This window comes from Contarinia nasturtii, unplaced genomic scaffold (genome assembly GCF_009176525.2).
Source record: "Contarinia nasturtii isolate CC-2019 unplaced genomic scaffold, AAFC_CNas_1.1 Cnas_scaffold_993, whole genome shotgun sequence".
NCBI classification, from domain to species: Eukaryota; Metazoa; Arthropoda; class Insecta; order Diptera; family Cecidomyiidae; genus Contarinia; species Contarinia nasturtii.
In genome coordinates, this window is record NW_022198340.1 from 342,386 (window position 1) to 469,889 (window position 127,504).

At 35.0% G+C, this 127,504-nt stretch overlaps 3 protein-coding genes and 3 long non-coding RNA genes across 8 annotated transcripts; 2 read left to right on the forward strand and 4 right to left on the reverse strand.

The window, feature by feature from the left end:
* Positions 1-18,209: 18,209 nt before the first annotated feature.
* Positions 18,210-18,908, reverse strand: LOC116343434. The gene is made up of 3 exons (XR_004201331.1): positions 18,792-18,908; positions 18,595-18,732; positions 18,210-18,506 (listed from the first exon to the last, which is right to left on the reverse strand). It is a non-coding gene; the product is annotated as an uncharacterized LOC116343434 (long non-coding RNA).
* Positions 18,909-19,607: 699 nt separating this feature from the next.
* Positions 19,608-20,345, reverse strand: LOC116343378. Its single transcript, XM_031771402.1, has 3 exons — positions 20,205-20,345; positions 19,993-20,124; positions 19,608-19,880 (listed from the first exon to the last, which is right to left on the reverse strand). The coding sequence occupies exons 1-3, from the start codon at positions 20,278-20,280 to the stop codon at positions 19,765-19,767; spliced, it is 324 nt and encodes a 107-aa protein (XP_031627262.1). The 5' UTR covers positions 20,281-20,345; the 3' UTR covers positions 19,608-19,764.
* A 996-nt stretch (positions 20,346-21,341) lies between these two features.
* LOC116343408 lies at positions 21,342-29,728 on the forward strand. The gene is made up of 3 exons (XR_004201327.1): positions 21,342-21,610; positions 29,529-29,609; positions 29,679-29,728. It is a non-coding gene; the product is annotated as an uncharacterized LOC116343408 (long non-coding RNA).
* Positions 21,423-22,058, reverse strand: LOC116343407. Its single transcript, XR_004201326.1, has 2 exons — positions 21,913-22,058; positions 21,423-21,835 (listed from the first exon to the last, which is right to left on the reverse strand). It is a non-coding gene; the product is annotated as an uncharacterized LOC116343407 (long non-coding RNA).
* Positions 29,729-48,601: 18,873 nt separating the features above from the next.
* LOC116343273 lies at positions 48,602-50,322 on the forward strand. 2 transcript variants are annotated; one of them, XR_004201317.1, is made up of 7 exons: positions 48,602-48,735; positions 48,836-48,883; positions 49,085-49,295; positions 49,356-49,582; positions 49,655-49,834; positions 49,893-50,188; positions 50,219-50,322. XR_004201317.1 is itself a non-coding variant. In XM_031771257.1 (6 exons), the coding sequence occupies exons 1-6, from the start codon at positions 48,680-48,682 to the stop codon at positions 50,119-50,121; spliced, it is 951 nt and encodes a 316-aa protein (XP_031627117.1). In that variant the 5' UTR covers positions 48,602-48,679; the 3' UTR covers positions 50,122-50,322. The 2 variants fall into 2 exon arrangements, 1 of the variants encoding a protein (XP_031627117.1); XM_031771257.1 differs by having other exon boundaries at positions 49,893-50,322.
* Positions 50,323-55,574: 5,252 nt separating this feature from the next.
* LOC116343193 lies at positions 55,575-115,656 on the reverse strand. 2 transcript variants are annotated; one of them, XM_031771127.1, is made up of 4 exons: positions 114,981-115,656; positions 90,182-90,229; positions 60,103-60,369; positions 55,575-59,699 (listed from the first exon to the last, which is right to left on the reverse strand). In XM_031771127.1, the coding sequence occupies exons 1-4, from the start codon at positions 115,128-115,130 to the stop codon at positions 59,208-59,210; spliced, it is 957 nt and encodes a 318-aa protein (XP_031626987.1). In that variant the 5' UTR covers positions 115,131-115,656; the 3' UTR covers positions 55,575-59,207. The 2 variants fall into 2 exon arrangements, with proteins under 2 accessions (XP_031626987.1, XP_031626986.1); XM_031771126.1 differs by lacking the exon at positions 114,981-115,656 and adding an exon at positions 94,361-95,499.
* Between the last annotated feature and the right edge of the window lie 11,848 nt (positions 115,657-127,504).

Below are 127,504 nucleotides of genomic sequence, written 5' to 3' on the forward strand. Positions count from 1 at the left end.
AATTTGGATGGCCTACAGTGTGAAATGTGTGACATCGCATAATAAAAGACGCCTTAAAATACCGCAAGTTATTGTGAAATGATTGAAATGTTCCACACCATTCGTATAAGTTTGTTTCGACTTGGTTGCGCTCGAGGGACAATTTATGAAATTATTATTCAAATTAAATAATTCGCAACGACACATCGCATTTTTCTCATGGGTGACAAGCCATGAAATGGTCGGCATTTCACATATAGGAAGAGATAAGAAGAGAAAGAGAAATAGAGACGCTCATTCTATAAGCGAAAAGAATATTGTTTCTCATAAAATCAATCGTACATTTATTTTCGCCAATAAAGAGCGAATGTGTGACATCATTTCACATCGAAAATCATGTACTTCCATTTGTTATGCAGACCATTAACGCTAAATACACAGATATACACAGAATTTATGCTTTGGCGCACATTGTATTTGCCAATGGATTTTATGGAAGAAATATGCAAATGATTGGCTCGCTTATGTGTGCAAATCTCTGGACGCAAGAAACAAAATCCACAATAGCCAATATCTGTTGCTAGATTAAGCGTTTCGAAAGTCATAAAATATCTAACGATTGGAAGCGCAACAACGTGGCAAACAGCAATAGCACCAACAGAATTTTGTAAGTAGTTTTTGTTGTGAATCAATGTGCGGCGTCAATGTGTTGCTTGTATCGTGTAAATCAATAAATAATAAAATCACTTTCGTTATATACGCCTAATTTGCTTTTCGTGGCAGCGCCAGCAATATCCGCAGTCAATGCTCAAGAAATATCGTCGAGCCAAAAACAACAACAGCAAAAAATCAAACATTCTATATCAATTAACCCATTCACAAGGCATGCACATCTATTTGGTCATTGGTATTTGCGCGCTCGCGCGAGACATAAACACGATCTTTCGCGTTGAAACAGTGAGAAAGAGAGAGAAGACGAAATAATAATGCTCAAAATCGCGTCAAAATCGAAAGGCAATAAGCACAAAAATGGGAATTCCTTTTTCTATACGGTCACGAATGCTTATTGAACACGCGATGTCACTTAGCTGGTGGTAGAAGAGGCACGAAATTCACATGCACACATATTCACGCTACCGAATCACTTATCCATCGATTAATCCAATATTGATATACCGTTTGATGGTGTTGTTGTTGTTTTTTCTCATGTTGTGTTTCACATTGTTTTGCCTCGAAAAAGGCATCAAAGCTGTTGACACCATTTTGGATCTGGAAATAATCTGGTAGATTTTGTATGAAATATGCATCGAAAATTGCATTCTAGTTTCGAATCAATTTTATGAAATTTATTGTGTGCAGCCATGAAATGGTTTCGCAATCGATGTACTCGAAACATTGATGCCAGTGATTTTAATCTCATGGCACATCGCACGCGCTACTCGAAAGTCGTGCCTCTTGACTCGTTGCTTTTCATCTTGTTGCCATTGGAGTCGATGTGATGATGAAGCCGCTCGACTTCATTAGTTTATGACACAATTTTTTCTAATGGATAACTTGTTTCGAAGAGAATTCGTCTTATCGACGATAAATAAGGAAAAAAAACGAAAAGACAATTAGTTTGATTTTATTCATCCAATCAACCGATAGATGCAACTTCTGTCGACTGTGATATCATTCATCATCTGTTGAACATTTTTTTTCGAGATAATTACTGTATTTGGATGGATGATTTATGGTTCATTTGAAAATGATCACTTTATGCAATAAAAAAAGCATACACGAAATACTAGAAGAAGGATGAGCACATGGAATTAAACATTGGAATGCATCAACTCACTCAACTCGAAATGAAAAGCGACGACGAACAATATGTTCAACATGATGTTTTGTGTTATTCAACAGAGAAAACTAGAGTAGAAATTGAAACTAGTGGCATTATGATAAAATTGGGTTGCGCACAGACTGCATTTCAATATGAGTATTTCATAAGCCAACGTTTACTGCATAAGAAATGAATCCAAAATAAAGCACCGAAACAAAAAGAAGAAGGAGGAGGAAAATCCCATTCTTTTATGTAGCACACGAATTAATTAGCGTTTGATAAATAGCATAGTAATTGCTTTTCAAATACTAGTCTTTATAGAATCCAGCGTTATATTTTGAGTGTGCCACATAGTTGTAAACTTATACAACTTGTGTTCAACGCAAATGGATAGGGCATGAAATCGAGAAAAAAACACACACACACACACTATTTAACGAGATATTATTATGTAATTGAAATTGGCTTTTTGGATGAAAATGTGTGCAAGCTTGTGTGTGGCTCGGTGCCAGAAGATGTAAATTTATGAGCGACAGCCTGAGCAAAATGTTGCAAACATGCTAGAGAAGTAGAGCAATCACACACACAACTTGCAATTCGATGGATAATGAGCAAAAAATATGGCACACACACAACGATTCTCGGGCATGTGGCTAATTGAAAAGTCTATCTCACTCCTCGTAGTCATCATCAACACCACGTCGTCGTCGTTGTTATTATATTCATTCAAAATGTAAATAATTACAATCATAATTTAGTAAATTGTCGGAACGCATGTGTTTCAACCGTGTTGAATTTACTCTCCAGCGGCACCAACAAAAATAATAATAATCTGAAAGTGTTCCAAAGAATTTTGATGAATAAGCGATGGACCTGCGATGGAAACATATGAGTATATGCTGCGCAAAATAATGGAGAGAAACTGGTAATCAAACAACAACTCACAGTCAGTTCGACATCGATTAGACACATAGCAAGAAGCGAAATGTAAGCCGGCACAAAAGGTGAATTAAGCATACTAATCGGCAAGTAATCGACCATTATACTTTTCAAAATATCCAACTGTGAGTGCGCAAACATTATGCGCGCATTTACCATTCAGCATCTTTTTTCTTTCGAGTTGGAGTCGATGAATCTGATGAGCGAGCGATAGGTAAAAAAAGTATAAACTCTTTCATTTGCAAGACGATTGGAATCTATGAAACGTGCCAATTCTCACTTGGAACACATTAGACCGTAGCAGTATGATAACAAACGAACACAAAACAACTACACAAAAAAAACTAACATCACGCCGATTGATTATGAAATTCGAAAAAATAAAAGCAATAGAAACAGCGGCACGCATTTTGTTCAGGCAATTAAAGCCCAAATGTGAATGAAGTACATTTATGTTAAACATACCGGTTTTATGTTTCCGTCGCCATCTCACCACATCTTCTATGACCAGCCTAAACGTTGTTCTTCTCTTCTTCACTTTTAAATACATGCCCGTTTGTTTTTCCATGTTTTCCACTTTTGTTTTATTACCGAAATATATATATATATGTAAATGGTTTCGCCTAATCAATTTCGTTCGACAAATACACACACACAAAGAGAGATAGAGAGAGAGAGAGAGAGAGAGAGAGAGACGGGCCAATGTTCGAATGTGTATATTATGATTGCATTTGAAAAAATGTATTGAAATTTTTGCCGATGGAAAGAGAGAAACCCAATGGTTTCAAATTGATTTTCAAGAACTGGAATAAGATACAAGTAACTTCAAATACGTCATAAAAACATCGAAGAATGCTCGAAACATGAAAGACGATTAGAAATTTCCAAAACTGATCGAACACCAATCAGTTTAATCATCTTGCAATAAATAAAATGAGTTTATAATCAAAACAAATGGTTATGAGTTACACAAACCAGTGATGATGATGATGGTGAGAAGTCAATGCCCATCAAGCTTTGCTCTTCTCTTCACTTCAGTCAAACAAATTCTTTCGTTTTACGTAGAAATAATTTGAAAATACACTGAAAATACGTTTGATGAATTTCGTTTCACTTTTAATGATGATGTTGTGTGCAGCATCGAGTCTGCATCGCTCAATGATGTAAGCAAATGCGATTTTCTTCAAGGTAACTTCCTCAGCACATCGTAAAGTATAATGCTTTCCAATTTAATGTGAAAAAACGCAGACAAAAGTGAACTGAATTAATAATCATTACGCTGTCTGAACGTCAATACCTCAATGGAATTTCATCGTTAAGGTGAAAGATTGTGCATGCGTGAATATATTCACAGCAGAATGATGAAGGTGATTTGATACGTTCTCAAGTGACTTCATCTCGTTTTTGGTTTTTATGCACTGATGAAATTTATTCAAAATTTACTGCAAGCCAAAGGAGAGAATGCCCGAAATTAGCATATTTATTACGTGATTGCTTGTAGTCTGTCTTAAACCGTTGCGCATATTGCATGTGCATTTTTCATCAATTCAAAACACGTATACCGTATTCATTGCAAAAGATACATTTTTGATAGGGAGACCATTTTCAACGTACTGTGTCAATCACTGTCGCATGCTATGATAGCCGTTTGAAATATCAGTGGCCTGAAATCTTAGCAGACATGATTAAATTATAAATCTAAATATAATTATTATAACCTATACATTAGTTTCATACTTGAGATTAGTAGCTACAACTAATAAATTCATAAGATATTCGATGGTAGTGCCTTTCTTCTAGAATTACTTAATGTTTATGTTCAATAAAGAACCACTTTTCTTATTGAATTGCGTGAAGATGTCCATAATTGTCAATTTTTTCGATTTTCTTTTTGTTTTTGGATTATGTTTCTTGAAAGTATCAAGCAGTTGCAAAAATTTAATTGTTATTTATATGCCACACCAACTTCAACATTTTTTCGAATAACATGTGAACTAATTATTCGACGAAAAGAAACGGAATAAAAATTCTTACTTTCATTGGCTGAGTTCTTCTCTGGCAGGTGACTGGAATGGAATGTAAAATCAAGAAGTTATAATGCGGTTTGTGGGACGACATTCGGGTATTTAAAAACTATTTTCAAATTGTAGATACTTTGAAATGTGCTTCTGATTACAAGGTTTTGTGTCATCTTCGATTGGTTTTGCTTATCGTCGATCGAAAAAAAACTCCTTCGACGACAGTATGATTCATCGCTATTGCAGCAATAAAACAGTAAATGGTTGTCTTTGTGTCATCCTTCGACAGAAAAAACCCATTTAAATTACGCATTTCGATCGATTTTCGATGCGTTTGCCGCAATAAAAATCCATAAAATAAATACAAGAATGCGACAGACATCGGATAATTTAAGTTGAAATATAGGATAACGAAAGAAATATTTTACCTTTTTGAAATGTTTGTGATATCTCGTTCGTCTACAGTGCGCACACCACCGTATCTCTAGTGTCATTGTGGACGTATGAGAAGAAAAAAAAAACGAAAAAAATGTCTTTGTGCCTATCTATTTTCGGGATCATTTAAAAAACCATTTATTCGGCTGTGATAAAAAGGTTAACGCGATTCAGTGAGGGGCACATTTTGGAATCGAACAACAATAGACGGTTACATGACATTGGATGTGAACCAGTGAAAAGTGAAGAGAGAGAGAGAGAGAAAAAAAAAACATTTATCGAAACCAATGGGAAGAAAAAATAAAATAAAATGAATATAGGAGAAAGAAATCGGATCAAAATAACATTTCAAAACACTCAAAGAGTGCACATTGCGTGCGTGTGTGTACATTACATTTCAAATGATATTTATTTATAGAATGATGCCCCGAATGGTGTTCTCTCTTATTTGGGTGCTACCAGAAACTGTTTTCTGATACAAGATGCCAACAAAAAATCGTAAATTGTTTCTACTATGTTCGGCCGTCGTTTTTTTTTCGTCGTCATCTTGAAGATGGTTGTTCGTACAATCGATATTGTTACCATTGAGTACACACTAGGCACCGTTGACAAAACCCAAACAAAACGAAATTGCTACGAAAAAAACAATGAAAGAACGAGAAATTACATGAAAAAGAACAATACGGAAAGAAATCAATGTTGCCTTTCAATTTTGACCTTTTTTGCCTTTGTGTTTCTCTCATTTTCGTTCGGTTCCATTTGATATGCACTTTGTGGTCATGTTTTGAACACATCGAAATTGTTCGATGATTTTCTCAAGAATCAAAGATTCAATACAAATGGAAAGATATTCGACGATGGGTTTTCGATAATTTTATTTTCGGCCGATTTCGCAATGGTCCATTTTCGAACATGTTTGCGATTTTTTTTTCTCTGCATTTTATCTTCGATCAAAATCCAAGCATTTTGTTTTTTATAGGTCATCGCTTTTTCTGGCTCAACAACTGTTGATTTTCGACTTGTTGGTTCATTACCGCAGAGAAATACATGCATTTAATTCAATTTTCATTTATTAAATAATTCATTAGAAAATCACTCACTTATTAATAATTAATGGAATTGAAAATTTCAAGTTTTTCGGTGGAGAATACAACGAGCAATAACTAATCGAAACGGTAGAAAAGATCCAGCGAAAGAGCTGATGAACAAAGATTTTTTGGAAGAAGCAGTGAAACAAGAAGAATTTGACTCTGTCTGATTTATCAGCGTTTCATCGATACACTGAGTCAGGTTTGTAGTGTAGTATATGTGTACACCAAGCACTGTGTTTGCAAAGAGAGAGAAAAAAAAACTCTGATTTTTGAGATGGGTCCGATGCCTACATGTCATTATGTCATTTTGAACGAACTTAAAATTCTTCTTCGCGATGGTATCGTTTTTCCGCTTTCGATCGATCTCGTTACTCTCTTTGAATGTTGTTGTTGTTGGTGTCGTGCTGCAACGATCTCGCTTGTAACGAGGATTTTAATGAATAATTAACGTTTGTTTCGTGGTTTTTCGATAGCAATTGACAAGCGCTCAACGAAAATACAATATAAAAATATGATCGCAAGATAACGAATGGGTAGCGATCGATTTCAAAGATTAACATTTATAAATCTAACATTTTAGTCAAACTGTCAATGTCGATGGAGTAGAAACACACATTGAACGACCTAAAACGTTCTAATCTCGAATCGTTTAAGTTTTTCGGCCGGCTATTTGACCGAGACGTGTAAAGTGAGTCAAGGAGGAAAAAAAATCGAAATAGTTGTGCAGTTCGGGCGCTTGTTTTGTGTTATGTGAATCATAACAAAATGAAAACACTGAAGAGAATTTTTGATTGATGTGGTTTTTCGGGCCGAATTTTGAAATGTTTACCATTTTGTTTCACTTATAGTTTCGTTAGGTGCCAAAAAAGAAACTTACTACCTCACCATCGACTGTTCGTTAGAATGTACGCCACTGTTCAGCTACATTTAGAAACTTTCTTTTTAATAGATTTAATTGCTTTTGGAAAACAACAGACAAAAAATGTGTCTATTTGTAATACATATAAAAATTATGATTTTCAGTAAACCAAACAACGCAGATAGAAGAAGAACAATCACGTTTTTTATAGTTCGATAACTCCATTTATTGTTTGCTCAGAGACAGAAGTTCAACATCAATGGCTTATAGAAGTGGATTTGTTTTTTTTTTTTTCACAAAAACCATTTTGTTTGCTTTTTTATGCGGCAATCTTTGTGTAGGCGTTTTTTTTTCTTGTTAATTTTGTTGAGAAAAACCTTTCTTTTTGCGGAAATTTATTTTGAACAAAAGAATATAAAACGTTGATGAAATTGTTGTTTGTCCTTCTTCATAAAATCGTGATAGCGAAGTGGAAAAAAAAAGAAGAAGAATTTTCCGAATGGAAACAGATGTTGCAAACATTTGAACACACGCGCAATGGCCACATTACTGATACCATGACAACTTAAGCCACAAAGTAAAGAAATGACACCGTATTCTTTTATTTCTGTTGTCTTCGTTGTAATGTACAGCCATCATCATATCGATATACAAAAAAAGGACCATGTGTATCTTTGTATAACATGGAAGTAATAAAGTTTCAAGCCTATAACGAATCAAGCCTGTGTGAACAGCAATACAAAAAAAAGTTTGCACATCTTAGCGAGAAATGACAAAACCAACGGTTTTTCTCTTCCACATTCGGAGAGACAATGGGATCCAAAATTGGATTCTTCAGTTTCTGTGTAACTTGGCGAAAGAGGAAATCTGCTGTGCCTAGCACAAAGCACATTTTTTATGTGACACATTTTCACTGGTGCTTTGAGATAGACCGTATGTTTGTGTAAAGCTTTTCCTTTATCGTGTGCACTTGGTTTCTCTTTCTTTTTCTCTCTCTATATGCTTTGTTTGTCTCGCTTGTTCGGCGACAAATGCATGAGGCATATTGTCTAACTCTCTTTTTTGGTATGTATCCAATGTTTGCTTTTAATTTTGCTCTTTTGTAGCACTTTTTTACCTCCTTTTTTCTCAATGTCCGGTCTTTGTTTGCACCTTTTTACTTTTTATGCTTCGACTTTCTAGCCGCTATCTCTCTCTCTCTTCGTTAGTTGCTTATTTGTCAGACAATTTAATTAAAAGATTGCGTTGATAATGAGATTCTTTTCGACCAAAACGCCACATGCACACAAGAGAAATCTATTTCATTAACACCGGAAAACTGGTATTCCTCTCGTACACTCTTTCGCTTCTTTCTCTCGAAAATAAAGTGGAAGAAATTTAACGAAAAAAAAAACTCGGACTTTTGGACGTTGGCATTTTAACTTAAAACGAGAGTTATTTCAAGTGTAAATTGCTTGAATCTCTTGTTATATTCGATGTTGTATGGACTATGGAACACAATCAAATTAATGAAACTAAGTGAAAAATACAATGGCTTTTAACTTAAGCCATAACTATATATGCTGTACGTTGAATTGATATCATAAATATAATTTTTGAAAATGAAGCGATGACAACAAATGAATTCGATAAAAATGCTGGGTTGTGTTAGCCAAAGAACTAACAAGTTTCAATTATGTGCTTGCACACGATGGCCACTTCTCTATGTGTGGAGGTGTTTCAGATCCGTAATTCAGTCTACATTTCATCGAATTGGATGGGTTTTCTAATTATGTTCCCGAACATCTTTTCGGCAGCGTAAAGCAATCGACAACCAACATGATGCTTGATGAACAAAATGTAATTTTGATTTTGAAACGTATAATTTGATAATAGGGTTTTGTTACCGTCTGCACATAATGCATCTGTGTGTCTTACTGGTGATTATTCGAGTCTTTTTTTGTTTCTTTACTCCGTTATTGAACATTTTATTTTCGATATAATTTCGGATGATCAAAAAACGTAACAAAGGAGATGAAAGAGTAAAATATAAAGCATAAAGAGTTGTTGATCGAATCGCATCACTACCAAATTTTGGTCTTGAATTTAATCGATATTCTTCACGCGCCAAGACAACCCGACATGAATATGACTGGCGGCAATTTTGGAAATCTCGTCGCCCGTTTTCATTACGCTTTATTACCTTCTTCCGATTTCAAACAACACGATTGCATGTAAAGGTATACACCTCAGAAAATAAATTGTCAAAAATCGTCGATTTTATGCACGAAACCAAAGTTCAGCATGACACGAATCGGTGCCAATATCTTTTATCAGGTAAATATTTAAAAAAAACTCTATACAATTTTTCAAACTTAATTTTGCATGCGATTTTATTGTGTGTAAAAAAAACTGTACTTTATCAACAGTTAAAAGGTCAGCAGATTTTTCATTTAGCCAAAATGTATAAATTAATCCGAAACGAAAGAATGAATCGACATTTGAGACCGCAAAATAGATTGAATGGAATAAGAAATTTTCTCCACAATTGGCTTACTACGGGCAGGCCACCACAAATCACTTGTGGCCGTTCAACAACGACAACGTTGGCCTAAGAAATAAATGCGGTAAACATTCTTTTTCAATACCAAATATGGTCAATGTTTTGAGAACGAAAACCGGAACGCATATATTTATTGTGCGCGCCGCACATTTTGTATGCGGTTTCATTTGCGATTCAAATAAATTTAATCCATTTTTGTTTCAGCCATTGACACATTGGCCGTTCTAAATGCAATTCCAATGGGAATAAGTGCGGTATTCTACGCTTGGCTCGTTGGTGGAATTCAGTTTTTTCCCTTTTTTTGCCCATTGAAAAGTCTAGTGTGCTCCGTGAACGATTGTCGGTTACACATATATAAATGTAGTTCCTTTCTCTTCAACGTGTTGTTTTGGATTTGTCGACGAAGCCCTGCGCTTTTGTGTATCGTCATCGGCAATGTATTCGTTCGTTCTTTCTCACTCTTCGACGGTTCGGTGGCGGTGAGCATTAACATAAACTTGATGTACACACTCGAATGTTTTATACACGACATACACATGGGTTACAAATGGCATCGAATGCTGGAATATAGTTTTGGGTGGTCATCTGTCCAACGGAAAGAAAGAGACAGAGAGAAAGAATGAAAAAAAAAAATAGAGACGGAACAATGAAGCTGGAGAGAAGAGAAACGGCATCAGCGCTGAACATGCGAACGAGAGACATACAAGCAGTGAAACATAGCCACAAGAATAAAAGTGACCACAAAATTTGTGTGTGTCTACGCTTCACCAAGTGAACACTGGGTAAATATATTTATCTATTTAATCACTGGCCTTTTTGGATAGTTTTAAAGTAAAAGGCGAACTTAAATTCGTTTCATTCGCTACTTTTGCTCGGAACCGTTTGATACCGAATGGCGAGAGCATAACATGAATATGCATGAAAGTATTATGGGGACAGACGGTTAGAACGGTGGAATATATGAGACACATTATATTGTTTATCTAATATATGTGTAACACTGAAACCGAAACGCTTCAAACATTTGTCGAAAATGTGAGCTATCTAATGAAAACAAAACATTTGAAACATTTCATTCGGTTGCATAGCACGCTCGCACGTTCTACCTTTTTTGTTATTAATTTTCCCAGTGAATGTGAATTTAAAAGATTTTAAATTATATGGGTTCGAAAATGAAATTCAAATAAAACTTTCTCATCAAGCAAAAATAGTTGCTTTTTTGGGGCGCACAAAATGAAAACCGCAAACAAGTGTACATCTCGAGCACCATGCAAACACATTATTTTACGGTCGAAATAAACCAGAGAACCGAAGAGAAGAAAATAAAAAAGACAAAATGAACAACAAAAAAATAAGTGAATCCTGAGATTTCTCGCTCTTGCTCTCCCATTCCGCTCGTTCTCGTCCATACCAAAAATACCGTCTCTTGTTTTCTTGTTTTACACGCTCTGAAATAAATTGCTGAAATTAAAATTTCGACCATCCAACAACAGTCATTCAAATTAAAGTTGTATGTGAAATACCCGACCCGATTGTCCATAAAGTGTTTGCATTTTATTCAGGCTTCGAATTTCAAATGTTTGCCAACTAACATTCATTTTAACTCTCTGCCAAAACATACTGAATCTTTAAATTCTTCATTTGCCACAAACAGCGGCGTACACACACATTTCACAAGTGCTACAAAATGCTCTTCTTTCTCCGAGTGGCTGGACGCTTGTTTCGTTTTTCGGTAATAAATGCATATCACTCTAGTTTATTTTACAAGCGGTTTTTATATATTTAGCCTCATGCAACTTGTTCAACAAACACAATAATAAAATGAATGAATGGAATCCACAGGTGCTGTACGAGAAGCGTAGGTTATATTTGAATTTTACTTTGTAGCCGACGACTACTACTATTTCTGCAATTTTAATTTATAAAACAAAAAGAAACAATTTAACCCAACAAGAAAACAAAAGCGAAGCATAAACGCCAAACCAAAGGTCTACACAAAAAAAGCATCCTGCTCACATATACTCGGATCGGTTTCTCTGTATTTCGGGCACGTTTTTTTTCTTTCGCCTAACTATACATTTTATGTGCTGTAATTTTCGCCTTTTATGTTTCTCTTCTCAATTTCATGCATTGACTTGGATATTATACGCGAAAAAGAAAGCGCAACATTTGTTTAAGCTGTGTATTGTACGTGTTTTTCTCTTTCGGTTTTTAATCATTATGTCAAATAAATTAATTTCACGCCGTCGCAAAACAAAACACACACAAACACACCATTTAAACGACGTTAAAGGTCTCTGGAAAAAAAATTACCAACGAAAAAAAAGTGCAAAGTCTTTATTTCACAAGTCGTGAACACAGACCATTCTGTTCTCGCATTTACGACAAAGACAGATACACAATCCCTTTAAAACATTACATCCGTTCAATGGATTTTTGCACGAAATCGACGCCAATAATAATTTGTCATTGTTCACTTTTTTTTCGGCGCTTGAGACTCTCTGAGTTGAGAAATATTCGCTTTGGTGATGTAAATTACAAAATTCTAGACAAGTTTATGAAATGCTTCGTCTACTTCGTGAAAATGGAATCGTCTTTTGTACCATTTTGTTGGCCTTGTTCATATCCCATCAAAATGGTATTCCTTGGACCACGGCATACAAAATCACGTTTTCACCCAGAAATGATTGGACCGAGAGAGAGAGAGAGAGAGAGAGAGAGAGAGAAAGAGAGGTATGTAATTTTTCCTATTACATCGCTCATTGCCTCCGAAGAGTAACGGTATGGCTGCGCACACATTTTTATTAGATTTCGAATGAATTCACCGTTTTGTGTGTGCGTTTCTCTTGTGCATGGAAACGGTTTTATGTGTAATTCGTGATTAAGCTATATTTTCAGTTTCCTTCGTTGAAGCACTTGCAATTAGTGTCCAGTAATTTAGAGCGTTAAGTGCCACCGACCACGGAACCGTTTTCATATTTCTCATTTGATAAAAATTTGCTAGTGCACACGAAGTGTGCCCCTTCAAGTGTTATTGTGTGCAATTACACAAAGTGAGCGGTTTGTGTCAACCGAAAATTCATGTCTCACATATGCACTAAATGGCTGTCCTGCTTATTTCTTGGTTAAATTATAACAAGATGTTGTTCGACATTACAACAAATGCATGTATTAAGAGCCTCTTGAAATAATTAATAAGCAATGCCCCGATAATTGATTTCAAATTGTGTGTGTGTGCGGTGGGCAGTGGGCATATAAACCAACTTATTCTATTGCTGTCGCTCTCTCGCTGGCTGTATACACAAAACATTTAAGTGTACAATTTAAAATGAATTGAAATTAAAGTGGAGCTTACCCGCTTTTGGTATGTGAGCGCACGGTAAAATTCTTGTGATCGGATGTGAGCAAGACTAAGTTCAGAAATCGCTGTAAGAAAATGAAAAAGAGGCGTGCAAAATAAATTGTATGTGCCAAACCATTCGATAATAATGCGGCTAAATCACTATATTTTCTCTCGTTTGCCAATATGCCGGTGCGGTGAAATACAAGAAGAAATGGGCAAAAAAAGTGTGTGTGTGCGCGCACGGCAGAGAAGAATTAATGTATTAAGGAAATCAGTGATCTTGAGCCGCCACTTGGTGCGAAAGAGAGAAATGATTACTGCCTCTGAATGTGCTCTGAATTCTTTTCCGGATCACACACACCATCCAAATTATGCAAAAAGTGAGCAAAAGAGATGGAAACGAACATGAGATCTTGTTTTTTTTTTCTCTCGTAATCGATGCACGTTCTGCGTTTACACGACGAACTGCACCGCGAAAGCAAAAAAGAATGCAGACATCAAGTGACGTGCCAAATCACACTTTCTGATTTTATTTATTTGCTCATATAAGAAAATGCCATATAAATAATGAACAAACGTCCCCACGTAATAATAAATCGGTGCGTACGATTATTTCATTATAAATAACAAATAATCGCACTTTAAATAATAATTTTAATGTTTCTTTGATGTATGTATATTCCTTCCATATTGTAAGTGCAACATTGAAGAGAAAGAAAAAAAGAGCACCACGCAAATGCATTCAGTCGCACCGCACGGCCCATTTTTCTCCACTCTGCCAGAACATTTACGATTGTTTATGGTTGCATTGTTTCACCGTTGTTCATGACCATGCGAATGCTTAAAAGCAAACACATATATTATTGGTTTGCACGTAGAGTCGTTCGCGCGCGCTAGCACAAACGCTCACGCGCGACCTACAACATTTTCTTCTTCGTTCACACATATGTATGAATTCGATTGCTTTGGTGAATTGCTCTCAGTCGTGGCATTTCCACTGAAATCTGATTTGCACTTGGCTACAATGTGTCGATCAAACTGATGTTCGGCTCTTTCGTTCTCAATAGCTTCAGCCGCGCTTTAGCGGTACTTTGTTTGTGGCGAAAAAAAACTCGAAAACAACAACATTTCCATTTGGATTGATTTTGTTGCGCATTCGATTCAGACCAAACACAAACTGCGTGAACTTGATCAATGATTTTGGCCATCATTAAGTCCGAAAATATTATTTTTCAACATTGAATGGCACATAATTTAGCAATTGAACATTGCATTGTGCCGTCTCAATAACAGCCGAACCAACCCAATCCGATAATAAATGAAATTTCATTCGAGCATTGAATTGTGCATGTGCATGGGCTGAAAATTGAATCGGCAAGAGAACGAAATGAATTAAGACTTTGAACGATTCAATGAAACAGAGATGGGAAAGCAGAGACAACGAACGAAAAAATAAAAAATCATTCTGAGTGCTTCAATATTGTTTACGTACATTTCTCGAACCTATTTCGATAAGGCGATTATTTTGCACGTTGCAAACATACACACAATAATATATACAGCATTAGGCACTTTGAATCTGCAAATTACGTTCGAATCACGATCAAGTGCCACATTAATTACAACTATGTGTATGCAATACATTCGAATCTAATGCTTTGATTGCAATTTGTAAAATTGAACGTTTGCAATTTGGTGTGCATTCAACACTAAATTGTGCAGTGCATTTCGAAAAGCAAAAATTGAGCGAAAGAGATTGAATGAACTAGATTTGGTTCGACATCGACAATAATAGCAACAGAAACGGTGTAAATTTCACCACTGCAAAAATTCAAATTGAAACCCAGAGAGAGCGACACAGAGAGAGAGAGAGAACATTTGAATGATTTGCAATCATTGAATCTGAGTGTATTGAAAATGAACAATTAGAATTTGCCAATATAATTTTGAATGGAAATAGAAATAACATGACATGATGATTTGTGTAAAGTGTTTGATCGAGCAAGAAAAAAACTATGTTCATGTTATACCGTTAAAATTCGATTAAACATAAATTGTAAATATTTGCTGGAATCGAATTGAAACCATCCATATGGGTGAATTGCTTTTTCATATTTGATGCTGCGTGATTTTGTTTGATTGGTTCTTTCACTTCCATTAGTACAAAAATAATCATCATCGAATGCGCAGCGCGATGAGCATTTCACAAAAATCGATATGCCTTTCGATGAACACCAGCGAAAGAATTGTAATCGTGAAAAAGCGACCCAATCGTAATTGATCGCCTTCGTGTCCACTTTATTCAATAAACGATTTCAAAATATAAGAGAAAAAATGTGTACAATGGATTTTATTCCGTCACAATGCCAAATATGTCGATTTCTTCCATCACAATTCAACCTTTGGCATCGCTGACGCTCTTGTCTTCTTCCTATCTCTCGCTCTCTCCGTTGGTGGAACTTTTTTTTCCATTGACGATATGAAAACTTAACGGTTAATCGCATCTATTTTGGATATAATCGATTTTACTCGCGGGAAATTGTTGCGGCGCATATTTATAAATATAAATATTCAAACAATTCACAATTCCATTCTTCGGTGCCGGTGTGAATTGTGTTGAATTTGCATAATATGAAATAAATGATCAAGCGCTAATAATTTACCGCACATCTAAACACAGCATTAGATTATTATTATATATTGACTCAGAGCACAGCAGTCACAACCGCTACATGACTTTTGCTGATAGCCCAAAACGGCGATACATATGCTCAACACAAGATGTAAACAAGTTTTTTTTCCTCGTTCGTTGCTTTGTTTAAAATCATTTATTAAACAGATAGAAAAGAAAGAAAGCATTAGCATTGAAATCCAAATCGGGTTCGTGGTCGATGAAGAAAAAAATTCAATTTGAATGCTAAATAATTTGAGTTGTATATGCTCATCCGAAATTTATCATAGTTTTTTTCATCTCTCTTTGGCTCCGGGTCTATCATCATCTATGACCATAATTTCTCCATTTATATAGTGACAACATCAATAATATTCAACAAATTATGTCCGATTTGACATCGAATAAGTGTTGCCATCCATTTGTCTTTGTCGTTTGCTGTTTTTTTTGTTCGTTGGTGACCACACCATTTTTGCAATGGAGAGAAAAGCCAAAAATAGAAACAAACGATGAAATGGATACATCAGTATGGTAATTTCCAGTTTAGCCACCAACAATAAATCGCGCATATAGATAAATTGATGAAATTTGTAAAGCTTGAGCATTTTGATTGCTTAAATACCAGTTTAACATTTTTCGTATCATCTCCGCATTCTTTTGATTCATCTTGTAAGGTTTAGACATACATAAATAAAAGAGTGCTCTTTTGTAAAGCTCGAAAACATAACTGAATTTTATTGAATTACATTGCTGTAAGGTCGAAAAGGTAAAATCACCAATTTCATTTTGTGACAAATGAAAATGCTTTCCATATATGGTCATAATTTTTATTGAAATGAATAAACAAACAACAGGCAATTATATTGAATTCAAATGAACTGAATTGAAATTAAAAAATTGGTTGTGGCATTGGATGAACTTAGTGCTATGTTCGATGAACACATCTCTTACACATCTTCGTCCACAGCTAGGTCCACAGAGATTATTATTGATCTTTCTTTGGGCATTATTCACTCATTTAACCACATCGAACTTTATTATGTCCGTTGGTTTTGGTGTTTGAATTGACTCAATTCTGTTGATAATGTGCAAACTATTTTATGGTTTGCCATACCGATGCAATAAAAGTCTATTGGAACCATTTTACCCATCTCTTTTTTATTCATTTAACGTTAAAAATTTATGATCGATTTTATTTTTGCTCATCTTTCGTCCACAGTTGACAAGAGCCTAAATGTTCTCGTCGATAACAATTTTATGATCCAATGAATGAGTCGATTTATTAATAACGATGACAAGAAATCAATCAGTCATTTGTGTCACCTACTCTTTCGCACATTTTTCTTTTATTTTTAAGCAAGAAATCATTGACTAGAAAAACTATCTGACCATCTGCGATTGCGCGAGAGCGGTTTTTTAATATAAAAAATTATTAATTTGTCCTTTGCTTTATCTTATTCTTTCACTCGCTCAACAACAAAAAAATCGGAATCGTTTTTTTCCCATTTTTGGTGGACTCTCTCACAATCAAAAATTATGACCATTAGTTCAATAAAGACATGAATATCGATATAATCCGATGAATAATTATGGCTTTCTTCCAACTACGCATTGTCGGTTCCCTTTTGTATTCGTTTCGACATCAAAGTGAATTCAACACCAACATTTCCAAGTGAATCAGCCAAAAAAGCGACGACGATAAAGAAACGAGAGAAACAGACTAAATCTCAAGTAAATATTCATTTTATTGGCCTTTTTTCGCTGTGATACTACGTGGCCGAATTGAATGCGTGTCTGCGTTGATATCTGGTAATTTGTATTTATTGTGGTTTTCTTTGACTCCGAAACGTCCATTATTGCTCGTTCAACAAATGTTGAAATTCATTTTGACGCTGATCTTGAAATTAATAAAAGATAAGACTCTCTTTTGTACGAACAACATATGCGCGATGGATTTAAAGCAAAAAAAGACTGGTAGAGAAAACCATTAATACATATTTTGAATAGATTTATTTTCACATTTTCAATAAAAAAAAATAGATTGGAGATGAAAAGAATGGTAAACAAATGTGAGAACACACCATTTTTCTCTATTGAAAAACAATAAAATTTGACGAATTTGAATTCAAATAATACATCGATTAATTTGAGATTATATTCATTTTTAGTTGCCATTGAATAGAGACCGGCCAATAAATAAACAATAAAGTTTTAAGTTAGATTCTTTTTCTCTTTATTGAGATTTGTTATGGTAGCAGAGCATTTCACACGAAACTGTGTGATGCATGTTCGTATACGGAATATGTTTGCAAAAGGAAGAAGCACATCATTAACAGAGAATTCAAGAAAGACATTTTTCTGAATAAATAACATCATCAATTTTGATGAACATTTCACACTTTCTCTCTCCTTCTCTCTCTCTCTCTCACACACACAGAGCGAGAGAGAGAGAGAGAGAGAGAGAGAGAGAGACTTTCTATAAAAGAAAGATTTTTGACTAAAAATAAGGGTTCAGCTCATGAAGTACAGTTGATTTATCTCTTTATTATTTATTTAAAGTTAAAATAAAGTTACAACAATGATTGAATCTATGCATGCTGTGTGGTTGAAATAATTTAATTTATCGTGATAACAATAATCAAATTCACACTTTTTCAACATATTCTTAATTATGGATTTATAAACTTCAATTTACATTTGGCACAAGCCCTTGTTGAAATCGGAACAGGTGCATTTTGGCTTAGCTTCTTTTTGGCATTCAGGGCAACTCTTCAAAACACACTGGCCATTGGAGAGACTTAAATAACCTACAAAATAATACGTTTAACGATTTTATACATATACATATTGTATATATTTAAACAGCTACATTCTTTTTAATTGAATTTATTTCACCTTTTGTACATCGGCAACCATGGTAGGCCCAGATATTTTGTTTACAGCATTCTAGATTCTGATCTGCACAAGTTGGTTCACAAGCACCCCCTGAACAAGTGTACGTTTCATTTGTTTTACATTCTTCTGTAGGAGTACCTGTTAATTAAAAGAAAGTCAAAGTTGATACGATAAGTAATTTCACAGTAACACTTTACAGTTTGGATCAGTGTCTCCAAAAATTAGAACTGCTCCAAAAATAATAGAAAATAAAATGAAAAAGAATTTGACGTTCATTTTAAAGTACAACTGAACAACAACGAAATCATACTGCTTTCTCCACAGATTTACAATACTTTATATATATATATTCATCAATTCAATGTCAATCGACATTTTTCAAAAACATCTGCGTTTGAGTAAGAACCCTAGAATTTGATTTTAATACATTTTGAATGATAAGACACACGTAGACAATTAAGTAAACATTAAAACAAATAAATTAATAAAAATTAAATTCAGTCTATCAGACTTTGTTCTTCTGGCAGGCATAATTAAAATGTTGACGCCAGAGTTGAACTCGCACGTTAAATTTAGTATATTATTTGCACAAATGTTTTTCTCCAAAAATATCCGTCATTTAATGACTTACACTTTCTTTGTATCTGTTCGTCATTCATAAAGGCGAACAAACTGTATTTTTATCGAAACAACCAATTGCAGAAAATCGGTCGGATTATTTATACAGGCATATGTAAATGAAAGTCTATACCACGTGACTAAATATAGAAAAATGTCATGAAATTCGATCAGTTTGTTCATTTTTTTTTAGAAATATTGCAATTATGATGCAGAAAACTATAATAAGTACGTTCGTTGTTCATAACATTCTTGGGACAAATAACTTCCTTAATTTTCCCATCAATCAAAATTTCTTGCATACATAAAAATTCTATTTTTAAGAAGAAGAGAAGGATAAAGAGATTTCTGCTTTCCATTAGAAATAAGGGAATGTGAATTTATAAACGGCAATATAGTTGATTTGTCTATTTATTGATTTATTTTTCAAAAATTTAGCTTGACAATAATATTTGAGTTATGAATCGATTCCGGCGTTCAAATTACTTTCTTCTCTATTTCTCTTGATTTGAATGGAACTTTTCATCAACATTTGAATTTGATCGCATTTATTTAAGCTGGAACATTTTCGCAATTACCATTATTACATTTGCATTTCGGCAAAGCTTCTTTTTGACATTCAGCGGAGTTGATTGGAATGCTTTTACCATCTTTATTTATTGCGTAACCTGTGCAACCAAACGTTTGACGATTAAATACATAAGAAATTAAATTTGATTCTTATTAGATTTTTGATCTCGGCGATTTTACAACTTTATTCTGTTTATTGATTTTATTTACCGTCAATGGGGTAGCAACGTCTAGGGGCCATGATATTTCGGATACAACATTCTTGATATTGAGTCCTACAAGTTGGTAAACAACTACCTCCACCACAAACAAATTTTTGATTCTCTGGACAATCTTTCTTACCTATGAAATTTGAACACACAGTAAAGAAAAAATTAACAATTTGAATATCACAAATATGCAATACCACTGAAAAACCTTACATGTATCATCTGATCCCATAACTAATGAGGCTCCCAAAATAATGGCACCGACAATGAAAAAAAGTTTGGCGTTCATTTTGAAATTACTTTGTAAAACTGTTATTGAGTTGAACAACAATGAGTTTATACTACCTTACTATACGTTTTGGAACAAGTTTTTATACGTAAATTGTGTTTGCACAAATGACGCAACACAAAGCTTATAAATATTATGAATAAAAAAATATTTATGCATATTTTATCCACTGTAAAGCAAATGTCATGGTTTATAGAGTTATATTAATCTAAAATAAGCTAAATGTAATTTAACTGATAATAAAGTAAGTATTTTGATGATGATGATGATTATTATTGTTACTTTCTCATACGTATGATCACACACAACCATAATACTGTTACCAAAAAACGACGATAAAGAACGAAAACGTTTTCATACCAACGATAAAAATAGTATGCGTACTTTTATTGCACACGATTAAGTCGTGAACAATTCTTGTATTTTTTATAAGGTTGCAAAAAATCTATGATATATGATGGAAATAGTACTTATTTATTACCATTCCGTGATCATACATTCATCGTTCATCACACATACGTTCATCTATAAATTCTCTTTCTGTGTTTATGATATTTCGCAAAATCTCCGTCAGAAAATCGGGGGATTTTTTGGGAATAACCTGTTAATAGTAGAATAATAAATGAATGAAAATCTTTTTTTTTATCGCTTTTAATATTCGAATGATTTTTTTTATCATGATACAGTGTACATTAAGAGATCATATAAGATTCACTAAAGTTTGTTCAGTAGTGGTTTCGATATTTTCTGTTAATTGCCCATTAAAATCGAAGTCAAAATGGCATTCACATTATCTGCAAACAAATGATCTTGTGTCTATGTGCTCAGAGTTTGTTTACAGAATCCAAACAGTATATTGCGTATAGTAAGTATAATTGTGTATCTTATTTATTTTAAAATGATAACAGCTATTATAAAGCTAGCTTGCAAAAAGTGGCTTTCCAAATCTGGCAATCTAATTATCTTTATGCTTTGCAAAATTTGCGAACACATCTGATAAATCCAGAAGTGTTTTTTCAGCAGCAATTGAGAAAAAAGTTCAAACATATCAATTCACTTTTCATTGAGGGAAAGTGATTCATTCAATAGCTGCGAATAAAAAAAATAGCATATACTATAAAAACATAAACGTGTCTATCAAATCTAATTAAGATAGAAACTCAACGAAACCGATTTGGCAGTTTATTGAAAGCAATTACTTAAAATATTGGTAACTAAACATTGGAATATTACAAAATTTTAGATACTACTTGCGGATAAACATTTTTTGACCAGAAAAGTCAATCAAATTATTAGTAAAACGGGCCGCAGTCGACAATTCTTCCACAAGGTGAGCATGGCTCTTTCATAACTTCTTTTTTACACTGTGTAGAATTGACCGGAATGCACATTCGGTTAACGTCTCTAGCATAGCCCTTTTTGCAAAAGCACTTACTCACTGGCACCGTTGCATTCTCCATGCAGCAATCAAAGTTGATCAAAGTACAGATCTTTTGACAAGGAACTTGAGAATCTACTACGAACTCTTCATTTTTTCCACATTTTTTTGTCTTATCTGAAAGTGAATTGGAATTTAGATTTGCCTTGATTTTTCTAAATTTATTTAAACAATATTCTTTTATTTTTCATTACCAACATATGATTAATTCACTGTCACCAAAATGATTCCAACGAACAAAACCAAACATTTAACACACAAATTCATTTTGATTGAAATTTTTTGTTGAAATCGTAGCAGCACCCTTGACAACTCAGGATTGAATTTGTTGTTCATAGTATTTGCATCGGATTTTTAAAGTACTTATGGTTAGATAATCTCATATCGTGACACAATTACAGTTTCTGACTAATGCAGAAATAAACATTAGGATAATGTCAAATTGAAAACCATACGCAATTGCGTTTAATCACGAAACTTTGTTTGAACAACAATTAAGATAAAAATACGAAAAAATGATTTAAGCGATTAGTTTTTAAGTGTATTTTCTAATCATGCTATGTAGATACAGAGATTAAATAATTTCGTACCCAAAATCTCACATCACTGTTAAATCTAACAAAAACGTTCTAATTACGTTGCGCTTTTCAATCACTTTCAGTCGAATATTTGGGTCAAATAAAATTCGCGTACACAAAAATAGATACAATTTTCAATATTGAAATTTTGTTTCAGTTTAAAATATCGATCGTTTAGTAAAAACTGTTTGATGTTTCTAATGTGCTGAATTTTTGTGCCATATCCAATATTCAAATGCAAATTCGTTGGTATGAAGTGGATGAACAATTTGTAGAATATATAAAGAGTAAATGTTAACGCGCTATTGCTAACTGATACAGTAATTGGCAGCATGTATATGGAATCAAACGATTGAAATGCTCGCAAGCACCATGCAGGGCGATAGAAGCATTGTGTGTTATTTTTGCACTTAAAGCAATTCAAAATAGTATAAATCCCAGCGACGCGCTATTTAAATTACCAAACATGATTTATTCAAACTGGTTCGGGCGTTTGAAATCAGACACATGAAATTTGGCAAAGTGTTGAGATTACATTCATTTCACATCATTTCATCATCGTCATCATCTTTGTTGTTGTTGCTATTGTAGATAAAATCGTGTGTAGCACTTGACTGTGTGACTGGTGGCGGCAGATTTCCACTTGCCACATCGATTCCTCACTTGACAAATCGATGTGTAGCATTTTCATCATTTTCATGGCATGTGTGTGTGTGTGCGAGACATTTTGATTGCCCATTAAAGTGTAATGATGCATGCATCGGAAATACTTTTCATCGTAATTTCATAGCAAAATGAGCATCGTCAGACGACAACACACACAGCATCGACCTACGAATTTTGTGAATTTATACTCTTTCATACAAATAAAAAATTGCCACGTTGCTTCATATTTTGTGCTCTTTGCATAATTTCAGTTCCATTCACAACACAGTCGTACACGCACCACCGAATTCAATAGAATTCGTAAATTGGATATTTACACAATCTGCATTGAACATAAATCCACACACACACACATCGCATTTCGCCCTGTGACAATGACATTTTATGCATTGAATATGGTAATTTTGCTGACGAATTGAAAAATATCAACAAATACACATGAATATAAGCGCACATACGCATACACCAAAGATACATACAATTTTGACTATATTGTGCTCGACTCATGTGGCATAAAAATTCAAAAACTTTTAGTTACACATAAAATGATTGAAACATGCATTTTATCCAGTATGTTATCGCCCGAATGACATTCCATTTTGAGCGGGTAAAACAAATCCGGTGACAAGAGTATATAGTAAAAAAAGATGTTGATTTTAAAGTGCTGTGCATGCCATTTTGCTCAACTGAAATGAGCAAAGCAAACTTTTCCATTTGACCATTCAAACTTGAAATACAACTTCGATAAAATGTAATATATTAAAATAGTTTGTTCACACATTTTGTACATATTGTTAGGGTAATATAATAGAAAAAGAATTCTGAGCGCATCAAAGCAAAGTTCTGGTTTCGTTGATTGTTCGGATTCAATCAAACGAAATTTTTAACAGAAATGTTAGCACGTCTTCGACGATGTCTCTGTGCCCGATTCGATTATTTACCATAAAAATCGAAACCATAAAAATCCGGATTTATTGAAATTATTATTCTCACAATTTTGCACTATTAACACTCGCTGCCTTTTTTTACAATGGATTTTGCGATAAAGATAAAACCAACTCCTACACACATCGAATAAAAATCGAATGTAATGCAAAAAAAGAGCATAATATCAAAAATTCAGCGTAATAACACGAAGACAAATCCGATTGGCGACAAAAATCCCATTCGATGCAATCCGATGGCGGTGTCCAGTATCCAGTAGTTTAGCAAAAATTATTGGTAAGCTGTTTTGGATTGACACATATGGACATTATTTGAAAATGGTTGATATCTCGGTGAATTTTATGGCCACATTGATTTTTAACCATAAATAAAACTTTATTTTCTTCAGTTTGGGCGAAATAAAAAAATCTCCCTTACATTGTCAAATTGTGGTATGCTTCTGTCAGCGATTGCATAATGCAGTTGATGAAAATATCGCCCGAATGAAAAACGGGTAATAAATTTGTCAGAATCTTATCATTTGTATTCGACAGTGTGTCTTCTCTCTCTGTCTGTCCACTTTTGTATTGGCTTAACTCTTTTGATTTCGTACCGCTGGCGAGCGCAAAATGCCATTCAAAATGAGATGTAAATTGCTGCCCATTCAAAAGTGTGTGTCGCGCTCTCTTTTGTTTTCGTTCGGGTGTCGATAAGGCAATAATCATTTTGCATATTCAGTAGTAGTAATCGTCGTTATTAAATGTTTTAAGATAAGCAAATGACAATTTATTGTTTGTTTATTCGACGTTGTTGTTGTTCGAAGCGAGCGCTCTTTTCTCTTCAGGTGACTGGTTTCTTCTCCCTCTCTGTCTGTCATTTCCCTTCATTTCATTCGCCTTTATCCCGCATATATGCATATTTGCTGCATACTTATTCGCACTCAAAATCTGTGTATGGTTTTGTTATTATTGCTTTTCGCATTTGCATTAAAGCCGGTGCAAATTTGATTCGATTTTGTTGCCTCTTTCAGTTGAATTTTACATAAAATTATACACATTTTCTTATCGCAAATACGCGCATGATTGCCAGTCCATATTTGACTTTTCTTCTTCGCACAACAGTGCTTGCTCTCACTTTTTTTTATTGCTTGCTCTTTATTATTTATTTTCTTATTTTCGATCGTTTTTATGGATGCAATTCATTCGTCGTAGTTGTTTTGCGTTCGGATCGGATTTGCATGAATTTGTGCATATTTCAAGAACTTACTTTATTTTAATGGCGAATAAATTAATTTTATCAACAACGCAAATCAGTTCAGTTGCGATCTTTTGCATTTTTCTTGCATTTCATTTGGAAAATGTACGGGATTTTGTGTTGAGTGAGTGAAAGGGAGCAAAAAAAAATTGGAGTAAAACGTTTGTTTGTACGTTTTGCTGTTGGAATTCGACGAAATCACGCGACAAAATATCCAAATATATTTTAATTGCATCAGCCACTCGGCATTCATGCACGACTTGATAAAGACGCAACAACACTTTTTTTGCCAACCATTTTTTTGACATTTCACTATGGTATTGGTTTTTGGTTTGGAAAAACAGTGGCCAACAAACATTTCGTTTTTGTTATTATTGATTTCGTGCCGATGATAAGAAGCATTTTTTTCCCTCGTTCAAATACTCGAAGAATTTGTATTTCTCTGTTTGCATGCAATTGAAATAAAAACAGCTTGACTTGTTTTTATTAAGGCAACTACAATGTGGAAAGAGAAGGAAACAAAACACCTTTTTTTTAAATAAATTATTTAATTTTTTATGAAAATGTGCAGTTTCTCCACAATTTTATAGTATACGATTTTCAGCCAAGGAGTAATATTTTATTTATTTGTACTTCCGAAGTTGTATTTCCGTAATAATGCAGTAACTTCATTTTACCAGTTAGTTACTGTATGTATTTTTTAACATTTTCAGAAAATTATGATTAAAACTTCTGAAAAGCATTGAAGATGCGCAAAAGTGATTTTTATCAGACTGTATAAAATCTGATGTGCGTTCAAATTGTCTGAAAGCCCTGCTGAATAATTGATTCAGAGAGGCTAATTCGTCTAATACCGAGAAAAAACCGAATTCTATAGACTGTGCACTTCGTTAATATGATATTTGGCAAACAATTTTTGAAGCACTTGGAATATAAGCAGCTTTTTGGAATTTGTTCAAATTTGTTCGCCTATTAATAAAACATTGAATTGTTGGCATACATTGAAATACTTTTTATTTAAAATGTCACCGTAAAAGTTGCAACATACTATGTACGCTTTTAATTTGTGAAGTGGTTGAAATTTCGTTGTGTGCCAGTATTATTCATGTGTTTCGGTTGCTACTGCTGCTGTCACTGTTTTGTCACAGTAATTAAAGCTGAGCGAAAGTAGAAGTTGTTTCGATCGTTGAAATCAGAAGCAAAAATTTGCATAGTTAGATTAAATTCATTCTAATTTATTCGGATGTTTATAGGACGCTCTATTTAAAGCATAACTTAACGTTTCCATCTAATGAAAGATCTTTCTGTCTTTGCATCTCGATGCGCTGACATAAATGTTCTCTTGCACTTTTCAGTTCTCGTTGCACTGTGCAGCATTCACATTTGGCATTAATCAAGTTTGCAACTTGATAATGCAAACGATGCATCAACAAAAACAGCTTCCATTAAATTTATGAATTTTATTAAAAGTGCAGCCGTTCAATCATGTCGTCTGTGAGTTAAAAGCATCGAAATGAAAGACACTCACAGGCACAAAACTACAACAATATTTGCCTAATTTAGAGACACAATGACAATGTTTCTCTCTGGTTGCCGAGAATGGCTGAGCATATCTGCCTGGTTCAGCAATACCAAAACTCTTGGTTAAAAATCTGGTGTCTCTTTTTTTTCTTTGAGCGGAAAGAGGATACTTCACGAGACAAAAATCTGTTGACGTCGTCGTTGTGACTCACACAAAATAATGCTGTGTTCACTATCTCGTCGTGTATTTGCGCTTATTTACCAAATTGAACTTGACTTGGAAACTTTAACAAGTGCATCAAGCACATCGTGTACGACATTTCATAAAAGCCGAAAGTGGTGTGTGTGTCTTTTTTAGGTATAGGAGTAAAGTGACAAACAACAGAGATTTTCGATGATGATGATGTCGAAAGAGAAAGAGCTGATTTTCGTTATATTCAACAAACTCATCAAATATCATTGTACAATTTGGTTGAATGTGAGAAGCACGATTAAAATCGTTTTTCAACTCAAAACTGCATTTTATCACTGTGTGAATTTCTGTCGACGAAAATCCGAATTCAAATATACAAACTAACGAATAATAAAAGCACACTCAATCCAATTTTATGTGCTTTTTCAGTTGATAATCATCGTTTTTACTTCAATGTTTTTAAGAGGGGGATTGGGTAAGTATAAATTTTATGTCATTAAGACCCATTTTCATTTGCATTCGCCGTTTTCTATTCCGTCATTTCGAATTTCGTGTTAATTCAACGACGCTCAATCGTTAAACACATTTGACATCGTCACAAACTAAAGTCGACAAGGATAGAGGAAGAGCGATGCTACAGTTTTCACAACGAACTCAAAAAGAAATGCAAAAGACTTGAAAATGCAGATGAGTGCATGTGTTTGTATTTGTGTGGACACACAGCTTAAACCAAAAACCTACCGCTCTTTCTACACATGCAATTCTCTGCAATTTACAAACCAAAATCTAATTAAATGCACAAATATAATTAAAGAGCAACAGACTCTGTCGCCCATGCATTTCCATTCCGACGCATTTCCATAATGATTGCTTTTTTGTTGTGCACAAGTGTGTGTGTGTGTGTCTTCGGGATCTGTCTTCCAATTTGGCTCGTGTTTGCAGAAAAGCAATAAAGTGTTTTTAGAATAAAAATTTACAGGAAAAACGAAATAAAGGAAAAAAACAACACTATTTACCAAAACCGAAAAAACCGAAAATAAAATGGTAAAATTCGAAATGCAAAATGATGGAGGTTGAACTATTTTCGGATACACGAAATGGTTCATAAATTTTCAGCTTTACAGCGTTGGCAGCAAAGCACATGTTTTGTCAACCACATATCAATACAAAAAAAACATCCACGAAATATTGTATTTCATTAAAGAAACACACAAATTCAGATTCAATGGATTCGAAGTCAGTTTGCGGTTGTTAAATTTCATTAAATGAGCTAATAGCGTCACCGCAATTCTCCATTCCACACAAGCATTTTATGGCAATAATATTTAAATTGTGAGACCGCAGCATTTGTAAGCGCGAAATTGATTTGAAAGAAAAAGAAGAAGACTTCATTTAACGTGTGCTCACGTTCTACCATCGCTCTAAAACCGCATACATTTGATTGAACGTTAAAATTCAAGCACCGAAATTCTTCTAACACTCCGTTCTTCACTTCAGCAATCGTTAATAAACTTTCTCACACAAAATGAGCAAAAATCGATGCGGTCTTAATTTTCATTTTCAACATTCGATGGTGGCAGATTGGAGCCGCAAAAATGCGCAAAAAAGCGGTTAATAAAATTGAATTGATTGCAAGCATTTTGATTTAATTACAAAATTACGTAAATTTCGTTCAAAGAATTTGCATAAATTGACTCCTGTTCTAGAAATTCTGTTTCGACGATGCATAGATACATTTTTGATTAGACAAAACCAAGGTAATGGCTGACGGTTTTTTTTTTGTTTTGTTTTATTTCAGTGATTAGTGAGAAAAAAAATCAATTTTGATCGCAGTCGTCATGTGGGAAGCATTCGCTCATCGTTTGCCATTTAATGATTTTCCAAAATCGGAGAAATAAATTTCGATATTTTATGACTATTTGTGCTTGTGTTTTGTTGTATTCATTTGTAAACGAACAACTAAAAAAAATTGATTATAGTTTGTCGCTTTGTTTGATGATTTCAGATCACCGTGTTTTTTTTGTGTTGGGTCGCTTGAGTTTGCCAATTAAATGTTGATTGTTTAAACAGTTACCGTATTAAATTAAGCATGCTTTTCGATGTTGATTTTGATATTTGCACCGCGGATGAGATGCAATATCAAAAATATGTATGCGAAAATGTCTCGTAAAGTTATGATTAAATGCTATTAAACGTAATTGTTATGACCTTTTCTTTCAACTCATATTTGTTCATCACAAAATTTGGTGTGCGCAAAACGCATCTTTCTTTCTCCAACGAAGCAAATGAAATGAATACACGTTTGGCTCATGCTTTGAATTCCAGACTATGTTTTATACTTATGAACGAATATGAAATCGAATCGATGTGTAGATGGACCGAAGGAAGACGACCTCGTCGCATCTCATTTTATTCATTAAAGAGAATTAAACGGTACTATAAAGAAACAAAGTGAAGAGCACACACACGCACACACAGACACACCAAGCTCCGCTTGAATAGTCGTTAACAATTCAATTTACATTGTGTACTTGTGGCGCAGTGCTCGAAAACGACCAGAATCATGACGATGATGACGATTATGATGAGAGATCGGATCTTAGCATTTGCGATTGCTTGCGAAAAAAACGATGAAATAATAATAATATTCGATTTCGTTTGTTTGGCATTGCAGAACAAAGCGAAGCGAAACCGTCCAACAACAATACGGAAATATAATGGAAAGAAATCATCATAATTTTTAATATGGACTAATGTTTGTTTGAATTTTATTTCATCTTCTTGAATTTGTCTGCATTTATGCTTTTTTGTGCTTCTTTTTTAGTTCGGTGCGGTTTTTTAGCCCGCAAAAAAACCAGAGGGAACGAGGAAGAGAGAGAGAGAGAGAGAGAGAGATCTTGAAGATTCGCATTGTTCGAGTGCCATTGTACTAGAGAGCATTAAATTGAAGACGATTTCGAAATCAGAATGCAACGTAAACGAAGGAAATCAGCACAAGGAGAAAATAAAAGATCATCAGAAGAATAATTTTTATGTGAAAACAAGAGCAAGAACTCCCATAAATGTTAATTTAGCTCTTTCAATTCGTTTTTTTTTCTCTCTGTATCTCCCTCTCTCTTTGGGTTGTGTGTGTGCATGTGCAGTTCGGTTCATACTTTTTGTTCTTTTTTTGGTGTGTTCTTGTCCTCTCTTTCTTTAGCCGTTTTTATGATTACACAAAATCTTATCAGCAACAACATGCACTCGTATTGCCAATTTAGAGATGCTCTTCGATAAAATAATAGCATTTCGAATGCGATTCAATCGCCAAGTCAAATAAAATAATATTAGCTGTGCTTCTTATCTCTCTCTCCCTTTCTTGCCATAGTTCTTCCAATTATGAGACAATATTGCTGGTTGGCAATTTTTTTCTGCGCTTCTCTCATCTTCCATTTCAGAATCGATTTCGTGTTCGTTGTTCTCCTCTTCCACTCTCTCTCTTGCTCTCCTTCATCCATTTATTCTGTGGGTTCAATCGAATCAATAAACATTTTTATGATATGAAATGTTTTCCCAAAAAAACTAAGCGCAGAACCATGGCTGAGAACAGCAACAAAAACAACAACAATAACTGCAATGTTGAATCGAAAAAAAAGAAGAATTCACTTCGAAATTTCAACCAGCAATAATCTAAAGCGATTTTTCTTTAGTTTTGGTCTGGTTGCCAAACGAAAAATATGCTGTTTGTATAAAAATGCTGAAGAACATATTGAAACTGGTTTTCATCTTTCGTATGGCCAAGTATCTTCTCTGCTTCGCCAGCATCATCATCATCATCGACGAAGACGACGTCGACCTGGACGCGCTCTTTCTTATTACGTTGCCCGTGTGTTTTTCTTTCGTTTTTTTGTGTGTGTTTGTGTTTTTTTTTTCGGTCTTCACTTCATCGTGCTGCTCTCGCTGCGGTTGTTAAATTGCTGTTCCTGTTCGTTGGTTTGTTTTAAGTTTTATAGTTTATTTTATTGTGTATGATTATTCAATTAATCAAGTTTTGTGTAGCAGTTCTGCACTGTGTGGTTGTTATTTCGTCTGTAGATGCTGTTTGCTCTGTAATGCGCTCTCACATACAAGTTCACGTTCGTTTTGGTTTTTTGTTTTTCATTTGCCTCACTCACTTTCCATCGAGTCTCAATTCGAGAACCGTCGCTATACCAAAATGGACAATGTAGTATTCTGTATCTGTGGAATATTTGAAAATTATAAAATGGAATTTTAATTTGTAAACGAATCGATGGTAACCGTATGGGCTGAGAACGAGAGATGAGATGAGATGCTGGTGGCAGACTTTGTGGATGGCACACACATTGAATTATTATTATTTTATATTTTTTTTTCGTTCACCTTCGAGCTGATTGAAATAAACCAATTAAATTACATATATACACAAAAATAACAACCATTCCACCGAATTCTCTCTCACAGCCGAACGCTTTTGGCATTTGATGATGGCATCGAAGACGGTGGTTTTCTGAGCGACTTTATTACAATGTTGTCTTCTCGTGACTCGAACAAGTGTGTGACTCGCTTTGTGTGTGTGTGTGATAAATGCATTTTCTAATCTGTCAAATTGTATGCATTCCCGAAATATTTTTGTCACCATGAAATACGTGCATGCTAAAATGATTACAAGCATTTACCAAAAACAGGTGTCACATACGCATTTTTTACAACACCATCATATTCTTCTTCTCTCTCTTCTGAGAGACAAAGAGAGGCCGTCTTATATAAAATGAAAATAAAAACGAGATGAACTTGAAAAAGAGGCGAATTTCTGGATCATTTCAGCTTCCTGTGCAATTACAAATTGATAGTGATCTTAAATTGGAATCTCAGAATGGGGGGAAACGCAGATAAAATATCTTTGAAAATGGAATGTGTGTCGATATGTGCGCATCGCATTTTGACTCGATATTCTATCTGGTCTCTCCTACGAAAGGTCGTTTAAATTAAAATACAAGAAAAATTATAAAAACCATAAACGCCTTCAGGCTCTGTCTGAAGTCTGAACAAGTAATTGGCATTACAGCCAAAATGGTGAAAAAGATAAATTCGTTTCTGGTGCTGGATTCTTTTTATTCCATTTCTTTCTCCTTCTTTCATTCATTCTTTGCATCGAATCTTTCGTGATCTCTTCTTAACATGTATAAATATCTATTCGTTCAATGTGTTCTCTCTCTCTCCCGTGGTCCGATGAAATCGAATTGCAAATCACATTTTTGGTGTGCTTCTTGAGCATCTTTATTAATTCGAATGGTTTCACATCTTTTCCTCTCTCGTTTGGTTTCATTTTCAGATTTTCTATTTTGATATTATTTATCGATTTGAATCGGCGTGTAAATGAAAAATTCACAAATTGTAACAAAAAATGGCAGACATCAATTCGTGCGCGTTTAACTCCATGTGGTGTGATTGTATACATATTGTTTTGTCGACAATTTCGACACGGTCGGTTAGAGATATTCAATTCGTGAAAGAAAAAACGAGAACAAATTGGAAACTTATTAGAAGAATTTGTTTTGGCCCGACAAAACAAAACGCGGCGCGCAAGATGTGGTGGAGGGGGGATAGAGAAAGGAATCCAGTAGCGCTGAATTGACCACAAATGGTTAAATAGCAGGTTTCTAAATAAGATGTACTATTCTCGAATTGTATTTGGTTTAATTATTTCGAAGGGAAATCATGACTGCACAATCTAAATGGTGAACACAAATCGGAATAATTAAACGAAAAATTGAAGCCGGCCGAGAAACGGTAAGTGTCGAAGAATACATGAATGTGTTGCCGCCTAATGACAGCAGTTTTGCCTGCCGCGCGTTCATTCTTCCTCTTGCTCCCGAGAGAGTAAGACCGAATTCAGCTATACAAAGCGGAACATTTGTTCGTTACGTGCCAATTTGGTAGTAGTGCTGGTCGAGTGATGAGAAGCAAAATCACAGTCACATTCGGACCGCTTTTTCCAATGTAAAACAATGAATATACACACAACACTTGCACATACACTGAAAAAAAGGCAACGATAAACTCGATTCAAGTTGATATTTTATGCTTTGTAATCACGAACTTAATTTAATATCGATATAACCTGCTCACGTTTTTATTTCACTTGAACTGCATGTAGCCAAATTACAATTGGCCATAGAAATGCGCTCGCGCATACGGGAATATAAGAAGCCCACACGAATCAACCGATACACATAGTATATACAAAAACATACACACGCGATGCAATCATAAACTAATAACTTTGTTTTATTTGCAATAAGGAAAATTGAGAGAATGCACTCTCAAGGCAGCGCGCCAACGAATCGAATCCAAAGCCGAATGCCTGGCTGCAGCGATGTGTGAATGTTTGTGTGTGGATGTAATAAATCAAGCTAGTTTCATATTTGAATTCAGTTCGATGTGCAATTATGCTTAGACTTTCTTTCAGAATTAAACAAATCGAGTGTTCACGATTTGTTTTTCTCGTTTTTGTGTCTGTGTCGAGGAAAATGGAATTCTTTGCGAAAGCGAAAACGAATAAAAAAACAGCAAAATTGCATTTGATGAAGCACTCAAGAGAGAAGCTGCATATCTGGACAGCGAAATTAAGTTAAAAAATTTCATTACTGATGCTGATACAATGTTTGCATCCTCGGTCAATGCATTAAAAGCTATAATTTTTCATTATATTTCGTTTATTCCATTTGGATGCCTGAACGAAAAAAAAAATATTGAAGAGGATGAGCCTCGATGATTCGAGAGCATTTCTTTCATTTTACGTACTTTGATTTCAATTGCTTAATCATTTCGGTGCGGCAGACGAATGATCATTTGGGAACGAATTCAAGGAATGATCGTAATAAGTGTATAATTTTACAAATGCTTTTTTGTCTTCTTGTGTATGTTTTTGCGTCATGTTTTTTTCTGCATTAGAATCAAAAATGGCAATCGCCTGTCTGATCATTTCAGTTTTGATTTCAAATTTAATAATTTCAATCGTTTTTTTGTAATAATATTGTATCTAAGTTAATATTTCCGTTGTTGAGCCAAAGAAGAATTTTGTTTTGTCTTTGAAAAAAGATTGAAATTGAAGAAGCCAAAATTGTTGAAATATACACCGTGATACTAGTTCATTATGTGAACAAACCCATCATCGAGGTGGTCAGTCGCATCTTGCATTACATCATCATTACAGCTTGATGAAGTTAAACACAAATTGAGTTAACTCTTTTCGCCTGTGAACGCATGTGATGTAAGACATGGACAGAGACAATCGAAATGTGTTGGCCAAAACATAATGAACGAAAATAAAATAATAATAGAGAAACAGAGAGACGCAAGAGTAGAAACAACGAAAATAAAAATGATCGTAATTCGGGCTAAATCGAGCGCAAAAGCGCGACCGTAGTTACCTGAAATTCACCGGTACGCTTGAACAAAAAACACCAAGTGTTTTTTTTTTATTCGCAGAATAGTCACGGTTGTAGCAAATTTGGCGTTTCCCAAAAAACGGTCTAAAATTAGACAAGAAAAGAACGAAGAATTTTACGATTCATTTGGAAGGCGATGGTTAGCAAACGAAATATTCACCAAATGAATATGAAAAAAAAGTAGCATACACTAATTTCGGTTTATGTGTCGAGAAAAAAATAGGGTCTTTATTAGATGCGATTTGATACGGTCGAAATGAATGTGCTGCTGGCACATTTTGAATTCGTTATGTTTTTGTTTTGTTTTTAGTTGTTGTTATTTTGTTGTTGGTTTCACGTCTTTGGTTTTTGAAATATCGCTCATTGTTTTTGCTGTTCTCGAAATTTGTTCGGTGTTCTTTCGAGTGTTTGAGCGTCGTTGAGCAGGTGGTTTTAGATCGTGCATTGCTTGCTGAAGTTATAAAACACTAAAATGAGTGAAATGAAAGGAAAAAAACACACCATCCGAACATTTCCGAGCACATTCAACAAAAATCAATTAATTGCTCTGATCACTTTTTATACGGCAAGCTGCATTCCAACAACAACAACCAACGAACCGGCCGAACGCGTTTGATTATAAACGGGCAAAACGTGTAATTTTCGTATGCTTCAAATATTATGTTTCACAAAGCGCAAAAGAAAAGAAAAACGTCATCAGAGTAAACACATCGAAAATGGTTTTCAAACCAACAGAAAAATTAGCTATTAGGTTTGGCGTGAGCGTTCCACTGTGAAATTTATTCAAATGACAAAGCTATACTTAAGGTTTTGCTAATTAAACTTTTTTCTACCTATTTTTGAATTGATTAGGAGTGTAAAAGTTAAACAAAATATCACAAATGAGCGGTGAGTTGAAATCGATCATTTGCCATGACGAAAACACAAATGAATCGATGAGTGAAATGAGAGCGTTGAAACGAAGCCATAATTTTTTGGTCTGAAGTGTGTCGAATGACATGTGATTATAGTTTCACAATTTTTGTTCGAACAAATTATTAATTTTAATTGCCAAACTATCTTTTTTTTTCTGTTAATTATTATGAAGCTCTCAAATCAGCCATAAATTATGAACAAAAAAAAATATGGGAGAAAAAACTCTTCGAAATCTTTGCATAATCTGATTAAAAAAATAACCGACAATATAAATTCTATGGACATTTGAATAGAGACAAAATTTCGTCTCTTTTGTTTATGTTTACAATTTAATCTCTTCCATTGTTTCTCTCACTCTCTCTCTTTGGCATAAGATAATAATTAATTAAGTCTCTCCATAAAAACATGATTATCTTGATAAATACAAAATCCTAACGGAAAAATGCGACTTTGAATTTTTGGCTGAATATATCAAAAACAAAAAAAAACGTTAGTTTCGATTCGGTAGGGTCATGAACCATACGGTCAACGATTTATTTCATTGCTACAGCAGTGCTTTCAAAATGAAACCCATCGAAGCAAAAATACCGTGGAAAGGTTCGAACGAAAAGAGAAAATTGTAACTCATTAAAATCATTCAAATAAATCATTGAAATGTGAAAATGGTTGCGTTGATTGATTGAATATCGCGGAGCGAATGAGTTTTTAAAAAGTGCAATGAGCGCATACGCTCAAATGCGGAGAGTTGAAAAGAGAAGATCGATGAGAATTGGTTAATTGAAAATCTGCTGCTTTTAATTTCATCAAAATATTGGATGGAGTCTTCTCCATTCATGCAGGGATGGAAATTGATTCGGTCAGCCATCAAATTACAATCGTCACGTTGAAAAGTGACCGAAACCAAAATTGAAATAATAAAATGTTTGCTACGCAATATTGCATATAAAATGCACACTCACCGCTACGGCAACATTTTATAGAAAAAGTTGCTGGCGTGAAATGCCAATTCAACAAGAACGAGAGAGAGAAAAAAAAAACCGATATGTAATCAAAAAAATAAATTTTGAAATGTGCTATATTGATGCATTTTCCAATGGTTGCTGTTGTTTTTTTGGGGCTACAGTCAATACAAAGTACGTGTGAGTGCGAGAGCAATTCAAGAGTGTGAAATAAGTGGTGGCCACAAAAAGTAAATACGATCGTAATTTATTTTTCCAATCCAGTATTTTTGTGTGTTTGCATTACAAATATGTGTGAAATGAAACTTTGCCGTAAGCCAAATCACATTTTGTGTACTCTATAGAGATGGTTGCTCCCTCGAAATTGTAAAACGATGGCTGTTTCAACCGTGGTTTGGCTATATTCGCATTTGAAACGCGGCAATATTTTCACCGTTGACCAACCAATGAAATCGTATTGATTTCTTTTTTTCCACTGAATTTCTTTATGGCTTCCATATTTTATGTCATCGAAGGCCATAAAATAAAAACTTTAAAGTTGCATTTCGTACAAAGTTACATTTTTAAGAGAAAATTGTGGCTGAAATCAAGCTCATTAAAATGAATGTTTACCACATTTTACGTCAATCGTGTGCCGGGCCTTCTCTTCCGTATCGTCGATTGGTTACTTTCAGTTATACAAGCGCTGTGGGAAACAATGGGCCATTGCTCACTGTTTTATCTTCATGTCAGTCGCAATAGTATAATTTCATTATTTGCCAAACGAGAAAAATAAATAAACTTGTAAATAATAGAAAGAAGAAGCACTTTTACTACACTCCAATGGAATGGCCAAAAATAAATGAAATACGATGCCAATGAATTGAGTGGGTTTTTTTCCCAGTTGTTGTTACTGTTTTTCATTTCGTATTTCGTGCTATTATGCGATTTTGGTTTCAGCAATATCAGATACGAACAGATTTGAAAATTGGGAAAATTTGTAATGTTCGGTTGAGCAAAGTGCTCATTCCGATGGAACAAAAGAAGCCTCAGAGTGCATTAAAGTAGCTAAACTTATTTCGATGTTGTGTATCGTTGTGGCTGTTTTATCGACAGTCGGAGACATACACACAAATGGAGAGAGAGGGTGAGTGAACAAGAAAAAAGAATTGGATTTGTGCCAATTAACACGAAACATGCTTGAGTCTAGAATAGCATTAGCAGTTGGAACACCATTGCATTTCGTCTGTACTCATTGTTCCGTGCGGAAAACTTGTGATTGAACAGCATATTTGGTGGATTCGTTTCTGTTTTTCTTTTGATTAAAATTGAGTTTTTGTTTCAAACTACTGTTTATCCATTGAGCACACAAACGCACCCACACAAAATACAAGTTGTTTTATACGAAAGAAAGACGAAATGTATATTGTCGCCTCTTGTTCAAGCGACTATTTTGAAAATTTAATAAAATTCCATTTGCGTGTGTGTTGAATACAAATTATCATTTATAATTCCAGCTTGAGGACTAAAGCAAACAAAAACTGCTGAATTTGCTAGCATCATCTGTATAGAGACGGTGTAATATATGACAACATTGATATAAAATGCGAAATGCCAAGGTTTTCGCAACGAAAAATGTCAGCATTGCAACATTCGAAGTGAAAGGACAAGACAATGTGAAAGCATGTGCATTTTATGGCTGGAGATTGGCCCGAAGAAAACTTGTGGCAAAATATCAGTTTATTTGATTAAATTTTATATGCCCCTCATGTTTAAGCGATGGCAGTTAATACACGCACACGAACTATCCATTGCATGCATTCGGTTCGATGTGATACACACATACGCCAAATATTTTTGGTTTGCAATTAATTTTACGAGTTGATTAAATTCAGCGGAAGCATATTGTTTGTGTTGGTTTGCTCTTTCTTCGATGTCTATTGCAAAACCAAACTAATCGATCAATGTTATGGTTTGTTTGAAATGTCGATTGATTTTGTGTTTCATCAATCTCCACAAAGATGCTGGTGCATGTTGCTACAAATTTGTTGTAGAAATCATGTAATTTTATGTTATTTGTTGGTTATATTCTTCCCCCCTGTGTTGTGATGGGCACACATCATCACGTTCGAAGGCGTCGCTAATTCAATAAAAATCAAATGGCCCTAACACCGCAATCAATGCATTGCGTGCACATAGACATAGAGAGCAATCTATTGCACACTATGCGCTATGACCATCATCATCGATAGATGTTTATCTGTCTGTATTCAATATTATGCAAGTGGACAAATGGCAAGAAACTACGCTGCAAGACACACACAAAGCAATAAATAAAAATTGCCACTAATATCATTATATTCAATAACAAAGAAACGGCTCTCGTCTATTCTCTGTATTTTGCTGTGCACTGCGTGCCCGAATTGATATCGAAATATATTGTTATATTAATAATAAATAAATAAATGTGTGGCAATTCATGCTTTACGGTTTGATGATTTTTCATGTTTTCTCAGCTCTTCGGTACCCAGTATATGACTCGCATGCGTTGAGCCCGGGAAGAATTCTAATCAAGATGTGGCTTTGAGATTTGGTTGTAGGGCATAATTTTCATTCGGTCCTTTTGTGTGTATAGCACATGAAAATGTATCGCTACACGTTCTACATCGAATTCAAATCGAAAATTTTCCGATTCCATGTGCGTCTTCTCTCCTTTTCTCCTTTTCTCCTTCTCTCTCTTCCTCATTCTCGTTTGATTATTTAGTTTATTTAATAATCTCAATAAATATGGATGGCAGCGTATGTGCGCCTTTCGTTTGATTCTCTTGCCTTTGTGTTAACGCTTTCTGAATTTCTATGGATTTTTCATCAGAATCGACAATAGCACATCTCGTTTCTTGATTCGCATAAAATATAACATAGATGCATGTTGAATTTGATATAGCAACTTGCCTGTTCCTTAACAGAGTGCCGTGGTTGCTTTACTGTGTTTGGCTACGCGCGCCATATGGATCAACATGCCGAAAGAGCATATAAAAATATGTTTGCTCGTTATGGATTTGTGTATGATTTTCGTCGCTTTCAAGCGATTTTCGATACAAGCGTCGCTGGTGCCATCGTAATGAAATCTCTTTTTTTCTCATTCGTTCCCTCTTTTCGTTGTAGACTAATACCCAAAAGCATTTCATTTTTACTTCGAGATTTCGGTCCATATCATCCCAATGCCACAGCAGCCGTAAACCGTCGCCACTCGATGAGGGTGGCTTTTTATATCTCTCTCCCTCTCCCATGCTCAGCTACATCACTTTAGATCACTCAATCGGAAAGTGCAACTAACCGAAACGAATACACTTTCCTATTCTTTTTGAATTTTGCGCACACACACACACCGTCATCTCATGTACTTCCTAGTTAGTCTCATTATGATGCTTGTTGTTTTTCTGCTCGTCTCGGTTTTTATGGCATATTATTCAATTCGGTTGAATGTATATTGTACGCGTCTACATCACCATTATTCTCATCATTGTTACATCCAGCCACATTTTTCTGACCAAATTTGTCGTTTCTTTCTTTTTCGCCTCTCTATTTTCAACATTCCGAATTGTTTGTAATAAAATTTGGTTTTTCCTTGTCGTCCATTGTTTTGATAGGAAAGAAAAATGAAAATCTTTGAGCCGCACCAAAACTGCACACAATTTAAATTCAACGAATAAAAATCTCCGAAGGGTTCGTGTTCATATAAAAAAAAAAATCTGATTCGAAAGAAAAATAAAAGCGAAAGTAAGACATGAATTTATTTTCACTCGAGAATAAACACAACAAAATCGAAAAAGAAAACAAAAAATCGGAACATTTCGGGGGTTTTCTGTATGGCAAAGCACAGACACATACATACATTATCATACGAATATATATGTGGGGGTTTAAGCTGACACGATTTTTTTTGGCTTTTGCTTTCTTACAAGAGCTGCTGAACTGAATTGAAAGTGAACAGACGATAGACGGTGAAACATAAAAACGAAACAAAAAGTATGATTCGCATTTCATGCACACACTTCCATTACGTATAAACTAAGTTTCACGCTAAAGGGATTAAGAAGTTTGTCTTCTGTTGAAAATCTGCTATTGAGAAAATAAGAACAGCCCCGAAAAAAAGAGTGTATATAATTCCATCGCAATTTCGTTGTCGAATGAAATACACACAGTCATCCAAACGGTTTCACTGTCATTTTTCCATCGAAATCATTTCATTTTCACTTTTATGTACACGATGGCTGCAGCAATGCTACAACATACACGACTACGTCTTGAATTTTCCTTTCGTTTATTTATTTATTTTAATCCGATATTTTCGCATACACAAGCTTCTTCACATAAACAAGAGGCAAACGATTGAAAAGACTGCGCAAATAAGACAAGAAACACATACATCCCAGGGAGGGAGGGAGAGAGAAGGATGTAATTTTTGATGGAATCGGATCAACATGGGTCACATTCGAATATTTTACTTGTTACTGTGTGCCAATTCACTACTCAGATTTACACAAGATCTTCTTAATGTCGGGCGCTTGAGTCTTGACGCAACGTCAAACATATAGTCCCTCTCACAAATCTCACATATGCACACATGAATTGACGAATTTTCAAATATTCAATGAAATGAAGAAAAAACAAAACAAAAAAATGTCTAAAACATTTTAGTCAATGCACACACACGCACACACATAACTGATTTCGGCTACGCTCTACATCCCTTGTCACTGTATTTTTTTTGCTAAATTGAACAAATTGATGGAGCACTTCAAATGGGATTTTTCGACCAAATCATTAAAGAAGCGTCCATAGTCCATTTGATTTTAATAGGGAAAAAAGGCAACAAAAATGCCAAAATCCCAAACAAATGTTTCGACGATTTGAAATTGTTTTTCAGGTCTAAGCTCTTTTTTTCGGTTGAAAGAATATAATATGTGATTTTTTCCCACATAACATATCACTCACAACGAATGAATGTGATCGTGAAACTGTAATTTAAAATAAAAAAAATCAGTTTTTCCGATGGTTTTTTTTTCATTTCACGGAATTTTTCCAGTGTCAAATTTTTTTTACAAAAAATAAAGTTAAATCAAAATGTGTCAATAATTCAATTGCTAAAATTGGCTGAAAGTGATAGCACGTTGCATGCTATAATGGATAACGGATGTCGCTCGGTTTTTAATTTGCATTGTTTGTTGGATTTTTTTAGTTAATCTCAGCATTGTCATTAATGAAACTGAGCGGAATTATATTTCATATCAAATTTCGAATTGAACAAAAATGTTATTCGATGCGAAAATTGCGATTCAAGTCACTTCACATTCGGAAAGCTTTCATTAACTTGAATGATTTTCATTTTGTGTTTTTATTTCGATTGTTTCGAGATCGTTTTTAAATATATTTTGCATTGTGAATTTTTTTTGTTACACTTTGTATGACATACATAATGCGGCTTTGTACATTTGTTTGGATTTCGAAATGAAAATAGATGCGAAAAGCATGGGAAGCATCCTTGCGGAAAAAAAGTATTTTTATATAACAGTTTTTTTTTCAGAATAAAAAAAGGATAAACCGCAATTCGGTGTATTGTTCGTTGTGTCAGATGTAAAATGCAAGAGAAATCCCGGAAAAATCATAATGAATTGGAGGTGTGGTAGTACAATGTTATTGTGTTTGCTCTATTTATTATTTGATATTTGTGGCCCAGATTTTGGCCTGTGAAAAGTCGCAAAGCAACAACAAAAAATTAGTTTTTCATTCATGCATGCAGTTAGTTGTGCACGATAATCAAAAATGCACAGACACAAATCAGATTGAGGGGGATACCAAATGTAAAGCCATTAAAAATTTTCAAAAAGCATCGGCGATTTATGTGCAATTTATTCATTGTAAATTCTCTCTTTCTTCCTTTCTCTCTCTTCCTCTCTTTCGGCAGTTTCAGTTTTATAGTAGTTTATTCATTCAATGTGGCAGCAAAACAAAAAAGCATCTACTGTAATTGTGTCGGCTATTTTGTTTTCGTTTTGTGCTGCATTTGGCTTAATTTTTTTTATTTTATTTTTTCAAGTGAAAAAGAACAAATACAGACAGCATAAAAAATGAGCGCGAATAAATGAAAAAAAACGGAATTAAATGAAACATTATTTGGAAACAATTGCATTCAATTGAAATATGGTATTCGTTTCCATTCAGATTACTAACCAAACATTAAAAGCTATCCTCTTGAATAAATAGAGGTCGAGAGAGAGAGAGAGAGAGAGAAACTACCCATTGCAAATGGACATTTACTTTTAAGCGAATGGACGATTTACACATAAATGGGATGAAAACCGGGTTGGACAATTTAAAAGTTTCCCGGAATATGTTGAGTTTTCCATCCACAAAATCGTCGTCATTGTTGATGGTCAATAATGGTCACGCACGCAAACCGTATGATTGATATATTTAGATTTAATAGTTGCTTTAATTACAATTTGCAATCTCCATTCTCTATCACAGTGTGGTGCAACGAGGGGGATGAATGAAATCGATTGTTGTTTTTATATTTTAAAAGAAAATATATGCACGAATCCATTTCCCATGCACCCAGATCTATTAATGCATATATATTTTCCAATTGTTGTACCCTGACGCTGTTAACAAGACTTGTAATTTATAGTTCATTTGTCCATTAAAACTACACACACTGCATTGCATATCAATTATGTATGAAAAAAAAAAAAATAATAGATCGAGAACGAGAGCTGATTAACATGAAAACACATAAAATGAACCAATGAGGCGTTTCGCAATTTAATATCTTCCCATTGATTGCACACACAAGGATGCGATTAAATCGGAACGATGATTATTATTGTTATATGAGATTGTCCGGTGCAAGCGTGTTATGGACAAGCGCTAGCGTCATTTTGCAATTTACAATAATAAATATTTGTGCAGCCCACTCGCACCAAAGTAAATTTTATTATTAATAAATTGTGTGTGCGTGTCGAATAATGGCGATCACATGCTGATTAACCTACTTTTTTTGTTAGTTTCATTTCGCAGTTGTATTTGAACGGAAACGAACACAGTGGCAAGCTTACGAGGCCTGCTGATAATGTGAAGCAGTCAGCCAAACTGGTCCGAGATAGATAGATAGCAAATATTTCGGTGCATTTTCGCATGCAATAAACATGACCGAAAAATCTTTGGTTCGCGTGTGAAGCACGATGCTCAGATAGTCATTGGCTTTTTAATTGGAACACATAAATATCTGAGGCGCGCGCTAGCGTCACTGTTTTTGTCGGCTTGCCGATTTTATTGATGTTGTTTTTCGGATTACTATGACTAATCTAAATGGGCTACTGTTATTTTGCAAACACGATATTTTCTTTGCCTCTGCATCCGTTCCTCTGCAGACGTTTTGAATTAATTCTAGTCCAATTTTGTTTCGTTTACTCACATTTTACGTTTGTTTGCCCAAATGGACACACAATGCTTTCATAAATACAATTCAGTGGATGGAATGCATACAAATATTGTGTGATGTCATTAAAAATTTAATTATCAATTTAAATATTGCAAAGGCGATTTACAGCATAAATTACAATTGCATTGTGGCATGATTTCGAATGTGGGAAAAAGCAGCCGAACCGCATAGGAAATGGACACGCGGTAACAGATCACTCCCGCCAAATGGCAATTTATACTTTGAAATTTTATGAAGTGAAATTCGGTTAAATTATTATTGTGCTATTTCTCGTACGTACCAAAAAAATCCCCGAGGAATTATTACAACGATATTGCAATTCATTTAAATTAATGTTTTTCACTAATTTAAATCTTTTTCGCATCGTATTTGTTCCGGGGTATTTTGAAAATGTAATCATTTTTCGATGCATACCATGGTATGCATACACACAAAAATGATTGACCATGGATGTTGCATTTTCGAAAATTTGTGTGTAACAATGTCAGTTGTTGTGGTTGGTTTTGTTTTGTTTGGCTCGATGAATTTCATTGGAATTCGAAATTTGACAAATTTTCGGTTGTTTCAAAGCGGTTGTTGTTATTGTCAATCAAAGTCATTTGAAGTGAATTTTAATTTGCAACTCATTTCAAAATCAACAACACGAAAGACAACTGGCACAAATTGTTCGTTGATTCTAAGCACTTGTTCCGAAAAATGTGGCATGTTTTGTGTGTGTTTTTTTGAACGTATTTTGATTCCGATATTGTATTCGCTGCTATTTTATGTAGCTTTTTGAAAAGCGAAAATTCTCTAAACATTTTTTTTTTATTCTGAAAAGGCAAAACAGCAAACAAACAAAAAAGATATCTACACAAAATAGAACAAATTGTTGGAATTTTATTTATCCATTTGGCTCTCTTATTGTAGCATCCAGTTTCCCGACCCAAACTCAATTTTTCACATTTTCAGTCAGCATGGTGCAATCAGACGCCATGTTTCCCTTTTTTATGCCATGAATGCTGCTGCTGCTCCGCTCATTCCGATGAGCAACATTTTTATTCAAATTCTTTCGCAAAGCTCGACATTCTGACGGTGTTAAACGAACAGGAACTTTTTCGTAATTCACAAGAGAAATCAACGCACATGCAAATATTTAGCATAGCTCCAGAGATACATATAATAGGTACTGAAATATACATTTCGAATACGCATAACAAATTCCAATACGAATAACGAAAACGAACGAAAAAAAAACTTCAACTCTCGAATTTACACAGAGAGAGAGAGAATAAACGAAGCCAAGTCATACTCACAAACATTCTCACGAATTGGAAAGTTTTGTGATGTCGTCTGTGACTTTTCCACCGGCTGACGTAGAAAATGTTGTACGATTTAAACGTATATACTATATTGGTGATTCGTCGCTTTTTCCATTTTCTGTTTGTCGCTTTTATTTGCCGTTTCGGTATTCCGCTTGAAAAGTTTTGCATTTGACTAAATGGAGAGAACATATGTGTCACACAATCAGATAGTCAACATATATACACACACGCATGTTTGATTGTGGCAGTTGTACAGCTAGAAAATTTGCACAATTTCACATCAAAAAGACTTTTCCATTGAGAAAAGCTACAAATTTTAAATGCTTTACGGACGAAACATATACATACATTTTTGCTTAAAAGTCATTTCGATTCGAAGTTTTAACGAAATACTTTGCTCGTCTATTTCATGCACACATTGCATAGTTTAACTTGTCTACTTTTTTTCCACATTTATTTAGAGATTCTAATGGCCTCCAGAACATCTGTTGGTACCCGTTCTCGGAACTACCAAATATGGATTTGTTTGAAGCAAATAACTGTTCTACCGAGGACTAAATGGAAACCTAATCGAAGACATTTGGACAAATGGTTTGGAAATAGCCAAAAAGCAGAACAAAAGTCAATTGGATGGGCAATAAAAGATCTAAGTTACCATCGACATTCCATTTGGAATATAATCGAATTGTATTTTTGTACTAGGTTTAACTATATACACCATCATTTTATTGTCTTAATCATTTTTAACTTTATTTGAGTAACTTTTAAAATACAGTTTTGATTTTCTATTTCAATTATTTTTTTACATTAAATTTTTAGGGTTGTTTTTTTATTAAATTTCATTGGACATTAATTATGTACAGTCCCCAACATTTCTAGATCTACGATTGGCAACATTGCTTTTGTTCCAATATATTCATACGACTGTATGTGCAGTTGGCAGAACTTCTCTCATTTTTCAGCATTTATTTTAAACGTCAATCGTACATCTAGACATGTTGGGGACTGTACGCAAGTAATCAGCTTCTGGTATGTCTGCAAATGCAACATTCGTATAAGTAGGAAACCCCTAGAAAAGAACGAAACTCTGTTTTTATTTCAATTTAAATGATGAATTTTCTTTGGTTCTACCGTTGGGTGGCCATTATATGCTGAAGTTCACGGGACAATTCCATTCTTCGGTCGAATTGGTCCCCGGAAAGTAAGATCATCTGGCCGAAAAATGTTTTAAATACAGATACAGAGATCTGTATATAAGCTACTAGAACTTTTTTATTTGCAGATGCCGTGACTGCAAATAATGGCGGCCAGACGCAGCATGTCAAATATGTAGACGATAGCATGTCGATGGTGTTGTCAATGTCAGCAACGGACGTTTTGTATCGAGTTGACCACATATTTTTTGAAAGCTGATTCAAATATATGATGAGTGGCATGTTTTGTTTGCCACTGACAATTTTTTCCTCTGGCCATATTTTGAATCGTTTCAATTTCGATAGGGGGAATTTTTTTTCTCAATTGAACCGGTTACGATACGTTCACATCGTGGCTTGTTGTTGCTTTCACTTGGAATTTCATTTTGCGTAGTTGGCACGTGGATCTTAACAATTGTTTTGACCTCCAAATGGTAAAATTTTTATTAAACTTTCGCTCCTTTCCAGAGGTTAGATCCTTGCTCTTCTTGACACTGAATCCAGTTTCATTTTCGCTGACAAATTCGGCATGAATCTCGCGCCCATTGTGTAGCATTTTTGCGCTGATTTCAAAATGTTGCAACTTCTTCTGGGTCTGTAAACTCGACTTCTGGTCTGCCTTTAACCCACTGAATGGTATTTTGGTGACGCTTATCAGTTCCGGTGCGATTGCCTTGACTCGGCGGTAACACACTTTCCTCGTTTAATGTATAGCTGTGTTATTCTTAATGTCGTGGTATTCTTTTTAAAATTACACGCTCTCACATTTTTAAATTGGACTTGACTTTGGTCGATTTAAGCTCATCTTTAAAGCTTGAAACTATATATAATCATGATTTTGATGAGTCAATTGATAGCTAATCATATAACATATGTGTACACCTATAAAAATGGTTGAAATGTTGCATATGCATATGCAGCAAATTGCACATTTTCGGTGCAAATTTTGCATCAAATTGCATGTGTGACATCTTGATGTGCAACATGTTTGTTTATAGGTGTAGATTAAAAGAATGTTATATTAAGAAAAATGCCGTGTATTTGTTGCCGAATTCCAAATAGCTTCGACACAGTGCAAAACAAAATTGACAACTGTAGCTGTTACAGAAACAATACAAATACATAAACATCACATGTACGCCCAAAGCATCACAGCGACGAAGCTAAGTAGTGAGCGCATGTAGTAGAATGTTGGCTCAGCATATTTTTCTCTGTTGTTATTGCTTGTACATGTATTGTTTCGGTGACAACTAGAGTTGACAATTTCGTTTTGCATTATATGTTTTGCTCCATAAAATCGATGACAACTAACAAAATGAATTCAAAAATATTATTTTGTTATTAATTTTGAGTATTGTTTTAATATTTTGATTTTAAATCCATCAGGATTTTTTTTAAATCCCTCAGGATTTTTTTTATAGAAAAATCCTAAAAGTATACAATTTAGTCCGACTGGGCCCAAAGTGTATTAATTTCCTGTTGGCGAAAGTTTCAATGGATTTTCAATTTTCATGCAAACTAACTGACCATCGAACTTTAACGCTTCTTCGAATAGCAAATACTAAAGCAATGACGATTGATACGTAGTAATATCAATATTTACTTTATCAAAACTTTTTTCAAAAAATGATGTAGCAAATTTATGAGTAATCCCAGCCAAAAGTTGGACGAAAGTTACCAAGGGGATATTCATACTAGAAAACTAGTGAAACTTACAGCAACTAGCACAGTACGATTAGTGTTTCTAGTGCGTGAAGTTGGTTCTCAGAAAAAAAAAATCATACACATTTTATATGAAGGGCCAACTTCACGCACTATTAAAACTATAATTTTTTTTTTTGAAACTAGAAATTGCATGAATATCCCCCTGAAAGGAACGTTGGATAATTGATTAAATTACAGTTCAATAGTAGTTTAGTTTAAATTACAGTTCATGAAGTAATAGCGTAGAGCCAAACAAATGGATGTGGATTCAGCGCCGACACCCCATATTTCAAAATTGTTTTATAGCAGGTAATTGTGTGAGTAAATTATGGAATTCTCCTTCAAATGAAGAATAATGAGAAAAATATAAATGTATTAATAACAATAATAATATTAAGATCCCAAAAAATAAAAAATTTCAGTAGGGGAAATGCGAATTTGTTAAATACACATTAAAATAATATTATTATAAACATCATTTTTGGACTTATATTATATTATTAGAAAAACAAACAACGTGTGAGGTGTGAGCACGCATATAGATGGTGTACAGAAAAATACACGAATTTCTAGCAAATGCCTTTGAGAAATGATGAAAAACAACCCATGATGGTGTCTGGAATGTATCTAAACATGTAATAGGAAATATCTAGAACTTTTCCATCTAACTTTTCGAAATGAAAGAATTTTTTCAATGATATAATCTTATAAACATATAATGACATCTTTTGAATATAAATATAGGGCCACTTTCAAGGTAAATTCACTTGAGTTCAATTTGCCTATACGAAAAGACAAATTAAACCAATTAGGAAAATGTTCGCTCGTTGTGCTTTGTTCTTCACAATAATCGGTTTGGCAATTTTAATTTCGTAAGTCACTTTATCTTATAATTTTAAATAAATTTAAGAAAATTATAGATTATTTGAACAATATTGGGGTTTCGATATTGAATTAACATTCAATTTATAGGCCAACATTAGCCGGCGTTAGCCATAGCAAAGGAAAAGGCAAAGTCAGGTTCGTGTGACTATTTTATATTATTTCACTATCATGGTATGCATGCACTTCGTTTGGACAAATCAGCAAATTTCTAGTTTTTCCGATTGCGTGCAAATCCGTCACAACTTTATACCATTTTTATCATTAGTGTAACTTTTCCCAAATGTGATTTTGTATGATAATTTTTATATTAAATTTAATTTTAAAAAAAACTCTTAGTTCGGGTCAAGAAACGGATCAATTGGTTCAAATCCAGCGAAAAGATTTAAGAAAACTCCAAAATCTTTATACTCCGGATGGCACGAAAAATTATATTGCTTACATGACAATCAGCAACTATATTCGATGGCTTGAACAAAATCCCAAACTGAATGATGTCAAATTTTACTCGCTGAATGGCAATTTCTCCGACGGAACGTTTTTGGTTACGGTAAATACTTGAAAATCTTTAATTCAAAATTAATCGAATCAATAATAACTCATCTATTAGGATGGTTATGCTGCAAGTGTGGACACGTTTAATGAGTCTTACGATCGGCTCTATCGCTTGTTGAAGTTAGTTGACTACTCTAAAAATTACTTTTTCATGAGCATCCGAACTGAAATCAAACCGATTTTCAAGCGTGCTCTTGAAGAAGTAAATATTGAAATTACTTTGGACGAGCCGGCACTACTTTACTATTTGCCAAAGAATAATGCATTGAAATTTAATATTCAGTGAGTTAGCTATTTAGAAACTGAAATGAAAAAATACACATGAAATGAATTAAAAAAAACTTTCATCAATAGAGTGCCTGAAGGAATAGAACTGCGACAAATTCGCGACTCTCGTGATATGGAAAAAGTAATTGCGGCATATCCACATCCAAGACAAAATTTACAGAGTTACGTTGAAAAATTGGGCAAATATAATCCACAGATTGGAGCATTTAAAAAAGATGATGGCACCATGGTTGCTTGGGAATTTATGTAAGCCATTCACTTTATTTCATTTTGGAAAAACATTTAACATTTGAACTTATTATAGTTATCCTTCGGGCTTACTGGGTGTTTTGCAAACAGACCCATTATATTACGGTAAAGGCTATGCTGCATTAATAACTAAATACCTATCGAAACAATTGGCTGAAATGGGTTTCGATGTTTACACCTTAATTGATGAAGTAAACACACCGTCTCGGAAACTTTTTGGCAAGCTTGGTTTCAAATCAATTGGCGAAATACACTGGATAGACACCAAAGTTATGTACAAATGAAAAATTAATAACTAAATACCTATCGAAACAATCAGCTGAAAACAACTGCCATCCAATACAATTCAATGGATATTTTCCACTGATTAATACATTGCCATGTATTCATCACAATTAGAATTTAGTCCCTAGTTTTATTAATAGAAGTTTTGCTTTGTCAATGTAGAAGTAAAAAAATGATTCAATAAAATTGACTGAAATGTATGCATGGAATTTTTATTTTTTCTCAAATGTTTCGAAGCTATAAAAATTTATTCATTTAATATCAGTAAAACATTCATTGCTAAAAGCAACGCCAAATGACGCTAAGATATCTTCTCATTTTGCGTTCCAAATCAATTCGATAAAATATAAACAATATTTTCTTCATTTTGATGAGAACTCAATGAAAGGCGTAGCATAGACAAGCCAGCAAATATGATAGACTAAATGCGCGAAATTTCAATTCGAACATATGTCACAAGAGATCGTTTGTGAGATTTGCTGATAGAAAAACAATGGTGCTATTAAAATGAATAGACTCCTATCGAAAAACGAATACGTTGTATTCATTTTGAATGAAGCGAACATTTGTATTTCAGACTTATCAAAAATCTCAATCAACGAACTAGGCTCATATCGATATTTTGATTATACAAATTGTATTTCGAAATTGTATGGATAAATCTTTAGTATTGCGGTTGTTAATTTAATTTTATGCAATTTACTTAAGCGAGTTCCGAATGGAAAATCCTATATACAATATGGTTTTGTTGCAATGAAATCAATCTCATGCATTTAATTTCGTCGAATGATAGTCTGTTTCAGACGATTCTTTTTTTTTATTCCTTCTCGTATGAAGACAGCATAATTTCGAAAAGACGATTGGATTTTTTCCATTATTCTTCTTTTTTTTTTCAAGTTGAATGTAGCAATTTCCTGAAGAGAGTTGTAGTTTATTGTAATTTTACTGAAAGCCGCTGTGAGGATTTGAGTGGGTTTTTTTCATCATAGCGTGTATGTCACGTTGGCACAGACATCGTAGACCTCACACCAGATAATAATCATTTTCAAGTCTTCAATGTCGTGTTTGATTTTCAGCCGTATTTTTGCACAATAGTTTATTGTTCGTAGTTATAAGTCTGTATCTGCGTGGAGGAGGCAATCAACAGCATTTGAGAAAGAAAAAAAGACAATATTGATCTAATAAACGTCATTTGAACTTCTTTTCAACTTTTCTCCCCGCCGCGCCACACTTTTTGGTTTTCCCTTTTCTTATGCGATTCGCCGCGTCTCAAACGTGCCAGTTCGATAATATAGATAGAAAACAATCGGAGAGAAAAAGAGCGACAGAGGAAGAAAGAGTCAATATTCTAGCCGAACAGACAATGCAAACGGCCCGAAACAAGCAGAACAATAGAAGAGACTGACACAGGCAAACATAAATAAATAAAATATCAAACAGTGTAGAAACGATGTAAAATAATGTATACGTGCATCAGTTTTATTGCAGCAGCACAGTGTGTGCGTTTATACAAAAGCCCGTTTGATATGCAATTTATATAGCAACATGACATTGAGCGACGTTTGACATTAAAATTCAAATAAAATGCGGCTTATTCAATTTGTTTGCATGTTTGAACGCAACGAGCAATTCATTAGGTGTGGCTTCATGAAAATCTTTCAAAAGCTACATATTCGCAAACAATTCAGGGAAAAAAATTCATTTCCTTATTTCCAAGATGAAACAATTTTATTAGGCCAATTCTTATTGCCACAGTTTGAGGCAAATCCATACAAATATTCATAAAAACACAAATATTACCAACCATTGTGGTAATGAAACATATTGAAAACTTTATTGCAATAACTGGTTGGTTTCCTCTGCTTTTGTTTCCACTTGCAATCTATTGTATTGTATATAGGATTGAAACTGAAACATATTGCAAATGCAGCAAATTTCGATTAACTAACATTTCAAAACTGTTTTCAAACGAATGTTTTTCACTTGAAAACTATTGTTTAGTTCTCAATTCAATACCACACAATACGACTCGATGATTTCAACATGGAAATTGACCGTTTTCTTAATGCACTTGAATTATTTAACAATCCTTTGGATTCAAAAACTGGAGAATTTAGTTCAAACTCTCTCTCTCTCCCCCGAAATCTCTTCCTTTGTGTGAACAAAACTCATTCGTTTCAAAATGAATTCATTGATTTGCGAAACGATATGTTCCTTCCGAAGTTTCAGCTGTGACAAAAATGTGTTAAAAGGATGGGATGTATTCGTCTGTGTCATAATGGGTTTTTCCAATTAAAATGACATTTGTCGGTTAGAATATTTTATCAAAATGCATTTCGATAGAATCACCCACATTTTTCAAATGCGCATTATTCATAGTTCGATGATCATCGTGACAAAAGCGGATGATTAATTTGCGAATTTTTGTTTTCCGTTCCATTTGAATAGAAGACGTGTGCCAAAGTTTATCTCCGACTTGAACAAAAGTTAATTAAATTTGTCAATTCTTCACACGTGCCACACATTGCACTGACACATACTTTATGACTGACGGTCCAAAGCTGTCGAATTGTTTGGCTGTTGGATTCCGTGTGACGTTGAACGAAATGAGATTTGAAGTCTAATAGGAACCATTGAATGATTTAATCGGCGTAAAGCGATAGAAAACGAAAAACAAGCAGAGACAGTGAGAAAGAGGGGAAGATGTGGTATCGTATGGCATCAATTGCAAAGAAATACTTTGTATCAAAATTACCAGATGTCCGTCGAATTAACCATTTGACCAGAATATACATGTATAAAATTTAATGGCACAGCACATGTATTGAACTGCAGCACCCATCAGTTGTTGCTGCTATACAGTATGTGCACGCCTGTATGCGACACCATAAATCGATTGCCATTTATATTTTTTTTTGCATTCGTCTGCTGTTTTTATGATGTTTATTCGCCTTTTCATGGCTCTCCCTCTCTCTCTCTCCCTCTCTTCATCTATCTTTTGATGATGTTCTTGCATTCAAAGTGCTGTTATTTCCCTTTGTTCTCGTTAAAAATTATCGCATTGTCCGTTTCAATGGCATTTCTCACAATTGGGTCGGGAATAGAATCGATTTCAGTCCTGTTTTTCTCTCTCACACTTCATCCTCCCTCTTTTACTCTGATTTCTTTCATTCGGCGCATTACAAAAGCGAGAGCATTGATTTCGGCCACCAAGTAAATAGCACAACGTAAAATATATTGTTGCTGTGGAAATTGGATGATGATCCCTTCGGAAAAAATCGAAAAAATATTTTCGATATAAATTTCGTTTGAAATGCATAATTAAAAATGAACAATGCATGCTACAGGCAAACATAAAATCACACAGGAAAAATGAAACCAAATGAACATCCAATGAGAATGGATGTTGAACAAAGAGATAGAGAAAAGTGATTGTGCATTTACGCCGAATTTATATTGACACACAAACGAGGAAAATTACATTTATGGCATTCAAAAAAAAAATGCAATACAAAGGATTCCATTTGAAAGTTTTACACAATGACAACTAACACACGCATTCGCATTCGATTCGACATTGTTTCGAAATTGTGTGCGCTTCAACTATTAATAAATTAATAATGCTATAATTGAGAGAATGAAAATGAGGGTTTATTCCGTGTATGACCAACAACATAGTTATGTTTGTGCACCAAATATGGTTCATTCAGTTTTTTTTGTTTCATTTTCTCGTTGGTTGCATTCGGCTATTCATCTCTTAGTCCATGCTTTCATCGTTCCATTAAAAGTTGCACGTTCCACAAAAATTGTGACTTCGACAATTCGTTCGCTTGTTCAACGCGTATAAATTATGAGTTTTTAATGTGTACACACACACAAATAAATTATGGCTCACTCGCTGAAATGGCTGTCACAGTGCATACACAGCTGATACAACTATAAAGCATAAATCATTTTCCATTTTTATTATTAAGTTAACTCTCTATTTACCTAATATATATTTTTCGAAATGAGAATGTTCCATAATCGAAATGTGCATTAAAAGCAACAACAACCAAAAAAACTGTGCACATTTTTATGTTCACAAATGCACATTAAAATGTCTCAGCCCATAAACTGAAGCGCGACAGACTGAACTGTGCTTCAATGAAATAAAACTACGAACCAAATATGCGTGAGCTATGCAATAAAAATATGTGAATAGATAACTTCAATGGTTCACCATAAATTTAACTCGATTTGATGTTCAATCAAAATCATTTAATCAATTGACATTTTTTCATTTGTTAAAAATCACGGAAATCCATCCGATTCCAGTGATCGACGAATTTTAATCAAAACCCATTGTTTTTCTTTTCGATTTTCCACATAAAAAAAAGTAGTTCAATATGACCGATTGGTGGCAAGTGGTTTCAACTGCTTATGGGTGTTGAGAATGTGCTCAATTGTGCTCGAAATGCTCATTGAATCCAACTTGAACCGTTATACATTATTTTCGAAAGAGGAATCCGCAAAAAAATGAGTGGCACACCAGGTTATATGCAACAGCAGTGATTTTCTGGCGTCAATCACTATTGATTTTTTCTCACTTCTTCAGCATAATCCATCAACTGTGCACTCACTCCATCTCCATCCATGACCTATTTCAATTTTGCAAGCTCATATTGTACAGCTGAACAATTTGAAACCGACTGACATACCTTTTATATATAGTGAATCCATGCATTCAACGACATAAAACAGCTGAAAAAGGCTAACGAGCTATATTTCAAAATTCTCGACGTAAATTGTACAATACAAACCGTTTTATGTAAATGAAACGAAGAGATTTCATGCATCCTTCGTTTGTGTGTCTCGACCCGAACGAGAAACCTTCATTCAATGAATGTGTTACACAATACAGATGAATCACATCAAGTGGAAATCAAAGCCAGACCTGATTCACCTGTAAAATGACGGCACCATGACAACTAAGCACCCAACCGAACACCATTTTAACGAAGCACATCACTCACCGTTCGTAACAAATCCGATTGTCATAAGAACGTGCATCTTTCGTCATTAAACTGAAAACTGGAACAAAATGAAAACACTCTCTTTTTTTTAATATCTTTGTCATTTTTATTAATTCATTGTTTTTCCATTGATAGATATAATATGTACTATGTTTGTATCTTATTAATGAATTATTCGTTAGATATATTGTATTTTATGATTTTTTTCCTCTTAATTTTTTTTGTATGTGTGTATTTTGTTTTTTGTTTTACGCTTAGTACAGAATAAAATTAAAACATATTTTTTCAGTCTTTTTACCTAATATTTACAGTTTACACAAATTTCCAATACATTTTTTCGTCATTCGATTGATTTTTTTTTTACCTTTCTTTTATTCATCTTACTTTGACTCTATATCCATAAAATTAGTTTATTTTAAGTGACGCACGTGTACTTGTTTTTTTTTTTTACTTATATTCGTCATGGAAATGTCATCCAAAGGGCAACATTCTGATTTTCTCACGTGAATAGGGATTTTGAAAAAAAGAGTCGTTCAATCCGATCTTTTACATTATTGAATATTTATGAATTATGTATTGAATTTATTTGGAATATTGAAATGGGGAGAAAAAACACGGCGTATACGGTCTTTGTCTTATGCTAGACTAGATAAAAGAAAAACTACTCATTCGCACGAAAATCGAATGATTTCCATCGAAATACGTGTATTTTGCCATTGTTTTTCGATTCCTTTCGCTTTCTATATACACAATTTCATGTTCAATCTATTTCTGTGTTCCATTCTGCAATTGAATTTTGGTCAATATATGGATTTATGTTATGAAATGCTTTTGTGCATATTTACCATTGAAGTGATTAACAAAGTTCTCGAAACATTATCCTGGGTGATATTAATGTGCGCGTTAAAACAGCAAGTACATCAATAATATTCAGAACCATAGATTCATATCACCATTTAAAAAAAATCTAAATATTTATTGTAGTTTTCTTAGTAGGTTTATGCTTTGTTTTGTAGTTTAAACTAAAGAAAATCCAATAGTTTTTTCAGCTTTATATTCGGTTTAATGAGCGGAATAAAACCGTGATTGTGTTTTGTCAACGTGAACCGACGAACAAAAGAAAAACTACAAAAATTTAACGCAATCTCATAATATTCATGGAGAAGCCACTTCATTATATGCTTCAGTGCGTTTGGATCTCGAGCTTAGCGTTATTTTCTTATGATTGCATGAACATTCCCGACATCGTGATCACATCACCAATGTCAAATAATATTCGCTCCAGTTTTGCGCTCATTTCTGTAGTTTAATTAGCTTTTTTGGCTTGATGGTTCAGGAAATTTGAGATTCTTTGTTGAAGACATTGTTTTCAACCGCTATTTATCATAGTTTCGGGCGTTTTTTATATTCGAAACAATTATGATGAAAATTCTTCTACGGAATGCACGGAAAAGAGTTATAATCGAAAGCAGAACTATAACAATTTCCCAGGAATTTTGCACAGTCGATGAAATTTCTGTGCTTCTTCCGCGCACATAAACCCCACAAAACAAATTCTAGATGGAAAAAAGTTCTTGTTTTTAACAATGAAAATTGGTGTGTTTTTTGTGCCAAATTTTTCCATGTTAATTCCGTTTTTGTCCGACATTCAAATGATTGTGTGAGCTCGAGTATTTCATGCTCTAAATAATCTATTGAATCAAAATGAAGCGCTTCGAAACAAGACACATTTAAATTCAGTTTTTCTTCTTTCTTTCAGCTGCAATTGTTCCAGATTCAAAGGGAAACACCATGGAACTAATTTGGTTTTCTGCAACTGCCAACATTTCTTTGAAATGGAAAAGAAATCAAGAATTTATAACACATTCCATTGGCAAAGTGTTCATCGATTCACGAACAAAATCAACACCACTCTCTTTTCCGTCCTCTATTTACATTAAAAATCTACCTTTATTTTCTTTTGAGGAAAAAATTGAAGAACTGTTGGATTACTCTCGGTAAATTGAAAAAAAATGCTTATTTTCGTTAATATTTATTAGCTTTGATTTTCGCATGTATTTTACAAAATATCTACGACGAACGAATCAGCCGATGAAAAAAAATATGGTTGCATTTTCAGCGAGCAAAACAAACAAAAAAAAAACATGTGTTTGTGTGTCAATGAAAAAAGAACCGTAGTATTATGGATGGAATACAATTTGAATACAAGTTGAGCTGATGCTGCAAGCGAGTGTGTTTATATATGTAAGTATGTGTTTCAAGCGAATCCAATAAAAAATAAATATTCTGTTTGCTGATGGCCTATTTCTCTATTGTTAAAAGTTAAACTTTGTATTTCTTTCTCATTTAATAATCCTTTAGGTTGTGTGTTTTTTTTTTCTTCTTTATTTTATAGACATCTATATAATTACTATTGAACGTGTTTGTATATTGAGTTTATAGGAAAAAGTTCAGTTTGATCACAATGAAATCGAGCTTCATTCTATTGTTAGATTTTTCAATGTACACAATAAAGTTTTTATTTATTTTTTGTTGTTTTTCGTGCTATTTATTTTCAAATTCTGTTGGCGAAATCGAAAATGTTTCTTGTTGTTTTATGTATTCGTTCGATGTGGAATGAATGACGAAATGTGCGATTATTTTTCGCCAATATATATTGGATAGTAGTTTTGTAGTAATCTCACTCTTGACGTGTGTGTGTTTCTGTTTTTATTTTAATGTTCTTATATGTTCATAAAAATGTACGCGATACATTGGCTAGCATTTCAATTACATTGAAACAAGCGAAAATTCGCTGTGTGCCCGATATTGTGTGGCACTTCGAATTGAATCGATATGGCAACATGGAATTTGATTCAGCCATTTTGTAGGAGGGTTTGAAACCCTTTATAATTGAATCATAATCAGAGATTGCGAAAATTGTAGAATTGTCATGTCTACATCGAATCTCCGTCGATTTCAGTAAAATATTGAAATTCGAGTATCTCGATTACGGCCTCAATAGGCTGAATAAGCATCGGTTCGAATTCGTCCAGCGAATTTTCAACGTTTCGGTAACATGAAACTTTGCCCAAAAACCTACTTGGTTAGATGGATAATTTAATCAGCGGATTATTTTCTCATCAAAATCCAATTTCAATTATTTTTTTTTATTTTAGAATATTTTTTTTTTTGAATAATATTAATGCAATTTAAGTGAACTTATTAATAAATATTGAAATTTGTTATCTTTTTTTGTTTTGTACACAAAAGCGAACATTTTACAATTAATATTTTTCTCATTCTGTTTCATTAAAATACTTTACTATAATGTAATATTTCTGGATTCTGTATATAAAAAAAAGAACGAATTTATATTCGTCTCTTTCGATTATGCTGTTAGGTGAACATTTCATTTTTTTTTTAAATTGTAGCTTGCTGTCCTTAATGAACCTAACTTGTCTCTAAATTGTTAATGATGATCTATAAATTAATGTTTTGAGTGTATTTCATCGATTTTCCTTCTTTTACTTTAATATTATGTTTACTTTTTCTTTAAATATTTCATAATATATAATAAAAAGTACTATTTACAATTTGATAGGAACGTTTTCGCAAAAAAATTTCTTTCGATAAATTACAAGTGTTTTCTTTTTCTTCGTCTTTTTTCCACCTTTTTGTTGTCAATTATTATTATTATTAGTCGTTTTATGTTTGCATTTCGAATTGGCAGAGCATGCGTGTCAATGTTTGGTGTTTTAGTATAGGCGCGTGGATAGACTCTAATCATTATCTCGTTGGAGCTTGATTTGGTCATTTGGAAAGCGCAATTATGATGAAAGCATGTTCTATTGGCCATTTGCATCTAAAAAAGGCTCATCGAAAGCGTGAAAATCGACAAACGAGACCAGCATACAAGAAATTGCATGTTTGTACTCGACATTACTAATTTGCTTTTAGAAAAAAACCGTTTTGAAAACAATTCACAAACAAATGGTTGGCTCCATTCGTTCACTGTTTTGTTTTGCAATGGAGTCAAAAATTAATGGTAGCTTCTATGTAGTATCTATACTATATTGTGTGTGGGTGACTTAAACATGAATGGTAAGCCGATCAACGTCGACATTAACTCCGACCTCATTATCAACTAGTGGTGCTTTATCAATGTTTGTCCTTGATTTTCGTCGATTTACCAAAAATGCAAAAATTACCGTTAAAAATACGCATAATGCGGCTCCCATGCCGAGCAAGAATTCTCGGTGATTTTCATATGTGGCCCAGACTAATAGCGATGATTGGGCCAATGTTGATTCAAACGATGCTTCATCGAAGTGAATTTGCTCGTAGATTTTGTCCATGGTGTCATCATCATCATCATTTGTTTCGTTATCATTGAATGTTGTGCTGGTAATACCGTTGTCACGATTGTTGCTATCGCGCAATATTATCGATTGATCTGGTTGACTTACAGTATCATCACTCTCAGATAATAGAGATGTTGAAGCGGTCGGTACGCGCACCATCACAACGGCTTTGTTTGTGTCAAGTGTTAATGGCAACGAACGACTGATTTCCTCCGTTTGCTATTTTGCGACAGCGACAGATAAAAAAAAGAACAAAAAAAAAACACGAAATAAATGATTTTGCTATAGAATGAATGATGTCTTAAGAGAATTGCGTCTTAACAGCGTACTGTTGTTGTTATTAAGTCAACTGGAAAATAAGTTTTCGTTAGCGCATTACACTTCCAACTATAACTGTTCGGTTGCGAACGCAGTTATATTAAGGAAAATGAGCTCCGTACAATGTACGCTTGATTATATTCAACAATACTGAATCGCTCATGTTTTTGAAGTGTAAATCGTTAGTTTAGCATTTCGGTATCTGTTCTGGTGACGATTTAATCGAGCGCAACGTTGATTTTTCCTTCATCTTTTCTTTTGTTCTGAATAGTAATGTAACAATAGATTCATTTCGATCACTTACCTTGTTCTTGCAAGTCACTTGAATACGGTATTTTGTCTCCGGCCATAATGACAACTCCACATTTGATGATTGAGTCAATAGATTACCAATTAGACCACCGCCGCTTACTTCCCATGTAACCAAACAGTCGCTTGGTGATTTGGTTGCTGTCCATGCGATATTTGTCGATACCAATGAATTATCACGTACAATTGATTGTACTGATAACGACCAAGTATCCAAAATGGATTTGTTTATGCTCGTCGATGCGGTACATTCATCCCAACACTGTAAGAAAAGAGAAAAAAAGAAAATTGATCAGTTATATTCAATGTGGAATCGCTAAAAGAACTAAACAACCAAAATGCAAATAACCATCATATCAAATGTGTTAAAATGAATGCCAAAAATGTGTTCGTGATGCTAAATTGATGTTACATCGTCTTGATTGCAAAATACAAAGAATTCCATTCCGTTTTCATATTAAAAATCTCATCAAATTGAATGGACTTTGTCTCTCCGATTACATTTTGTACACATACACACACACATTCTGAACATTTTTCACTGCGATCCCGATTAATGCATACGTTTCGCACAGCATGCTCAATGGAACATGCATCTATATCGGTGGAGCACATGAAAAGGTGACGATAAACGAAATTCTCTCTCACTCCGTCTCGTCGCGTCTATGACACAAACGACGAGAATCGATAGACGAATTGCGAGAATGGAAAATTCATCAGTATGGTGATTTCGTATGTAAAAGGAGCATTATTCATTATTCCGTATGAGATTTCTCGAGGGTTCGGTTTTGCGTAAAATAAAGCAAAGCCATGCTTGCTCCATCGGATGTGATGTTTGGCAAGAGCTTACACTAGTCAATTCCATTGCACAAAGTTGCTGAATGCCATTTGAGAATGTGTAAGAGCTCATTTTTCATTCAAAACAGCAAAGCACACGATGATTGAGAGACAGGAAGAGAGAGTGTGAGAGAGAGAAGCAAAGAGCACAGAGTGTGTCTGTATATATATGGGTTTTTGATGAATATTGCAGTTCGGGTACGATGATGCAAAAGACAAATGATTCAAACTGCGGGAAACAAAAGAGAAATATATTGATTTTCGTTTCCTTTCCATTCTATTCCATTCTGCTCGTTTGCCTATTCCACGCGTGCTCAAACACACAAGTAATGACAAACTTTGCACTCACATTTCCATGTATTTTGCATTTGAAATTTGTTTTTGACATTAAATACGCTTAATGACTTGAAAAAGTTAAGTTGCAAATCTCTCTTGGCTGTCGTCTCTCGCGCTCTTGTGCTTTCTCTCTGTGTCCCTCGCTTGTTCTCTCTGTCTTCGTCGTTTCTCGCTATTTCCGTTATTTTCGATTAGTATTTCCGAAGACATTGTCCATTGTCGAAGTGTTTTGGTAACTTTTGTTATTGATTGCCACGCAAAATGTTGGTGGAAATTTAAGCGATTTTAGTGTGTTCACATTGGCATTGGCATTGAATTCCAAAATATCGGTGCCCACGGCGGTTTAGATAGTCGCAGAAGGCGACAACATTACATGGCAAAAATTATGAGGGAAATTACATGTTGTTGCAATACACACACACACCACCGTAAAACTTTTGCTGTAGAAAACTTGAAAATTTCATTCCCTTTGACTGCGATGAGGGTGTCTACGACCTCAACAGTTACTTTAATGCAATTGACGACGAAGACGTTCACATTACGCGCACTCGCTTTGAAATGCAGACGCATAAATGTTCGGCTACGTGTTTTCTTATCGTTAGTGCAATTGCAGACAATACAAATTAAGTAAAAACTTTTGTTCAGGCGCGAATTTATTTTAATTTATCGCTCGAATTCGTGAACATTGTGTATATGTGTGCGTGTGTCTGAAGTAGCAGTTTTTGCTCAGCTGCAAAATTGTATTATGTCGCGATGCGCGAAATGAGTAAGGAGTGAATGCATATAAAAGAAAAGAAGACGCAAAGAAAAAGCGAACGAAAAAAGTGACTATAATTTCCGAGATGAATTTGTCAGATTATTGTTTTAAATTATGGCACACACTTGTGAATGAGTAGAAATTTGCCTACTGAGTGTGCGTACAATGGCATTTCATCTCTTGCTGAAAAAAAAAACTTATTCACAAAATTGGATTTGTCACTGTGCATTTCTGCCGTTCCTCAGCCAAAATGAGGAGAACAGGACAAAGTGTGCGAGCGCATCGTTGCTACTTCAATCGCACTAAAAGTGGAACAGACTCGAAACTTTTTCCATAAATGTTTTGTGATTACATTTCCATTTCGCTTGTGCTCAAAAGCGCTAATAAACTTTTTCCGGCAACTTAGTCGCTTTTTCTTACTCTTGATGGTCTTCTCTGCTGTTTTTTTTACGACGCTTGAAAGAGTTCTTTTCTGCCTCCCTTTCTCTCAAATAACTTTCAATAATCTCCTTAGCAGAAACTACGAGAGATATAAAAATTCAGTAGAAAAGCGAACGGCAAATATGAACGGATTTTTAATTGAATTTCTTCGTTGAGTAGTTTGCTGCAACGCAAAATCGTTTTGTTTTCTAATGTCGCATCGCATTACATAGTCTTTCTCTCACTTGTACATTCTTCAGAATGCTTTTACATTTGACGCTCTCGTTGTTATACCATAATTTTCGCACTTCACGCGATCAATTTTCGTTTCCGTTATTTTTCCGTATGCAATTTTATTCTTGGAAGAAGAAAAAAACGGGCACAATCCTGATGATGCTGGCGTTCAAGAAATCATTCACACTACATTGTGGCGTGTACGCTTTGAGTCGAGCACTTGAAGAGATGGTAGCGGTGATTTTTGCTCTTTTTCAAATATGCTACAACGATTTAAATTAAACGATTATGACCTCACGTCCATTCTGCAGTAAGAGTGCATGTACGTTTTTTTTTGTGCGAATGCAAAAGTGTGACGGTGAGCCACTATTCTATGAGCCAGAAAAATTGCACCATATCGAATAGAACGAAGAAAAACGAACTAATTCTATGTGCGCGACTGAGCATGTGCTGAGGCGAATGTGTTTTGTAGCACACACTTTCTTCGCTGTTTAGAAATGATTCAGACAGAAGTTAGGCCGAATGAAATGCGCATCGAAATGATGTTGTGGAACAAAAGCTGAATGATAATGACGTGAAACGAATAGCCGAGTCCAATAATTAGATTTGGAACGGGGCACACCACTCATGAATATAATCCACACAATTTCGATTTAGACTATTGCTAGACCATTTCTTTTTTGTGCAAATATCAAGGCGCGTTTATGTTGAGTGCATTGACGTGCCTGATCAGATACGGTAAAAACAGGCAAGATGCCAGGCTAAATTAAGTCAGATATCAAAAATGGGAAAAGAAAAGTGAAAAATTCAATAAAAATCTGCAATAAACGAGCGAATGAAATAAAAGTGCCATGGGTATTGTGTTACGGCAGCAGCAGCAGCACCAAAGACGCATACAAACACAAAGAAAGAGCATTGTGTACATTGCTGCTGTTGCTGCTTTGTGTATCTTATGGTGAACTCGCCTGAGTGGCACACCATATCGATATGCAGCGCGTATACGCCGAAGAATTTCTGTATCCGACAGCCATTATTACATTTCATAATTCTTTCGCATGAACACCTGTAATGATATAGTAGTCGATTTGTGTCTTGAGTGCGGTTCACTCTTGTAAGTGAACAAACACATCTTGGGCCGCGTAAGCAATGCGAGTGGATGTAAGCGCGTGTATAAAAGAGAACAAACATAAATACATTATTTACTGCATATTGGACGTCTTTTCTGGCTCATTTTGTACAATAAAACGCACAACCATCAGCACGTACTTCGGTACCGATATAAATCTAGGAGTATGATTTTTGCCCGCCGATATTTTGCCGCGTAAATATTTCATTATTATTTATTTTTGAGTGTTGAACGTTTCGCTGACGGACGATTGTTTTGTTTTGTGGTGTGTCGACAGGTAGAAAGAAATATATATCAAGAGCAATGCCGAAAACAGTTCGTTTTATTTTCGATTCAATTTTAGCTGTGCAAAAGAGAGGGAGAGAGATCAACAACAAAGCAGAAATACTACAAAACAATTTATCTCAATCGACGTTGTGAGCATTCCACAACGTGTGTGCACATGATTGCCGTGTTCGATGTAAATCAAATGACTAAATGTAAAACGCGCACCAACTCAACCTAAACACTATCTCACAACAATGGCAAGTGGAAAAGTTCAAGCGCATTAAATGAAATTACAGAATTAGCTGCGGTAGCTTAAAGCTTGCAATTACTAGTTTCCTGAGTGATGCAAAACGCATATAAAATACATAATTTCATGTTTCTAGCACCAATTTTGATGCCGGTACAATTCAAAACCTATAAAGAATATGAGAGAGTGAAGCATTCGAAACGTGCACAAAACACGATGTGGATATGCGAGGCCAACGGTCCAACATTCTCAACACTATATATAATATGATAGTAATAATTAGCCGTAGCTAATTTGATGAGCATTCAAACAAACAGACCAACCACACATAAATCCACAATTCACATCGCCAAACAACATTCAACCTCTATCACATTCTGACATCAACAAAATGCTCAATCGTTGCTATTCATGCATTTGCCGCACTCTCTGCATCTCTCTGTTTACTCTAATGAAATGCTGAATATTTTAATAATTTCAAAAATGAAAAATGTTTCAACAATTTTGTAGATTTTTTTTTTTGAAGAATTGCCCACATAGAGATAAACATCTAAACCACCAAATGAATATCTAAATGCATTTTATTCTCGACTCTATTATGTATGCCAAGTATTCTTCTTCACATCGAATTATGTGCGTACACACAGTTAGCATATTAAACCAAAAGGCAAAGAACCAAAATTAGAAACACCAACTCTCTGAGCAGAGCAGTGTGTGTTATTAAACCGGTGTGTGTGTTTGTGCGTTTATATTTCCTGTGGCCAAACAATGAATAAATAAATTCATAAATGATTGAATAATACGAGAAATGATAATTTATTACACCTCAGAATGGAACGATTCAGCTGTGAGCATTCCATCATACATTTCAACGCACATCGTGCGAACCAAAACAAAAATACGTGGCATTTCGACCCATTTCTCCATGCACTGGATTCGCTCTTTTTGGGTCTGCTTGATTGATATTTGATTTTAGCACCACCGTTCTTTTTTTGTTGCTGTTCAATTCGAAAAGGAATCCTTTCGAAACATAAAAATGGATCGATTTCAATTTGAAATTGAAATTTTTTCCCTCAACATTTTGTCTCTTGAATTTGAAATTGCACTAAATAACTTCTTTTGACCACGTCGAGAATATATTTTTTTTTCTGCTTGGTTTTTTTTATTGCCATTTCGGAGCCATGGATCTCGGATTTTGTTGACAAACATTTATAGTTTGTCAAACCGATAATTTTCCACACATGCGATCGTGCATTTGAATGACGTATTTTAGTATATAGGTTCTCTCTCTCTCTCGTTTTAAAGAGCCAAAGGTATTTATTCTCCAGCGAGTGAAATGGAACAACGAATGTAATCAGAGAGTGGGTTTTACGGCGTCGTTGTTTTTATGGATCTGTCGTTTTAATGCTTTTTGTTTTATTCGACAAACGAACTGAATTGGTTGACTGCATTTTTTTCTTTCTCTCTCTTTCTTTCTCTTTCTCTCGGTCGCTCTATCTGACTATATTTGGTTTAAATGTTTGAAAAGAGAATTTTGTTTTAGCGCACGAATGGTTGGCGTTTGTTGTCATAAATCACATTTATTTCAGGAAATTAAATGCACGATTTAAAAGAAAACAAACGACAACAAAAAAATTTAATGATTGCCTGAGTCGTTTGCCAGTCATCACGTGTTCCGTCGACTGATTTTGACTTTTATGCATAATTAGAGACACTGGGTTAAATGAACGAGTCAACTTTACTTGATTATGATCGAAATCAGTACGCAGGAGTTAACATTAAAAACGTCTATTATCTACCCAAAAAAAGAGCAAATAACATGCCTCGAATATTCAATGTCGTGTATGTTTTTTTTTGGTTTGGTGCATAGTAAATAATAATATACGAGAGAGTAAATGAACTGAGCGTGGCCACATGATTGTAATGCATACTGGGTGCAGTTTGTGTATGTATATTAAAGACACCAGTTAAACAGAACAAGTGTAGTGCCACGAAAGAAGAGAAACGAAAAAAAAACATGACATAAAAAGCGAAATCCATACAAATTACCGTCAATCCATAAACAAATAAAAACCACGAATGCAGCTGGCATGCTGTCTTTCGATGTTTTGTTGGATGGGGTTTGATTTCGAATATGAATGAACGAAACAAAAAAAAATAATATGATAAACAACATCGATGGGAAAAGCCAATAAAATTTCATTATGGATTTCTCGGTTGCACTTCACGTGACGCTTCTCAATAAAACAAAACTCACGGAAAAACATACTACTCCTTTTCAATGCTGTTTTTTTTTCGCATTATATCCCAAAAAAATCCACACAAAAAATGATACAAGCGAGCGAAATTTATGCGTTTTCGAAAAGAAAACCAACAAAATGTCGAAATAAAAAGTGTAACATTGTTCGGAGGCATGTACAATAAATAAATTAATTTTTTTTCTGTGCAATTTTACGAATTTCAATCAATGGAGATATCGAAATCGAGCGACTGCAATTGCAGAAGCAGAATGCACCGAATGCAATCGCAGGAACGCAAAGGAATACATGAGAATGCTTTGCGCGAAGGAGAAAGAGAGGTAGTTGCAGCAACAAGAATTTCATAGCAGAGTTATGCGCGTGTAAAGCCTCAATTCCGGCTAAATTGTATATTTTTTTAATGTTTGGATTTCCTTTGCAAAAATGTAATTTCAAACACGACCCATGGAGTGCATTGTAATTTATAACATAATTTCGTTTTTTGGCAAATGAACGATTATTCTCCGTTTAGGTCATTAAGCAAGGCTTCATTTGCGTATTAAATTTCGCTTGGTGCGTGTACTCCAAACGCATACACGATATGAGTGCGCGCGAGAGAGAGGGAGAGAAAAAGAAGAAGAATTGGCCAAACTGATTGTTTTTCGGTGTTTTTTTTCTCTTCTCCTTTTTTGAAAATGTAGCAAACAATGTTCGTGATTATTTCAACACCAGAAACATTTCAAAGGAGGACGTGGCGGTCGTTCCTTTTGGCACAATGTTTCGTTTACTCTCTTCAATTATTTATTGTTGTAGCGAATGTAATTTATAGGCAACAAAAATTGCATTGAAAATCCAACACTGACACACGGTAACCGTTTATAACCCCCGAAAGACAACAACAGCAACAGCAACGACATTTTACATTGAATTTTGAACGGAAATTTATAGCCCAAAGAAATGTTTTATGCAAAGGCCTAATGTGCATCGAATGAAAATCGATTTTAACGACAATATTCTTTGGTTTCGGTGTGCGCATCGAAGATTGCCGTTAATGCGCTCTCCGTTTATGTCTTTTTTTCGAGCTTGTGTGTGTGTATCGTTGCTGTCAATGAATTTAGTTGCGTTGACAACAACAAATATTGTAACAATGGCATCTGGCCATCGAATCACGCAACCGCAACAATACACCAACCAAATGGAAAAACAACACCAAAAAAATGCATCAATAAATTTTGCTTCTTTTTGGCAAAAGCAAATTTCACTTGTGCATATTTAGTTGTTTTTTTTCTGTGTTGTTGATGATGTGCATGCAAATCAAGCATTTTTCGCTCGACAGCTTCGTTCTGGTGTCAATGCACACTTTGCAATGAGAGTGAACGAGAAACCTCCATCGGTATTTTCACTCAATCGAAAATTTATTTGCCTTGGGCCAATTCGGTTGTTGTTGTTTTTTGTGTTCGTTCATTCCCTGTGCGCGTCGCGTTTATTTTATTCATTTCTTGTACAGAAACTGTATATATGTGGATGCATGCAAATTTTGCTTTTTTCGGTTGTGATTTGTTTTGCCTAACTCTTTTGCATACACACACACCACATGTGCTGGTATACTTTGTATGTAAACAACAAAACAGCCGAAGAATATTGAACGAAATCGAAATAAAGCCAGTCCAGACAAAAGGTCTCTGTTCGAACATTTTCTTTTGTGCATTCAAAGAGCACATTGTTTTGGGCCATTGTTGTTGCACTCTCGTTATGCAGTATCGACGAATTTGCTGCTGCTGTTGACGCTTCGTTATAGTTCGCGAAAATACCCAAAAACAGAATGGCAAATGCTGCTGCTGCTGTTGTTGTCGCTGCAGATAATGTAATAAATATGTAAAACATCGTAATGCTTAAGATATAACGACAGTGTGGTGACAAAATCTTATGAAAACGAGGGCCAAAGAATTGACAAGAGTGCTCAAAAATGATGAAGAAGATGTACGAATTTATAATGATGAAAATGAATAGCGCACGACATGCCAACCATTTCCCCCTCGTTTGCATTCTTATCAGGGGCTAAAGTGCACTTCAAAGAGCGCGATTGAGAAAAATGGAATGCGGTTTGAAATGTACACAAACATACCATCGAATTGCATACAAACACAGACACATCAGATCAAACAAACAACACGAAAAATATCGTTCCGAACAACAAACATTTCTGTAATTAGAGAAATGGAAAGATTTTCGATGTCGTAAATATAATTATAACATGGTCTAGTATTCTTTGTGGCACAAATGCTGCCGGAGAGAGTTGATTTTTTTAAAAGCTGGGATACAAAGCAAATGATGACATAATTTATGTTAATTTTCCATTTAAAATTATGAGATCGTTTCGCTCGACGTGCTATGCTCCTCCGTTCGTCATTTCGCTACATACGAAAAGTTTCGGTTCGTTATGGATTTTTGGATTTTTCGGAATAAATTCGATTCTATGTGTTCAGCACTTTTTCTTGCGTTTCACTCTTTCTGCATGGATCTGTTTATATTTCTCACTTTTTCACACTCTTTCATTTGCGTTTCAAATGGAAATTCAGTCAAACGAAACCAACATTAAGTGTGTAAAAATATGCAAATATACATTTCTGCTTTTTCATATAATTTATTTTTTTGTTGTTGTTTCGTTGGCTGTGCGTCGTCTTTGGTGCGATGCAGGAACGGAAAAGTCAAGTAATTTTGCAGCGAGTGGCAACAGTGCGATGGTGTCGGAACAAAGAAAAGCGGAAAAGTTGTGGCGCTTGCAAAAATCCACATTGAAAAATTACGCAAAAATATCAAGAAATGTAGATAGAAAAATATCAAAAAATATTCGCCGGTTTTTCTTTCTTTTCAAATTTACGACGCAAAGAATCTTCAAAGAAAATGGAATCGAAAAATTGAAAAGAAAGAACGAAGAAAAAAAATCGGTCTCAATCAACTTGTAACTGGTCTGTTTAATTAATAGCCGAATGACGGATTTATTTGAAGTGTATACATCTTCTTTTTCACTCAACGAAAGATATTTTAATTTGCCATGTTTCTTTTGCTTTAATAGATTTTTCACAACTTTTGGCATTTTGTGACACTAGAAAAAAAATTCGAATAAAAACATTGCACGATACCCATGAGAATACATGTGTTTTTTCTTGCCAAATGGAAAATTAAATTTATCGATCGACGGAAGTGTGCGGTGCGATAGGTGATATTTTTTGCGTTTGTCACAACAAAGACATATCAAACAGAGTATTAAATGTGACTCATTTGGTTTGTGTGAATTTAAACCTTTTGCTAATAAGGTTTTTCAACTTTTCGCCAGAATTTGTTTGCTATATCGATGTATGTATGTGTTGGAACTATTTTTAGTTCAAGCGGTTTTGTTTGTTGTCAACGTAAATTAGGATTGTATATGGGATTTACTCTGATGACGTAAAGAGGCAGTTGAGCTCCATCCATATTGTGTGTTATGCTAATCTATTTGGAGAATGCCGTTTTACATGATGATGCCGTGGTACACAAGCAACTGGAGCAGTTATATATATATAAAAAACCGAGAGAAATGTATTAAATTAATATTCTCTTTGATGCAGCAAACAACCTTAACCATGGATTTTTGGAACGTTCACAAGCCACATACACACAATTTTCAAATGAGAAAAGAAGCAAGTGAGTGAAAGAGTAAGCGGTTGAATTTCAACAAAGTTAATAGATGAACAGGTTCCTGTGTATGCTTCCATATCAGACATTCAGGCAAAATGCAAGTTTGTATGTGTGACTTTTTTTCTCTGTCTTTCGTTTCGACGTTTTTTTTTGTTGTGCACGAAAATGAAGCGTACATTCTTTGTACATGTTATCGCAATCGCTTTGATGTAATCCACCCCAATCAACGAAAAACGCAAAAATGTTGGATAGAATAGATTAACATTTCCAAGAGAAATTTTCAGACTCAAAGCATTCAATTTGAGCTCATTCTTTTCTCAGTATATGGTATACACACATACACGAATGCAGCACATATACACAAAGTTACATCTATGTGCTGAATGTGAGTTTGTACATGGGGCAGCATGGCGCATATTTGATCCCATGTACAAATATTGAGTGTGCCAAACAAGAGTTAAAGTAATTCCAACCACCAAAACCTTATCTCAACTACTGAACATAATGGAACATACGAACGGCCTTCTCTATTTGGCATTCGGTGTGAGTGTGTTTGGTATTAGTTGAGAATGGTTGCGCCACTCTGCAATCGTTTCGGTATACAAAATCAACTAATATATATATATGTGTGTGTATGAAATAAGCGACAGACGAATGAGCACCGGAAAATAAAACACACTTTATTTCAGATGCGAAACAATGTGCGCACTTACGAGCGAGCATGAGCATTTTCGTTTTCAAATACAATCTAAGTCGGCAAATAGATGTGATGCCATTATGCTTTTGCAACGAGACTGGATTATCCGAGGGTTTCTTTCGTGTTTGGTCTGGTTGAGGCTCCATTCTCTCTGTCTCTCTCTTTCGCATACTTTACTTGAATGGGTTTTGATGGAGTTTTAGATTTAACTTCGGCAAATGAGCGCACAAAAGATTAATAATCGTGAGCCTTTTTCCATTGGCCGTGTCTTATTTTCACCGAAAATTCGCAAAATTACTTTCGCCGACGATGTAATAAACACGAAAATATTTCCCCGTGCATTTCTGACTTTTCTTGCCTTCTAAGCCACAGTTATCTTTCTTATTTATTATCGTGTCTATTTACAGTTTTCGCATTTTTTTTTTTATTTGCTTCTTTACAAAATATCAACCTTTTATATTAGTTTGTCTCCTGTTCATTTTTTTCGGATTTGTATACATTTTTGGCAACAATTTCGTTCCGGACTTTAATCGATAAAGAAGCCATTATTTTCATTTCGCCAACCGACTGAATCACAAGTAGCATGCATTCCGTAACATGTTCTGTCCAACAACAACACCGATGATGATGAACGGAACAAAAAAATCGAGTCAAATATTACGTGTGTGTAATGTTGTGTGTGTGTGTGTGTGTTCACGTAAAAGGATGTACTTGATGTGAAGCGAAATGTTGACTAAAAACGAAATTACGATGAACTTCGGTCGCCTATCTCGTTTTACGTTTATCCGATTCCGCTTCACCGCCATTGCCGCAGAGCGTCTATAGATATACACAGAAAAGGGCGCACATAAAAAAATAACACGCCAAAAACTTCGTTTACAGCAGAACATTAAATTTGAAATACAATTTTCGTAGTAATACAAAAACGACATGGCAACATCAAAACAAAAATGCGATCGGGTACCGAACATAAATTCGGGTGAAAGTACCAAAACGCAAGGTACATTTTCTATTTTCCGTGTATTGTTAGAGCAATGAAAAACTATGATGGAGTAAGAAGAAGAAGAAGAAAAAAAACGAGCAACCATTGTCTCTATCTTTCTATTCGTTTGTTAAGCATCGAGTTTTAAATGAAAAAGCAACTCATAAAAAGGAAGAAAAATCCCGTCAACAACAAAAACAACGACGTTCAACTCATTCATGAAACGGTGTACATTGCAAATGAATATCCCTCCCCCCCCCCACACACACACACACACAAACTCACATAAAACATACTTTATATTGTGGAAGACAACACTCACAAGGACATTATTATCTTGCGGCAATGTAAATGAAAGCGTATAAAAAACAACAGAAACCAAGTTACGGATTCGTCTCATTGAGTGAATGGATTGGCACAGAAGGAGAGAGAGAGGAAAAGAGAACGAAAAAAAAAGAGTGGCGTGTTTAAGTCAACTTTAACGAAATCCATTTTCAGTTGAAGTTTGTTGAGGTTTTATACTCGCTCTCTATAAAATTGGCTTGCATCTGTTTTACGTAAATGTTCGTGCACATCAAATTGATGCCAGCACAAGAGAAAGAGATAGAGTCTACGATCTATAAATTAAATGCTTGGCTATGAACCTGGCCACAATGTTGTTTTTCAACTGGCAACCACACAAAGGGAGCGAATAAAACATTTTCAAAAAGCTTCAAGCATTTTATCAAATGTCCACGTAAAAATGCTTTGAAAGACGTACATACATTTTGTAGATTTTCTCATTTGGACGCACCAAAATGGAATTGGAAATTCCTTTGCATTATGAGTGTGAGTTTGCATGTATACCACGAATTGGTTGGTTGTGTGTATGTTGCAACCGAAAACTTTGCAAAACACTTTTTTGTGTGTCGTGCGAAGCAAATAAGTGAGCTCATGTAGATAAGGTAATTGCCGTAGAATTCTTTTCTCTGAAACAAATATTCGGTGTCATCATTAATTACATGAAACAGTAATGAAAACATAGACTCATTCTCTTGGATATGCGTATTACACACATCTACACACATTATTATCTCCGTCAGAAAATATACACTACAATTCGGTGTGGTACAGACATTAAACATGCAATCAACTCTCAAACCATACACCATGCATATGTGTGTAGCAAATAGAATAAATTGCTATTTCATTTTGTCGGTGAACATGGTTTCTCTCTCGTTTGGTGCAACAGAATCACTAATGTTTATTTTTGCCAATGTAAATCCTCTCTGTACTCGGTACTATTTTGGATTCTTTTTTTTTCTCCACAGAGCAAAAGTGCTTTATTTTAGGTGGTGCGACAGCAAATCGTTTCGAGCAAAATGCGTATGTGCTCACAATTTGTACACGGGTATTTAATTTTATTTCCGACATTATATTTTCGCGTTGGTACGTTGATTTGTGGGTGTGAATGGTTTGTGGCTTTTAAAATAGAACGAGAATGAGAAATACTACATTCGAGAGAAGAAAAAAAAAACGCAGAGAGAGAGAAAAACAAACTATGTGGATAGAAAAGAACTCAATGTTCAAACAATACAAATACCAAGTTTGTGTTGTTGAACTGACGCAAAACAGCAACAATGCATACACACATCCACTCACTATACCTCTATTTTGTGCTGTGCTATATCGTATTCATTGTGATTGACACTGTGAGCTCTTGTTATTTTCACTTTTTGCGTTCCACTCGTCGTTTTCAGTGCGCCGAACGAGATAATGAAAAATACACACAAAAATACACATTCCAGTTATTTAGATTAAACAGGTGTATCTTCAGGCGTTTCAATATTACAATCAACTTCAATCAAATAGTAGAGCGAGTGAAGTTATTTCAATATAATACGCAATTCAAACCGTCGAAAACTTTTCGAAAACCAATGAAACCGAAAAGCATGTTGAGTTCACCGCATTTGTACAAAAACTCATTTTATCCTCGATATATATGAGTGTTTTGTCCAAAAAACTTGTTTCATACGAACTGAATCAATTTAAATTTCGATTTCAACGCAATTCGGATGAATGCGGTCTATATCCATTGTGCCGACAAACGTTTGTTCCCCTGGCACCTTCCATTTTATCGGACCGTTGAATTTGAACGTTGTACTGGGGCCACATCAATTCCATTGGCGTTTTCCATTTGAATAACAACGCATTTTAAACAAACATACAAAACCCCTTCTATTGTAAGGGAACAACAACAACACGAAAAAATAATCGGCATTTTGCTACCGCAGGACAGTGTCATCAAATGTATGCTTTGTGTATTTTGCATTTTCACTACTATTATTATGTCGGCTTTAACATGAGCATTTATTGGTGAAAATTATACAGCTAGAAATTGCTTTTTCAACAGTTTTGCGGTGTATTTTCAACACTGTCACATTCACTTGCACTGAAAATACAGCATCGGATGCTGTTGCTGTTCGACTACACCATTCTTTATTATTGTTAGTGTGTGTGTATTATTCTTTCATGCGCTGCTTGTCTTTATATACGCAACAAATGTCGTTCATGACATCCCAGCCGAATAAAGAGTGCGCGCTCCATTATGTGAGAAGAAAGACGCTTAAATGAAGCCTGTGTAATTAATGGCATTTTGAATGCGTCAAGACACATATTTTCATTTGATTAAATGTACATAGTTTATAAAGATGGCTGAAAAGGGCGTAATTGACTCTGAACAACCACTACCCATCGACTTCAATTTCATTTTCGCTTAATCTAATGCCAACAAAGATTTTTTTCTCTCTCGCTCTCTTCATTTTCCTACCACATACTAAAGTAAACCGCAAAGAGTGCGTTTTGAGTTTAGATATGCCAAGTAAAAACATTCACTAATTGCAAATGTTCGACACGAAAATTAACATCCTTCGAAACAGCATTAGATAGCAATGGCAAAGCAAGATTCAAGCAAGCAGAGAGTGAAAGCATTTGTGTGTTTGTATGTAATGTGATGTAGCGTGCACGCTGTTATGTCGTCAGTGAAATCACGCGGAAAACGTCTAGTGGGAAAACTACTTTCGAGATTGTTACGGTAATGATTAAATGCCGTTGACAAAGCCAGCAAATGCCTCGTTTGTTTTGACCTAGATGAGGCGCTCCTGTTCGTGTGCTTGCTGTTATTTGAAAGGCTTTTTCAGCTCTTCCTTCATGTATGACGTACATTGAGAATGTGTTGCATTAATGAAGAGAATAATAAAAAAATTAAAACGACGCATTGATTAATGAATAAACTTTGAGCTTTTGTTGAATAATAACCAAGAAGTGTGTATTTCCTCGTGTGACACTGACACACCCGTTTTGTACTCTTCAAGCCGTCAAATCGTTGGCACTGAAGAAAAAACACACTACCAACTTTTCCACAACAAAATATCGAACAAAAGGCGACATTTTCCTTTAGCATACACATCTTATCGCTGAGATTATAATTGATGTACATTCAAAACAAATTGATGACGTAATTATATTTATTTCTTGTACGCTTGAGGCTAGCTAACGAAGTGAGAAAACGGCCCTATTTTTCATCTCTATCGCAATTGAAAATTGCATTCAAAATGTGCCAATATGACGACGATAATTTTTTTTCTTTTCTACTCTATTCGAGAAACTTTTTCGATGTGACTTTGTTTGAATCGGGTCCATTGTAAATGCTGCGATTTATTTCACCGACTTTTCAATATTTTTCATTTTTCCATAAATTTCAAGAGTGCATTGTGCACAGTAAGAAAGAGATGCTTATGGTACATTGTGTTTGATAATCCATTTAAATTATTACCATTAGTTGTTCGGTTAGGCCGAGGCGGCAATGCATGGCAATGCTTTGGCGTTGGCTACTTCAATTGATGCAACTAGAGCAACGCGCACAAATTGGTAAGGATCGCTCATAAAATTTTAACAATGAAAACTTTTCAATATTTCTATAGAATAATAAATAATTTCGTTTAAAGTGCGAGTGTGCGGTGCAACAAGGCTCCCATTGGACACAAAACTTCAACAAATGGAATACCAGCACATTCTACTGAGAGTGACAAGCGAAAGCGAACAAAAAAAAAACCAAAAGTTACATTTTCCTATTTCTTTCTTCGGCCCTTTTTTTCGTTCGAGAAATTACGGCATAAGCATGTATACATAAAGTATTGCAACTGTTGGTCGTCCACTCGACGTTGTTGCTATCGTGAACTTTAAATTGCAATCGCTGCAGTTTAATGCGTCTATTGTGCGCAACGGCATTTTATTTCTCATAAAATAGTTGCCATCTTTCATATTTTCAGTCGTTCGTTTAATCTTTGTTTTCATTTGTGCGACAGTCACAGGGCACACGAATGCCTGGCTTTTTTTTTCTTCTTTTCATTCTTTCATTGCATGAACTATTGGAACTGGCGCTGCTTTTAAGAATGTATATATAAAGTTATTTGCCAAGTGTTGCACAATGAAAGCGTCTCGAGACGACAACGACGACGACGATTTTATTGAGTTTAGTTTCGGAGCTCGTTACTGCAACGAAATTTAAACTATGTACTTTTCTTCGTTCACTACCGTCATGTGTAATATTTGTGTTAGTTTTGAAGTTCATAGAATTTTCCTCATTATTATTTCAGTAGTGCCAGTCATATATTCCGTCTCAACTTGTGTAGATGTAATTTTTTGTTGGTGTGTGTGTGTGAGAGAGAGAGAGAGTTTTTTGTTGCATTTTGTCGATTTCCGGGCATTGAGAAGCAGTCAACCAATGAACGATTCTGCAATGCAAAACTTTAATATGCATTTTTATTAAAACGCGTCAAACCTTCAATTCAGTCAGAGTCAATTGTGTGAATATGCCCTGAATGCCAAAGTAAACCAACGAACGTTTCGTTCACATTTTCCATTCTCACTGAATAAAATGCCAGCAAAGAATAAAAATAAAAATATATATATGAAGACATGCATTTCTTTTGTCGACTGAAACTTTTTAAGAAAAATATTATTTCAACAACGGTTCCCTTTTTTTTGCTCTCACCATTCTTTACTTATTCTCTATTCATTCATTCTTCATTGGCAGCTCCTTGCGATATATATATTCTAAGTTCATTTTCTCGGATTTTTGTGCTCAATTTTAAGGCGGTTGTTACCTATGCTCCTCTCTCTCACTCTCTCTCTCTCGATATGTGTGTGAGTATACCGTCATTTTCCAATTTAAAATCAGGTTTTGAAAAGCACTCTACTGTTCATAAGTACTTATAATACGTTTATTTTCTCACACCGTTTCTCGCTTCTTGACGGTGTATCTCCCTTCTTCAACGCTCTATCTTTCTCTCTTTCATGCTCTTATCGCTTAATTCATTCAATCCAATTCAGCCAAGTGGTTGGTATGTGTCATCTTCATCGGGTTGTTATTTATTCGGCATCTTAAGTCGTTGCGACGTCTTTCTCGCCGAATTGGAAAATTAATTTACACAAAGAAGACGACAACAACCGCTTTAATGCAACTTACACACTCATATCCATATAATAGATGATTGTGATGAAAAAAAGAAACGAGATGGCAAACGAGACAAGACTTCGAACGCAAAAAAGGGTCTTCTAACGTTGTAATTGTAAATATTCATCGATGCAGAAAATTGAAATCACTTATGATCTGACACAAAATCGAATAAAATGGAATGCAAGATATTGAGCATTTTCATATAAAGTTTTCGGGCTTCGAATATGTGCACGAAAATCTGGATAAATGGAAGATGCTGTAAATCGTGCAGAAGATGTGTCTTATCTACACATCGATTCCGGCACAAATTCGGCATTGTCTACATTGCCTGTTCATTCATTAGGAAGTTTTGTGTGTGTGTTGGTGTTATTGCTGGCTGTAGTGATTGCGGTGTGGATTTTGTTGTCAAGGATCCCCAAAATCTGCTCAAGTAAATTCGAAATAAACGATAATCGTATCAAAGTATTTCACAACGATTTATTTGTAAATATAGATCGGACTTAATGCGCTCTCATTTTCATTCCGACTATTGGTTATTCGCAGGAGAGAAATAGCATTCCATTCATTAGATAATACTTTACTGTAATACAAATCAATTCATCTTCTTCAAGAATTGCTACAATGTTAGCTACATTCATAGAGGTTTTAACACCAGTAAATGAAAGGCGATTTTTCTGTTGACGTTGTTGGTAAAAGCGAGTCTAGTGCGAATTTTGGCGGTTAGAAGGCATTGAAAAGACTACATTTTGAATGAAGAAAATACGCATCGAAAATTCGACATGAAGAGCTGAAAGCCACAGCATTAATTTTATCGTTTTGCTGTATTCGTGCCACAATGGCTTTAACGAGAATGTAATTTTCATCCTTGCTGAAGCGTGCACGCATTTCGACTTTCTAGTATTTTAAATGTTCGCTATTTCGCACATTTCAAAATGTGGCTCCAACAGAAGAAAAAAGAATTCATTCAAACACAACGACTGACGCCATTCGAAACTCACGCGCACAATTTTATGCGAAATGGAAAAAAACTTCCGAGTGCGATGAAAATATTTCGATGAATTACTTCTATTCGACTAATTTTCAATAGCGCTGAACAAAAAACGCTTTTAATTTATTTCGCATTTTTTTTCTCTCACATTTCGACATCAGCTTCTTTCACGGCGTTTTTTTCACCATTCGTATTCTGTTCGGCACAAAACTTGTTAGGCATTCTTTTGGCGAGCAACAAAAAAAGAAGTAGAAAAAAATATACAATACGATAGCTACCCTCAATTTCAAAATGGCACCATTTTCAGCATATTTTTTCCCCGTCTCTCTGTCTCTCTCATTCCCTTTAGCATTGACACGACTTTTTATTTCGAAATGATAAGCTCATTTTGTTGGCAAACGTATTGTTAAGCTTTAGTTGTGTATTCGTTCGATATGCCGTCTGCCAACTGAATTTATTTACTTTCATTTGCATTTGACAGAATCGAATATCAAATGGAAATGCTTGTGCAAGTGGATCTCTGCTTGTCACGTTCTTTATATTGTAGTGAGAGCATTTCGAATGAGAATAAGAAGGTTATATTTTTATTTCATTTCGGATATATATATTTATATAGTTAAGGTGTGTATGGTGGTGCAAAAAAAGGGCGGCAAATGCGATTGCGAATGGAAGATTTTGCCTGTAATAATGCGATATCATTGCGACATCACTATGAGCATTTCAACCGTTCCGAAAGAGTCAATTTATTTTATAAAGTGATAAAGAATGAGTCCTCCAATGAGTCGCGTTTTATCCTCCAGGAAAAAATTCACCATTCCCTTTGTGAAACGATAATAAAAAAAACAGCAGCAGTGAGCATTCGAAATGTCTTCATTGTACAGAAATTAAATTACATTTATGCGACTTTATCAAAGACTGTAGAACGACAACCAGCAGAATTGATGGAAACTTTGGAGTACGGGACAATTCAATATAGAAACGTTATCTATTGGTTTTCAGATGCTTCGACTATAATGATGCTTGAATTGTTTATCTGGAATCATGAATTTCGGCCGTTTGTTGTGTGTACAGATGATGGTAATGTACATTGAGTCAAAGTGTGTTCTTGACAATGGAAGCGACTTTATATTTTAACCATTATCGCTTTTTTTTCGCTCGGCAAGTAATATTATGTCTATCGCTATTTGATGTGAAGCGTATACGTACAGGAAACGCGTCAATGTTTGGCCGAGTTTTTTATCTCTCGCAAAATGAATGATTTATAACATATCCTGTTGAAATTGGTCTTCAACTAACATTGCTCTCTTTCTCTCTCTCTCTCTCTTGATTATGTAATTTTTTGTCGCACGCCTGTCACATACGCATGTTCCTTTTTACACGAAACTAAACTTGTGGGACAGAGCCTGAAAGAGAAAGGGAGAGAGAGACGCAAAAATTGCCGACTAGTCGAATATGTGAAAGTCCATTTTGAATGTACTGTGAAATATTTATGAGTCGACATATGTGCCTCGAATAAGTTTGTTCTTTCTGGTTTTGGTCCTATGGACAAAAAACGTGAACTCTCTTTGTCACTTCGAGAGATAGAGAGAGCAGAGTACGTACACCATATGTGAAACGTGCCTTTTTATTCGCGAACGCATTTCCATTAAAAATGATGGCACTTAAAATACAGAGCATTTGTCGCCCACACCAGTGTTCGCCAGTTGTGTGTGTGTGTTTTTCCTCGTTTGTATTTTATAGTGACCATCCCTTTGTTCTCGCTATGCCAAATTTCGAAAACGAGTTTTGAACCTGCATATTTCACAGCGTATAGTGACATCGGTCACACAAAATGACATATGAAAAAACGGGAATGCAAACATTTTATTAATTTTATTTGCAAATCATTGAAAGAATAAGTAACGAGAGAGAGAACACACATACTGCCCATGTAATTACGAATGCGCGAGCGCCATAAAGAACAAAGAGCATACATTTTTCCCAGCGGCCGTTCATTTCAAACTCTCAAATCTAATTTTACTTGAATTTTCCGTTTTAATTTCCCGCTTACAACGTTTGGGAATTGAATCGACATAGGGTGAAGAGTGAAGATGGTAAAATTACGCATTCTCGACCGGATCACCGATAGAAAGATACCGCTTTAAATGTCCCAAACAAAAAATTGGACAGGATGATGGTACAACGATGGCAAATTGAATTTGTGCCATGCTCATTCTCCTGCTCCGTTCTCTTTTGTGATGTTTGATTTCGTCGTGTGCACTTTTCAATTCATGCAAAATGTAATTACACATCAAATAAAAAGATGGGGTTCGCCGTTTCAATAGATTAACATAGTTTAGAATCTAATATCAAACCCCTCTTAGATATAAAGAGATTACACACCAAAACATAAAAGGATGATTGGCAAACAACGGCAACAAATTAATGAGAGTTCAATCAAGAGACATCGGCAAGTGGAAAATCAACGAACGGAAACTTATTTCTGTTATGAGCATAATTTAGTAGCAAAGGACATTCGGCGTAGAAATGATTTTTTTTATTTCAATTTGAAGCAATCAATGTTTTGCTCAAAGAAAAGTATGATCGATTTTCTTTGAAAAAAATAAGAGGTAATTTAATAATAATAAAAGAAGCATTTGTGTATTGAATATCAGTTATTGGCTGATATCGATAGCGCACATCTAACACTTCTTTTTTTCTTCTCTTATTTGGCACACACACACACACACGCACACATGAATTTGAATTCGAAGGAACGCATTTCGATAAGTAAATCGAAACTGTGTATAAACAAATAACCCAAAAAGGAAATCAATAAACGATAATATCGAATATAAAGTCGATAAAATGAAAATCATTTTGGATTTTGTTTTGAAATGTATAGAATTACATAAGACAACAACTGCGAACAGAAAAAAAAGAAGCGACAAACGAAGAGATAAAAAAATTATACTTGAGCCAGGGCAGATCGAATGATTTCGAAGTGTTTGCTTGTGCTGAGTCGATAAAGATAGGGAAGATTACGAGCGAAACACGAAAGAATGAAAAAAACAGAAACAGAAACGCATCGTGTACATTGCGCGATGTGATACACAAATACACGAGAATTGAACGAAAGAAACCTATAAAAACGAGGCACCCACTCAATACAAGAATTTATTACTTTTGTTTGGTTTTCTTTGTTTTACTGATTCTTTCCCTATTGTGATTTATGCTTGGCTTGAGTTTTCTTCTTCATTCTTGTCGTTTAATCGAACACAGAATCGTTTTTATCGATCGAAATCGTTGAGAGAGCGCATTTGATATCAAACATTGGATAAGCAGCACAGTCACTGTACAAATGTTCGGCATTTCAAATGCGAACCAATAAAAAAATCCGAATTTTAAACAAATATTATTATTTTTCATTGAGTCATGGCCCTGGTTGCACTCTGTTTCGTTTCAATTGCCGAACGAGAATACAACACCAACAATAAAAAATGGAAATAATTTCGTTGTTTTGATGGAAAGTTCGTTTGAAAAATGCTCTCTTCATAACATGCAACATAGATTGTTTCAGCGGAATGTGAACGCTGCTCAAACTTATTTAATTTTAATAATTCTTTTGATCCAAAGAGAGAGAGAGAGAAAAAACCAATAACGAAATTTTCAAGCGAAAAGCATCTCGAGAAGAATGATGCTTGTTCAACGAAATTAATATAAAAAAAGCGTCGGGGAGAAAGATTATATTACAACATGGCAAGCGATGGTGCCTTGAAAACATGCGGACGAAGAAAAAACCCGCTGTTGATATGACGTAAAACGATGATGGACGCAGATAGACATAAAGCTGATGTATGCGCGTACTTGAAGCGTTTAGTGTTTTCTAATCTGTTGGTCTACTGTGGTGTTTCCATCAAAACATTTAACGAACACGAAATGTCGAAGAGATAGAAAAAAATAAATTGAAAAATTTGTTAACGCGTTTTCCTCTTGTTGCGTGCACACTTAAGGTATCCAACGAGTGAGAAATGTGAACAATTGAAATGACACCGCATGGCTTTTGTTTTGATGCGGATGCACATCGATTTACATTGAATACCACTAAAACGAAATTATTCTCTTTTTTTCTCACTTGCATTATTCAACTCTAATTATTGATGTTTTTGACCTTTGACGCAACCAAATGGTCACATCTCAATTTCCAACACAATGAGGAAAAATGTAACATTCAAATGCGAATGTATTTAAATTGCATATGACTTTATTTTTCGACGCCAACGACATTGTGCTGTAATGCACAAAACTCGTTGTTCTGTTTTTTTCGTTCTCTCTCTTTCTCGGGTGTGTGTGTGTTTTTTTTTTCTTCTGAATCGCTTGCGTGACGATAATTGATTTTTTTGTATGTGTCTTCGTTCGCTGCGATCATTATTTATGAACTCTTTTTTCTTACACTGCATATTATTACATATGTGTATGCATTTCTTGGGCTTCAACGTCGAAAAAAACTGCCAGAATGTAAATGATTTTTGCTTGAAAATCATTTTTCCATTCCTAATGGTTGAATATTTTTTGTTCATTCTCTCTCTTTCTCTGTCGCTAGCCCTTCCAAACATTGGTACACACAGAGAGACAAAAAAAAACATGCAGAAAAAAATATTAATGGAAATGTTGACTTATGCGCAAATTATTTTGGACGTTTGGACTGCAGCAAAGTTATAATGAACTGGCAAACCAAAAAAATATACACCCAATGCACAGTGCGAGTTTTTTTTGTTGTTGTTGCTATGGTAAAATGCTATCATAAACGCACATATGGAATGTAAATTATTTTTAAATGTGAATATAATAACAATGATAATGAGTGCAGCCAGGAACATAACATGTCCGATGGTGGTATATAAAAAAAAATCCGAACAAACGCAAGCGAACAAAAAAAATTGAAGCTTTAGACAGGCATAAAAGTACTTGCTTCTCTTGTTCGCGTGGAATGGAACAATTCGATCGTTTGAAATCAAGAAAACAACCTAAAGCTAGAAATTAATGAATTTGTAACGTTTTCAAATTGTTCCTCGCAGATTGTTTCACGATCAACACACAAAGAGAGAGATGGAGATGGAGAGTGCACCAAGCTTGGGCTATGTGATACTGTGTGAGTTAATAAAAGGAGAACCGAAGCAAAAATAAAGAACGAATGCATGTTGAATGAAGTGAGCGTTTAGTGTGCATCGCATCAAATAGTTAGAATATATATGGTGGAACTTTGGTAGTCAATACGTCAAGTATCACGACAACAATTGTGCATACTAGAGCATAGAATGCACAGCACACACACACACACATGTACATAAAAACGACACAGAATAATTTACAATTATTGCCAATTCTTGCGGGCACTCAAACCATCATCAACTGCACAACGAAGAAGCGACGACCAGAATTTTTGTAAAGCGCATAAAACTCACAAGCACACACATATCTATTGATGAATGTACACCAAAAGAACCAATCACAATTTATAGCTCTTTTGGATTTTCCTTTCGCATAGATACTTCTCTATATTTATGACATTCGCATTTAGTGAGTAAGTAAGTAAGTGAGCGCGTTTATTCAAAGTTAACACACACACACACAATCGACTCGCAACTGAAATAAAAATAAATGAGAAACAAATTGTAAATAAGAGCGAACATCGAACTCACTGTATTTAAGTCGTTTGCTTCTTGATAGCATTGCCCCGTGCATTCAAAGGTTCAAAAGTATATATTTAAACATTTTTATTAACGTATAATTTCCTTTCATTATCATTTAATCGTATTCCCGTACTCCATTTACATTTTTGCCGGAGTTTGCATTGAGTTTGAAAATCGTATGTGAATTGTGTGTTGGCGCAGTCATCGTTGTGTATACAAATAACATAAAACAGTGTTCTTCTTCCATCTCATTCAGATGATTCTACATATGCGAGCGCATATACACATACACACCGCAATTTCAGACCAACAATAAATAATGCAATTTAATAATAACGTTGGATGAGTGAGTCGATTTCATGTGTGTGTTCATATCGGGCCAAGCCAGTGGCAGCAATATGCTTTTGTTTCAATGCTAAACCCGAAATAAACAACAAAACTTATAGAATCACCCAAGTGAATGGGGGATAACAACAAAAAAAAACATGCGAAATGTCGATGAAAAATTGGCTGGGTGAATTGTAAATATTAAAAGTTTATAAAAGTACTATTTGTTAGTGTTCTTGTTGTTTGGAGCGAAAAGAAAGGCGACCAACAAGCAGCAGCAGCACATATTCGATTGAAATACATATGTTTCTATGCACAGTTCTAGCGCAATAAAACACACAAAATGAAACAAAGAGAATCTCGCTGTGGAGGTTTCCTTTTTGCTCCAAATAGCGCGCAATATACAAACACACAATGAACAGAGAGATGGATGCTCTTTCTCCTCGACGAATATCTAAAACGACTATTATCATCTTATAAAGTAGAGATATTTTGAACTTTGCAGCAATTCCTGTGCACACATAAAATACACTTTTAGCGTCTGTGAGAACTGCCAATTTATTTTTTATTGTTTGCTATTTTTACATCGTTCGCCCATCGTATTCGTTCTGGTTTTTATTGTGCTTCTTGCATTTGGCGCAACAAACAAAACTCAAGAAAGTTGGAAAATCACATTATTCAATTTATTACTCTGATTGTTTTGTCTTTGTTTTTATTTTTTTCACTGCGTTTGTTCTATTTCTACTCTTTTTTTTCTGCTGGGTGCCGTGTGTGTATTTTGCTTTCTATAAATTTAACTCGTTTCAAGTTAAACGTATAATTTTCGTCAATAGTACCTCTATCTCTCGTTCTATGGAAATTGCAATTCTCCATAATTTATTTTGAATACTGGATAAATAACAATGCCAATGCACTTGTGTGTTTCTTATTTTTTTGTAGCATCGAAATCAAATCATACTAAAAGATCCAAAGTGGGTTGGCACAGGAAGAATGTACGATTTCTATCTGCGATTTGTGTGATAGGTAAAAACGATTCAATCGCCTTTGGTTGAACACGAAAATCATTTCAATACCTGCAGTCAGGCTGTTTTTTCTCCATACCATTTCAAGCTATTTGGGTCAATGAATGGTGAATTTCATTTGAATAAAACTCTAGTTTGCGACGAAACAATGTGCCATGATGAAAGCAACAATTTGTCTATTGATTAGTTTGACATAAATCGAAACGAGTATTCCCAAAACGATTCATTTTTACCCCAATTACACACACATAACCGTTTCCGATCACGTTCACTCTGCAGTAATAAAAATATTCCATATGATTGGTGGCACGAAAGTGCCACGAGAGAAACAGAGACAGAGAAAGAACCATATAGCTTAATTAGCTGCAGTAATTACGGTACCATTATTACACCGTCTTCCTAATGGTTAATTGGTTTCGCTCGATTAGCTTATATTAACGGTTATGCTGCCAAATTCTCGGTGAAATATGGCGTGTGCTCATTCTTTTATTCTTTCAGTTTTGCGCATCGCATTTCACCAATTGACTCTTTCTATCGAGGTATACCAATTTTTTCACACTTCATGCCGTTCGATTTCGAATGAATGATGAGATTGAGATTCCCAAATGAGGCGCCAGTGACTCAGTCTAATTGAAAATGCGTTCACAAACTGAAGCAATATCTTTTTTTTGTTTTGAATTCAATTGTATTTTCTGCTCGTAGACGCTGAAATAACATGTTAGAAATTCAAAATACTTTCGAAATATCCGGAAAAAAGTTGAAATCATCTCAATATATTCAATATCTTAACTTTTTCTCACTTTAGCAACGTTTGGAATGTGTCCAAAAAGCATTGTGTTGAAGACGAAAAAAACGATCGAAATTTTTTTCGACTCTTGTTTTTGCATTTCAAACTGAATTGAAATAAAACAACAACGGAAAAAAATGTTGCGCAAACCTGGAACGTGCATCGTAAAATCAGGCAGCGACACTCTGACTACATTTCGATTCATGTTGGTGAATTGCTGAAAAAATATGTGCACTGTGCATTTATAATCAAAAGATAAGACAGAGTGCGGCGCGCATCATTGACAATACGAACACAGAGTGAGACATACACACGAAATGAGAGAGAACGTGTCAGAGAGAGAAAAAATTGTATGCAATTGCCATTCGAATATGCTTCAGCAGTTTCATAATGCAAATATTTTATGCAGCTAGTAAAGTAGATAACGGCCAAAATATACAGCCGTTACTTTTTTTGCTACTTTCAAAGTTAGCGACGGGTTGGTGAAGCACAAAAAGGCGAAAAACCAACAACGTAAAAATTAAAAATCGCACATTAAAAAGGATGCACATACAAAGACCAGAATGCTGTGTGTGTGTGTGCTGTCGGTACGAGGGGTGAAATACTCAGAAATTTAGTTTGCACATGATGGTGCGGTGACGGCGGTCGCGCAAGATGTAAACGTACGACAAAGCATATAATATTTTACAGCTATCTAGACCATTTCGTTTTAGTGCTTTTGCGTTCGTTCATAAATATTTGCATTAAATGCACTTTGTGCTATTATCTTGATATGCCGTTTCATTTGGTGTTGTGCATTAGCACTTTCTGGATTTACTCTCTCTCTCTCCCGCTCTTCATTGGTATTTCTCTTTTTCGATGCACTCAGTTTCATTTGATGTCCACAGACACTCACGCAGACACAAATTCACTGTTCTCCGTATGTACATTAATGGTGCTGTTTTTCCTCGTTCACTATTTACAGCAAACGAAAACAACAGCACCATTTGCTACATTTTTTTTATTGATGTTGTTGTGTTGAAAAAGTTCGTTTTCATTCGAACGCTTTCCGTATCTTAAAAAAATGATTTCTTTTTTGTTGTCATGCATATCGACACATTTGTAAATTGTTGGCCACATTTTATGTACAATGAACAAACCATTGAATTCCCCAGCGTAACATGAAATGTATGCGCATCATTTTATGTGAATTATTAACGATTGTGCTGTTTCGAAATTATTCAATTTTTCGGTATATTATGTTTGATATTTGTTTGCCAGTCGGAAATGGTAGTGTTTTTTGCTCGTCTAATTGGATGATTTCCGATAGGTTTGACTTGTATCATGATGTCAGTGTCGTCTATTAAAAAAATGTAATAAAAACTGAAGAAAATCACATGACAAAATGTCTGTCACAAAACGTGACGACTGAATAGTGTATCGTTTTCAGAAGCCGTTTTTTTCCACTTTTGTACGGATGCCTCATCTCACACATTGAGCCAAAGTAATCACAATAAAAAACTCATCAATCATTTGCTCGTTGACATCGGTATGGTTAAATGCTTCTCGCTGAAATGCACACACACACACTTGTGGCATATCGTAATTACACAAATCACTGATTTTCTGCGATTTTCATATTTCAAATTTGAACATTTATCATCATTAATTCGTGTGCGCGAAGACGCAAAAATAATCATCGGCTTATGTGTGTGTTTGTGTCTGTGTATGTTTGACGGCCGCACTGCCATTTAAATCATTGTGCTAAGTGCAAGTGGTAAAATTAACGTTTGTGACACGTTGAGTGTATAATATCACTTACTGTTAATTTTATTGTACGATTGTCACACAATTACAATGCATTCGATTTGTTTACACGATCAACATAGATGGAAACAATGAGCATTTTTTTTGTGCGCGCGTGAGCTCACCTCAAATGTGTATTTATTCATGCAAACAATGGATGAAATTGCGAGCAAAAAAAATCAAATTAAGATCGTTAAGAAAACGTTATTTTCAATTATATTCTGTGTCAAATTGCTATGGAAAAAAGAGACTCAAACAAAACACCGAGATACAAAAAGCGAGTAGAAAGGAAATCGTTTCCAGCTAGATCGGTAGGCAATTAAGCACCGTTGTTGCAAATTCTTACTACACGAACTAATTGAATATTTTTCTTGTGTGCGTTGTTTTTTTCTTGTTGTTTTTTTTGTGTGTGTCGACAATTGTGGGCACACAAAAATTGGCATGGCTTAAGTGCTTACAGTCTCGTTCATCTCGGCTACACGATGAACTCGTTAATTCGATTGTAAAAGAGCACCATTTTAACATAAAATCGAAGAACAATCCGACCGAGTCGTCTGGCCTTTTTTTCGTGTGTGGATGTTTGTTGCTTTTGCCTTTTTTCCGATGTACTCACGAAATTAAAATTTGAATTGCAATTGTGGCGTTTTAACCGCAGAATAACGAGCATAGAGCAACAATGTGAGATGCGATCATCTCGAATAGAGAAAACAAAAAACAACGACAATTGAAGAAAAAACAACAACAGACGAATAGAAAGATGTTCCATACATTACATTGGAAATAAACAAACAATTATGTTGCCGTTTGCATTTCCAGCAAAACACAAAGAACGAAGACGAACAAAAAAAAAATGTGTATGTAAAATAAACAATAATTATCATATCAAGAACGAATGCAGGAAAAATCGAATCGATAAAAACGAAAATTGTACACTGTTCTCTCGTTTGTTTTTGCGGTTCAAAATCACAGTCTGTGGAGATGCAAAGACATGCATTTTCTAATATCAAATCACCAATGGGTACATATCGCGGTTTTTTTTTCTTTTCTGGTGCCCGATGATGCACTTGTAGGCTAGTCACAAGGTGAACAAATACAAGTCGCGCGTGTAACTAGTGCTTTTCATTCAAGTCATGACTCTCGTTCTCTATCTTCGTTGAGGCGATTGCAGAAAGAACTGAAGAGAAAACCATGTGATGATCAGCCGGTGCAATGGGTTGGTGTGCATATCGATTTTGTATGCATGCATATCGCACATCGTGGAAGGCATCAAATCGAATTTACCTGACATGCACTTGGCTTTGGCTTGCGTATGCAATGTAATAACTACAATCAGACCAACGTCATCATCATCACCACCACCACCATCATCATCAGCAGCAGCAACAACATGTCTATTGTCGACTGGCTTATACGCGCTTATATAATCCGGTTAAATGTTAAACGTGACTTTAACTAATAATAACAACAATGCACGTATAAGCCTAACATTGAAACTTGTTGGTTACTCTTTTTTTTCTCTATTTATAATTATTTGTATGTTTGTTTGTGTTTATGTATGGATGTATGTTTTGCACGGCGATTATTTCTTCTTGTTTTTTCGTTGCGCTTGATGCCTTCTTGTTCACAAGGTTTCCTCAATATGCGATAGTGCGATGTGCAATGCCATTTTTTTCTGCAGTGCTCTGTATTATTGTCGTCGTTTGCAATGGCAGTGTCGAGTAGTGCCATTGATATGCCTTTTGGAGCAAAAGTTGCGCATTTCTATTTTGTTGCAGATTCGGTTTTTTTCTCTCTCGTTCTGTTTTGTTTTCATTGGCTTCACATTCAATCCGAATGAATACAACATTCAGAGAGGGAGAGAGAGAGAAAAGGCATAAACAGACCGAACAAAAACATAGTCTACAAAATCGAATCGCTTGAAAATGTGAAACAGAGAGAAACTTGAAACGAAATTTCATGATGCAATGCATATGTTCTACATAAATATCGGTGGTGTGTGTATATGTGGATGGAATGGTTAGAAAGAGATAGTGGATGGCTATGAAGAAGAAGAAATATACAAACAAAAACAAACATACTTCTCGCGCGCACACGCATATAAGCGTGAACAAACAATGGATAAACGAACGTATATTACAATTACGAATGTACGAAAAAAAAAGAGTATGAACTTACCATTGAACATTCCGGTTGTTGCAGACAAGACATATCATCCATGGCAAACTAGAAGAAAATATGGAAATTAATATACGTGTTTTTTTGCAGAGAAAAAAATATATGTATGAAAAGGAGCTAAAACGCATTGGAAAAACTAACAAACACAATGTTCTGTTTAAATGGTGAGATAGAGGGAAAATAAACTATGGCCTTTTAATAGTATTTTATGCATGTTTTGCTGCATTTTTCAAATATGCAAGTGTCCGACGCTGTATTACATAGACACACGAGCTGTGTGTGGTGAGCGCGGTTTATGCAGAGAGAAAGAGAGAGAGCGCAAATTCTATGTACAAAATCACATGATACGGCCACGTTTTTTTTTACGAGAACACCCATAAATGAATCACATTGAAATTGGCCAGAGGCCGATTAGGGTGGATACACGACGAAGACCAACCATTAATTTTATTGAGCTCACTCAATCCACCATTTTTGTACTCATACGTGTACGCAGACGATTCTGACACTGAGCTCATCGTAATTCGCTACGTCATTTTCCTATTTCTTTATCGGCTAACCTTATCGCACCCTCATCAATGCGCTGATCTGTTCGAATGATTTGAGGTCATGTCTCTCTTTCTCTGCGGCTATTTTTTCGCCTCGTATAATAATGAGCAATCGATCGATATTATAGCAAAAATCCACTTCGTAAAACATCGATGCGAATTTGTCATGCTTTGAAATAGCCAATGTTCTACCCCAAAAAAGCATATGGAATGGCGTCCCGATTAATGTATGTACGCTTATCCAAATCAAGCAAACAAACAAGCGCAAAACAGATGAAAAAAAACCTTAAACAATTCAACCATATTTCATAGTCGAGAGTTCATCCATATGGATGAGTGAGGAGCACAAAAAAATAAATATATTTTTGCTCTTTAATTGACTCATTTATTCCTGCTTGACCATGATTGTAGCCAATATACGCGCACTATTTCAAAACATTAAGTTTTTCGTTCGTAAAATGCTTCGTATCACATCCTCACGATTGCTCTCGCTCTTTCTCTATTTGCCTTATTGAGCAAACTGAAATGGGAATTCATGTCATTTACAGTCTTGATGTTTCGAAACCATAAATAGATCAACGAGCGAAACGCAAAGAATTGCGCTGCGCTTTTTTTTCTTTATTCTGACTGTGTGCTTCGATGGATTCATTAAAGCGACACATGATATCATAATCCATGCGGTTGTTTTTTCGTGTCGTTGTAGTTCGCTTTCTGTAGAGCACAATTCGATTTTTCATTTCTGGATTAAAAATATAACCATGTCGGCGGTCGCAATCATCAAGTTTGTGCCATCAGAATTCACATCAATTCAGAAATCACGTTTGGCTCGGAATGTAATAAAATGACTTTGACGATACAATATAGTTGATAAACGACGAAATCTCATGGAAATTTGCCATTACAAGCCCCGACATGTGCAGAGAGCGCGCGCGCGAGAGAGAGAAAGAGAGAAAATAGCAAACAATGCTACCAAAAAAAATATCACATGAAAATGGCATTTTGGTGGAGATCGAAATCCATTGGAACACTGCGGTAACAATGTTTGAAAAGAGTGAACGCTTCGAATATGTTTTCTTCGGTGGCGTTTGCGGGAAACGAAACTCACAGTATACACAAATAACACAACACATGCGTCACGTACATCGTATTTATTTGGAGTTTTTCCACATTTTCCAAAATGTGTCTGCATTGCATATTCAATGAGCCACACCGCCATTCCGTGCACGCTGAACGGAATAGCAGCTTCTTGTATCCAATATATCTTGGTGTACGATTTTCTTTATTGCAAAAATTCGGTGTTATCTGCGCACGCCGGATTTTAGCTATATGACATCAACTCTCCATGTTCGTTCTCTGACTTTGACGAATTTTTGATCAACTGTACAAAAAAACCCGTCACGTACATCCCAAAAGCTAAGAACAAAAATATATATATTCGAAATGTCTATGAAATTACGTGATTCGATCGAAATGAATGGAAAATCCTACGCAAGAAAATGCAATTCACGCAGGTCTGCCAAATAGGAAAAACCCTTTTTCTTTAGGATTGGACCCAACACATTCCAAATGATTTAATTACATTGAAACGGTTCGTCGGCCCATTCTTTTTGTTGTTCGTTTTTAATATAGTATAATCAATTCAACAGCTGACAACTAATTTCGAGCACAACAGACAAAAAAAAAACTGCATCAAGAAGCAAAAAAATGGATGTCTTTCTATATCTCATATATATTAAATTTTGTGGTGAACACCCTCTTTTCGATGATGTTCAACAACTTTTCCCGATGTTATTTCCATCCTAATTTGGACATTTTCGCGCTAAATATTGACGAAGCGAAAAAAAAAGACAAACCGAAAATTAAACGTCAACATCGACGAGCACGTTCACATAAAATTAGCTACTTGAACGGCGACGATGAAGAATCAAGACGAAAATCAACGTTCGTTCGGTCGTTGTTTTCTCTCTTGTCATCATTTTGAACAATATCCTTTTTTCATTGTGCATACTAATGGTCTTCCTCTTGTATACCACTTACTCTCTTCTCTTTGTATGCATTGAATTCTCGTTTTTTTCGTCGGTTTGGAAATAACTTGTTTTATTTTTGGAAGAAAAACACCAAGGAAGGAGAAAAAAAAACATAAATTAGGGATCATATGGCCTGAAGGCGTGTTACTATACACATTATCTAGCTAACAAACTCAACTTTTCGTAGATGTAAACGTATTTGAAGATAGAATGAGAATGGAAGAACGAGAGCAAGAGCATTGAAACCAATAATATTAGCGTGTAAGTGAAGTCGTGCACACATTCACCGACTGCGACACAGCTGAATTCATGTAATAATTTTGGTTTGGTTTTTGGACCGTTCTGGTACATATAGCATTTTTTGCGCCATCATACAAACTAATTGAATGTTTTACGCACTTAATATGCACTCTTCTTGGTAATTATTTACCGTGCAGCTAATTTCACATGAGGTCATGACGAAGAAAATACAATCGGAGAATTGTTCTTACTATTAAAAAAATACTTCTGTGTTCTCTTCTTCTCTCTCTCCCTCTCTCTCTCGCTCTCTCTCTCTGGCTCGAATCAGTAATGCAAATAAAAATTGAACAAATTTCTATCCAAGCCTTATTTAATTGTGCATATATTTCGTTAAACGCTTTTGTCTTCTGCATACAAAACAAATGAGCGGAATTCAAATTAAATTTTCAAATTATTCAAACTGATCAAATTAAATGCGATGGCAGTTTTTAGTTAACAATCCGACGACGTCCATAGCAAAGTATGATGCATTGAGTGTATTGTTTTTGTTATTCACCATTCACAAAATGCACTGTATGTGATAAAATGTATTCGAATGAATTGAATTCGTAATTTGGTTTAGTTTATCGTGTTCGGGTATTCCGGCGCGTTTATAATTAACATTGTTTACATTAAAATGAAAATGGGCAATTTGTCAGAATGTTGAATAATTAATGCGAACAGAACACCCTCGTTGACTGTCGTTGTTGTTGTTGTTTCTGCTGCTGCTGTTGTTGTGGCTATGAAAGATGGTATATTACAGTGTCTGGCACACCATGCATGCTATCCAATGTTAAAATTATATCCAGTTCCCCAAAAATCGCTGGCACGATGGGACACACATCACCAAAGAGAGCAAGCGTAAAATTTTCAGTTTTTCATTTTGTCGAAAGGCATATACGAAAACTTTGTTCGAATGTTTAAAACGGTGGCAAATACCGAAAAAGCGAAGCAGCAGTAGCAAAGCTGCCGAATGGTGACCATGAATAATGGCCAAGCATTGGGAACAAGAGCAAAAACGTAGAGATAAATGTTTCAAATACACGGAAAGACAATAAATAATGGCAACGGAAAATGGTACTCTCTCGGTTTGCCCTGTATTCTGATCAGCATCATAATTCATACAGCCAAAATGGTAACAGAGGTTGAAATACCTAGCCAACTTGTTATGTAACCCAGTTTTTTTTTGTTCATTGTTCGAACTCATCCTGGCAACCCCGTTGCTGAGTGTGGAAAAATTTCATCGATTTTAAACGCTGTTAAATACGTTAAGAACCTAGTTTTGCAGTTAATAACACATTGAATCGATAAAATAATTAACAAACCTTTTTGCTACATTCATCACGGCAAAGATGCTGTTGCAGCAATGCAACGGATTTATCAGCCTCGGTGGTAGTTGCTGTAGAGGTGGTTGTGGTTGATCGAGCCATTGCCGAATGGCTGTCAACCATTCCAAAGACCAACACAATACACCCACATAAAATCGATTTAAGTGCTGTCGACGATGCCATTTTATCGTTCATCAATTTTTCTCGATGTCTTTTCTTCAAAATCAATTTTATAATGAATACAAATCTCAAATGTTTGAAAATCTCTTTTCTTTCTTCGAATCCTGTCTGTTTTCTTTTCAGTTTCACATGCAATCGAATAATGACGATTTCAAATAGCACAAATGCAACATTATTCTCTCGACGTTTATTTTTTTTTTCCTTTCTATTTGAATTATTGCTTTAATTTTTAAGTTCGTCTCTTTTTTTCGGGTCTCTATGTCTATTGCTCAATCGTATTAAACAGCCCAAAAATGTTACACATTGACATCAATACAATAAATCTTTTGACGTCGTTTTATATATTTACGCTTTTTTGCTTTCGTTTTATTCGATCTTTTTTTTCTTCTATCTCTTCTTGTTCGAGAAACTACTTTTGAAGTGGTATGGGAAAAAGGGCAAGACAGACACACTGTAAGAAGATCTAATCAGGTAGAAAGAAATCAGTTTAGATGAGAAGAACCCAACGAAATCACTTGTTCACTCTTGTAACGTTCACGATATTCTCGACGACGACAAACCAAATGTGTTGGAAAGATGTTTATGCTCTCAAAATCGATAGTGTCTTATCCAATATTTGAATACTGATTCTCATGAATTTGGTTTTCTTGTTTAAATTTTTAGATTTGTTTTCTTTATCTCGAGTTTGAAACTATTTTCTTCAAAATTTAACGGATTTTTTTTTTACAGTGATATGGATTACTATCTTCTTTTCCTTTTAGTCACCAATCACAATTCAAAATAATTTGATACTCAAATCGGTATTGCGCGGAGGATTTCACAAAAATTTGGAAAAAATCGTTATTGTAGAGCAAACGAATCGTAAACCATCTACACAGAACTCACTGAAGAGATCAAAAAAACTGTTGTATTTTGTTTTGATTTAACGAGAGACAGAAAAACCTTCCGCACTATACAATGCTTGAAACTCAACTGAATTCGATGTGGTGAACAGAGACCGGGGCCCATCGACAACGAAATTTATGTGTGCACACAATATAACATCGAATATTTGAGAACGCAGAGACTGGTTTTCGACGATGACGACGACGGCAACGGCTACGATTGCGACGTCACATCAGCAGCAGCAGGCAACAGTACAGAACAGCATGCTGATGCTACGAGTAATACGTAACACACGAAAATACGGAGATGAGAGAATCGTATTTGAAAATTGAGAGAATGAAGCGAAAGAGAACAACATTTGAAAACAATCAAGCGATGGAAAAGAGGTACATATTGAATACGGAATCGGAATGAAAAGAATACAGAAAAAAACGAATACAGAATGTATACACAAAAATAATACGTATACAAAAAGAACGTTCGAATGAACGAAAACGAGGATGATGATGGAAAAAAAATATATACGAATTAATAAGAAGAACATTAACCAAAACAACAACAACAACATCGACAACGATGATGATGAAGATGAACAAAGGTTTTCCATACAAACGGATACACATTGAGAAAATCTCTAGAGATTTTCAGTTTTAAACACAAGTAAACATCGCATCGCATTGTACACGCAAGCGAACCATTGACATGCAAACGCGCCTGATACACACAAACACATTCACACTCAACTTCGAAACTACCGAAAAGTTGGCTCTTTGTGTTTGTCTATGTGTGGTTGATGCTGCTGTTGCTGCTTTTATTACAATGCGCCCCATATTAAACGAAATTCGATAGACCAACACATTCACACACACACACACACGAAATGGTTTTTGGCTGTTAAAAGCAAGTAGCCTTCAACCTCTTTCCAACCATTTTTCGTGCACAAACGAAATACACTTGCACGTACACACAATGCGAAAGCAGTAGCAGCACCAAAATTTTGTATGTGCCACACCGATAAATTGCGCTATAAATGCGTTCGCATACACACAAACCGACAACAGTTTCGAGATCGTAATATCGTTGTTGAGTTCGATTTCTGGTGCCGAAAATACGCAGTGAATCGCACCACATAGTGAACCGTTGTCGAAACGCAATAAGCATGTTTGCAAGTAAGTTACATTATCAGGCAACCTCACAGAACATTTGCCAGAATCATAGATTTTGTGCTATGTCATATAGGATGCTATCTATATTAGATTTACTTTTGTACATATTTGCAATTACACACAGAGAGTGCGACATACACCCATATGGATGATCGTATGCGTTTCAAAAACGAAGGGAATCACCAATGTGACTGCATTGAGAACGAGAGAGAGAGAGAGAGAGAGAGAGAGAGAGAGAGAGAGAGAGAGAGAAATGTGTATTATAGATGGTGAATAGATTTTTGTCTATATTCAGTGTGTTCGGCTTACGAATTTTCCTTGAATGTATTTAAATTGTAAATTCCATGTGCAATGCCGAAAATGCGGCATTCTATTTTATGTATGTACATACAAGTATATTGTTTGTGCGAAGCGACACAATCACTGTGTATGCGCACCCATTATCCTCTTTGCGACGAGAGCCTCGACATTTTCCAATTGCACTGTACTACTTCAACCGAATTTTTATGCCCGATTCTATGCAGACAACAACAACAATCGCTATAATAGCATACATTTGTAACGTTTACTAGTCAAATATTCACTCGAACTGACTGATTTCAATTGCTTCATATATGTGTGTGTGTTTGCACAAGCGAAACGGTTATTTTTTTCTTTTCATACCACTTGTAAAATATAACGTGCTACGAGTTGAAAATCGTCGGTTACATTCTTCTATGGAAATCACTTAAATTGTATCGTTTCGGCACATTGCGTCAAATATACATCACGCATGAATTATGTGTAGTGTACAGCGTGTGTGTGTATTTTGCAAGTGTATATGCATGCCAATGTTAGTTGATGAATCAAAACAAAGCAGGCGTTCAGAATATTTAGAGTAATGAAATGGAATTAGCTCACGGTATTTTACGTTTTACACGCAGGATATACAAAGCAACATGGGTTGCTATAAGTTTCTTTTTCTCACTGTATTTGCATAATGACTAGAACGAGAGATATAGTAAATTTATATACATTATTCTGATTGCGCCTACATTGCCAAACAGTGTGTGTGTGTATTGATGAGTTTCCGAAATACACAATTCATCAATGTATGTTTATATCTTTCAGCATATCAAATCTGAAACTCGGCTACGAAACAACAACTCGAACAACTCCCAACAGTGCACAAATATCGAAGAACTTTATATTGGTTTGTGCTCGTTATAAGTTCGACAAGAGTGTGTTTCGAACAGTTTCATAGAATTTCCTTTTATATGTGGGCTCTTTTATGTATTATCCTTGACATAAAGAAGACAACAACAATGACGTGGTGGCCGCAAGAGTGATGTGTTTATGACTTAAACCATATGCACGGCAATGAATATTTCGATTGAATACGGAATAGAAAATCACCAATACATATACACAAAAAATAACAATAATCGGACGAAACCGAAGTTAATTTTAGATAGGGTTTGGGAAATTTGTGATTATAATTAGAGAAACATATACCTTGAAACCTGTAGGCTGATAAAATGAAATGCAGCCAATTTATGATCAAACTAATAAAAACAAAAAAAATATAACGTACGTATACGGTCTAATAAAGATAAATAAACATTAGATGAGCGTGGAACCGAGTGAAACAATGAAGATGGATGATACATAACAATGGCGGTTAAAAGAGAATAGGCATGGACGAGGAGAAAATCGAGAAAGAGAGAGAGAGCGGCTAACTGAGTTTCCGAAAATTCAAGGTTGAACGAAGATGATTGCTTCGAGTAAGAAGCACTGATGTAAAATTAAAACAAACATATGGAGAACATGATAGAAAAAGGATTCCATTAATTATATCCAACGTTGTGATCGACGATTTTTTTTTTTCGTTCGTTCGTTCTTTCTTCTTTTTTCAATCTCTTCTTTGTTCTTATTCTCTTCGCGGCAACACCATTACACCAAATTGTGAGAGGCCCAATCGTAATTTATTGTATTGGTCACTGTGCGCACTCCGTTTTGTCATACAAGAGTCCATTTATTTATTTTATTCATTAGTTTCTACCAAAACTGTTGGAAAGATTTTGTGTTCTCGGTTGTCTGTTTTTCTTCATTTCTCTCGTTTGCTTCTTCTCTGGCAAATGAACATAATTTTTGTGTCTTCGTTCCATCGTTTTGTTTTGTTAATTAGCTAAATACTAGAAGATTTCCAAATGTATTCCGATGCTAAACGCCTCGGTGGCATCTAATGAAGATTTCGGTGCACGCATACCGTCTGACATTGACTAACACGAAAAAACAATCACATTGAAAGTTTCCTTATACATAACTTTCCTATAACATAACACAACACGAACGAAAGACAAAATATGCTATGTTGATGGTTAATTACGGTGAATTATGACTGAAATTCGCTGTATGTTCAGCATTTCGATTTGAATTGATTCGAAGAAATCTATTTTTTTGTTTGTCTCTTCTTACTTAAAAGGAAAAAAAAATTGAGAAGATAAAAATATGTGCACATCGTCGCCACTTCGAGGGACGACAAACAACGACATTCAATAAGATACAGACTAGAAATCAATAGAAATTTATTGCCCATAAAAACCGAACCGAATCAAGGCGATGTAGCGTCAAGTTTTTATTACATTCGGCTGTTGTTTATTGAAGTGAAGTCCAAAGTCGTACGCTAAACGAAAACACTGCATAGATCACTTTTAATTGGATTTCCATCGAAGACAATCAAATGAGCCTATTTAACCACTTTTACCTAGACACCATTCTCTTTCATTCGATAGCGCCTTTTAGCCGACTATATATACATATTCCTACTGTGTCCGAGAATTTATTGATTCGTCCACCTTCGCACATTAAACATTCATTGCTATTTGAATTCCCTTTTCCGATTATAGTTTGCCTCTGTGCAGATAAACAATGATGGAGCAAGAGAGCGCGCGGGACAGATCTGCTATTCATTTTAATGGTCAAACCACAGAAATCCTGTTGGAATCATTAAATAATATGTCTTTCGGAGCGACAAAATGAAGTGTGTGCATGAGAAAGAGATAGAATCTGTGGGCAGGTTTCAAGCCATTGTCCAAAACATGCAAATCGATTCAAATGCTGAATGTTAAATTGAATCCATGTTATTCGATGAAGAAAATTGTTACTAATAAATGCATGTTCGTTTCTCTGTTGATGTCAATACCATCTTCCCTAGCACCACTTTACCGCCCGCACATCATGCTTTTTGTATCGTCTTCTTCGTTTATGTTTTTGGTAGCTTATGTTCTACATTTGGTTTCGTTAAATATTCACATGCCAAGTGCATGGCCAGCGATTGAAATTTGATTGTCGGCCAGGAAAGGAAATTGTTTCATTTATTTCAACTACTAAAATGAGATCAAATTCTCACGTATGCGGATTGAAACAAAAAGCATAAATCCAAAGCCGATTTGTTAGAACCCGTCTGTTTGCTTGACCGACACTACTGTGTGTGCAAAATGTTGTTGAATAATTTTAAAATTCAGAATCAATTCAACTTCTGGTCAGAGAAAACGCTTGAAAACCGACAAATTTTTGGAAAAAAATCTTCTTCTCTCGTTTGCCGTAACCATCTCTCCATAACTCTCAAACATATCGCTATCATTTCCCGCCGCATCAAATTTTTTGAATTTGCAACAATTTTTTTTGCTGTTTTCAAGCATCAAAAGCATTGCATTGCTGCAAATGTATCAGATTTTTGGTTTTACACGAGTTCAAGTATCATCTTACATTCTCAAAAAGTCTGCATTCGGCAAATACCAACTGTGCAAGCGATGCACTTGATTTCGTCATTTGCAACAGAGACGAAAATTACGAGAGATATCTCTGTGAAACATACTGTGCGAGTTGAGTGTTCTACATCTGAAATAGTATACACTGTGTTTAAGTGGTAGACTGCACATTCCGAAATCGATTCCGAAATTTGCTGTTTCCACCAACAGTACAAGTACATCATCATCGTGCATAAACAATATTGCAGACATTGAACAGATACTGTATACAAGTAGTATATACGAGTGCAAATTTCAAACAAAAAAACTCGGGGGGATATAAAGCCCATCTGAAAACCGGAACTCAAGTGAACTCAATGCTTATGTATAAATTTAATTCTTCAAGCATTTTGAATCCACCATCTTCTGCTCCACTTGTGTTTCCGTCATTTCCGTATATTTTGCTTCTCAATTCAAACCCATTGAAAATAGCGAATATTGTGTGTGTGGCATGTTAAAAGCAAACCATTGAGCGCTACGAAATCTCCTTTCCGATGCTTTCAAACTAATCTAAACCAATTCAAATGCGGTTGTTATTGTTATCATAAGCAACGCAGCTGTTGATAAAACCAATGAAATGAATTTACCCATTCACTCTCACTCACTCTCTGAATCAATGCGAATTTCATGGTCGAATAAAAGCAAATGAGAAATGAATGGCCAACGCATAAAACAATCGGCATCGTTTTACGTAATGAAAAGGAAAGACAAAATTGTCCATCGCAACGCCAAATTTATTTTGTATTATTAAAACATTTTCTATTGTTTCATCATTTTATTATTTACTTTCTTTCATCCCTCGAAGAGAGTGCTTGTCTTAATTTTGTTTCTCTTGGTTGCCATCTTCATCTTGGATTTTTCTATTAAAACACTTGAATTTTGCCATCGTGCAAACAAAACAATTGCGTCACGATAGATTTATTATATCAATTGGTTCTCTTATTGAAATTAATTGGCCAAGACCCATAGCGATCGATATATTTATTTGATATACCAAAACGTTTTCCGAAATGAAAAAAATTATGAGCAGATGATATATCGTAGTTCATCATCAACTGGGTCATCGGCCCAATTATTTGCACGTTGATTGATTGATTTGACTGATAATAAAATCAAAAAGTGAACGTATCAGCAGGTTGAATAATAAATTATTCAATGGGCTCCAAAGCCACAAGATGACATTGTATCTTTTCACAAAACACTATTGTGCCGCAAGTGTGTAAAAGCATCTTTATGTTTGTGAAAGACATTTTCGACTTGATAGAAGCGAATGAGAAAAAAAATTCAGCATTCCGAAAATGTGATGGAAGACCTCGTTTTCGTCGCTATTTCCTTGAAATGCCCGAGCATCGATTAATTTATGAAAATCCCATTGTTCGAGCTTGAATATTAAATCAAATATCAACACAGACGATGTGTCAATCCATACGAATTGCCGGGGCTATGAAGATATGAAGATGTGATGACTAACATCAATATTGGCATAATCAAAATCATTTTCGGATCGTCCGGTTTTTATGCATCACGACGTCGAGTTTGTACAACTCGGATTAATGCTCAAGTAAAACTTATTTTAATCTATTTATATTGTCGATGTAACTCTCAATGTCTCTCATGTCTGCTCGTATGTATTAATTTAAGCACCCTTGAATGTGAGCGCATCACTGAAATGTTGATGATGCGTATTTTGATTGAAAACAACAAACATACATTGCGAGCACGACAGAATAACAAATCAGTTTTCAAGTTAGATCCGAAAGCAACACGGAGCGAATAGCAAAAAACAAAAATGTATCGAGATAGCATTTTTCCCAATATATATTATTCTTGTTCACAGAGAAAGAAAGCATAATAATATTAGATTTAGTTTTGGGGTTACCAACTGAAAACATACAAAGTGCGTGATTGGGTTGAGAGTGTGTGTAAGTGGTCGAGACAACAAGTATTTCATCGAAATTGAAATGCATTGTACTGCGAATGGGTATTGGATCGATAAAAATACACAGAGAGAGATATGAAGAAGAATTTTGTTGTACGCGTCCAGAAGCATTGCTTAATAGCTTTATTGGCTGTATTCACTCTCTCGCAGATTAAGAGATCGATAGATAGATAGCGGCGTTAAACATATTCCGTCATGTTGACAAATGGAATCAATTTAATATTTTCGCTTCCTTTTCTCGTACACAACAATCCAAAACTTACACATTGCATCCCCCAAACCCCGTAAATAATGAAAACATATGAAAAATGTATGTATATGAGAGTGGATTGTATGAGCCAGATTAATGTTGGAACGTGTGTGCATTTCATGTTCGCTAAATGAAGTAATTTTTAACACAATCCCGAATATAAATACCATTTCCATTATCAGTCGACGCACAAACATAGCGCACACATCAATTTTCGAATGCATACATAGTTTGAATGCAATAAATGATTGTGTGTGTGTGGGTAACAACAATAAGACACGTACCATACGTATTGATCACACTCACTCTCCCATGTTTGCCCGTGCTCTCCCCCACGTTACATTTCTTCTCAACGCTTTGGCATTGTGAGATTCGGTTGCTTCAAAAACAACGCGCGAGAATGATGCGAACCACTTTGTTGTCACACAAAACGAAGTAATTTTCGTGTATCAAAACAGTTTGAAGCACATACTCAGACCTATAAGGGTATGGTGTTTGGGATTTGGTTTATTGAAGGGCGAAACCTAGTGTTGTATTTTGTATGCCCGCCGAAAATCATTATCGATTTGGTTTTGCGTGTGTGTGCGTGCCAACGCGATTGCACAAAAATCACACATCATTCAACACACATCGGCGAAACCGATTGAAATCTCCGAATCAGCAATCGTTCAATATACAAAAGCATATAAACAATGAAAGACAGAATGAGATGTAAAAAAAGGGGACCGGAAAAAAAACCATTCGCCATGCACATGAAATTCATCTACATACGACACGATTGGCAACGGCAAATCGATCACACAAAATGCCGCTATTTACGATTTCGATTGCGGAGGATTTATGCGCTTTATAGCTCTTTTGTGGTGATGTGGCTGGCAAAACCGCCTCAAATCGAAAATGTAAAGTGATTTTCATTTTAATTTGTTCAAAAACATTTGCGATTTTGGCTCCGAAGTGCTTTGCACAAATAGGATTCCGCTTTTTTCTTGTTTTTTTTTTATTGCGTTGTTTTTAAATCGTGTTTCATCTGTACACTTCAAATTTGTTCAAAGAAGATTGAACGTTTTCCGAAGTTCTATAAAAACTAATATTACACGATTCTCTCAAATATCAACACTTTTTCATTTCCTCAAGGACAAAACGGCTTCTTCTGAGAAAGATAGAATTATTTTCCATTACTTTTTTTTCGTCAGGCGATTGAAAGAATATCATGTAACTCGGGTAATATAACCAAGCATTTCGCTGTACAACCAATTCATCGAATTGGAAATTTCAATTGAAGATGTTTTGATTGGAAGAGCTCAAGTCAATCAATGTTCTATTGTTGTACGGATTTCGCATTTGTGCAGGCGTTCCGTTACTATGCGATGTGACAACCTCATTTTGATATCAATAATTGAATTGTAGACTTACTGTAATCGAAAATGATGAAAATTTTTCAATTTTACATTCATTGAGGTCAAGAAAAAGAAATCCGTTTTTATCGAACGATGAATTTTTGCACTCCATATTTTAACATTCGAGTATTGTTGTGAATCTAGATCATAAATCACAACGCACGCCCTAAAAATATTAACGTCGTGATGTACATCATAGATTTTACTATCTAACCAAAACGTGCGGTTTATTTCTATTGTGTTGCATGGTTTTTGTTTGGTTTATAATCATCACTTGACTCGAAAAAATCGACCAATAAAAATGTTTTTTTAATGTATCATTAAATATTGGCAGATATATCATCATCGCCTCATTTCACTTTGCCATCATCATTTTCAATAACGTGGCCCAATAAATCTGACACTCGTTGTTTTTTTCGTCTTTCTCTTTCATAGTTTCCATAAATAATAGTTGATCACAGGCGTACACACGGTGGCCTGAAGCGTGTGTATGCGCGCACAATATTATCGATAAATAAATCCGGTGCCGTCGCTTCGGGAACACCCCGGAATGAAAAATGCACTAGTTGCAAATAGCTGTAATAATAGCATAGGACATTATTTGAACTACAAATGTGCCTATAAAAATCTATTAAATCAATATATAAAAATGTATATGAGACACGCGTGCGATATGCCAACGATATTGCTTTGTAACAAAATGAGAATATTAATTTTAGGCCGTTGATTTTATGTTTGATGTGTATCAACGGCACAAAACTGGCAACTCGCATGCACCCACTTGTCAAGAGTGTCAACTTGTTTAGCGCTATTTGTTCTGGCTCAATATGTGTGCGCGTCTGTTTATTTAAAGCCGAGTTTTTTTTCACTCCACTTTTATTACTCGAAGCATTTTATATGCGCACGGAATATATTTTACTCTTAATGATCATGTATCGCTCTCGAACGTGTATGACTGCCATTAAGATTTTTGCTCGACATTCAAACCGAGTCGAAATGATATGATATTGTTCATTGTCCTGACGCGACAACAAGCATCTTCTTTCATTACACACTGTATTTGGAACTTATTTTGTGGCATTCTTTACTTTCTCTCTCTCTCTCTCCATCCTTGGATTATGCTTCAAATAACAATATCCGTGGCACTTGAAACGAAGTGTTTCATTAAACAAACGCGTCTTTTGCGGACAAATTAATAACCATCGTTAAGCAACGACTCATATTGAAAGGCAGTGTATAAATAAAGTAGATACAAATAAACAAGCGACAGAATGACAAACAAAAGCGATTACTAAGAAGAAACAACGAACAAAAAAAAATATGACACTGACCCAACCGAAAAGTCATTTCATTTTGTGACGAAAAACAATTTCGTGAAAAACAGGCGACAATCCACATTTTATTAGAAAAAAATCCATCTGATTACTTAGCCGACATTCAACACATTTCATTCTGCGATGCAGACAGAACAAGTCGGTCTATCGAAATTAAAATTTGACTTTCGACATTCGTGCGCTGTATTTGAACAAGTGTCAGTCTCTCGCGATGATTGATTGAAATCAATTTAGATAATAATTTCAGGGAGAAAAAGTACATTGCAAGCTGCAGCAAAATAGCCTGTCGTTCGTCTTGTTGAAGGAGATTATGGAGTCAAAGGTTACTTACTTACATGAACAACAGAAAAATATATATGTATGGTGTAATGCAAACGAGAATCGAGACAAGATTTATATGATTGTTTATATTGTGGACACGGCGAATAGAAGCCGTAAGAAAGTTAAATGAAAAATAAACGCATAGATCGCTTGTGCGCGAGTTCTCTCTCTCTCTTGAGACACGAATGTCATTACGAAGTGGTAAATAGCAAACGGGAGAAGAGTCCAATGAATCGACATAATAACAATGCAAAATCCAACGTAAACACACACACAAAACGGAAGAGAGAGAGAAAACAAACGAATAACAACTAACATGCAATGCCATTTTGATAAGCATCTAAAGTACATTTTTATCGGATTATTTAGATTTTTATATTTGGTTCTTTATATGCTTTTTTTTGTTCTGTATTATTACAAAGGCATTGTGTGTATGTGTTGCTTATAATTGTGAATGCATATAAAAATGTTAAGCACTTTATTATGTGTGTCTTATTTTCTTATACGATTCGCTTTTATTTCAATAAGTTTGGGTGGTTTTTTGCTTTTTGTGTTTTCCTCACTCTCATTGGTCGTCGACGATTTCAATACACTCGTGTCATTTTGGCATTGTTTTCTTTTTCTTCATTCACAAAAACCAATTTACTTCTGGCGAAGTGAGAGACGCATGAGAAAGAGAGATACCAAAAGAGAGAGAGAGAGTAAGAATAAGAGAAATCGACGCGGTTGATGTTCCTCTTGTATTCCCGTTTGGTTGGATAAGCGTTCCAATTCAATAGAATAATGCAATTGGCATGATGTAAGTGAGTTCGAGTTTGTTATGGCATCGAGTGGATTTATGTGATTTTGAAAGGAATGATTGCGTTTTCATAATCGTTATTAGTTGTGAACTCTCTGTCCCTGTCTGTCGCGTACAAAAAACTTTTGTGTGACACCGATTTGTGCTTGGCTGGAGATGCATTTCCCAAGCTACTCAATGCCAACCCTTAATGGCTCCGTCTTTTGTTTCTTCACTATACACCACATGATCGCCTTATTCAGCTTTAATTCGGTGTGTTTGTCGTTTGTTTTCATTCGATAGAGATAAAGCCGTCATGTATGCGTGTTGCTATTCAAGCAAATCGCATTTCATAAATACTCGCTGCCAATAAATCTACTAATAAATGTATTCAAACGGAAAGTATCAAACGTAAAAAAAGTGGGATTTATTTCGTTGTTGAATAAATAAAAATGGGGAGCTTAACAATCACAACACCACCGAACCAAATGTTGGAAAATTGTGGTCAACGTTGACTTTTTTTTTGTTCGGTCGCCAATAATAATGAGAACATATTTATGGAATTGAATTCGTTTTGCACGAAACGTATAAATATTTCGACCGTATTTTCCGCTTGGAACGCCATTCATTGCTCGCAGTTTACCTTCGATGTCAACAGTTAATTTATGAATTTCGAAATTATTCAAACGATGCCGCAATGGTTTTTCTTCCCTTTTTTTGCTGAATCGCTGCCAACTCTGACTGATTGAGAGCGAAAATTCAATAGTTGGTGCTTTTTTTGGGGGTTTCATTTTGCATTAATTATTCAATGTAACCGGAAGAACGCTGACAGTGAATGCTAGACATTGGTTTCGTTCATTTGCAATTTACATGCATTTATTGATTTCCAAATACCTCAATAGTTTGCTTCGTTGTTTTTTTTACACAAATTAATACACAGTAGCTGCCATTCAAACTCACCTAAAATGAGAGAGAGAGAAAGATCCGCATTAATATTTCATGTAATACATTTTGTTGTGCGATTGTTTAATTTGCATTTGATTTGATCGCACTAGATTAATTGTCATCAATCAGTCGATCGATTTGCTGCGATGAATTGATTTAGATTGATGCTCGTTTTTTATTTTCTGTTCAACTCAAAATCCATTTAGCCAATTTGATTTTGTTTGCCATTTCACACCGTTCGTTTAGTCGAGTTATGTGTGCTTGTGTCAGCTCTAAAATGGCGCTGTGTCAATCGCCGATTAAAAATTTACCAGCAAACGTAAATGATGAAATCGAATCGTCGACCAAAAATTCAAAAAACAACGAAAGAATATATGGAAAGAACCACAGTTCATTACGTTAATTATAATATCATTTACATAGATAGCATCGAATTTAATTAGAAACTCGTAGAAAAACTTGTTTGCTTATTCTTAGAAACATTCAATCGACTACTTGTAAACTGTCCATTTGAATTCAGCTGCCGCACGGTATCAGTTAGATTTTGGGTGCGTTGCAATCGGTCGGCCTAATGAACAGAGCCATTTTGTTAAATTGGCTTTAGAATAATTTTAATAAATTTCCATGAGCAAGACATGAACATGATACGATTGCTGCCTAAAAATGTTAAATCTATTCGCCGGTTTCGGTTCTATGATAATTCTATTGAATACAGTTTTTTTCTATATGGTTCTGACATATGAAAAAAAAAACAAAAAAAGAGAAATGAGGAAGAAGAGACAAAAAAAAATCAGTTTCGACCCAATGTATTACACACATAGTCGAATGGAGTGCGTGCGTCAAAAAAATGTCGTTCAGGATTATCATATATTTTAGATCTTTTAGATTGTGAAAATATACATACGCGCATCAAAATTTGATGCAATAAAAATGAAAATGAGACAGAAGTAGTATGAGGGACTGGGTACGAAAGAAATGGGCTCGACATTTATTTTATTTATAAACAAAAATATATTCGTTTCAAATTGTTTTCTTATTTAAATCCACATAAATATTATTGTACAGATTTCCCCCTTTTTTGTGTATGTTCAAATGCTGGCACTGAAGAATACCGCCACTATTGCTGCACAAACAATCATATTTTATTATGATGACCATCACCATTATTTTGATTGCATATGCTTTTTTACCGTCATCCTTTTTCTCTCGTTCGCATGTCCATTCGAATGATTGGAAAAAATAATATAAATAAAAAATGTATGAAAATTTCAACGGAAGAAAATGAAATTGAGGAACATTCGTCATGATGCGTGGCCTTCACGCAAACAAACAACGGAATCGAAATAGATAGAGAGAAAGAGCGCATACAATTTATTAGCCCATGGTTGATTGTGGGTTCGGATAAAACATATTACAGATTTTGATTTCATTATGCCGGTCAATACAAAACGGCATCTCGCGACCAATTCCATTTTGTAAGCCGTTCTTGTGTTTGAGCCTCTTTTCTTCTTTACTTTGCACTCTTTCATTCTTTCTCTGTGATTTCATGGTCTCTCGGTACGAGACTCGTTTTGTTTAGTGTGTACAATGTAAACGCGTGCTCGCTTTATACCCGGAGACAGAGAGAGTCGAAGAGAGATATGTGCGTGAATCTAAAATTTAGATATTTTCGATTTCATATGATAATATTTTATGGTTGTTTGTTAGTTTTGTTCAAGCATCGGTACACCCAAGAATCTTGCTGTCTTATATTTATGTTGTGCTCATTTTTCTTTGGCTCTTGCGTATATCTTGCCTCATCCACCTTGTGTGCGAGTGTACACACATTTTGTTTGGATATTATTAAGGAACTGTTCTCTCTCTTTTCGCTTTTCTTCTCTTGGGTTTTGTGTATCACGATCAGAGAGTCGCACTCGACAGCGCGTAATATAACATTTATACAATTCAGACAAAAACCGGTTTCAAATTAATATAATTTTCCTGGTCATCTCTTTAATCTGTGTTTCTCTGTCTCGTCGCGGTTTACAATACAACACACAACGAGAAAAAAGAATAACGCGCACACCACGGCCAGCACATTTATTTTCTATTATGGTTTCAAATAAACGGAAAGTGCTTTTGGTTAGACTGAAAGAATCGATATCGTAATCGATCGCTTTGATTTCACGGCAGCGCTTATAAAACAAATGCACGGACATAAGAAGACCGGCACAAAGGGACAGAGAATAAGAAACTAAAAACTCGAACAAAAATATATACGAGAATGCATTCAATTGATAACCAATTGAATTGCAAGCCACGCGCATTCGTAAAAAAAAAAGAAATAAAAACGCATTCAAGTGCACCGAACGAAAGTAGCTCCTAATAGCCTGAATAATAAATTATAATTGGCAATAATAACCATAATCCATTATAAAATCACAACCGAAAAGAACATTTGCGAATGCAATTTTTTGATTGACACACAAGCAGACACACAGACCTCATTCACGTTCGTAATCTTGTTCGAATTCTGGTAAATGAGCGACTTCTTAGAACTCGACATTCATCGATGTAACATAATAAAAAACAGTCCGTTGGCATACAATTGACAGTGGCGGCAATAATCAAATATTTTTCATGTTCAATAAACTCGAATATTCATTTCCAACGAGACCCAATTCTCGCCGCTTAACTCAATTTCCCCAACACACTGCTATCGATTTCATATTTAGCCTCTGTTGTGCATTAAATGGAACATCGATTGTTCTTTTTTCCCAACTCTATTAACAACCAATTAAATTATATCCGTAATTTTTACTGCGCTAATTTAATTTCAGCGTTTCATGTTTATGGATTATCTGATTTTTTGAGCTCGCGTGTGCTTCTCATTTATTCGGATTTTTTTTTTGTTCGTTCGAAAATGTTTTGAAACAAGTTGACACATGTGATTAAAAGTGATCGGGCCATTGCAGAAAAACAACATCGCTTTTAAATAATTCATATTGATCCAATTTTTATGTTTATTTCGAAGTTCAAATGAACAGCGCAAAACAAAAACACAACATTCAGCCAAAATGTTCCGTTAATAAATGTTAATGCGACATTTTTGTGTGCCGGTTTCCACATCGATGACTTCGGCTTTGTTGAAAATGTCAATCGTATGTTTTTTTTTGGCGGTTATCAAAAAAGTGCAGACTGAAAAAAAAATCGAACAATTTTCTGCCGCATTGCTTCGAAATGAATTCGTTTGTTTTGTTTGTTCGATTTCTTATTAGCTTTCTCTTCATTAAAACTTTTTTTCTTCAATCAATGCTCATAAAATGAGAAAAACAGAAACGGCGGAGAGAAAAAAAAACTTGATTTCGATCAGCCAAGGTGCAGGGCCATTGCAACTTTCTAGCAAACCGACACTACTCCATAATGAACTGACGCAATAAAAATGTGCTCCAACTTCGGACCAAACGTGAACACGAGAAAAAACACGGCGCTATGGTAGTGAATTCAATTGCAGACAAAAAAAAAGAAGAACAAACATCGTCTCCACCCGGTTTAAGTGTTTTGCTTTTCCCGAGAATCCATAAATTCACTTCGATTTTGATTATGCGGCAAGTTTTTTTTTGCATTACTGCCGGCATGTGTACACTGCACAGCTCTTTCTCTTGCACGCTCGTTTGTGCACATTTTTGGCCGTTTTTACAGTGTCGCTTGAGTAATAAATTCATTAGTGAGTCTCTTCTTCGACGCGCACTAATCTTTTGCACAAATCGTTGATTTTCAAAAGGCCAACATCGAAAAAAATGCGACTTATTTTTCACATCCTCTTTTCGGTTGTGTTCGGCACTTTTTTTTTTTCGCTTACACGCTCCGCAAAACTTTCTTACTGATAGATTTTATCAATGTCAACTGATGTGAATTGATTTTGAAATAAAAATACAAAAAAAAAGACTCACAAATCAGTCGGATTTTGTTAAGTTTTTTTATGGACCGATTTTTTTTTGGAATCGCTTTGAGGTCAAGGGAATCACTGTAATTTCAAAGTTATATAATGCAATAGCATCAAGCATTTAAATCGCTATCAATTTAATGGGTAGAAATCGGCTGGTTTTTATCTAATCTTCATACTATTTCAGCAAAAATAGAAAGACGAGCTAAAGAGAAAAAAACCGTGCGCATTTCAGTTGTGAGAAGAGAAACAAACGAGCCGAACGAATAAAACCAATCAATTTTAATAAATGAACCTGTATTTCGAAGTCTCTCATCTCGTATAGAGGCAATGAGCATGAATGCCGACATCAAATGTACCCATGGAATCGTTAAATCATTTGGCTTGATGTGCGGATGAAAATTTATCTACCTCTCAGCAGAGATAGAGGGGAATGAAAAACTTGATGTCGGCCAGTTACAATTGGGTTAAATGTAGCAGATAAAAATATAGCCTAAAAACAGGCATTCGACAAAAGAAAAATAGCTACCGATGAGAAACGTTATCTTCGATGCTTCGGTCAAAATGTATTGTTATTGTTTCTGTTTTTACAGGCAACTAACTGTTCTATTGAAGAACAACATGGTTCTACTCATTTAGCAGACAAACATAAAACTCAAAACAAACAACCAACAATGACCGAAAACTACATATACATAAAATAAAACAACCCAATTGAAGGCGACTGCCCGAATTGTACAGGCTTTAAAACACAAACATAAATTTCGATTCAATTTTTCCCAAGCATGTGTGTGTGTGAGAGAGAAGGTTCCATAGTTTTTGATGTGCACCTTTTGAACTATTAATTTTATTCCGTTTGAAGCAATATCGTATCTTTTCGGTTTTGCACAAAAATAGTCGAGAGTCATAAATCTAGTTTGCCCAAAAGATAAATTACAATTTGTTTTATTGCGCTGGGGTGCATTCGGAGAATGAGCACATTCACAATCATTCATTCAACATACAGACAGGTTCATAAAATTTTGCCGGCCTTATTGTCGGCGATCGACTGCCTTTTTATTCTCTCTTCCATTCTATATTTCAAACCGAAGCTTGATTAGAACCATTTCAACTCAATCCGAAAATTAATTGACTGGATGGGTTCGATGGTCGGAATAAAATGTCCAACAACACTCAAAAGTGCACATAAATGAACAAAGACAAGCGGAAAAATGCTAGTAAATCACATTTCACACACAACACATCAAAAACTTCAGAGAATCCGACACATAAAATTAATACGCCGAATTGAACCATTCGAGGCCGTTTCATGCAGGGGGTGATAAAAATACAAATGTAGTTAACAATCATTTTTTGTTTTCATAATTATATGCCACTGATTCTACTGAAAATTGTACTTTGGAGCGACTCAATTGAATAAACGACCTTTTGTTTCGGCATTCAATGTGAATCAATATTCATTTGGTTTTGTTCATATTAAATTATCATCGACTTTTTTTGGTATGAACGAATGCCCTTTTTTTGAGTGAAGAGGGAATAGTCATTAAATATTAAATACAACCATTTCAAAACCACCATTCAAAATTAATTCGAGGCCTGAAAAATGTCATTTTTAATGTAACTTTTTGGTTGTCATCATTTCGCATGATTGGTTCAATGTCTGCTTCATTTCGGATTGTCAACCGAAAAAATATCACACCCAATGCTAAATGATTAGAAGAGCCACCACTTGAAGGTATCAGACAGCATTCATATATAAATGGGTCGAATTAATTTCCAAGTTTTATGTATCCAAATTCAACAGCTTCAAAAACCCACAAACATTGTCCAGACTCACTCTTTCTCTAATTTTCTTTAAAAGTATATTTTTAGGTATTGTGTGCTTGTCTATATGGCAGGATATACCAGCGAAAATGAGAAGTGACTTGGGGGGATTTTAAGTGAAAAATCCTGCCGACATCCATAATATCATGCATTACCATTTTCAAGCATCCTTCATGAACACTTCTGTATGCATGCCGACAGAGGTCGACAACAGTGTCGGCTCTCTTTCTCAGTATTTCGTCTTTCGTTTGATATATTGAATTTTCAAATAGCTATATAGCCTATACGTTTGGCAAACGGCGCCGAATTGCCATTCATATTCATGAATTTATTTTTCAATGTGTTTTTTTCGCTCTGTCGGAATAAATGTTTTAAATCACAATGGAATTAACAATGGAAATCAATTCAAAAGCAATAAAAATTGAATTTAGAATTACTAAAATTCTATATTATAAATATGCAATTCATGTGATAAATTAATGCCGAAAAAAGGGAATTACTGTAAAAAGAGCAAAGGACCCGGCAATTTTTCGTGCACATTTTTTTTCAGACGAATTCGAATTTGAACCACTCAACCATATGCTTTTCTCTTGGGAACTGTGCACTGAGGTCAACCCATACTTTATGTTTCAATTCCATATGCAGCAGTAATAATTTCGGTTGGTCATCGGAACAAAGTGCAGAGAAAAAAGCAAGTTTTTTTTTTTTTTCAAGTAAAAAGTCATTACAAAATGACCGAATATATGAAGAGAAAGAGAAGAAAGCAAAGAGAGTTGATGAGTTTATTAAATAAATGGGAAGAGAAAGAGTTTTCGGGCGTCGACGCTGTTGTCGTCATCGTCGAACAACGGAAAGACGAAGAAAATAAAGAATAATGTAAAATGCACTTTGTATTGAAGAGTTAATGATAAAATTATGGAGTTGAGAGTAATTAGATGGACTGCATTACCAGCCCAGTTCCCTTCGATATAACCACTGATCAACCATCGAAAAACAAACCAATCATTTAGATTTGTAAAAAGCCGATTGTATTCTTCCACGCCAAACGCGAACACCATGTAAGAATGAAATCAAAAATCGAGTGAGATTCAAAGAGAATGATGTAGAATGACTTTCAGTGAACGGAATTGGTAGTTTTTAAAAAAAATTCGAGGAAGCACATATACACGTTGGAATGGAGAAATATTAATTTGTTTCTTTCCAATTTTATTTCCATTTCCAATCAAATGACCACCAGATCCATTTTATGATGCAAAAAAAATTGCATCCAACCAAATATAAATTACAACCACCACACACACACATTTCAAAATAGATTATACAATGGCAGAGGGAAACCGGGCTAAACAAATGTGTGTAATTACAAATGTTAAATGAAATTTTAACGAAACATTTGAAATTGAATGGGTTATTTTTTTTTCATCAAATTGCAACCCGTTTGAGTGATTATAGTTGTGGGGGCCATTGACAAGCTGCACAAATTTAATTTAGTTTCAATTTAGGAGGATTAAAAAACATACACAACACACAGATACACACAGAGAGTGATAAAAACAAAAAAGCGGACAGTGTTTAAAATGAAAGAGAGCCACAATTCAATTTCACACTGTAATACATTAACGGAAGTGCCAAAAATTGTACCCGCATGATTGTAAAAAGATTCTCATTCAACACTTTGTTCACATTTTTCATTGCACATCGTTTTCGAGCCTCGTGTGCACACAATTTTAATTTTCAACATAAAAAACGGTGTTTTTTTTACTATCATCAGCATTTGCAAAACGGATCGTGAGCATGTATAATTTTGTCGACGAAAATGAATTTTTTTTTTGTGTTCATTCATCAATTTTGTATATTTCTGATTTCATTTTGTAGTTCGTACCTTTTTAATGCATCCCTCGTGACATTGTTCGATACGGACAGATGATGGTGATTCTTCCGAGTATAATCCACTGCGAGCGGCACATAATCCACTTGTAGCTAGCACAATGATGCAAATGCACCAATTTAATCCACTTTTTTTCATCATCATTTTTTTTTCTACTTGAATTCTTCTAATTTATTTTTTTTTATTCCACACTAATCTTTTTTCCCTTCTTTGAATATTTTTTTTTGCTGCCAAGTAATTTTTGCAAATGCACGAATCTTTTTTTTTTCTCTTAATATTGTTACTATCTTATATTTTTCGCTTGATTAATCACAATTTCAGCTGTCGAATTGCCGTTTACATGGAATTTTTTTGCCACGCGAAAAGTACACTTTCGTATATATATAAAAAAATTTGGTAGTGAACACAAAAAACCAATTTTTGCCGAAAAAATTTAAATGAAATGAACACAAAAAATTGAACGAAAAATAAAATTCAACTTTTGCGTTGACACCACTATTTTGACGGCGCTGAAAAAAATGCTGATTTTTTTAAAGAAATTAAATTTGAGCGGCGATTTATATCGAATAATTCGAAGCCGATGGTTGATTTAACTTGAATGACGAATTTTTGGTTTGAAACGGGTACGGAGACACATGTATATCATTCGACGAATCGCACGCAACTAACTCGTCCCACAGTAAAAAATTGTCGAAGCAACAACAAAGCATTTGTGCACATTGAATCGCGCGCGCTACTCCATTCGTCCCATGAACGATATAATATACATACATTTCAATGCAAACATATGTGCGGCTCACAAACTCGATGTGTAGTTATCGCAAAGGCATTTTGAGCATTTTGCAATGACACAACGAAACGAATGAAACTGAGAGAGAAGCGAAGAGAGAAAATATGCTCGAGAGGGGAAATTAACATCGAATCAGGGGAAATCGAGTAGAAAACCGAAATTTTACTCAAAAGAGAGAGACTTTGGTTTTGAGTTGAGTTAAAATCAAATGCAGTGGAAGTGGTATCTCCTCATAGTGTGAAGGGGAAAAGAAGTTATTCGTTTGAAACAGAACTATTCGAAGGGATATGAAGTTCATGTGAAAATTGAATGTAAACGGAAAGTTACAATTTATTTGAAAAATTGTCGGAACAAAAGGGTGAATTTCACACAGGATATACCAATTTGAGCATTTGAAGTAATAAGACGAATTTTTAGGAGTACATCTGAAAAGTACATAAAAAGAGCCGAACCCATTGAAATGAAAAGTTTCCATATTCTGACCAAAGCGAATGCACTTATTGTTTCATATTGTAATCAGTTACAATGAAATCCATGACTGAATGTGCATATTTTCACTTTGAGTTGAACAAAAGGTAAAGACGTAGTTCACATCGACTTAGACGCTCGAGATTGAAACGAAGCTACGCAAAAAGTGTAAAAATTAATTTTTGCCGGCAGGTTAGTTAAAATGGTAATTTATATGGGAACAGTGGCTTGAACGTATAACAATGACTATCAGTTGTCCTTCTATCGTGCCATGTACGCATACTCTCTCTGTCGAATGCAACCGATTCGAAATCCAGTGGAATGGCAAGTGCAGCAACAGAGGAGCAACAGAGATGCCTGTGAAATGTATCGTAGCCAAGATCGTCGTGGTAAAGTCACAAACAAAACAACACCACAAGAATTTTGAATATAATTATGTTATGTTCGCTTTGGCTTTGACATTGGCGTATGAAACGCATGTAAATGCACACCATCATCAGCATCAACAGCCAGTCGATATATGTGGGCAAGCCGACACACAACACCAACATCATCAACAGCGGCTGCCGTTTCGATCTTTCTTTCTCATGTCGAATAAAAGGAAGAAAAACAACACGAAACATTGATTAACATCAAGCCTGTGTGTAGCATCCCAGGCCACATTGTCTCTCTTTCACTCACTCAGCTCTCACTCTTTCTCTTATTTGAATCGGTCGATCTGAATATGGATTTTTGCACGTAACGAATAAGAAACGACACAAGGAAAATGTGTGTGTGTTTTTGTTGTTTTTTGTGTTCGAAGAAAAAAAAAGACATTCATCACACCGTGCAAATGGGAAAAACGAAACAAAATGTATTACGTGCTCGCTCGCGTTTTCTGATTTTAAGAGTCAGTGTGTTTGCATTGAGCGCAACAGCACAAAAAATACATAAAACCACAATTAAAATTAATGGACTTACAAAATCAATTATGCAAATTAATCTCTTTCTTTTCTGCATGCGCGTTGTTAGTGCATGTGTTCATTCGCCCGATTGCCGTTTGTTGCTCTTGCACACACACTGCTTTATGTTATTTCGTATGAAAATGTCTAGGCATTTACCGCAATGAGACGCTATTATTACCTTTAAACACAAGCCACTTACTTCGAGCCATCTGATTTCTCTCTTTTTCGTTGTTTTTTTCTTCTCTTATGTATGCGAGTATGTGTCGTTTGATTTCGAACGGCCACAACAAAAAAATATATGTACAAATCAAGAAAGACGATGATAGCTGTGATATGATCTGATGTGTACATGCAAGCTCAGTTCGTACATACAATATTCCTTTCGACATCGACTCTCGACACCCGATCCTCGCCAGAGACACTAAATTAAAATGCTAAACTCATCATCAGTATACACCGGCCAAGTGTATGTGGTGAGTGGTTTCATCGGATGTCGGTCCCGATACCTTCGTACTCCGTCGCATAATGCCAAATATGCAAAATCGATGAAAAAAAAGGGCAGCAACTCTAAAGGCGGAACTAATTAAGATCGCTTTTTATGCAAATTCTGCAAATGAACGAAGCATTCTGTTTCTTTTTTTTTCTTCTCACTCTTGTCCGATATGGCTGCCACATTCCGTACCATTTTGAATTGAGCGCAGGTAAGCGAGAATTATAGTACATTTATCATAAGCGAGAGCGAAAAAAATCTGCTCATTTTTATCGGATCCAATTTGAAACGATGCTGATGGAATGAGATGAACTAAGTGCATTACTTGCGTTGTTACAAATGAAATCGGGGCAAGTAAGTAGACAAATTGTGAACCACTTTAACACGATTGTAAGCAGGAGCACCAAATGACATCCTCAATTAATTGGAATTCTCTTGATTGCCCGACTTTCCATGTGACATTGAGTAATGCAATGCAATTCGTTTTCAACAACCCAATTCTCGATTGTTTTTTTTTTTTTGTTGCTGCTACAAAATTGCTGACGGAACACAGTGATGAACCTTTTTTGGGGAGGGCCTTTTTTTAATTCAGTCGAAAATAGAATTAAATAAATTAACTTTCATTTTTGTCACGCGTTTCGATTTCTTTATGGAACTTTTTGGCAATTCTTATGAAACATCGTCATCACATAAATCATCGTGTGCGCCGTGCGAATGGGTAGGGAGTTTTGCGAGAGAGAAAAAAAACTGAACAAATTTCATGCAGATTAATTTCAAACAGGCACAGGATCACATTTAAAATGACGAAGGGAAAGATGTAAAGTCATTTTTATCCATCAAATATTCAGAAATTTACACTCAAAATTGAGAGGGTGTGCTTCATTCTGACATCAAATTACATAGTTAGGGCAACAAAATAAAAACTTCGATTTGATTTTATTCCTGCGGAACGAATGCTTATAAATAGTTGACCTGAAGCGTTTCCATCTCGCTTTTCACACAACAGCGGATCGGCTATGCCCAACTGGTGGTTGATGCAAACCGAGAAATCAAATTGCTGGATTTGGTAAATTCGCGTATTTAAATTGAAGATTTCACACAAAAACGTGTCATTATATTACGTAATTTGAAAGCCTTCTTACTGGCCACGGTTTATTGAAGTCGAATTTCATTAGATAGTAGTAGTCATTCAGAAAACTGTATCAATTTCCTTACACAATCGAAATTGCCCCGAAAATGTATGGAAACATAATTCATTTTTTCCGATTGCATGCTTCGATTTATAATTTATGTTCACCTTGAACAATGATTGATCGTTTAGCGTAAATTAATGTCAGACAACTGACAATTTGTCAACGTGGCCAATTTTGAATGCAGAGCAAATGCGATCATATTCGCGTTGAAAATTGGTGTTGCCGCACATTTTTTTTTTTGCGAAATGGCACAAATATACACATTTCGTTCGGCAACTTCAGAAAATTCAAGAAGCCCGCATCCTCTCATGTAATTACACCATGCATTGATGCTTATTACACTTTCCCTTTTCAACTCGATTCTTAAATGCTGTAATCGATTACGTTTGTATGTTATATTTCTGCACTTTGATTGGCACACCAAATTGATGTTTAACATTTTTATTCATTATTTTTTTTCGTTTCATTCGTTGCCCCTTGCCAATAATTAAAGGTTCGCTTGTGGTGATAGTGAAGTTTCAGTTTCACGTTCAGCGATAAAAAATGAAGTGAAATATGCGCGGCATTCAAGCCGATTCGAGTGTTGAACCTCAAGTAATATAAAAAGTGGTATATCAAAGAGGAATATTGTTGAACGCACAAAAAAGGTTACAAAATAAAATTCACCAATAACGTAACATTTTCATAAAATTGCCGCTTTTTTAAACGTTCAAATGATGTAACTCTCTTTTTTGCAGGGAATTTTTTCTCACTCAAATACTTTGTTGCCAAGGTCGAGAAGGAATTTGACTTTTTTCGACAACTCAAAGAGTGAAGTCTTATTTAATCTTTGGTTAACCGAAGTGTTTGCAACAAGAAAAAAATTGCATGTAGAAAAAGATTGAAGAAGAATGTCATATATGAAGACATTGAACGTCAAAATCATCGAAATTTCCCAAAATTAGCCGGAACACGTGTCCTGCAACATGTGTAGGTTTATTGATCTTCAAATATTGATCCGGGTTCTTTGTTTAGATAGAGTTTTAAAGCCAAAACGTGGTGCGTTCGATGTGTGAGATCTAACGGCTGCTTATCATCTTCCGGACTAGCAAAATGCTCGTCTTCTTTTCTTCTTTGCCACTTCGTTCCCGCTGTTTTTACTCTTTCTCTACGCAGCATGGGTGCATTTGGACAAAAAAGGAATCTCTTAGAGCATTTATTATATTTCATTTAGCCAGTTAAATTTGCACAAACACACACTTCAAACAAAAGGTAACACATTGTGTGCCCAACACGAAACAAACACAAAAAGAATGGGAAATTTATCAAAAGTTACCAAATTGAAAACAAACTGATAAATAAAACGGATGAATGATGTGAAAGGATGGAATGTTGTTGTTGTTGTTATTATTTTGGATTTTTCATTTTTGTTCGATTCTGCCATTTTCTAATCGTTTGTTTGCGGACATTGTATTCGTTCCATACAGCTTATTTACCTTTCTTTCTCCATCTTTTTTCGTGCCCAAAATAACAGACAAACCAAATCCTTTAGCACGTTATTTAAAATTGACAGATACCCATAGTATCCTAATTGGTTTTCAACATTCTGAATAAAACAGTATCAAAGTACACATCACTTTAAGCTGATTAAAATGAAGAAATATTGGTTTTGGGGGTCATTTGAATTTAACATAGATTTTGATAAGAATTTTCAGTATAATCCTCAATCATGTCCTTAAATCCGATACTAGAACATTTGTTTGAACTTCTGTATTGCAAATGCTTACGCACTTCATCACGTATCCGTCGGTTCGAAAGATTGAGCTCCCGCACATATGATATTAATATAAATAATTTATTAACGAGACAAATGGAATCGTGTTCATTGAGCCGAACACATGTTTTTAACACATTGCATGTCAGCAATTGTGATGAATCGAATGAGATTTATTTCTGAAATATTAAATACCGATCAGTGAAGATACATTATTTTAGAACAAACTGTGCAAGTGTGGATAACATTTTTTGGGTGCTCCAAAAATTGAAACATTTTGTGAGAAGTGACTTTTGAAATTTGATGAAAGAGATCAAGTCTTTATTAATTTACCCTTCGTTCGTATGATGAATTCAAATACTGTATCGAAATCAGAGTATCAGATGTGCCGTGCCATTCGGGAGTGTAACATGAAAAAAATCTTGAATTTCGACTGTTCTGAATATAATCGTAATCGGATGTTAAGCATTGCCACATCTGTGACTGACACATTGCGAATCTATTTACATCCATATGCGTCACTGTTTCACGACACCATTCAAATCGTATAAAACAAGCGCCGTTCTTCTGTTCGATTCGAATTTAACTTATTTTTCATTGTATTCATGCGATGCTCTCATATTCACTTCGCATTTTTTTGTTGTTTTAAAATGTATTTCCTTTTTCGGTCCCGACTTGACAAAATGCTCGACAAAATGTTCAAGCATTCGATTTCGACATTTTCGCAATGGTACAGTTAATATCATGAAATTTAGTCAATATGTCACTCCATTTGAGGCACTTAACACGTGGCTAATGACAACAACGAGATGTTGAATTGTTCACAGATTATCATTTTGAATTGATAAAATTGACTGTAATCGCATTTGAGCGCGCCATGCGATTTGCTCTCGATCCATTTCATTTGAATGGAAACAATAGAAAGTTTTGCCAATTCCGTGACAAGATTCACACTCCCCCCATCCTCCGTTCTTTTCGCATTCTTGGCGCTCGTTTGATGAAACAGGAAACACGTATCTGATGGCGAACAACACTTGTGCCAGTGATTGATGAATGCGTACGGAATTCATTCGTTCGTTTTGCAATATATTTCAACTCTCGTTTTCAATACCAGTTACCAATTGCACGTTTCCGACAAAATGGCTTTTATTGAGGTGTAAAATACGTGATTTTTTGTTTAACTGAATGCGATTTACTAGAGCTAATTCAACAAAACTGACTGGTAATAAGGATCATTGCGAACGTGAAAAATCGAGAACAGAAGCTTACCGTACAACAAAAACTGGATCAAAAAATAAAATTGATTTAATCTAACCACTGTGATCGAGTGTGTGGCATGCAATAACGGACGCGCCATAATGACCGACATATTCATTCCATGGCCATTATCGCATTGGGCGTAAATTCCAGCACAAATATATTCGCACATTGACTATGATGAAGTGTAAATAGAGGAACGAAAGAAGAAACAGTTAATTAAAAAAATGGGAAATGGCTTTATTCCGAACCGGCCAAAGTGTTGCGAATTGAATTTTGTGGCTACTTTGAATGTTAAAATGCGGTTTATCAAGTATTCTTTTACTCATCGATTAAATGCCCTTTTGTTGTTACTGTTTTTTTATTTCATGTTTCGCTATGGTGGCACGCAGAAACAAATAAAGGATTGTGTTATTTTGCGTTTTGTTCCCATTTCACTCTTAGACTCAGTGCGAATTGAAATTGTGTGCGACCAAGCATAATCTCACCAACATCATATGTAGTTAATGATTCCTTTTCGGCTCCTTTTCTTTTATTTCAGCCTCATTGGTCGCAATTCACTGTTTCCACACACAAAACAAAGACAGAGAATGAGGAGGAAAAAAAAATATTGTTTCACTGTCCATTTGTTCGGTTTAAGTAATACAAATCGAAATTCCTTACATGAAGATTACAACACCGATTATGCATTATTATTGCATTTTCGCATGTTTGCTGTGGTTTAGCGCGAATGAGCACACACATCGAGCTGATTCTCGGCAAAACAAAACAAAATGAAAATGAAAAAAAAAAAACAACAACAGAACGGAAACTCAAATGCAAAACGTGTTCTGCGTTTGTTGGAGAGTGTATGCGCACAAATTGCCGTTTCGTTTTTAGTTTCTTTCATTGTTATTTGTTCGTTTCCCTTTTGTTCTATCTCTTTGAACTGTGAAAATGTGCATCGCGACAACAGCAGCTAAATCTAGTGTTTTTTTTTTCGGTCATTTTAAACGCGCGCTCACGCACGCACACACAGTTATTTCGTTTATTTCAGCAAATACAACACAAAACTATTAATTGCCAATTAAAAAATACAACTTATGAGACCAATCGGTTCTAGTTTGATGAACGCCAGATAGGAAGGGACAACGTGATGTTCAAATTTAAAATCAAATTCAAGATCAACGCCATTATGCGTACAAATACACAACAATGTACACACACAGAGATAAATATTATATAAATTAGAAGCGACGACAAAATCATTTGGCGTCGAAGTGTTGTTTAAACGAGTTGTTACCAAAAAACCCTTTCGAATAATTTTGACCTCGACCATACTCCCTCTTCGCACTCTCTTATGCATTAGAAGAGCACCAGCCGCTAAATCTGCTTCGGTAAATGTAAAATTTATAATTTCAACTCGAAAAAAGGAAAATATTTGCATTTCATGTTCGAACATTGTTAAACTTGAGAAAGTGCTTGTTTCCATTTGTATGCGGTTTTATCGTACAGAACCGAATGTAACAGGACGAATCGCTTAAATTACTCGGAGTCGCATTAAACGTGACACATTCGGTATGTGTGTGTGTCTCTGTACAGAGAGAAATCAAGAGAGAGGGACTTCTATTTGCAATATCAACAGTGGATTTTATTTGCACAGCCCATCTGTATGCATGCATGAAAGACGCGCTCAAGCATCTATCCCAGAAGTTTTCCCGGTGTGCAAAGGTTTTTGTGTATGCATGCGGGGAAAAATTAAATAAAATTTAAAATAGATTTTATGACAATGTACTTAAGCACATAATATTTGGTATACGCATCGATGTGTGCATGTGAATTGAAGGCGATGGAGCGGGTTGGTGGAGCAAAATTATATGGCGAATATTCTTGTGAAATATTCAACATTTCAGCAACTCGGAAATGAAAGCAATTATTTTCTACGTGCGGATTTTTCGGCTCAACACCGGCTGTCGACTCAACAATACCGACGATAGATAGAAACAGAGTGAACAAAAGCAATTTATGCTTGTCACATGTGTGGGCTCTTTCATTCGGTGGTGGTTTTTCGAGATTTTATATCATCTAAACATTTTCACTGTTCCATAAATTCATGGAGGAGAGAGAGCCAGAGAGGGAATGAGAGTAAGAACCAAAGCGTCGCCCATAATCACGCATTTGATAGGCATTTTATTTTAATGTTTGAACGCTGGCATCGCGTTTATATTGTGATGATGCCGTTAACAATCGATAGACAAGATTTAATTAAATATTCACGGCGGAAGCAAAATGTATGGATCCATTTTGGTGTGGATGGTGTATAAGTGCATTATTAGGAACAATTATATTTCATTTAATTGGTGTGCTAAAGTAACTAACACAACAGGCAGCCATTTTCTGTCAATAGAAAATGGAAAATTTGATGCTTATTGAATCTACATGAGTATTACTGGTGTCTTCATATAACAAACAATATTCCTATTTCAAATTTAATTAATAATATGCATCTATGTAAATTTATAATGTTTTTGTAGTTATTCAATTTCAATCTCTCTTCTTCTCTATCTCATTTTTTTTTCTTTTGCGCTCTTTCTCTCGGTGAATGTTTTAAGATTTTGTTACTTGAATCATGGATAAACCAACCATATGTTTTGCGAGCGAATGCGTTTTTTGTTTAGCGTTTATTGCACTTTCGTCTATGCAACACAAATACAATCAACACAAACATGAGCACACCAAAAAGTGCAGCTGTAATCAAAAACCGAGATTACAGCCATGGTTTTGGATAAAAGCGTTCGCTTCAATGTGTGCTTTCGAGCGCAAAAAGACAGAATCGACGTAAACAAGTTTACATTAGAACAATGTTGAGTCGTTGTATAATAAGGACTTGTTGAAAATGAACTTAATTAAGTTTTGTCTATAGATGCGTTTCCATTTTATCAAACCAAAACACACATACACACACACACATTCACTGCACCCAGACATTGTGGCATAAAACTAACATACTCATATATTCGCATAAACTCTGTAAAAATATTACAAAGCCAAACGAAAAATAAAACGTGGTGACGTCGTTCGCTGAATCACTCGCAATCACTTCAATATGAAATCTAATGAACTATATTTTAATAATGTGTACTTTAATATACGACAGTTTAGTTAAAATAAATGATGAAAAGTAACACATACACAGTGAAATAAAATGAAAATGTAACAACATCGAGTCAAATGTTAAAGATGTCGATGGCGGTGGCGACGGTGGCAAGGGATCTTCTACTCATTTCATATGTACAAGATATTGGCAACGGGTATAAGCTTTTATGTGTGCTTGTGACATACGAGTGCAAAAACATGTTGATGAAAAGAGCCGTCAGGCGTTAGTTTTCCCTTTGTTTTCTCTCGCTCTCTCTCGCTCTCTGTCTCTAGAGCTTATGAATATAAACGCTTTCGTAATGGCAATGATGAACTCTAACATAGTTATTTTATCGCTTTATGGTATACATTTTACAGAGGATACATTGAATCTGACCTCGTTATATAGTTTTAATGCAATATTGAAAATATTTTCCACCGTACGATGTGTATGTGTGGCCTATAATCATTTGACAAGTGATAACTTTTTCAACAAACCGTGCATATGCGTTTGTATTACAGAATTTAAAGCGATTCAAATGCAAAACCATCATCATAAATTCTTGATTTCTTGAAAATTACTTTGGTTTTTGACAAAATTCACTGTTGCTGCATACCAATGACGAACTAAACTCAAGCATCATACAAGATGATGAACTTTGATTTCGAACGTCGTTTAATAATTAACAATAATAAAAGGATCTTATGAATATTTAATTAAAAACTAGAGTCAATGATAAAAAGGAGTGTATGTAAGCATAAGTTCTTCATCTGAAAACATTTGTTCAACGAAGAACGAATAAAGTTATGTTATTCAGATAAAGTACACAAACTACGATCGTATTATTAAGATTGTAATTAACCAAATTATGAAAACAACTCAAGTATTACTCACAACACATTTTAAACCCTTTCATCTACCACTGTCTCAATTCTCAGTCGGTTGCCGGTTGTTTTAAGTGTATCGTTGAATCGCTTACTTATTATTGTTGTTATTAAAGAAAATGTATATAATTGGCGAGCTCGCATCAAAGGCCAGTTTCATTGCTATTGGATTTTCCTATCAAATATTGAAAATCTATTTTCACTATTTACTCGGATGGAACTGTTTAAACAAACTTAAATATTGATACAAAATTTTCGGAAAAACCATTACTCCACGCCGGCAGCAAACCACTCGATACTTTCCTAGGGGATATCCATGCGAATTAGAATTAGCACATTAGCAAAAAAATAGGGAAATTTACATGAAGAAAATAGAGAAATTAGCAATAAATAGCAGAATTAGCACTGTACACGTATATACTTTAGTAAGAATTTATTCTTGAATTTATTGCAATAATTAATTAAAATAAAATTCACAAAACAAACGAATTGAATAGTGTTGAACTAAAATGTATCAAAATATGTAGTTAAATACGCTTTTTCCCATTTTTAAATAAAAATATATTCAATGGCACTTAACCAAGCACGTTCCATCTGTATTAACTACAATTTACGAATTGCAATCGGAAATGTAGATTTGATGACAGATTTCTTACTGAAAACGTATACGTCTCTGTAAACGTAAAACTTGACAAACAATAATTCTCACTCACACGATATTCAATTTTTCTATTTTAGTATTTTATCAATCAATTTTGAATTTAAATAATTTTAATTCAATTGAAAAATATAAAATGAATGAAGCAGGCTTGGAAGCACAAAGCAAGTGGAGTGTAATCAAGAGAAAAAAACACTTAAAAATTATTTTAATAAAATATATACAGCCCGAAACTTGATTTGATAGCACTGATGTTGTAATGTAGATAATAATTTCAATATTCAAAGGACTGAAACTTCAATAAATATAAATAGATTACATGCCTGCTTCAAATATACACGTTGAAAGTGTCAACTTGAAACATTTACGTAAACACATTTCGGTTATCCGATCATGCAGTCAATCTGACGTATGCAATATTTTTGACGTACTAGAAAAATTAGCAAAAACTAGCAGTATTAGAACAAACTAGTAGAAATACTAGCAGAATTAGTGAAAAATAGAGAGAAATAGCGTTTATTATTATAAATTATTCGATCTGCAATTCATGGTTATCCCCTAGATACTTTCCGATACTGATGTGTGTGTGGGTGCTTGCCGCGTTCGATAGCGAATGAATAAATATTTGAACATTTCATTAAATCAATCAGAAAACTAAATATGCAACAAGCGAAATGAGTAAATATGCTAAAATAATTGTATATATGTATATGCATGTGGCTGGTGGATGGGTTATACTTATTGCTGTTGTTAGTGCAAACTTGGCATGATCGATTGGTCGAAAAGAGGCTCCCTTTTCAACAATTTTCGTTTTTATTTGAAAACAAAGATACGACACGCACCAACTACAACCATCGACTACATTTATATTTTATTCAAATGAATTAAATTACTGATGAGGTTTGGTGTGTGTGTGCCATGTGTGTGTGTGTGTGTGTGTGTGTGTGTGTGTGTGTGTGTGTGTGT

What these genes read in the sequence shown, in the direction of transcription:
- LOC116343273 (XM_031771257.1), top strand. Translation starts at nt 48,680, where the DNA reads ATGTTCGCTCGTTGTGCTTTGTTCTTCACAATAATCGGTTTGGCAATT. An exon ending in GGTTTGGCAATTTTAATTTC is followed by an intron (nt 48,736 to 48,835) that starts GTAAGTCACTTT and finishes TTCAATTTATAG; the next exon opens with GCCAACATTAGCCGGCGTTA. An exon ending in ATGGTTGCTTGGGAATTTAT is followed by an intron (nt 49,835 to 49,892) that starts GTAAGCCATTCA and finishes AACTTATTATAG; the next exon opens with TTATCCTTCGGGCTTACTGG.
- LOC116343378 (XM_031771402.1), bottom strand. Translation starts at nt 20,280, where the DNA reads ATGAACGCCAAACTTTTTTTCATTGTCGGTGCCATTATTTTGGGAGCC. An exon ending in TATGGGATCAGATGATACAT is followed by an intron (nt 20,125 to 20,204) that starts GTAAGGTTTTTC and finishes CAAATTTCATAG; the next exon opens with GTAAGAAAGATTGTCCAGAG. An exon ending in ACGTTGCTACCCCATTGACG is followed by an intron (nt 19,881 to 19,992) that starts GTAAATAAAATC and finishes TTGGTTGCACAG; the next exon opens with GTTACGCAATAAATAAAGAT.
- LOC116343193 (XM_031771126.1), bottom strand. Translation starts at nt 94,558, where the DNA reads ATGAACGATAAAATGGCATCGTCGACAGCACTTAAATCGATTTTATGT. An exon ending in AACAACCGGAATGTTCAATG is followed by an intron (nt 60,370 to 90,181) that starts GTAAGTTCATAC and finishes CTTTTCTTACAG; the next exon opens with TGTTGGGATGAATGTACCGC. An exon ending in AAGTGACTTGCAAGAACAAG is followed by an intron (nt 59,700 to 60,102) that starts GTAAGTGATCGA and finishes GTCGCAAAATAG; the next exon opens with CAAACGGAGGAAATCAGTCG.